Below are 117,587 nucleotides of genomic sequence, written 5' to 3'. Positions count from 1 at the left end.
CAATGGAGAGTCAAGCTCCAGATGCATCCATCCTAAACACATGGCTAGTATCAGATCTTATACAGGTACCTTATCTGCATCAGTGTGAAACTTAGAAACCACTATGTTCAAAATGTCTTATGTGGAATTTTTTCTTAACTCTATGGGAAAATATATGGGTATTTGTTTTTTTTTTAATATTTTATTTATTTATTCATGAGAGAGAAAGAGAGAGGCAGAAACACAGGCAGAAGGAGAAGCAGACTCCATCCAGGGAGCCCGACGTGGGATTCGATCCGGGGTCTCCAGGATCCCGCCCTGGGCTGAAGGCAGGCGCCAAACCGCTGTGCCACCCAGGGATCCCAAATATATGGGTATTTGGATAACATATATTGATTTTTAATTTCTGCCTGATTAGATCTAAATTCTGCAGTCATGAAGTCTCTTGAGTCCTTTATGCCTTTTCCTAGAGCAGCCAGTAGCTTTATAATAGTGCTTCTGAATTGGCTTTCTGACATTGAATTGTAATCCAAATTTTGTAACTCTGTGGCAGAGAGGACTGATTCTTTCTTTTGAGGTGGGGTTCTCCTTCTCCACTCAGTGCAGAGTGGCCAAAAACAAGTTGTATTGGGAAAAGGAGAAAAAGTGAAAATAAAAAGAAGAAAAGAAAAAGAAATAAAAAGGGAAAAAAAGGGGAAGAAAAAGGGGGGAAGCAAACAGAAAACAAAAAACAAAAAACAAGGGGGACTATCATCTGATTCTGTATACTGTAAATCCCTCCACTTCCCCTGGAACTTTCCAGTGCTGCTTGGTCAATAATTTGTTTCTCCCCTGTCCATGTAGCTGGTCTTCTGGGGGAGGGGCCTGCTGTGCTGGTTCTCAGGTGTTAGCACTTGGGGGAGCCGCTCAGCCTCCTGCCTGGTGCAGGGCTCACTGAAAGATGTTTAAGCTGTTTACCCTGTGAGGCCACTGTGAGGCTCAGTGGGGGTTCTTTACCCTGTGAAGCCCCAGGAGGAACAACCCCAGTGGCGCAGGCCAGCTCTGGAGCCCTGGAGTCAGCTCCCGCAGTAACTCCGGGGCTCTCCGTCTGCAGGGCCTGGAGGCTCCGGGGCAGGGCCGCTGATCTGCTCAGCTCGGGGCAGGAGCCTCCTCGCTGTCCTGGGGCCTCCCGGCCTCTGCCTGTCCCGGGGGAGGTCGGATCCTGGGCTCTGTCCTGGCGCCCTGTGCTCCCGGGCCTGCGCTGTTGGAGTCGTGCTCCTGGCGGCCCAGCCCCCTCCGTGGAGCCTCTGTCCGAGCCCCTCCGAGCAGCTCCCGGGACGCATAGCCCCCTCCACGTGGGAGGCTGGTGTTTCAACCACTGTGTGTTGCATGAGACATGTTGCTTTCAGGGGCGCCCAGGGGGCTCAGTTGAGCACCTGCCTTGGGCCCAGGGCATGCCCCCAGGTCCTGGATCGAGTCCTGCATCTGGCTCTCCACAGGGAGCCTGCTTCTCCTTCTGCCTGGGTCTCTGCCTCTCTCTCTGGGTCTCCCCTGAGTGAATAATAAAATCCTAAACAACCCCCAAGCATGTTGCTTCGCCATGGCTGAGCGTAAGTGCTGAAGGTGCCAGGAGCTCAGCGCTGCTCCTTGTCCTCCCGCTGACACCTGAGTGCGGGGAGCCCGATGCCGGGGCAACGGTGCGGCCGTGCTGCATGAGAGGCTCGGCTGGAAGCGGAGGCCTGGCCTCCTCACAGTGACCCCAGTGATGAGTGGTCAGCTTTCGGGGAGCTCACGTGCCTGCTGTTGGGTATTTTGGGGGGCACTTGCTGACCGGCGGTTCCCTGGCCAGTGCCTCTGTGGAGCAGGGAGGCCTTGGCCGCCCCTTCGTGCACACGTGGGCCAGACCACATCTACACTCTGCAACTAACCGCAGGCACCTTGCTCACAGGCACAGGTATTCTTTTCCCAACTTCAGTCCAGGATCTGAGGCCTACATAATTGTATTTTTCTTTAAGACTCTACTTATTTATTTGAGAGAGGTGGGACTGAGAGAGACAGAGGGGAGAGTGCTGGAGCCTGGGAGTGGGGAGGGGGGAGAGGGAAAGGGGGAAACAGAGCAGCCTCCCTGTGGAGCCTGGCAGGTAAAATAGCAAATACAATAGTCAGTAAACTTTTTTTTTCTTTTTTTGCTTTCTAAAAAATCTTTTCAGTTTACATGGCCCCTCCGTAGTGTCCTATACTCATATTTATTAAGTGTATACATAGTAAGTATATTGTAATGATTTTTTCCATATTAAGGAGTTAAGCTTCAGGCAAGATTTAATTAGGTGTGTATTTTCTTTTCAAGCTTCCAATTGCATTTTGATGAACTTACATATTCAATTATCATGTAACTGATTTGCAAAGTCTATATATTCTGTACCAGCTAGTGCAGACCCCTTGGTATTTCGCTGCTGTGTCATACTAGTGGAAAATGAAGTTGTGTAACTAGACACTGGTGACATACTTTCGTAGCTTATTAGCTTAGGGTAATAATCTGCATATTCTATTGCACATTGATTTGCAGTTGAAGGTGTTGCATTATGATATTTATGTGACGTGGCAACCAAATATAATTGAATTATCATAGTAAACTTTGACTTGCAATGAAAATGAACACATTTTTGAAAAACATTTCTATGACATGTAAACAATGTGTTCCCTTTTGATAACTACTGTTTTTCTCTTGTTCCTTTTTTATTATTTATTTATTTATTTATTTATTTATTTATTTATTTATTTGCTGCTTGCCATCGAAGGAAGTAGAAGTTTGTATTTGGCTTCTGTATTTCATATTTCATTCTAGATTTTATATGAATCTTTATTTTCTTATTTTATCTTTTTATTTATTTATGATAGTCACAGAGAGAGAGAGAGAGAGAGAGAGGCAGAGACGTAGGCAGAGGGAGAAGCAGGCTCCATGCACAAGGAGCCCGACGTGGGATTCGATCCCGGGTCTCCAGGATCGCGCCCTGGGCCAAAGGCAGGCGCCAAACCGCTGCGCCACCCAGGGATCCCTATATGAATCTTTAGAATTGAATTACTCACATCCACTCAATTCACATTATTTTCCTCCTTAGGATGATTATTTCCACACTTGGAGTCCAGGAAAGGCCTTCGATCAGGGTAAGAATCTATTTTAAATAAAAATCCTTACATGTTTATAATCACCATACTTTAAGTTGATATTTATTGTTTGTTAGATTCTTCCGATACTAAATAGGAGAGCTTAGATCATGGAAAGGTTCATACAACAATTATTTCATTACTAGAATATGTAGTCAGGAATAAACGAATTAGATGCCTTGATTATGTTAGGACGTCTTTCATTTTTAGATACATATCTTATGTTGCCTGATCCGGGCTTCTGAGCTTCATCCTGCCCATTTTTATTAGCTGATACGAATCACTTCATCCAGTTCTCAAATACACTCAAGCGCATTCACTAAGAAATAGACTTATTTGTGCAAAATTTCAAAACAAATGCCTTTGCAGTCTGTGTTTCAGTTAATCAAAGCTTTCATTTAAAACAGCGCAGACTGGTAATTAGACTCAGTCGGGGTCTTAGTAAGACCCCAAAGAAGAAGTCGTGGATGAAACTGAAGTTCTCTCACCTCCACACATGGTTTGCCCTTGAGAAGGGAAAGCAGAAAAGATGCTTGGGAAAGGAAGATGCACATGAGAATAGAAACATCCAGCACAATGCAATCATAATGATAAGGACAATTAAGCACACTTGTTTGTGAAATTCTGCAGCATTAGGACCAGGGACTCCTTCTAGAGTCTAGTACAAAAGAATTTTCTACTTTACGTTAACTATGGTAAACCTTACAGAAGATAGGACTTCCTGAAGTGGGACCAATTAAAAATAGAAGTTTTTAAGTATGACTTGTAAGTTATTAAAGGAATCTTAGGGGTTTTGCTGTGTCTCCCAATTTTTGACTTCACATGCGCAAGGTCGGCTACAACAGCCAACCTCGCGTGAGACCAACCTGAGCGGCCCTAGCTAGGGACGCCCATCAACACTGATGTTGGTGTGCACTCTCAAAGAGTCGCTCACATCCAGTCCCCTCATTAATATTAGTTTCTCTCTGCTATACTTCACCCGATTTCACTAGTAATATCTAGAGTGTTTGTGGAATCTGCATTTTATACTTCTGAAAAGTATTTTTGATCTTGCTAACAATATGTAAACCAAGCCAAATGTACTAAAAGACAGGTAATAAAGAAATAATGAGATATAGACTGAGATACATTTGCAAACTTTCATGGGGAATGAATATTTATGATGGAATCATAAACCTTGGAAAACCAGAATTATCTATGAAATGGATCTTAACACTTAAATTGGCATACTGGATGCATCCAATTACAATAAAGATTGTTTGTGGTGTGTGTGTGTGCGTGCGTGTATGTGTGATAATTTGTTGAATTACTCTTTATCTCCTGTTTAAAAAAGAAAAAAAAAAAGAGGAAAGAAAAGATTGTTATAAGGAGGCTTCCAAACCCTGGTGAGATTGATTTACTTTAATTTTTTTTTTAATTTTTTTTATTTATTTATGATAGTCACACAGAGAGAGAGAGGCAGAGACATAGGCAGAGGGAGAAGCAGGCTCCATGCACCGGGAGCCTGACGTGGGATTCGATCCCGGGTCTCCAGGATCGCGCCCTGGGCCAAAGGCAGGCGCCAAACTGCTGCGCCACCCAGGGATCCCTACTTTAATTTTTCAAAGATGATTTTAATCTACTAAGTCGTCAAAAATATCCTATTTATTGGGCAGAGAAAAGCTCCCAACATAATAATAGCTAATGGTTACAGGCGTTATTCTGAGTACTCAGTATATGAGTCCATTGAATCTCTGCAGTAACCCTGTCAAGTAGAGGAGGAAAGTGAGGCACTTAAGAGGCTTAAGCTCCTGCTCAAGTTCATAGTCCCACAAAGTGGCAGAGTCAGGATTTGGGTCCAGGCAACCTGACCCCTGAACCCAATTTCCTAACTAGGAAATAGCCCTACTTCCTGTGTGTCACTGCCACTCCCACGATAGCATTAAAATGAAATAATGACATCCTGCTGGTACTTTGACGTTTATGCTTTGAAAATGAGTATTTGCTTGAGTGAACATTAGAAATAGATCTAGTAGCTGTGTTTCTATATTTTAAAAGAATATTTTTTGGATTTTCAGGCCCAGGGTTCTGATTGATTGAACATGCATAGTTGATAAACATATATGGGGAAGTGGGTTTATTTTTTTTGTATCAAAAGAAAAAAAAAAGAAAAAGAAAAATGCAAAAAACTAGATTGATTGATATACATATATTTGTTTTGGTTTTGAGTCATATTAACCCACTGGTGGACCCTGGGTTACTCCCTGAGGGGTGAGACAAATTGTCCTCTTCTCATCTGTCTCTGACTAAGATAGATGGTGGGCATCATTTGGATAGAAGAGGCTTGAGATTTGCTGATTTGTAATGTTTCTTGTGTTTTTATGATGAAAGAATCTTGCTAAGTTCCATTTTCAAAATCTGAACTTTTGGACATAAAATAATTTATGACTTTTTAGAAGTATTTATAATTTTTAATATACTCTCATGGTATGTGGACATCCATATCTCATATCAATATCAGTTGATTTTCTCCAGTCTCTTGGGGACTATTTGCATATTTTTGAAAGAAATGAAAAAAATATTGCCTTAGCATAACGTTTTTTTAGCATAACATTTTTTAATGCCGATATTTACACCATTTTAACCATCCACATTGTGAATTATATCTTCCTTTTCTACAGAATGGCCCACGAAATATGCAGAAATTAAAATATTACTAATGGAAAAAATAATGTTTCATGACAAATGGTGCAATTTCTCATCACCAAACCATTTCTGCATATATGCATAAATATGGACAAGTGTACATACGTAAGCATATACATCATTTACACATGTGTAGACACACACGTCTTTGCCTCTATAAACTTTCTTCTATCTGACTAGGACCCAACTGATTGTTCATATATAGCTTATCTACCGTGTGGTTTACCTGTGAAGAGTTTTTCCTTTTCTGAGTTACTTTTCATAAATCACAATATATCAGCATTGTTTTGGTTTTTTTGTTTTTCCAGTAAAATGGTAAGAGTTTTAGGAAAATATAATAGTTTCAAATAAATTCAAGTACAACTGTTTTGGTGTGACAAAATCTGCTTTATAATAAAGGAAAGCATACTGAAGCCAAAAATAGACTTCTTTGTATTTCCCCACGTAGGATCTTCTGTGCCATTGCTTCTGTTCATTAGTGTGGCTAATCATGAGTTGACACAACAGAAATTGACTGAAAGAGAGTTTTAATGAGGACATGCATCTTCTTGAATATGACATGAAAATTTAATGTTTACTATGACAAATTTAGAGGGTAACTGCATGGATGAAACTATACAGTGGTGGCATGATCAAGATTTTAAACAATTTAATAAGCTTTAGATAGGCTGTAACTTTGAAAAAAATCACTTTTTGGGCACCTGGGTGGCTCAGTGCATTAGGGTCTGACCTAGGCTCAGATCATGATCCCAGGTCCTGGGATGGAGCCTTAGGTCAGACTCCCCACTCAGCTGGGAGCCGCTGTCTCCCTCTGCCTGCCACCCCCCTGCTTATTATACTCTCTCTCTCAAATAAATGAGTATCTTTGTAAAAAAATAAAAAAGATATTCGAAAAAATCACTGTTTTCCTTTTCATTTCATTAACCCTGCCTTGTTTTAAGTCATGGACTTTTTAAAAAAGATTTTATTTATTCATGAGACACACAGAGAGAGAGAGAGGCAGAGACACAGGCAGAGGGAGAAGCAGGCTCCCTGCAGGAAGCCTGACACAGAACTCAATCCTGGGACCCCTGGGGTCATGACCTGGGCCTAAGGCAGACAGTCAACCGCTGAGCCAACCAGGGGCCCTGGCCATGGATTAATTTGGGTTTATAATGGGTAAGTATTGACATTTCTAGTAGGAATTCCTATCAGCTGTTTAGATAATCTGCAGGTGCTGAAGTGCTATATGTACAAGGAATACCTCCTATTGAAAAGTTCTCCTCCACAGGGTGTGATATGCAGGCCCCCAGGCGACGTGGTTGGGGGCAGCCAGGGCTCTGCCTGCCTCTCCCTGAACGTGCTGTGCCCCGGGGCCTCCTGTGGCAGTGGGTCAGTCAGCGGCCTAGTGATAACAAAGCTGCAGCTAAATGGATGCAGAGAGGTCACGGCAGGTCTGCTGGCAGCGCTGGTGTGTCCTGGTGGGTGTGCTGGGGACACCGCAGGGCTGGGCTGGCCGCTCCACCGGAGGCAGGTGCGCACTGGTTCTGAGGCGGGGGCTGCACCTGCAACGATGGTGGGGTCCCGGGCCGGGCTGAGCCGCCCCTCGCCTCTGTGGGGCCCCGGCTGACCCCGCCAGCCCCCCTCTGTGGCACAGGCCTTCCTACCAGCAGGCCCAGCCTGTGGGCCATGGCCATGACCACTGGCCGTGACCTCTGGCCACAGGGGAGGAGCTGAGCAGGCCCCTCTGAAGCCTGAGCTCCCCAGTGAGCAGAGCTTCTCAGTGCTCCCTGCCTCTGCTCATTCTCCAAACTGAAAAGGACCAGGGTTTGAGCACACACAGCCCTAACTTCTCTTTCCCTTCAAGCAACACGCGGCTGTAACTTCCCATGGATGACTTGGATCCCGGCTTGCTGGGGGGGGGGCTTATTAATTTTTTCCTGTCTTTAAAAGGTGGCCATGGTAGTGGCAGGGACAGTGGTCGGGGCTCTGCCTGCTTCACAGCAGAGGCACGGGCTCCCACAGCACTGCCCTGGGCCAGTGCTGGGCCTCCAGGCACCTCTGCAGTGGGAAACCGGGGTTCTCCCAACTGAAGCTCAGTGAGGACATGTGCAAAGATAAGGAGATGATTGCAATATCTTCTAAAAACCCTTTCAACCATTCAAAATGTAAATTCTGACCCCTTATGTGATTTCAACGATCATCTGATCAACTCACAAGAAAGGATTTCGTATTTTTGTATCATTTTGAATGAATTACTTATGAGGTATTCAGATGAAACCAGCCATGTCAGTTTGCACCGTATATTAGTTAGACCATCCAGGGTAGCAACCTCGGCACTAGAAAACCTACAAAAAACAAAAAAAATAGCATTCAGCTTAGAATTGAACGGCGCATGTTAATTTAGTCCACGTCAAGCTTAGTACACCAGAACTATCTAGGGTTTATACATGAGAAATGTATTTTTCCTTCCTATCCAATTCTGATTTCTTATACAAGAATGATATTTAATTTGTTTTATCCCACAATCTAGGAAAATAAATATAGGAATATTCCATAAAATGTAGGAATCAGAAATCTTACATTGTTCTCTTTTATGTCAGTGCTATTTCTTCCGTTGAGTAATAAATATTGTATAAAGGTTTGCATTTTCAATGTAAAAGATAAAATCAAGATTAACAATGCTTGGGACGCCTGGGTGGCTCAGCAGTTCAGTATCTGCCTTCAGCTCAGGGCGTGATCCTGGAGTCCCGGGATCGAGTCCCACGTCAGGCTCCCGGTGTGGAGCCTGCTTCTCCCTCTGCCTGTGTCTCTGCCTCTCTCTCTGAGTGTCTCTCATGAATAAATAAATAAATCTTTAAAAAAAAAAAGATTAACAATGCTTCATTTGGTGCGTATCACGGTAGCCTACATACATGTGTAGGAAGGCAAATTATATTTATTTCCTTTCAATGACCTTGTGTGTTACTAAATTGTGAATCAAATTTATAGAGCAAGAAGTTGATTAAATATGCTTCAAAGGTCTCATCAAATTCACGTGGGCAGTGTTTGTATGCATAGCCCCGTACCCTACCCGCTGCATCATCAACTCAGGGCATGGAGTCCTCTACTTTCTACTTTTCACAAACTCTCCAACAAATGCATCTGTCCTCTACCTGTTTTGAGCTTAAGTTAAAAAAAAAGTTACATGACTCCTTACTCTACCTTCTTTGTTCTTTTAACTCGATGCTCTATACATTGAATTATCTGTTATTTTGCTATATTTCTTACTACGTTTGACATATCTAATTAAAGGACTGAATAAATGCCTCAATGAGTAGAAGAATGGAATTTTGAGTGTGATTTTGCTTCCTTCAAATACAAGCAGATGAATTTGACTATTTGATACAATGCTGAGGAAGTTATGCTTTATTGTATTTAAGTTATAATTTACGTTTACTCTTTTGTTTATTGATAGTAACTTGGCTTCTCTATGGAGGAGCATCTTCCTAGCATTTTCAAATATGTTGTTTCATTTGACCTTCACACACAAAAAATCTTTCAAAGTTTTATTTAAGGGGAGTGAGGTTGTTGTTAATTGCAACATATGAACAAACAGAATAATTTGGATTTTGATTTGCTCACAAATACTGATAATGCAATTGAAATTAGAAGTCAGATTTCCTAGATATTGACCTCGATGTTTTCCAAGCTATAATGCAGCTTCTGTTAATTTACTAATGGTTTAAAAGCAAAGCAACCTATTTATTTAGCTCATTGTGTTAAAGCATAATTTTTAAGAGTCCAGAAAAAAGCTGTCATTTGTTGAATACTTACTACATACCATGAGAATTTAGCTTTTATCTCATTCAGTTCTCAATACCAACTTTAATCTTTCTTGCTTTTATTTTGCTCACATTTTTATTCCTTTCATTGCTCCCATTACAACGAGAAGGAAAATTGATGTTCAGTGAATGCAAATAATTTGCCTATGATCATGCGGCTATTTGGAGTAAGAACTAGAATTCATATATATCTCATTTGATTCCAAATTCTGAGGCTTCTCCAAATCATGACCTGGGTCGGATTTACACTGGGGACCTGGCTATTTTCATAATCATTCATTACAACTTCAAGTTAGACTTCTTAGGGAAGTTGCTGTTGCTACTAGGAAAAGGATGGAATTATTTCCACTTACTGTAACTTTGTATAAAATCATTTAATCAAATGCATTTAGCTTCTAATTTCTGATCTTTAAAATGAGAAGTCTGTAGAGAATGCTTTCTAAACTTCCTATCTCCTGTTTTGTCTTTTTAGGGTTCTGCAAGCCCTGTGAATGGCAGGCTAGTGAATAGGTCTTTAATCATAAAGGTTGAAATGTTGTAACACTTAACTCTGCCAATAATTTTTATTTATATCATTTGAAACAGAGCAGTAGCTTGGCATTAGAAGGATGACTTTGATTTTTCAGGAGGACTTTGCAAAAGTAACATTTTAAAATAATATCTAGAGAAAACTTTGTTAGCAACTTAATTTATCAAATTTAGTTTGAAATAGTTTATCAACATCCATACAGTCAGCTGATCATCAGTTCATATGCATTAGATCTGTAGTATTTCACGATATTCTTACAGGTTTGATATGATTCAGTTTCATATGATTGGAAGAACAGGGCTTGCTCCTCCTTAACTTTGCAGCTACTCAGTCAGACAGTTAAGGGACTTGCCCAGAATTACATTAAAGAGCCTATAATGCTAACTATTTATATTAAGTAGTGCATCTGGAGCTAGGTTTTATGTCATTTATCACCTAGCCCTGTGCCTCTCACTATACTATACCCCCCACAATTCTTACCTGCTACTTTTAACCATCATCCTAAAGACAAGCTAATTAACGGCTGTACTGCAGTAGAGGCGGTTGTCTCCAGGTAAGGACAGAGCATTTAGAAATTAAAATAAATTGTAGTGCAAGGTGGGCAACAACATGCTTAAATTTTCAGACTTTAATGCAAGAAAGGAGGTAGCATTATTTTAGGAAATTTTGTGGGAATTTTCTTGAGAATCAAATAGTATAAAGTGAGTCTGCACTCTACTATTTATTAGTCTTTCTAACTTGGAAAAATTAACCCAAAGCCAAAGGTAATGTTTGCAGGTAATTAACTAAAGCCCTGAGGGCTTTCAGGAGATAATTGATAAAGAAGCAAGAGGAGAGATGTAGGAAAACTAATAGGCTGTCATTTAGGGTCAAAGCATCTTACTGTTTTACACAATATTGTCATATATATATATATATATATATATATATTTCACACATTTAAAAATGTTTTTTTCAAGAGCACTTAAACTATGCACAGAAGCTTGTATTCTAAAATATCAATAATTCCTATCAAAAAAGAGACAAACAGACTCTTAACTATAGAGAACAAACTTATGGTTACTAGAGGGGAAGTGCAGGGGGTGGGAGAAATAGGTGAAGGGGATTAAGAGCACATTTAGGATGAGCACTGACTAATGTATGGAAGTGTTAAATCACTATATTATACACTTGAGGCTAGTATAACAGTTAACTATATGGGAATTTAAAAAAGAACTCCTATCAAAAAAGGAACTAAAGAACATATAGATTTCCACTTAGTTTTGACACACTATACTGTAAATTTTGTGTGGATTTTGAGCACTCTTAGTAAATGGAGGTCAGAACTGCACCTATGCACAAACTTCTATTCCCTACCCATTTTAAATTGAAAACATTAGGAAATAAAATAGAGATTATATATAACTGAAGAAATGAAAATTAAAAAAAAAGACATATATAGTCAGCTAAGTGTCAGTCCTGGATTTAAATTATTTCTATTAAATGGTCTCTAATTACTAGATTTTAATCACTATTTTCTCTAATAAGGTAAAAGCCACTATTATGGGTTGAATTGTGTCCCCAAAAAAGATATATGTTGAAATCCTAGCCCCTCACACTTGTTTTTGTGACGTTATTTGAAAATAGAGTCTTTGTAGATATACGCAAATTAAGATGAGATGGTACCAATTTCGGGTAAACTGTAATCCAGTATGATTGGTGTGTTTATATAAAGAGGAACAAGAGGAACAAGGTGACAGATGGACATAACAGAGAAGGCCATGTGGCCACAATGGCGGAGAATAGTGTTAGGTTGCCACAAACCAAGGCACTCCCAGGATTCCAACAGTCTCAGAAGCTGGGAGAGAGCCATGGAATAGGGTCTCCTCCTGAGTATGCAAGAAAGTCCCAGGACCCATTCTTCTTGATGGCACACTTCAAGTTTCAGACAAGTGAGAGGAAAATTTCTGTTTACTTAAGTTGCCCACTTTGTAGTACTTTGTTATGGCAGCTCGAGGAAATCAATACAGTCAGTGTCATCAAAATGATGTTTAAATAATTCCTGTAGGGCCCCTGGGTGGCTCAGTCAGTTAAGCATTTGCCTTGTGCTCAGGTCATGATCTCAGGGTCCCAGGATCAAGCCCCCATCAGGCTCCTCCCTCAGCAGGGAACCTGCTTCTCCTTCTCCTTCAGCTCCTGCTCTCCTGCTTTCTATCTCAAAAAAAAAAGATAAAATTTTAAAAAATCCTATGATTACTAAATTGATTTCATTTCATAAACATAAGTGTTGATGTACAAATAGATATAATGTCTTTCTTTGATCTGAATATTAAAACTACTATATATTAATTATAATTTAAACTCATGAATTTTTGAGTATATAACATTTTATATCAAGTTTGTGTGTGTTAGATGGATATTCTTTTTTAAGCAGTGTCTGTTTTCTGGCTTCAGCACTCTGATTTTCTTTTAGAAAAACGTGCCTCACTCCACAGATTTTCATAGGTTGTTGTCCCCCAAAACCTGGAAGTACTTATGTGACCTACATCTGACTAAATAGAGATTCCCTGGCCCCTGTACTCAGCCAGTAGTTTAGGGATGAGAACATGGCCCAAATCAGGCCACTTAGATTTGGGGGATATGCAGGGTAATTTTTTTGTCATATTTATTTTTTGTCTCTTTACTTTTTGTCATATTTTGTCATATTATGTAGTTCCACCTGCAAAAAGAAAAAAAGAGATTCTCTTTCCTATAGTTCCCTCACACATCCCCCAAATCTGAGTGGCCTGATTTGGATCATATTCTCATCCCTAAAATCTGGAAAATCATTTTTTTATGATAGTCGCACACAGAGAGAGAGAGAGAGAGAGAGAGGCAGAGACACAGGCAGAGGGAGAAGCAGGTTCCATGCACTGGGAGCCTGATGTGGGATTCGATCCCGGGTCTCCAGGACCACACCCTGGGCCAAAGGCAGGTGCTAAACTGCTATGCCACCCAGGGATCCCCATATTGGTTTGTATTAGACTATAGAATGATATAAACAAAGTATGTCTCCATTACTGTGTTTAGGCTTAGCTGTATATTTTCAATGTAATGGATTATACTTGGTAGAGAAGGGCAAAAAAGCAAATGTAATTTAAAAGTAGATCCTTCTACTTAAGAAGTGTTGTATTTTAAAGGCCTTGTTTTGAAGGCATCACCACAAGTCTTTTGAGAGCCCATTGAATAACCATCTGAAATCATCTCAAATAACTGTATTAGCAAGAATATTTTAAAGTCATTTTTTGTATCTTCTTCTGCACCTGGCTTACAGTAGGACTGAAAATTATTTCTGGTTGAAGCTGGAGCTCAACACAGGACTCCAATAGGGATAAAAATAAAGAAATGAGGTCAAGGAAGACAAGTGGCATGCTTAAAGAAGAAACTCTCAAACCTTGGGTGCTTTCCACCTAATTTAGAACACAGTAGAAAAACAGATAAAGTCAACTGTGAAGCTGAACAATCGGCCCTAAATATCTAGGAATATTTGATATTTTGGTATATCATAAGCTATACAACAGTGAACTCAAATAATTGAGGTACTTTGTCTTATTAGGAATTGTCATGTATCAGTGGGTATCAGGAGGGTGATCCCGACTGAAATTTTTTTGACAAGATATGTTAAATTGTCTTTTTTAAATATTTAAAACATGAAGGTGAAAAACAGGATTATTTCATTGGGAGTTTCAACAGAAGGTCAAATACAATAATCTTTAATGATTTTATTTAAGCTGTGGTGAGGAATTTAATTCAGGTCTAACGTATAAGAGATGGGGGAAGGGGCAGTTATTAAGGTAGCTGCCTTCAACAGAGTTGGCTACATAGAATGATGTGGAGTTGCCGAGATCTGAGGAAAAAAAGTTGTATTTGCAGAAATGCACATGGTTAAAGACAGGATATCTAATCCATGGGGAAGAGAGTGAAGATTTGGCTTAAACTAGGAGAGATTCAATTCTAGAGCCAGGAACTAGGAAGAGTCTCATACAAAGGATTCTGGCAGAGAAAAAAGGATGGAGAACTAATAACCAGGACAAAGGAAATTACCACCTAGACCTCAGGGTCATAGAGCTTGGTGATATTGCATGAGAGACACAGCCAGGGGTGAGTTTGCAGAAGTAGGTGTAAATGGTGTCCACCTGAACCCCTCAGGAAGTATGTCCTATACAAACTTCTGTTGAGCTGGCTGGTAGGTGATATTTCTATTTTATACCCTAAGTTATATTTTTCATCATGTACATAATTTCATCTTCTAATCACAATACTTAAACCTGCCGGACTTCAGTCCAAACATGGAGTCACACTTAGGTGTCATGATAACCATACAGAAATAACAAAAGATGAAAGGCACAATATCAACACCCCAAACAAAAATCTACTGATATATTAGGTCTATATCATAGGGATTTATAATCTGTATTAAAAATGGCATTTTTTGGTCTTTTTTACATTAATCCCCAAGACTTTACTCATACTTGTATTTTTTTTTCTATTTAAAGATGATCTGTGCTGAACTTGACACTCAACCCTCTCTCACTCACTAATCACTAGTTTATTTTTTAACCTACACTGAATGGGTTCCTATGGAGTATTAAACTAATTTATGGAAACAGTATATTTTATCAATAGATAGATGTTAATTTGGAAATTAATACACTACTCAAAATATGCTTAAGTACAAATGTGCTTATTGATAAAATAATTGATTGATATATGAAGTTTCAAGATGTAAAAAGTCTTTATGGAGATAAATTACCTTTTTAGTCAAGTACCCTGACATTTTTTTTCACCCTGAAAACTACATTACTGTTGATTAGTTTAAAATATATACGCCTTTTCAAATAAATTCAGCATTGCGTTATATGCAGTATATTTAACGCCAATATTTTTCTAGCTACAGCATTATTAATTTAAGTTTAATTGAAATTCTCACCAGATTTAAATCTCACAGGCCATATTTTATCTTTATTAAAGAGTTTCCTATTGACAATGCACATGAGAGAGCTATAGTTTTATTTTTTTAATGAATTAATTTTCATTGGTGTTCAATTTACCGATATACAGAATAACACTCAGTGCTCCTCCCGTCAAGTGTCCCCCTCAGTGCCCATCACCCATTCCCCCCCACCTCCCGCCCTCCTCCTCTTCCACCACCCCTAGTTCATTTCCCAGAGTTAGGAGTCTTTATGTTCTGTCTCCCTTCCTGATATTTCCCACACATTTCTTCTCCCTTCCCTTCTATTCCCTTTCACTATTATTTATATTCCCCAAATGAATGAGACCATATAATGTTCATCCTTCTCCGATTGACTTACTTCACTCAGCATAATACCCTCCAGTTCCATCCACGTTGAAGCAAATGGTGGGTATTTGTCGTTTCTAATGCCTGAGTAATATTCCATTGTATACAGAAACCACATCTTCTTTATCCATTCATCTTTAATTGGACACCGAGGCTCCTTCCACAGTTTGGCTATTGTGGACATTGCTGCTAGAAACATCGGGGTGCAAGTGTCCCAGCATTTCATTACATCTGAATCTTTGGGGTAAATCCCCAACAGTGCAATTGCTGGGTCCTAGGGCAGGTCTATTTTTAACTCTTTGAGGAACCTCCACACAGTTTTTCAGAGTGGATGCACCAGTTCACATTCCCACCAACAGGGTAAGAGGGTACCCTTTTCTCAGCATCCTCTCCAACATTTGTGGTTTCCTGCCTTGTTAATTTTCCCCGTTCACTGGTGTGAGGTGGTATCTCATTGAGGTTTTGATTTGTATTTCCCTGATGGCAAGTGATGCAGAGCATTTTCTCATGTGCATGTTGGCCATGTCCAGGTCTTCCTCTGTGAGATTCCTCTTCATGTCTTTTGCCCATTTCATGATTGGATTGTTTGTTTCTTTGGTGTTGAGTTAAATAAGTTCTTTATAAATTTTGGAAACTAGCCCTTTATCTGATAGGTCATTTGCAAATATCTTCTCCCATTCTGTAGGTTGTCTTCGAGTTTTGTTGACTGTATCCTTTGCTGTGCAAAAGCTCCTTATCTTGATGAAGTCCCAATAGTTCATTTTTGCTTTTGTTTCTTTTGCATTCGTGGATGTATCTTGCAATAAGTTACTGTGGCTGAGTTCAAAAGGATGTTGCCTGTGTTCCCCTCTAGGATTTTGATGGAATCTTGTCTCACATTTAGATCTTTCATCCATTTTGAGTTTATCTTTGTGTATGGTGAAAGGGAGTGGTCCAGTTTCATTCTTCTGCATGTGGATGTCCAATTTTCCCAGCACCATATATTGAAGAGACTGTCTTTCTTCCAGTGGATGGTCTTTCCTCCTTTGTCGAATATTAGTTGACCATAAAGTTCAGGGTCCCCTTCTGGGTTCTCTTCCATTGATTGATGTGTCTGTTTTCGTGCCAGTCCCATTGATTGATTTTGTGCCAGTCCCACACTGTCTGATGAGCACAGCTTTGTAGTACAACCTGAAATCTGGCAGTGTTTTATTTAAACACATGTAGAAGTAAATTGAACGCAAATTTTGGCACAAAGAATGAGACAGGGAAATGGAAAATCCACCTATGTGGATTAGCATAATACTGTTTGAAGGGGATTATAATTTATTTTATTTTTTGAAGATTTTATTTATTCATTCAGGAGAGGCAAGAGAGAGAGAGAGAGAGGCAGAGGCACAGGCAGAGGGAGAAGCCGGCTCCAGGCAGGGAGCCCCTGCCGGGCTCGATCCCGGGTCTCCAGGGTCACACCCCGGGCTGCAGGCGGCGCTAAACCGCTGGGCCCCCGGGCTGCCCTGAAGGAGATGAGCATCTAAAACCACAGCCCCTACGGACCCGTCGTGTTTCCTTTCTGGCTCCAAGAATCGTTTCATTTGTCAGCTGAGAAAGCTTTTCCTAGGCTGCTGCTGCAGGCTCCTCCGGGCCTTGGGGCGCCTGCACAGCCGCCCCGCGCGCTGGGGTGACCACCGGCTTCCGCCCCCCGCCCGCCAGGCTGGACGGCGCCTTCTGGGGCACGGCAGGTGGGGCAGCAAGTTCTCCTCCTTTCCTCCTGCTCTCCTGGGCCTCTGTCCGAGCCGCCTTCGAGGGTCCCGGGGAGCCGGACGGCCAGTTAAGGGGGTCCTGGCAGGGAGACCCCCGGATGGCGAGCTCTTCCCCGCGCGGCCGCCCCCGCGAGAGCGGCTGGACTGTGGAACGGCACGTGAACCCCACGTCTAGGCCTCGGCCGCACCGACCCAGATCTGCGTACAGGCAGAGGCTTCTGGCCGCAGGCAGGAAAGCGCCGGCTTCGAGCTTGCTTTCTACCGCACGTCAACGGCGAGCGCGGCTGCAGGCTTCGCGGGACCAGCTCCAGGCCCGGGGACGCCCGCCTGAGCGGAAGCAGCTCCGCTCCCACAGGCCTCGGGTGCTCCGGCGCCCGCTGGCTCTGAGGAGCGACTGCGCACGCGCAGGTGAGAGGCGGGCGGGAGGCCTTTGGGCGCCTGCAGTTGCCGGCACATGCGCGGTGCGGCGGCGGGGACTCCCCGAGGGAGACCAGGGTTTCGGGGCGCATCCGAGAGTCCGGGCCGCCGAGCTGGAAGCCTGCCTGAAAACACCCCGCAAGGTGCGCTCTCCCGCCGCGGCCCTGCCCGGCCACTGTCCGGGCGCCCTTGGCCGCACCGCGGAGGACGGCTCTCTGTGGAGGGCACGCGGGCTCCCGGGCCGCCGCCCCCCTCACCGGCAGGGCCTCCGCGAGGTACGTGCGCCCCCCGGGCCTGCCTTTCTGAGGGCGGGACGGGGGAAAGGAATCGGATGCGTCTTTGCAGCCCCGCGAGGAGAGGATTTTCATGCAATTTGATGACCGGATGTTCTGCGGGAGGTGGCGGAGGGTACAGCGATGGCGGTTTGTTTTTGGCGGAAGACTTTTAAAAAGTTCAGGCTAGAAGAATGAATCGAGACCGGGCATTCGTATTTAGATGGAATAAATTCACCTGCCAAATCCATCACATTAAAGAAAAAATGTGGGCAGCCCGGGTGGCTCACGGTTTAGCGTGGCCTGCAGCCCAGGGCCTGATCCTAGAGACTCGGGATCGAGTCCCGCTTCGGGCCCCCTGCCTGGAGCCTGCTTCTGCCCCTGCCCCTGTCTCTGCTTCTGTCTCTGTGTGTCTCATGAATAACTAAATAAAATCCTTAAAAGAAAAAAAAAAAGAAAAAACGTTAATGGTCTTTAGGGGAAGAGGAGGGAAAACTGAATTTCTGGCCAAACACCAGTTGGTCATTACTGCTGAGCTTTACCAGACAACTGTGTGTTCTGCTCTACCCTTGGTTTCAGTGCCCTCAAATACCATCACAAGTCAGGGGGTGGGCTGCAGCTCTGGGAGTGTCCCTAACAATTCCCCTGTCTTTTAGGAGTTTGATGTCTTTCAGGATTTTCCTTTTTGTCGTTTAAAGCCGCTCATGAGATGCAATGGGTGGTGGGTTAAGTGGGGAAGTCAGATTAGTGTGGCCAAATGTGGAGAAAATTCCTAAAGACAGGATGATCAACAACAAGAGAAGACACCTGGGTGACCAGTTGGTTAAGCGTTTGCCTTTGGCTCAGGTCATGATCCCAGGGTCCTGAAATGGAGCCCCGCATCAGGCTCCTTGCTCAGTGGGGAGTCTGCTTCTCCCTCTCCTCCTGAGCTTGTGCTCTCTGTCACTGTCTCTGCGTCTCTCTCAAATAAATAAAAACCCTAAATAAAAACAGACAACAAACCACAATAGCAAGACCGGGTCCCAGAGATTATTTGAAAGAGCGGCACAAAAGTCTCATTTATCTGAAGGGTGTCTTATCAAATAATTTGAATTTGCTGTGGTCAGGGTCTGTGGAAGTCTTCATGGGATTATGGATTACACAGAACTGGAAGGGCCTTTAAGAAATAAAGTTGGTATTGTACTGGAATTAAAAGAAAAGGAGTTAAGAGTTAACAGGGTACGATAAGGGTCTGATTTTCATCTAGATTTCACCTTCCACTCCAAAAAGTCCAAAGCCAAAGTGGCAAAAGTAACTGAGTAAAGCACACATATGAGGAATGCCTTTGCTCAATTTTTCCCTTGTTTTTTAGGAAGACCAAAATGATCTTTTGTACTGCAAGGTACTAACACTTGATATAGATGAAAATCTACATAAACCAACATATCTGCCTGCAACAGGTAGGTACTATTTAAATGCCTTTTATGGAGAAAGGATAAGGTCTGAAGCTTGGCCATGTCTTTAGCGTCTTTCCCAATATCTAGGCTTTGCCATCCAGGAAAAATCCAGAGCAGTGTACTAAAAGTAATTGATTGCTCTACTGAGTGGTAACTTGAAAGTTTAGAGAGTTGGACTTCTGTGGTTATTGTTTGTATAAATAATGTGTTTTATGAACCATAGTGATATGTGATAAAATCTCATAAACACCTAACGATGTACTCAAATCACCTTAGATTAGGTAGTGGACTTTTAATCAAAGTTCTGCACATTTGCTTGTAGATTTCCTGGTTGATTTCTTAGAATCCTGGCAGCCTCTGAGCAACGGTTTTTTCTAAGACTCTGAGGCAGTAGTTATATCATTTAAGAATCCAATCAGTAGTTGTTGTTTTTTTAAAGATTTATTTTTATTTATTTATTTATTTATTTATTTATTTATTTATTTATTTATTTATTTATGTTAAAGGGAGAGAGGCAGAGACGCAGGCAGAGGGAAAAGCAGGCTCCATGCCGGGAGCCCTACGTGGGACTCGATCCCGGGACTCCAGGATCGCGCCCTGGGCCAAAGGCGTGAAACCACTGAGCCACCCAGGGATCCCCTCCAATCTGTAGTTTTATCCTTATTCTGGATACATTTCCATTATAAACAGTTGATGGAAATACAGACACACACGTGTGTGTGTGCATATGCACACCCAGGTCCGTACATAAAAGCCATTATCCCTCAAACGTTTTTCATCTTATTCATAAGCCAACACTAAGTACTATTGAGGGACATATGGTTCTCTCAAAATCTATTAAGGAAAAATTTGGATTGAAGAGAAATAATTATCCATTAAATTCTCAAAAACATTCTCAGAGCACCTGGGTGGCTCAGTTGATCAAGTGTCTGACTCTTGGTATCAGCTCAAATCATGATCTTAGGGTCATGAGTTCAGGTTCTGCATTGGGCTCCATATAAATAATAATAAATATTATTAAAATAATAATAATAAAATAAAAGGAAATTATTAGGACATTTTCAAACTAGACTTTACCCTTAAGTGGAAAGAATGGAGAAATTTAATATGTCCAATTTTTATCGTTGTTTTTCCTCTGTTCTGTGCAAGAAAAACCAATAGAATTAATGTGGTATTGGTGTTACTTTCTTATTCTAGTTAGCTTACTTTAATAATATCACTTAATATTTCTTTTATACTAAGTTTCTGAGTTGTTCATGTACAATGAAGTATCTGTGTTGTGATTTCCTAGTTTCTTCATGGAATGAACTATTTTATTTCTGGATATCTGATCATATTTAAATGCCTTAAACTTTCCTGGTCAAAGAGTAACTTCTTTTCCCTGTAATATTCTGCAGAGGAATTAAGCAGATTCTCACAGGTTGAAATGTTTAAATATGTCTTCAGAACACTCATGGGAGAAACAGTAACTCTGTCACATTTTTAGCAACAAAACACTTAAAAGAAGTAGCTGTCCAACAAAAGTAAACCTGCTTGTGAAGTCCACTAGAGTTGATCCCATCCTAAATTACTTGGCTGCATTAGTACATTCGTATAAAAAAGAGCAAAACATAACAGGAAGGTAAGATAGCTGTGTCTGAAACACATGATATATATTAACAGACATCAGTTTCTAACTTGTGCTTTCAAATTATGAAAGGGAATTTGTTTGAGATGCTTTCGATCTCATTTTTGCAAAACTTAAGATAATTTTAGAATAGGTTAGATTTAGAATAGGGTTTTTTTCTTAGTTTGAAGAAATAGTTGAAAAAGTAAATAGGAATTGTGTGCCATGGCCCCTCCTCCGTCAACTGGGTCTCAGAAACAGCGTTCTGCTCTTCCTCTTGGCTTACGGAAACCAAATTTCTGTACTTGTGCTGCTAGGTGGACACTGTGGGTGGACAGGGTGGGACAGAAGGAACAGAACGCACAGACTTCTCTTTCCATTTCAGTTTTCTATCATCTATTGGCTATGAATGACCAAGCCTTGTTTCTGCCCACTTGCAGCCCCCTGAAATGAAGCTGTAAGAGAACACCACCCCCCACCCCACGCCAACATTCACAAATTGTTAGCTTCTGGGTCACATTAGAATGTTTTAATTTTTTTAATTTCAACTTTGCTTTTTTGTTCTTTGCTTGTTTTAAAGTAAACTTTGTATTCAAGTACTCATGATACTTGAATACAGAATGATACACAAATCAAAGTGTATTATATTAAACACACTTTATAAAATATTATATATTATTATATATTATTATTATTATGTAAAGTGTATTGTATTAATTGGAACTGATCACATCATGGGCAAAGTTGGCTGGGGCCTGAGTGGCAGTTACAAATTCCAACTGCTTCAGTCCTTGATGAACATTGGTTTAGTGAAAGGTGTTAAGACCAGGTTTTGCCAAATTCTATACCTATTCTCAGATTGTGGTATGTGCCTTTATTCTGTAATTACATTTAGGCTGCTTCAGATATCTTCATTACTCCAGTAATATAAAATTGTATAGTCACAGTCAGAATCTCCCAGTTCGTATTTCCTGCAAATTAATTGGCTACCTTCAAAAGCTGATGAACAGGATACCTCTTATTGATGGTAGTGTTGAGTATTGTGTGACTACTGAGTATAGCTCCTGCACCCCTCCCCACTTCTTTCTAATGCTGATTTTCATTCAGGTAATTTAATCTCTTTCATATGACCATATGCTTTCCTAATCCAATTACAGTAATCTTTTTTAAAAAATTGTATTTAAGTTCTAGTTAACATACATTTGCAATTTTAGTTTCAGGAGTAGAATTCAGTAATTCATCACTTACATACCACACCCAGTGCTCATCCTGACAAGTGTCCTCACCACCCATCTAGCCCATCCCCTGCTCATCTCCCTCCAGCAGCCTTCAGTTTGTTCTCTGTAGTTAGGTCTCTTATGGTTTGTTTCCTTCTCTCTTTTTCACCCTTTCCCCCTCTTTCCCATATGTTCATCTGTTTTGTTTCTTAAATTCCACATATGAGTATGAAATCACGTAGTATTTGTCTTTTTCTTACTGACTTATTTCACTTAGCATAATATGCTCTAGCTCCATCCACATTGTTGCAAATGGCAAGATTACATTCTGAGTAATACTGCATTGTATATAAAAGAATGCGTATTCTGCTTTGGGATGAAATGTCCTGAATATATATACCTGTTAAGTCCATCTGGTCTAGTGTGTCATTCAAACACTTGTTACTGTCTTTGTTTTAAAATCTAGTTTGATATAAGTTTGGCAACTCTGGCTTTGTTTTGCCATCCATTAGCATGATAAGTGGTGCTCCATCTCCTTAGTTTCAATATGGGGGTGTCTTTAGGTCTAAAATGAGTCTCTTGTAGGTAGCATATAGATGTGCCTTTTTAAAAAATCTATTCTGATACCCTATGTCTTTTGATTGGAAATTTAGTCCATATACATTCACATTGCTTACTGAGGTGGACACTTGACGGGATGAGCACTGGGTGTTTTTCTGTATGTTGGTAAATTGAACACCAATAAAAATTAATTAAAAAAAAAAGAAAGATATGAATTTCATGCCATTGTGTTACCTGTAAATTTGGTGTTTCTGGTGCTGTTCCTTTCTAGTCTTTGTTGCTTTTTTAAAAATATTTTTAATTTATTTATTCAGAGAGAGAGAGAGAGAGAGAGAGAGAGAGCGGCAGAGAGACAGAGACACAGGCAGAGGGAGAAGCAGGCTCCATGCAGGGAGCCCAACGTGGGACTGGATCCTGGATCTCCAGGATCACACCCCGGGCTGCAGGCAGTGCTAAACTGCTGGGCCACCGAGGCTGCCCGTGTTTGTTACTTCTGATCTTTTTTCTCCACTCAGTTCCTCTTAATATTTCTTGCAGGGCTCGCTTAGTATTCTATGAACTCCTTTAATTTGTGTTTGTCTGGGACACTCTTTTTCTCTCTTCCTATTCTAAATGACAGCCTTGCCGGATAAAATATTCATGGCTGCATATTTTCCCCATTCAGCACAATTATGGTAATCTCATTCTTCTTGGCTGCTCATATTTTAGAAACAGGTATGATGCATTTCTGGTCAGTGAGCTATGAAGTGGAATATACTGGGAGCTCAGGGAAAACTTTGTCATAATTAAAGAGACACAAAAAGACAGCATTTTTACTGGATATCATTTTGTCACATATGGTGTAAGGTAGTTAACATAAGGATAAGCCTATATCCTGAATAATGCAATATAGAAAAATCGAAAGATCCTTGATGATGTTGTCGAGGCACTGAATTAAGCAACCCTGTAGCTGCCTAACTGCTGAATTTCTCATATGAAATGATCAATTTCTTAAGACATCAGCTAGTTGGTCAGGATTTTCTGTTTCTTGTAGCTGAAATCTTCCTCATTAATACAGTAGGGGAACAACTTCATTAGTGAATGATTTACAATTAAAAGGTTTATCAGGAAAAAAAAAAGGTTTACCAGGCTATGTAGAAAGGTTTTTATCTCAGCCTGTTTCGCAGAATAAATTATCCTAGAAAGGAGAGGGAAAATTGGGTGATGGTAGAAAGATAAAACAGGGTAAGGTTAAACAACAAAAGATGTGATAGTAGCTGCGACCAGGAGTCAGAACGTATTCTAACACATTCATTTAGTTTAAAAATGTCATATATATATATATATATATATATATTGCATATATATATCCTGAGTGTGTATACGTACATGTTTCCTCTAAGATTGTGCAGATAGTTCATATAGTTTGTGCTTCTGATGAATCTCGAGTACTTTCATGTTTCTTAAATTGCTAAACCTAAATTATTAATGTGTTTACTCAACAAAGTCTTCTTATCTACCATTTATTGAGCTTAGCTTCAATAAACTTTGAACATAAAGGTTTCTGTGAACTAAGCTTCTATTCTGAAACTGATTTATCATCTCAGTATAAGCAGGAACAAAGAATACTGGCTTAAATAAAAGGCAGGCGTGGATCCCCTCCTCTAGCCATCTCTCTCCCACCAGTGTGTCCCAGAGCCCTGAGATTGGGGCAAAGCTCTTTTTTTCTGGAGTGAGAACCCTCTCTGTCAGTTCCTTCTCAGTTGTTTGTGATCCACTAGCCTCTGGAAGGGGAAGGGCAACATGTGCAGACTTCCTATGTTACTTTCCAAGAGCTTCAGCCTTCTTGAAGGGTCAAGGAGAAGGATATTGTGGATCAAATAGACACAAATCCTGACTATATATTTAGAAATGCTCAGCATAGTTGGTTGAATTTAGAGGCAGAGTTTTTCATTGTGATCAGTTTCCTATTTCTTTGGAGGCAGGTATCTTACCTGTCCACCTGTCTGTCTATCCACCTATAGCTTCGTAGTTCAGCCTCTCTGGTATGTTCTATTCTGCCATTGAAAAGGAAACAGTTACATCATCACATCATTTGACAGGAACTTTATATTACAAGTTAGAAGTCATAAAGGAGGAACAGAAATGTTTTTTTAAGAAGAGTTAAATAAGTGGAAGATAACTTCTCTAAAGTCACATGTGCCAGAAAATAGACATAGGTGTTTAGAGTCCTGGGAAGAGTATAGGAGGAGGGGTAACATGTTGGCTAAACAGTGATGTGGCATTAGCCTAGACTAAGACTACTGACTGATATACAGGCCAGATCCTTCCTGCTGCCTGGTTTGTTTTTTTAATGATTTTATTTATTTATTTATTCATGAGAGACATAGAGAGAGAGACAGAGACACAGGCAGAGGGAGAAGCAGGCCCCATGCAGGGAGCCTGACATGGGACTCAATCCCGGGTCTCCAGGATCATGCCCTGGCCTAAAGGCAGCACTAAACCGCTGAGCCACCCGGTCTGCCCTGCTGCCTGTTTTTGTATGGTACACAAGCTAAGGGAAGGTTTCAACATTTTAAAATGGTTGAAAAAATTAAAAGAATATTTTGTGATACATGAAAATTTTATAAAATTGAAACTTCCGGTTCCATACATGGTTTTATTGGCGTGGAACCATGCCCATTTATTTACATATTTTTTTTTTGTGACTGCTTTTGAGATAGGAAAGCAGAGTTGAACAGATATAATAGTCCTGAAACAAAGGCTTAAATATTTACTGTCTAGCCCTTTACAGAAAGTTTGCTAACCTCTGACCTAGACCACTGCTTCTCAACCCCAATAGGTTTGTAAATCATTTGAAGATTTTGTGAAAATGTATAGTTTCTGATTCAGTAGGTCAAGGGAGCCTAAGTGTGTGTATTTCTTTTTTTTTTAAGATTTTATTTATTTATACATGAGAGACACAGAGAGGCAGAGACACAGACAGAGGAAGAAGCAGGCTCCATGCAGGGAGCCCGATGTGGGAATCGATCCGGACCTCCAGGCTCACCCCCTAGGCGGAAGGCAGGCGCTAAACCCCTGAGCCACCCAAGGATCCCAGTGTCTGTATTTCTAATGAACTGAGGACCACATAGTAAGTGGCGAAGCTCTAGTGCAGGACTAACACACTTATTGTTTAAAGAGCCAAGTAATAAATGGTTCACAGTCTGCAGTCTATCCAGTCCTTTTTTTTTTTTTTACAACTATGTACATCTGCTGGGTCACATAGACATAGAGAATTTATAAAAGAGCAGGAGTGGCTGTGTTCCAATAAACATTTGCAGAAGTAGGCTTTGGGCTGGAATTGGCACGAAGATATACTTTAGCATTCATTGGCCTCAGCTGTTTAGTGTGGGTGTCTGTTAAGTAATAGACACAGTCCTACCCTCAACTTGCTTACTAGTTTTATAACATATCCCAGTAATGATGATAAAGACAGCAGTTAACTTGTATTGGATAATTATCATATGCCAGGCTCTATGTGAAGCCCTATGAGCCATCTCTTATTTAATTACCACAACAAATCCTAGGAAGCAGATACCATCATTATTCTTGCTTACAGATGACAATAGTGAGCTGAAGAAAAAAAAAAACTTAAAGCTGCCAACAGCAAATCAGTGGTGGGCCTAGGGTAAGGCATAACTTGTGATTATTGAATGACCGTTGGATTATTAGATGACTGGATCAAATGTGTACACTCATAGGAGTTCCACAAGCTGGAGAACCAAACTGTGACTATACTGGCGTCCTTCATTGTGAGGCCTGGTTCTCCAGGACCTGAACAGTAAACGATAAGACATCTCTTTAGAGGCAACATTAAATGTAGGTGTCAGAAACTGGATGTTTGACTCAGTCCAGAGCTTTCTTTTTCATGAAAGACTTAGTACCTTTACTGGATGTTTTTGAAGTTAAGGCTCATCGAGATCTCAGAAAGCACATTTTTCGTAGTTTTGGATTTTCCATGCTCTAAAAATGAAATTGCTTTACTTTATAATAACATGTTATTTTAGGCACCATATAAGTATGGCATTTTGCCTTCCTTGTGTACTTTGGAATTTTCAGTTATACAATAAATGTCCCTTCTAACCACAGTGACTGAAATTACATTTTCCCTTCCAAATTCTAGATTTTTTTTCCCTTCCTTCTTAGCTGCAATTACTAACGTAGAGAGTAGACCTTAATTCTGGCCTAGAATATAAGATTACTTTTATCTGTCTTTACACTGTTATTTCCATGTAAATTATTGTTTTTAGGTAAGATGCCTATCAGTATAACTACATTATAATAAATTAATAGGTCCCTGAGATCCAACATGTTAATAAAAATGCTTTGGAAAAAAACTTTCTGGAGTCTCAGACACAATGTCCTTGGACTATAGCTATCATATAAATATGAATAATTATGCCATTTTTTATAAATCACCTGTTGAAAAACTTTTATGTCATTGCTTTGATGAATAATAATAGGTTCCATTTTATGAACAGTCAGTGTAGGTACAGGGCAAGGAGGAATATGTCAACATTTTATAAGTATTAAGAATCAATAATCAGTAACCTCTTTCTCTGTGTGTGTCTGTGTCTCTTTGAGGCAGAGACAAAGGCAGAGGGAGAAGCAGGCTCCATGCAGGGAGCCCAATGTGGGACTCGATCCCGGGTCTCCAGGATCATGCCTTGGGCCAAAGGTAGATGCTCAACCACTGAGCCACCCGGGGATCCCATGAATAAAAAAAAAAATCTTAAAAGGAAAAGCATCAATAACCTTAAATTTTTAGGTGGGGAAGGAAGTTAAATATGACACTTAAAATGGAAATCACATACTCACAGATTATTAAAGCCAGAATTTAGGATGTTCTAATCTAGCCGTCTGTGTACACTCCTATTTTTCTATATAAGTCCCAATTGATTAAGTAAAATTCTTAAAGTCATTTGCTTCTTTAACACAAATATGTTAGTTTTTCCCCTGAATCTGGGAATATGTATTGGTTTCCTAGGGCTGTTATAATGAAGTACCATAAGCTGGTGGCTTAAAACAACAGAAATTTATTGTCTTGCAATTCTGGAGGTTCGAAGTCTGAAATCAATGTATTGGTAGGGCCACAGTCCTTCTGAAGGATCTGGGGCAGAATTCTTTGCCTCTTCATAGGTTCTGATGAAGGCCAGCAATTCTTAGCACTCTTTGGCTTGAGATATATATCACTCGAATCTCTGCCTCTGGCTTCATATGGTGCTTGTGATTCTGTGTCTTCACATTGCTGTCTTCTTAAAAGGATATCATTTGTTTTGGATTAGGGCTCTACTCTACTCCAGTATGATCTTAACTAATGATATCTGCAACAACTCTGTTTTCAAATAGGTCACATTTTGAGGTACTGGGTATTAGGACTTTACTACATCTTTCTTGGGTGAGGGATGGTACAGTGTACCCATAACCGAGTATGGGGATGTCAAGATATTATTGTTTTCCATGCAGATCTTACACTATAGGAAGAACACATATATAGAGATTTATGAAGATGCAGGTTGTAATATACAATATTCACAAAATGCTGTAAGTGTATTGCAGTGGGCAAAGCTACCTTTTCCCAAGTGAAATGGTAAAGGAAGGCTTTCAAAGGCAGGTGCCATTTGAACTAATCTTTGAGGGACATATAGGAGTTCATTGAGAAAAGGATGCCAGATGGGAGGACACATCGGCCAGAAAGTTTGGGGTCAAGGCATGGATTAAGTGTTTGTTTGCTGTGTTTATTACTAGCTACTCTTTATTGAGTATTAGTGTGTGTCATTTAATCAACAACAACCTTTTGATCCCAATTGTACAGATGGGAAAACTGAAATTTCAAAAAATAAAGTATTTGGTCTCCCGCTAACACATCTTGAAGGTGGTACTATTGAGATTAGAACCCAGGGAGCCTGATTACATAGTCTTTAATTTGCCATTGTGATAAAGACTACAGTTTAGGGTATTTGGGAGTGCATATGGATAGTTAGACATAAGGTCAAAGAGATAGGTTAGAGACAAATTGTGAAGAGGTTGGTTTATCAATTGATTTGCTCAACAGAAAATTGTTGACTTACTAGAGTTTGAACTTTAAGGGCTATTGACATTTGAACAATTTCCAAAGCTGTAAGGACGGGTGTCAAATGGCCACATTCCTATGGAGTGTAGTGTAGTTTGGAGGCCCAGAGGCTAGAGAGGAGGTTACTGTCAGGGACCATTTTAGAATTAATGAAGGTTGGAATTAAACAGAGACAATGGAACCGGAGGGGCGATAAAGTCAGAGATACTTGTGAGTCAAGGTAAGTGAGGTGTTGAACCTTAGTCATTGCCTCTGTTGTGTGGCCATTCCTGATCCTTTGGCTCAAGTGCTGAAAGTAGAGCTGTTTCCACTAATGTGTTTAAACACAATAATTTTAATTCATAAACCTAACTTTAGAAAGAGTCTAGTAAGTATGTGCCAATGTGATGGTTGTATTAGTACACATATGAATGATTATATTAGAGAAGATATAAAAATGTCTTTAAAATTCCAAAGACTGAGTTAACATATTTTAAAACAAACTACATAAAAGTGGCAGAAAATATTTTGCCATGTGCTCTGATGTAATCTCATCTATCTGTATTTTTTTAAAAGATTTTATCTATTTATTCATGAGAGACGCACAGAGAGAGGCAGAGACATAGGCAGAGGGAGAAGCAGGCTCCCTAGGGGGAACCTGATGTGGAACTCCATCCTAGGACCCCAGGATCATGACCTGATCCAAAGTCAGATACTCAACTACTGAGCCACCCAGATGTCCCTCATCTATTTTTATTAAGTTGTAACTCCTTTAGGTTAAATTCATCCAAGTGTTATTGGAGGTATAGGCACACTTCAGCTTATTCAACTAAAGCCTGGTTATTGTAAAAAATCTATTATTTCTTAAAAATAGCTTAATTGATTACTGGGTTAATGTAATAACATTTTGCATTAATTTGAAAGCAAGGCATTATTTAAGGGTCCCAAGTTGTCTTTGTGTGCGACAGAGGTAACCAAAACCATGTCTCCCTGTTACTTATGGCCCTCATGAGCTGCCCAAACAATCATAAATATCCAGCAGGATATTTATGGGATTTCCTAAAAAGATATCAATTACCGGAGGAAAGTTTATTAAAACAAGCTGCATTTGTCTTAAGTGAATTTTCTCTTATTTTGAGGAATTATTTTATGCAGGTATCCGGTGCCACCACAGACAGTGCATTGTGACTTGCTCATCTTTAGTGACTTTTGGCTTGTCTGTGTATACTTGGCTGCTTTCTCCAAGTGTTGGCCAGGGCCTTCTGATATAACTGCCATTAATCAGGCAAAAGCAAATACAAACAATGTGAATCTTTTTCCACTTTTAGCCCGTAAGTTAAAAGTATAATATCATAAATTTAGGAAAAATTAGGCATAAACTGACATATTTATATACATGCTATGTCTCACTAAATGAAAATCTAGGCTAGAAATTCTTTTTTAAAAAGAATTCTTTTGAATTGATTGTATCTTGCACAATGAAAGCTGAAGTTACCTGAAAATGGCCTACATTCTTTCCCTAGTGTTCTTGTAGGCACCTGAACACACAAAAAAACCCCAACCCTAGATTGTGTGGAAATGTTATGTCTTCTAGTGGTTGATTTTCAACGTGATAACTTTGCATCATTGCAAGATTAAAAACATTTCCTGGAATGTTGATTTAGAATGTTGAGCACTAAATTAGAATTCAGTTTTAAGATTTGAAACATACAGTGCAATTAAGGGGTTTAAAATTCCTGTACTTCATCACTTGAAAGAGACCCTCCTTTTATAAATTAGAGTGTTTTGTAAAATAGCAGCCAAAGGACAGGGAGATGGAAAAGGAAAATAGAAAAACAGGAAGCATTATCCTTCTTTGTTCCGTTCGAAAACACACCCAAAAAGAATATTAAGTATAAGTAGTGAGGGAAAAAGCTGACTGTGCCAACTTACTAGCATTGATTAAGCAGTTCAAATGTGTTAATATAGTGATTTTCAGATTGCTGATAAAATATGTAACACAACAGGAGTAAAAAACCCACAACTGTATTCTCAGTATCCAAACTATTGCTGCCAACATGAAGAAAGACTGTGCATCATATAATATTCTGCTGGACTTAACTGTTGTTTAGGTCTGTGGGGATATATCGATACCTAGAACTATATGCCAGCCTATGAAGGTAAGATCAACTGTGAAGGGCTTCTTCCTTTGCTTAATAAAACTCCTGGAATCTAACAGGGAACCAACCTGGAATCAGATGGCTATGTGAGATTTGCAATGCCTTTTTCATAGTAAAGAATCTAAACACATCCAGAGAGTGATTATATAAATATGCAGTTCATATAGCTATATGGTCTACCCAGAGTTTCCTACAGTTTAAAAATGGTTCCGTAGATAAGAGGGATAGACCTAGAGTCCAGGACTAGAGCTAAAGCTGGAGCTGGAGTGCTTTCCAACACCACCCTGGGAAAAAGGACAGAAAGGGGTGGTTCTGCTTGGCCCATTCAGAGATTTACTTGATTAGGATTCAGTCTGGACTAGACCACCTCATCCTTTGACACTCTTAAGTTCTAATGTTATAATACGTGGCCTCAAATTATTCAGAATCAATGGGACATGGTCAGGGAACCCTTGCATTTCTGTCCCTCCTGTTCACCTGCTGTTCACTGTAGAGAGAATTCAGCATTTGCCCAGTGCCCTCCAGACAATAAAAAGTAGTGGACACAGCCAGATCCACACCAACCAGCTTATATCCTATTCTTATGGATTCTTAAGTGATGACACATTGATCAAGTTCATGAATATCACTGTTGCACGGAAACAGCAATACCTCTGATACCTGGTACGTTCTAAGAAAAAACATTTGTCATTTAACTTTTCAGAGTTAAAGTCATTGAGGTGGGGTTTTAAAAAAGAAAATTAGTACTGTTAGAATGTCTACATTATACAGCTTTACAAAGATACTTGATTTCTTTAATACAAATTTAGAGAAAAATTGTAAGTAATGGTGATGATGTGAATTAAAGAGGTAACAACAGTTCCCCGAACTGGAAGGCTTTTCCTGCTTGAACTAGAAGACTTTGTTCTTTTTTCTTTTTTAAGATTCTACTTATTTATTCATGAGAGACAGAGAGGCAGAGACATAGGCAGAGGGAGAAGCAGGCTACCTGTGGGGAACCCAATGTGGGACTCAATCCCGGGACCCTGGATCATGACCTGAGCCATTGAGCCACCAAGGTGCCCCTGGAAGACTTTGTTTGTACGTGTCATATGGATTGTAGACAAGTGATCTGGAGGGCTCGAGTCTGAATCTGCTGCCCTAAATTTGGTAGTGAGTTTAGAATATTTGTTGAAAGCAGTTATTTAAAATGAGACAACATTTAGAAAGAGATATTAGAACTGTGATTAAAGTTTCTGGAAAAACCATGGAATAAGACAATATAAGGAACAGAATAAATAGTGGGGATTTGGAAAGATCTTTTCGAATCGATAACAAGTGGCAGAGAAAAATGAGTTACCAATTTTCCAGCTATGTGGAATGAAACTGCACTTTCTGGGATTCACATTTCATATCAGAATTCTTTAACTAGCAAAATGATGAAATGATTAAGTATAAAACCATGAAGTTAAAGTTCGAGCAAACTTTGGTCAGAGATGTTTCTGGAATGAGCCTTCACTTTCATAGTTGTTTCTGTTCTGTTGGTCAGTGATGAAATGTGCTCTAATCAGCCTAGTAAATTATCCACAAAGGAGGGTTTACTTTGGTGGTTTGAAGGTATCTCCTTTCAGAGCTGTGATGCACGGAACAGCACATCCCTTAACAGCTCATTTCCTCAGGGATACTAAGCAAGAGCCACACCCAGGAAAAGAGAAAAGTTTAAGATCTCTTCCCTTACTGTGAACCCTTTCCATGTTTAAACACAGATGACTCTCTTATTTGGAGTCTGGCTTAAACTGAACACTGCCTCCAAGGCGCTAAATACTTCCTATGCAGAGACCCAGGGTCCATTTTTCACCAGGAAAATAAAAGCTGTCTTTACCAGCATTGTGCTTTGCCCAGATGTGAAACTGAAGCCGAAATGAATGAAACAACCTTATTTTTCCTATGGCAATTTAGATGGAGAACAGTGTAATAAGTTGATGTGCAAACCGTATAAATATGTCTTCATTGCCGATTAGAAACTGCCAAGAATTCAGGTCTTATTGAGTAAAGCATGGTGCTGCTTTAGGTCTCAATCTGGTCCTTCCTCTGTCTTGGAAGTCCTCCCTGGCCGGCACAGTTACCCAATAATGTTGGGCCTGGGAAGCTGTCTCCTCCTAAGGTTTTTTTTGCATTTTAATTGGTGTTTATTCTAGTTTCTATTGATTTGACCAATGCCTTCTAATTTTTTTGTCTCACTTCAGCAGAGTAATGTCAAATGACTATGTAAATATACATATTTCGTTTATATGGTTACTTATAAAATAATGTGTTCTTCGGATGTCAAATTGCTGTATCAGCAGAGTTAACTCCTCAGAATAGGTTGGACAGCAGGAAGAGACTACAGTGAATGGAGAAATTCACTAACTTACTGTGTCTGAGTAAAATGAATATATATCTTTGAGGGACATCATTTCCAATTTTAAAATAAAAACAGAGAAGCCTAATCTAATGTGATTTGACTAGCCCATATTTTTTAAGTTTAGTAATACCAATTCCTGGAATTTTGAAATTATTAATACATTAATAAACAAAATATTTTAGAAGGTTTTTTGGTCAAAGTTGTATTATATGATAGGCTTTATTTTCCTTGGCATATTATGAAAAAGTCAACGAATAGCTCTGACCAACTGTGTACTTATACTTACTGGTAAATATTTATTAACTAGCTCTGGAAATGGGGTTAGAGAAGTCCTGATTCATAGCATTTGACAATTAACATGATGTAAATACTCCTACATGGGGCCAGTTTCAGACTACCCCTGGGATGTCAATTGGCTTGAAAACCTCTTGAAAGCTTATTAATTAGTTCTTACAATGCATAATGACTCTGCTCCAGCATATTGGCCAAGGATGAATTTATAAAAACTGTAAAATGATCTTCACAGCTTAAGAGTTTGTCAAATCAGTTCTCTAATGTGGATGTGGAACCTCAAATATTCTGTCTTATGATCCTCCAAATACCTCTAGAAAAAATGAAAACATAATAGGGATAAGAATGGGAAAATTCTGCTATATTTGCTATATTTAGAATCTTACACCAAATATATTGGAAAGGTGTCTTAAATGGAATGAATAGTTCCTTAAGCCTTTGAGATACATAAATGTGTCTCTGAAAATAAAGATTTTAGTATATTTGTAGCATGTTGTTGGAAGTATAATATCAATAAATGGCCATGAATAAATAGATGATTTACTGCCATCACTAAACCTTTTCCTTATATTACTTTTTAATTTATATTCTTGGATTGTGTCTTCTTTGGTATCCCTTTCCCCTCAAATTAGTTTCTATGCATCAGTGTCAATTTATTTCACCAAAACAAATATCCCTACAAAAACTCTTTATCCGCTAGACTGTTTACAGTGTATAACTAAGTTATTTTATTCCCCCCTCCTTCCCACCATTCTTTAAATTAAAAGAATTAGAAGGATGTTGCTAATCCTGTGCCAGAGTTTGGGAATTATATGAAAAATAACCTCTGAATAATCCCACCTTACCTGGAAATATTAATAATCAGGGAAAAGAGATTTAGTTGTTTAATCTGCCAGAATGAAAAGTTACAAGTAAAAGCTTCTTAACTTTATTCATTCCTTTCAGCATCTCAGGCCTGGGACTCAGAAGGTCTATGTGGATTAAATTCATTGCTGCTTGAGAATATTTTTAATTGGCAGCTGATAAGGAGTGCTTTCAAATAAATTTATTCTAACGTGGTCCTTGGGTGTGATCTTTTCTTTTTAGGAATAGCCAAGAAATAGATTTACGAAAGAACATAATCCAGTAATCTTTACTGAGTTGTCATCCTTTTTTAAAGGGCTTATATGAGCACTGGGGGTTATATGCAACTGTGAATTATTAAAAACTACATATGAAACTAATGATGTACTATATATATTGGCAAATTGAAGTTAAGTAAAAATAGATAGATAGATAGATAGATAGATAGATAGATAGATAGATAGATAGATAGATAATAGATAGATAGATAGATAGACTTATAGTTTTTAACTTGCCTAGTCCTCTCTCATATGTTCTTGTTTGCTCAAATACAGGAGAAACATAATGGCAATGCTCTAGAACAATGAAGAAGAAATGAGGTTCTAAAAAGAGTGATTGGATCAGAGAAAACTTAGAAAATGATATTTCTCTTTCCTTGGCTTTAAGAAGTCTAGGTACTCAGATAGGTAAAGCAAGTGGAGGGCATTGATTTTTTTAAATTTATTTTGTAAAGCCCTGGGGACTCTCCCTTTCCCAAGAACTTAAGGCTCCAGAAGGGTTGCTTTTAACCACACCATGCATAATAATTTTTCCTTCTGCCTCCAAAGAAATTCTTAATCCATGATCTTCCTAATCCTTCTGCATTGGTTGTTTGTCAGTTAGAAACATTGACAGGTCTCATTAGTGAGTAGATATTCAAATAATACATTTGTTCTAAAGAGAAAAACAAACATATACATGTTACAGAGGTCACAAGTCACAGAATGTACTGTTTGGAAATTTGCATTCACTTTTTCTATATATATAAAGATTAAACTCTGATTCTTTAGGGAACTGTTTTTCAAATTACCCTATTAAAATAAAGCACCTCTGTATCTGTAGCTACTTTGGTGGAAAAAAAAAAAAGCTTTTGCCTCTTGGTGGATGTTAGAAGGAGATCAAGATGTACCTACAATGTAAATTTGTTAAAAAGAAGGTAGGGTAAGTTGATATACTAAACTACTAAGTACTCTCCCTACCGTGAAACCTTTGAACCTATATTTTCTCCTGGACACAAACTTCCTGAGAACTTTCTTATCTTTGAAGGCTCAAGGACAGGTGTAAAATGAGCTTATCCTTTTTACTTGAATTGAATATCTTGGGCACTTAAAACTATAATCTCTATAGTCTAAACCCTTCCCACCAAAACAAGCAGTAAACCAACAAACTGCCCATCCAGGGAGATTACTAATCTGGTGGCTGATAGGTTATGTGATTTTGTTGCCTTTAATTTTCTTCCCAGATTTCCTTCTGTAGCATCCCTCTTTATTCTGTAAAGCCTTTTGAATTTCTGCTTCTCTCTGAAGTATCATCAATTAATGAAATATTATGTAAGTTGGTAACAATTTGATCCTCTCTACTCATATTAGCATTAAGCAACAAGATTCCTGAAGATGGAAAGACTTCCTTTGTCCTCCCTTTAAGATATATATATGACATCAAAACTACTTGTGTCTTCCACTTCTCCACCCCCTGATCACCAGGAATATGGGGAAAATGTAGACAAAGGACACTCATTTCTAAGAGATTGCTAGTTCCTGATCTGAGCCTTTGCAGACTTCAAAAGAGAAAATACTATAATTGAGAATATTCTTTTAAAGAAGAATGTGTCGGGATCCCTGGGTGGTGCAGTGGTTCGGCGCCTGCCTTTGGCCCAGGGCGTGATCCTGGAGACCTGGGATCGAATCCCACGCCTGGTTCCCGGTGCATGGAGCCTGCTTCTCCCTCTGTCTGTGTCTCTGACTCTCTCTCTCTCTCTCTCTCTCTCTCTCTGTGTGTGTGTGTGTAACTATCATAAATAAAGAAAAAAATATTTAAAAAAATAAAGAAGAATGTCTCTTTTCTAGGCTTACCAATAATGGAGATTAAATAATAGAGAGCAAAGGTAATTCTAAGAAGAATGGTGGAATGATAGGAAACAGAAAAAAGAAAGGCAAAGAAATAGTTGCCTTTGTTCTATGGATTTGCTTAAATAATTTACAGCTCTGCCCCCAGACTCCTCTCTGATGCTATCAGAGCTAGCAACAGAGCTAGCCTAGGTAGCTATAGGCAGATCAATAATGAAACTCTATTGAAAAACCTCAGAAAGTAATGGGCAAAACCAAACCAAAATTACCCAAACATTTAATCAAGTGAATTTCTCTCAATTTTTGTTCTGAGTAACTATGTCATTACTTAAACAGTGTATTTCTTTGTATCGTTAGTGTATGTTTGATTGCATCTCTCCATTGACTTTAATCTTCAAATATGGTGTTTCTTTAATTTAAAAGGGTTTCAATATTCCCATCCCTTTATTATCAACAGACTTGCTGCTGGGAGAGATGAAATGTTGCCCTAGAAACACTCAAAACATCAATTTCCCTGGAGCAATATCTCACGAATCTCAGCACTCAAATCACAATGTATTTAGTTAGAGCTTGCTCAGTGAGTACTTGAGGGTTGACTAAATGACTATTAAACTTCCCAGAGCAATCAAAGTAAAAGCTCCAAAGCAGCAGATCACCCATGTTGGAAGACAGCTCCTTCCATTCAGAGATCAGTTTTGTCAAGACCACCTAGAAGACACACAATTACCATTTACTGAGGGTAACTGCAGAATAGTAATCCCATATGTACCATGGATATAACCTATATATAATTTCCTGATATTTCCTAAATGTGGCATTTGGTGAAAACATAGGTAAGTATCCAGGTGTACATATGCATGTGCTTGTGTCTGTGTGTTCTCCTTGTGTAGAATCTCTTTGATTTGCTTACCCTCTCACTTGATGACTACCTACCTTTCTTCTCTTGATTACCAACTCTCTTGGTAGAAGTTTGGCAATTTAGTTTGTGTATCTTGAGGAATGCAGAGAGGACAGATCTAAGGACTTGAGACATATTTCCGAAGTGTTTGATTTCATCAGGACCAGCATAAGATTAGGTGTTTGTAATACAGATTGACTCATGGATTAGATCATCTTCTGACAGAAAGAAAGTGGTAAGAAAGTTATAGCTTCAAGATATGCCTGCAAACTAACACATCTGCTCATAAATCATAGTTTCTGGGAGAAGGAAGACCAAAACAAAAGTAAAACAAAAGACATAACACTGTCAACAGCAACAGAAAATAAAAATTTGATTCATAAACCAAGAGTCAGAGATTTTGCAGGATACCAGTAAAATTCCCCTGAGTTACCAAGGGAAATGCTATTTCACCAGTTTTGAAATGACTTTCCACTAGACCATTGACAAGTACTTCCAATGCCGGCTTCCAGTCTAGCTTAGTGGAACATATTACTCTTCTGTGAAGGTTTGAGGGACTGTGTACGGCACTGCTGTTAATATTCACATTTCATGCGTGAAACTGGGGTATGAAGGGGTAATCTGTTTCTCTGGACTTGCACAGCTTTCTGAAGCAAGAATATCCAGAGGAATTACAGAAGTATGACTATATTGAAGCCTATTTTAAAAATTGTATACTATTTTGAAACATAAGTTAATTGAAAATTTGGGCTGTTCTCAATTATAATTTAACTTGAATGTCTGAAAATAATTCATAAGTAGCCTTTACTTTCTATCATTGAGGTTTCCATGTAAGATATGTTTTATTTATAACATGCTATACCTTATTTTTTTACATGGTTACTAACCGTGCACCTTTTGAAATAGTTATGATTTTAAAAATGATAATTCTGAAAGGTCTATTTCTATGCCTTCTATGCCTAGGAAAATATTTGAATACTCTTGCTGTATCATTTAATTTTGTATTGACTCCAGCTGCTGGTTGCAATCTATTTTCTTCCAGCCAGTGGTCATGAAGATGCCTGTCTAAGGTGTCTCAAATCCATATTTTATTTAAGATGTATGCTTTCAAAGGTGATCATCCACTTTAAAAATAAGAAACACCAAAAATAAATAAAGATACTAAGTCCTTTATTCCATTGAATATTCAAGCTAGAGGGAGTGTGTGAGGTCCTGCAGTCAGGGCTCCTCATCTTCTCTTTTTTAAAGATAAGGTTGCTAAGCCTAGTGAGATGGTGCAGCTTGCCAAGGCCACACAGCTAGTAAAGGAGGAGCCAGCACTGGAGCCCACATCTCTTGGCTTGCAGTTGAGACCTTCCCCACTGTATTTCAAGGAGACCATATTTAGCAAAGATTAAAATGCTGAAATTTTGTCTCCACATCTGTATTTTTCAGTAAATCAATCTTGGACATGAATCATACTCACCATTTCCAGTGTTTATCTAAAAAGTCCTAGAGCTCTGAAAATTTTGGGGTTTACCTTTCATTAGCTATAGTGAAAATAGTGGGACTGGAAAGATCCAGTCCCACCTCCTGTCCTGAATATACTGTTCCTCTCTGATATATTAGGTTTGCAGCTGCTTTTTGAGCCTCTCTCTCGAACACCATCCTCTTTACCTTATTGAAAAGTTATTGGGAATTTGGGAATCAACTGAAATATTTCAGTTTACAACAATGTAATTTAATGTTCACCATTCAAAATCAGAAACATAATGATACTCACTTATAGTCTGCCTTCCCTCTGGCTATTATTAATAATTTAAATAATGTTAAGATAGTGTTTCAAAGGAACATTTCAATTTTCACCATATGTGCTTAGGGGGATCCCTGGGTGGCTCAGCGATTGAGCATCTACCTTCAGCCCAGGGTGTGATCCTGGAGACCTGGGATCGAGTCCTGCGTCGGGCTTCCTGTGTGGAGCCTGCTTCTGCCTCTGCCTGTGTCTCTGCCTCTGTCTTCCTCTCTGTCTCTCATGAATAAATCAATTTAAAAAAAGAAAGAAAGAAATGCCTGATTCGAGGGATTTTGCTTTTTCAACCAGTAGGAAGTGCATTAACTGAAGTATTTGTATCTGCTTTACTTCCCTTGAGGACCAGAATAATAGTAATCACATTTTTCCTGAGTGCTTACAAACTGCCAGTTCTGGGAATAAACACTTTATGTGCATCATCTTATTGAATTCTTATGGCTACCTTGTGAGATGGTTATTATGGACTCCATTTTACAGATGAAGTAACTGAGGCTAAGGAATTAAGATCACAAAGTTGATAAATGGCAGAACTGTGGAAAAATCCAAGCAGTCTCAATTCAGGTCCCAGCTCTGTTGCAGAATATATAACCCTCTGGGGAGGGGACAGCTTCCTAGTCCCAACATTATTTGGTTGCCTCTGTGATCATGGCAGACCTCCGGGAGGGGGTAATGATCAGGTTGAGACTGAAGAAACATCATGGAATAGTGGTTGAAACCCTGGGCTCTAGACAAACAGTGTGCAGAGGCTGGCATCCCTGCTTTGCTGCCTACCAGGCTTTAGTTACCCTGTGTCTATAGTGAGGAAAATATTACTACACATATCTGTAGGTCTGCTGTGAGCACGGGACAAGGTAATCCATGGAAACTATTTTACACAATGCTGGGCATGTAACACACACTCAGGAAAACTTAGCTATACTTACACTTGACTGATAACAAAACAAATGAATTCCTCACCCATTGTCCATATCTCCAAACCATAAAAATACCCCATGAAAAAGGAAGATCTGAAGAGGGTCTGGGGCCTCTGGGTGAGAGCTTTCATTCTTCTTTGAATAGCTCAGATGTCATGAAGGCTTTCTCACATGAAAGTGAAGCAGCCAGGCAGCAGTTACGATATGAAAACAAGTGAAAACAGGACAAAGCATCAACCGGACATGGCCCTAACCTTGGAAAAGTCGAAGAAGAGACTATGTAGCCAGGGATACTGTGAACAGAGGTGCACACGGGTATTACAAAGTGCACTGCTGTTGGGAGTGAGGCATGGGGTCTTGGGTAGAGACTAAGGAAGTACTATATGATAGCATCCTGGAGGTGATAAAGCCCTTGTTATGTGAAACACATGAGGCAGACCTGTTGTTGAGTCAAAGAAGCTGTTCTCTGCACCTAGGATATTTAATATGGCAGTTTCTGGGATAGGAGTTGCAAAATAAACGCACAGATCTTTCCTAGCACCAATGAAGGTTTTTGGCTAAAGCATAGAATGGGATGGGAGTGGTTGGGCAGGGTAAAAACCTAGTGTGAAGAGTCCTAAAGAATGTGGTTTAAGTATGGTTTAGATTCAAGGTAATTAGCAAACTATCAGAGGTTCAAAGAAGAGTTTATGGTCTGTGTTTCTCTTTCTCCCTCTTTCCCTCTGTCTCCCCCTCCCTCTACCCCACCACACTTCCTGGATTCTCTATCTGGAATACCTCTCTATCCCTCCCCTCCCCATTCCCCTCCTGTTTGCTTAAACTAACTCCTGCAGTATTCAGGTCTCAGTTTTAGGTCTTTCTGAAAAAGCCATCCCTGACCATAGACTGGGTTAGGTCTTTTCCTGTGTGTACTACTAATGTCCTCCTCTTACCCCTGTGAAGTTTGTTTTCTTCATGTAGTGCTTTGTAACAAATCACCACAAATGTAGCAGCTTAAAACAACAAAATTTCTTTTCTCACAGTTTCTGTGCCTTAGGTATCCTGGACACTCTGCTCAGGAACTAAGGCTAACATCAGGATGTTGGCCAGCTGTGTCTTCATCTGGAGACTTGACCAGGGAAAATTAGGCTTCCAGGCTTCCTTAGCTTGTTGGAAGAATTTGTTTCCTTGCAGCTGTAGAACTGAGGTTCCTATTTCTTTAATAGCTGTAGGCTGGGACCTACTCTCAACTCAAGTCCTTACCATGTGGCCCTCTACAACACGGTAGTGTGGCACTTCAGGGCCAGCAGGGAATCTGCTACAATAGGAGCTTATGTAACATTAAATAATCATGGAAGTGACTTTCCCATCATATTCACAAATTCTGCCCATACTTAAGCGGGAGGGGATCATACTGTGTGTATATACCAAGGGTAGGGGATCTAGGGAGTCATCTCAAAATTCTGCCATTTTTGCTTTATGACTGAGACATCAGTCATCTCAAAATATCCTTTATCATATTGCATTATAATTGCCAAATTGCTGAGATCCGTGAAGTACTATCTCTTGGTGGACCTGGCTTGTGCTTTGCATAGTGCTTGGCAGATATCGGACTCTCACTAGATACTTGCTCAGTGACTTAATAAATGTTGACAGTTGAGTTTGGATGGTAGAAACCATGAAGGTCAAAAGAGAAAAAAAACCTTAATAACCAATACGTTCAGCAGAGTCTTAGGTGAAAAAATGTTTCTGAATGGCAATGAAGGACAGAGAAATTTTGAACTAAATCTGGAATCCTCAGAATCTATTAATGAGGTGTTATGGAGCAAGAATTTTCTGTTCCCTAGTAGGTTATTCTAGGTGGGTTAAAATCAACTTGACATGAGACAGATTAATAAAAGGAAATAAAATTTAATTTCCTACATATGGAAAATCCACACATTTGGAAATACCAAAGATAGTCAGGCAAGGGAGGTATATATATGTCATTCTGAACTAAGAAAAAAGAGATAGGGATCTGGTACTTCAAAGGGAAGGAATGCAATTCTCAGGAAGACGTAAGTGGATTGATGTTTGGTAAACTGTTGTTTACCACTCAGAAACAATGGGACAGAAAGGACTTTGATCAAACAGGCCCTGCTATATTCTTTCCTCTCTACCGTATCTAGTTTGTAGTGTACTGTAGTTAGCTCTGATGATAGCTCTCTTCCTGGAGCAGGGTGTCTATCTAAAGTATTTTTAGTCAGTTGTGGGGGAGATGAACTTTTCCTGAATCTTCTACGTTTTGATTGCATTTGAACTCAAAGAAGCTATCCATCCTGGGGTGGTCTGCCTTTTGGCCCCTAAGAGGATGGTAGCAGCATTGTGGTGATGGGTAAACTTGACACTGTATTTTTGGAGGTGGTGATTGAGTGATACTAGTCAACATGGTTTGGTTGATTATGATGCATGGGGTGTTGAATAAGTAAGAATGAACAGTTCCCACTAATTTGCTGACGTGTGGGAGGCCGTCCATGATAATCATTGCTTAAAAAAATATTTCAGCTTCTCCTCTGATCGAGACACAAGGATAAATACTATTGAAGAGTATCAGGGCTGAACCAAGAAAATATAGGAAATTTAAAGCAGGGAATTCGTTTACTCAGTGATGGGAATGCTGAGAAGACAAAGAAGGGACCGTGAGACTAACCAGAGATCAGTAGCCCCAGGAAGCCTCTACCATGTAGGGTTCTAGGTCATTCTAGGGAGGAGGTGATCACATAGGAGTTTGAAGGCCAGGGTTATGGAATTCACATGATAAAGGAAAACAAAACACAAAAAAGAGTCAATACTTATAATGTGCCTACCAAGTAAGAAAAAGACAACTAACCAAATAGAAAAGTAAGCAAAGGTATTAGCAATTCACACAGTAAAATAAGATAATATAGTTCAGTTTTCATAAAGCAAGACATTAAACAACAGTCCTCCATGGATGATTTTTGAAATGGAGGGAAATGTGAAAGGTTTCATAAATGGCTGGCTTCTTACATTGGTTACTGGAAGGGAGGAGTGTGGAGCGTGGGACGCAGGACTAGGGAGCGGGAAAATAAAAGAAAAAGGATTACACAAGAAAAGTTTAAAGAACACATTCAGCATATACATGGTCCCATTCACGAAAAATAATTGACATATATGTCTATGTATAGGTCTGTGTATATACTACTTCCACCGCTCCCACCCAAGTCCAAACATCAGCTCTTCTCCTGGATTCCCTTTAGAATCTTCTTTCTCATTTCCCTCTTCCATGCTTGCCTTCATGCAGCACTCTGCACACAGTCAGAGTGATTATTTGAAAAGCTAAATCAGATCCTTCTGTGATGAGTACTGCATGATAGTACTCTCTGAGTACATGATAGTACATGGTAGTTCATGATAGTACTTTCCATCTCACTCAGAGTAGAATGTGGCCCCTGTAGCTTCTCTAACCTCAGGTCATTCTCTCCCTTCCCTCAGGACACTCCAGCTACACTTGTCTTCACTATTCCTCGGATGTGCTGAATGCCATGTCACCTCACAACTTTCGTGCTTTTGCAATCCCCTTTGCCATCTCCATCTTCCTGCCTTCTCCTCCATACTTCTGCTTAAATGTCACTTCTTTAAAAAGGATTTTCCTGACAACGCTACCCAAAATAACATCTCTGATACTAATAACCTTCTTTACTTTTCTTTTAGCATCTATTACTACCTGGCATATGACTAGAATATAAACATCTTGAGGACATAGGCTTTGTGTCCCATGGCACACAGTAGGCACTCAAAAACCATTTGCTGAATGAATGAATAAATGGGGATATTTGGGCAAGGATAGTCACCAAAATATTAACAATTATAGGTTTCAGGTGCTTTTTGTTTCTTCTTTATAATCTTCCCTATTGCTTGAGTAGCAAAATTCTTAAACATTATTTTTCAAAAAAAAAAAAAAAAAAACACGTTATTTTTCCTCAGCGACAGATCAGAGGATTTGGCTTGTTAATAGGAGTCTCTGATGGTTTAGATGAAGAACTATTAAGGAAAAATGAGCTTATTACATTTCCTCTTAGAAACCCAAGATTATTAATAATCTCTGCAGCTTTCATTTTCCCGCAGGACCTCAAGATGTTATGTAGCTATGGCTTTATTTTCTAGACATGGGTAGGAAGTCATATATTCAGGGTCCTAGTTCCTATGCTAGTATATGAGCCTTGCATCTTCCTGCTTATTGTAGTGGAGATAAATGTATCTTGTCTGTGTCAAAAACCAAATCACTAGTGTTTGCTGTAGTACTTAAGATAAAGGACATTGATGTTTCTTACATGTGTTTCTTTACTTTGGTTATTAATTGGTTAATATAATTGGCTGCTTCCAAATTTGGAGCATAAATATTTACAATTGTTAGATCTTCTTGTTGTATAGACCCTGTAAGTATGATATAGTGCTCCTTTTCATCTCTTCGTACAGTCTTTGGTTTAAAATCTAATTTATTGGGAGCCCCGGCGGTGCAGTGGTTTAGCGCTGCCTGCAGCCTGGGGTGTGATCCTGGAGACCTGGGATGGAGTCCCACGTCAGGCTTCCTGCGTGGCGCCTGCTTCTCCCTCTGTCTGTGTCTCTGCCTCTCTCTCTCTCTCTCTCTCTCTCTGAGTAAATAAATAGATAAATCTTAAAAATAAATAAATAAAATCTAATTTATCTGATACGAAGATTGATACCCCAGCTTTCTTTTGAGATCCATTTGCATGATACATGTTTCTTCACCCCCTCATTTTCAGTCTACAGATAGATTTAGGTGTAAAATGAGTCTCTCTTAAAGAGCTTATGGATGGTCTTGCTTTTTTTTTTAATCTAATCTGGATACCCTGTATCTTTTAACTGGAGCATGTAGCCCATTCATGTTTAGAGTAACTATTGAAAGATATGAATTTAGTGCCATTGTATTACCTGTACAATCCCTGTTTCTGCGGATTATCTCCATTTCTTTGTGGTCTGTGTTACTCTTGGTATCTCTTTGCTTACAGAATCCCCCTTAATATTACTTTCAGGGCTGGCTTTGTGGTCACATATTCTTTCAGTTTCTATCTGTCTTGGAAGCTCTTCACCTCTCTATCCATTCTGAATGACAACCTTGCTGGATTCAGTATTCTTGGCTGCATGTTTTTCTCATTTAGTATACTGAATATATCATGCCAGCCCGTTCTGGCCTGCCAGGTCTCTGTGGAGAAGTCTGTTGTCAGTCTGATATTTCTCCCTCTGTATGTTGGGAATCTCTTTCTGGACCTGCTTTCAGGATTTTCCCTTTATCTCTGAAATTTTCAAGCTTCATTATTCTATGTCAGGGTATTGATCTATTTTTATTGATTTTAGGAGGGGTCCTCCCTACCTTTTGGATATGAATGCCTGTTTCCTTCCCCAGATTAGGAAAGTTCTCAGTTATGTTTGTCTCAAATATATCCCCTGCCTCCCCCTCATTCCCGCGCTCTGTGCCTTCAGGAATTCCAGTAATTCAGATTTTTGTTTTTTTAAATAGTATTATTTATGCCCATGAGGAACCTCTTTTCATGGGCTATTAGTTGTTTTTCTCTCTTTTCCTCAGCTTCCTTTCTTCCATCAACTTGTCTTCTATGTCGCTTTTTCTCTCTTCTGCCTTATTTACTCTAGCTGTTAGAGCATCCAGTTTAGACTGCATCTCAGAGTATTTTAAATTTTGGCCTGATTAGATCTCATTTCTGCAGTAAGAGAATCTTTAGAGTCTTTTATGCTTTTCTGAAGTCCAGCTAGTCACTTTATAATTGTTATCCTGAATTCCATCTGACATTTTCTTAAATTCATATCCATTAGATCTGTGGCAGAGAATATTCTCTCCTGTTATTTCTTTTGTTGTGATTTCCTCCTTCTAGTCATTTTTCCAGTGAAGAATGGCTGTATGAGTCAACAGAACTAAAATTTTCAACAACGACCCAAGCAAAATACACACTAGAAGAATCTGAAGAGGTTAGGAACCAGGAAAGAAACAAAACACAAAGAAACACACACACACACACACACACACACACACACACACCAAAAAAAAAAAAAAAGAAAAGAAAAGAAAAGAAAAAAGGGGAGGAGAGAATATAACCTCAGAGCGGACAAAACAGGATGATCCACTTAGTCCTGAGTGTATTTTGGTCTATATGTTAGAAGATCCTAAATTCTAAAGTTATAAAGAAAACAAATATATATATATATATTATAAAAATATATTTATTATATATATTACATATATTTTATAAAAACGAAATTGAATAGAGTCAAAGGAAGCCAAAAATGAAAAACATATCTGTAACATGTAATTGTAAAATATGAAAGTTAAAAAAAGATTTAAAAAGAAAAAGTGGATTAAAAAAACTAGTTGAAATGGGAAAAAAAAAACCACAGGAAAAATTTGAACTGAAAGACGAACAAACCATAAGAAAAAACCTTGAGTTCTTTATATATATTATTTTACCCTCCCACTGGAGTTTTCCAGTCCTGGTTGGTCAGTAAACTTGCTGTTCCCGTGTTCTTCCAGCCAGTATTCTGGGGTCTGGGAGGTCTGCTGTGCTGGTTCTCAGGTGTCTGTGCCTGGGCAGAGTTGCCTGCCCCTTGCCAGGGGCCTGGGCTCAGTTTAAGCTGTTTGCTGTTTGTGGCTTTTGTTCCCTGAAGGCTTTCCACAGCACTTAAGAGGGTGGAAATAAAAATGACTGGCCCCCATCTCCAACCCCAGAGCTGAAAGATCGTGGTGTGTGTCAAACTCTACAGACTGCTATGGTGCCCACCCACTCACATCCTCCAGGGGGAAGATGGAGGGACACTGATTTGTGTGATTTGCAGGGCTCTGGCAGGGAGAGCTTCCCCCACTAGGGCATGGAACTGCACGCCCCCTCGTAGAGGAAGGAGAGGGTCACCCTGTTTCTGTCCATTGCAGGAGTGTTCACAGAGTGTTCATCTGGTTGAGTGTGCACCCGCTCTGCCTTTCCTGAAAGAAGACAGAGGGTTGCTGCATTCCCATCCTTTTCAGGGGCCCAACACCCAGAGCAGTCACCCAAGCCAGCCTTGGTTCATTGTTTAGGGCAAAACAAGCTGAGGGTCCCCTCCCTGGCTCAGTTATTTAAAGCCATTTCCCTGCAGCAATGCTTGGAATTCCTTCAGCTGAGACACTCCTGTTCTTTCTGCACTTCCAGGGATATTGATCCCCACTGTCCCACCTTTAATTCTGCCCCCACTTCACCCCTGAGTATCTTTCAGGCAGGGAAGTCTCTCACAGGAGCAGATTTCTAAAGGTCCCAATTTTGAGCTCCAGGGCCACATCACTTTCCAGTACCAGCTTACAGAGGCTCCTCCACACCCCCACACCATTTATCTTCCAGTATGGCCCCTCCATTTCTCTTCTCCCCACACTCCTTCCTTGCAAAAAATGGTCACTTTTCTATTTTTTTTTAAGATTTATTTATTTATGAGAGAGAGAGAGCGAGAGAGAGCGAGGCAGAGACACAGGCAGAGGGAGAAGCAAGCTCCATGACGGGAGCCCAATGTGGGACTGGATCCTGGGACTCCAGGATCCTGCCCTGGGCCAGAGGCAGGCGCCAAACCACTGAGCCACCCAGGGATCCCCTCACTTTTCTATTTGTATTGTTCCAGCCATTCTTTCCTTATATCTCAGGTTGAATTCATAGTTTTCAGGATGATTTGAGAGTTATCTAGCTAAATAAGGGGACGAGATGAAAGGAGGATCCCTCCCCTTTTGCCATCTTGCCTCTTCCAATTAATTTAATTTAAATAAAAAATTAAAAAATGCATCTTCCAAACCAGGAAAAAAAATTACATTGGCTATTTGGGATCTCCTGTGGTCCCATATAAATTTTAGCAGTATTTGTTTGCCTTCTGTGAAGAGTACTATTTGTATTTTGATTTGGATTGTGTTAGATCTGTAGATTGCTTTGGGTAGTAAGGACATTTTAAATATATTAATTTCTCTGATCCATAAGCAGGGCATATCTTTCCATTTGTTTCGTTTTCAGTTTCCTTCTTCAGTGTTTTATTGTTTTCAGAGTATAGGTCTTTTACCTCCTTGGTTAAATGCATTCTTAGCCTCGGACCCTGGCGCCCCAACTAGACTAGCGGGTGGAGGCAGAGGCGGTCTCGGGTCCCCTGTAGGCTCCGTGGAGGGGGTCGCTGTACAGAGGCTCTGCGGCGGGCCTTGTGGGGGGGCATGGCCAGGCCTGGCCAGGAGCTTGCCCCGTGCCTGACCCGAGAGTGACCTGAAGGGGGCCAGGGCGTGGCCACAGGAGAAGCTGTGCCCAGATGCGGACCTGGCCTTGGCAGGAGGTTGCACGGCCGCGCCACCGGTCCAGGCCCGCGGTTCCCCGCGCCCCGGGCTCCCAGCAGCAGCTCTGCAGGCCTCGGCCCCCGGTGCGCAGGTCAGCGTGGGCCCCGGGAGGCGTGAGGGGCCCCGGGGTGGCTGTGCGAGAGGTATCGGGCCCTCCCTGGTGGCACGGCGGGTGCCAGGGAGGGGTCGGGAGGGGACAGTGGGCCTCGGGGGCCGCATGCAGGCGGCCCCGTGACGAGCTGGGCCGATACCCTTTGGGCCGCCAGGGTGCCGGGCAGAGGGCTGTGCGGGGGAGGAGTGGTGGGACCTGTTGGCGGAGGGGGTGGCGGTGGGGCCTCCTATGGGTCAGGCCGGGTCTCACACGGGCGGCTCAGGGAGGGTGCGGGGCCCCTCCCCCGGGCTCGGGGAGGTGCCCCCGAACCCATCCACTCGCTCAGAGGGGTTAGGATGCAGGCACCGTCCACTTTCAGGGCAGGGCCTTGGGGCAGTGGCTTTAGGGCCTGGGATGCGGGGCCCCAGGAGCTCCACCAAGGCCCTTGGCTCTTCCTCCGCCCCCCTCCCACACCTCGCCCCTGCCCCCCTCCCGCTCTCAGGTCCCCCCCTAAGCTCCCTAGCCTGGCTGGGAGCCCGCCCCCCCCTCCTTGGTCCCTTACAGGTGAGTACGGCTACTTCTGAAATTTTTGCATTTTGAAAATGTTCCCCTTTCTCCACAGCCTCCAAACATTTGGTGTTTCCTATCTTCTTAGTATTCTCACTAGTGTCAGGTGGGATCTCATAGTGGTTTTGATCTGTATTTCACTGGCGGCCAGTGATGCGGATAATGGTCTCGTGTGCTTTTGGCCATGTACGTCTATGTCTTCCTGTGTGACTTTTCTCTTCCTGTCTTGTGCCCATTTCTGGATTGGATGGTTGGTCTCTTTGCTGTGGAGTTGCAGAAGTTCTTCAGAGATCTTGGATGCAGGCCTTTTATGTGACAGGTCATGTGCACGTATCTTCTCCCAGTCTGGACGTTGTCTTTGAGTTTTGCTGAGTGTTTCTTTTGCTGTGCGGAAGCTGCTCATCTTGATGAAGTCCCAGCGATCCATCTTCGCTCTTGTTTCTCTGGCCTCGGTGGCTGATGTAATTTGCCCGAAGTTGCTGTGGCCCAGTTCAAGAAGGGTGTTGTTGTTGGCTGTGTTCTCCTGGAGGGTTTTAATGGAATTTGTCTCACATTTACATCCTTCATCCATGTTGAGTTTTATCTTTGTGTATGGTGTGAGAGAATGCTTCAGTACCATTCTTTTGCATGTGGCTGTCCCATCCCACGTTCCCAGCAGCCTTTAGTGAAGAGACTGTCTTTTTTCCAGTGGATGGTTTTTCCTGCTTGGTTGAATATATGGTCTTGACTGTAGAGTTGAGGGTCCACTTCTGGATTACTCTATTCTGTCCCATTGGTCCGTGTGTCTGTTTTTGTGCTAGTAGCACACTGTCTTGATGAGCACAGCTTTGTAGCACAACCTGAAGTCCGGCATTGTGATGCCGCCAGCTGTGGTTTTCTTTTCTAATACTGCCCTGGCCATTCGGGGTCTTTTCTGATTCCACACTAATCTTCAGATGATTTGTTGCAACTCTCTGAAGGGAGCCTTTGGTATTTTTGATGATAGGGATTGAGTTCAATGTGTAGGTTGCCCTGGGTCACGTTGACATTTTCCCAATATATGAATTCTTCGAATCCAGGAGCATGGAATAGTTTTCCATCTCTCAGTGTCCTCCTCAATTTCTTTCAGATGTGTTCCGTGGTTTTTTGGGTAGAGATCCTTTACGTCTTTGGTCAGGTGTAATCCTACGTATCTCATGCTTTTGGGTGCAGTTGTCACTGGGATGGACTCATTAATTTCTCTTTCTTCAGTCTCATCGTTGCCGTATAAAGAGTTGAATGATTGCTCGGCATTGATTTGGGATCCGGCCACGCTGCCGAATTTGCTGTATGAGTTTTACAATCTTGGGGTGGAGTCTCTTGGGTTTTGCAGGTACAGTACCATGTCATCGGTGAAGAGGGAGAGTTTGACTCATTCATTGCCAATTTGAATGCCTTTTATTTCTTTCTGTCGCTTGATTGCTGAGGCCAAGATATCTTTTAGTATGTTGTATAGATGTGGTGAGAGTGGACATCCCTGTCTCTCGTTCCTGATCTTCGAAGAAAGGCTCCCAGTGTTTCCACATTAAGGATGATAATTTGCCACGGACTTCTCGGGGATGGCTTTCAAGAGGCTGATGAACGTTCCCTGTGTGCCCGTACTCTGAAGCGTTTGGATCTGGCATGGATGCAGTATTTTGTCAAATGCTTCCTCTGCATTTGTCTCTTGAGAGGATCATCTGGTTCTTGTTTTCTCTCTGGCAGATCTGATGAAGCCCATCGAGTGCTCGCCGAGTGCTGAAGCAGCCTTGCAGCCCGGGGATAAACCCCACTGGGTCATGGTGAGTAACTTCTTAATAATGTCCCGTTGCCTCCTGTTGGGTCGTATCTTGTGGAGAAGGTGTGCTTCCATGTTCATCAGGGACGTCGGTCCAGGATTCTCCCTTTTGGTGGGTTCTTGGGTTTTGGAGTTAAGGGCGCAGCAGGCTGGGATGGGGCCAGACTGGAGGTGTGGCTCCTTGGCCCAGGCGTCGGGTCCCACGTGGAGTGCAGAGGCACAGGGCAGGGGGACGGGTGCTGTCGGTGGAGAGGCCCCAGGCATGTGCATGGGCCCAAGGGGCAGTGAGGGGTGCTGGGTGCTGGGACCTGACCTGGGCAGAGCCTGGGCCGCCGTGAGGGCGGGTGGGCTGGGGGGGCCTAGGGGGCGGGGGCCTTTCCTGGCTTGCTGCAGGCAGATGGTGCAGAACTGGCAGGGGCAGCAGGGGCCCGGAGAAGCGTGTTGTCCTCAGACGAGAGGAAGAACCACAGGTCGGTGTGTTAGCTGCCGAGGGGGATGCAGCCGGGTCCACGTGTCCCGCCCGAAGGGCAGAGGGAGTCCTGTGGCCTGGGTGGCAGGTGCGGGCCCCGAGGGAGGAGGGGCAAATGCAGGACTCTCCAGCCACACGAGGTGCACCCAGAGCCCTGGTGTAGACTGAGCAGGGCCCATCACGTGGACTGCATTTTCCTCCCAGAGTAGGAGAGTGGCGGGAAGGGGGTAGGTGGGAGGAGGAGAGAATACGGATTGGGGCTTCCAGGGCGGGACACCTGTAGCCTGGAGGCCCTGACAGGGCCCTGTGTCCAGAGCAGTGTGGGCTTTGGAAAGCAGAGGGCGGGACAGTCCTGAGGAGCCAGTGTGCTGAGGCCACGGGTGTGGGGCAGGTATAGGAGGCCGGGGACATGGGGCAGGTACAGGAGGTTGGGTGCGTGGGGCAGGTACAGGAGGCCAGGGGCATGGGGCAGGTACAGGAGGCCAGGGGCATAGGGAAGGTACAGTAGGTTGGGGGCATGGGGCAGGTACAGGAGGCCAGGGGCATGGGGCAGGTACAGGAGGCCGTGGGTGTGGGGCAGGTACAGGAGGCGGGGGGTGAGGGCAGGTACAGGAGGCCAGGGGCATGGGGCAGGTACAGGAGGCGGGGGGTGAGCGCAGGTACAGGAGGCCAGGGACGTGGGGCAGATACAGGAGGCCAGGGGCGTGGGGCAGGTGTGCAGAGGCCAGAAGTTCAGGGCTGTAGAGTGTGCAGCAGTCCCTTCAGCCCAGGGCCGCACGTCCTGAGCGCAGCTGTGTCTGTTGGTGGCGATGACGGTGGGGGCAGCGAGGACCAGTCACCTGCCAGGAACCCCTGTGGTTGAGCGGCCAGGTGCCACTGCTCTGCAGGTGGTGAATGGGGCAGTGGTCTGGAAGCAGCCAGGGCCGGGGCCTCGCTCCCTGGGACCCCTGGCTGGAGCCCCCCTGGGGGAGCGCTGCAGCAAGGGAGGCCAGAGCATTAGTGCGTGAGGGGTGCGGACATCCCGCTCCTGTGGCCTGGCCCAGCCTGCGCCAGGTGCCAGGTGGGGCAGCAGTGGGCATGGCTGCTCTGACCTGGCCGTGGAGCAACGAGGAGGAGTGCACCGGGGGCCCGAGTGGGCAGTGTTTCCTCACGGGGGGAGGGGGCTGGCACGGATGAGCAGGGTTTCGGGGCACCCTCCTCCACAGGCCGGCCTCCTGGTGGGGACCCAGAGGCCGAATGAGAGAGGCAGCAGATTACGCCGGGCACTCCCTGGCCGGCCCTGTGGCTCCTGCCCCACTGCCCTGTGGCCCTGCCAACCTGTGGGTCTTGGGGTGCTCATCTGGACCCCGATATGCCCTGCCCCGGCCTCGGATTGTCCCCCACCCCCCACAGTTCCCTATGCGAACTCCCCCCCCTGCCCCTGGTCCCAACTGTCAGCAGGTGACCTCCGGGCATCACCCCCATCACTGGTGGCTGGTTACGTGGCCCACGCTGAGGGCGCCCTGCGGCCCACCGGGCAGGGCTGTGCCTGACTACAGGGTGTGGGCGACGCCAGGAGGGAGGGGAGCGCCGGCCGGCAGGTGGGGGTGCGGGGAGGCCCCGGACCAGGTGCATGCAGAGCGCCAGGCAGAGGAGCGCCCCCACCGGCCTGCTGGACACAGATTCCTCCTGCACGCGGGCAGCTTCACCAGCACTCACGGGGCTGACCAGCCAGGGGGCCTCAGTTTCCCAGGGTGGATCATCGTGGCGGGGGGGAAGGGAAGGAGTGATGAGGTGCGTGTAGGGCGGTGACCTGGGCCCTGCTGTTCTGCTGTCCGCTTCACCCCTGGTCCGCTGGCCTCCCGCTGGCCCGTGTCCCGCCTCTGGCCCAGAGCAGGGCAGCCCGTGGGGTCCCGACCTCCCACTCTGTGCCTCCGAGCGGGGTGCCCGCATGGGGGCTGTGGGGTGCCGGGCTGCAGGGGGGGGCACGTAGCTCGCCGGTCCCGTTGCTGCCAAACGTGCAGTCGAGGCCGTGCGGGGGCACAGAGAGGCTAGACGGGTCGTGCGTTGGCCCGGAAAAGACGTGTGTTCCGCACGGGAACCTGTCAGCGTATGGGGGTGGAAAGGCGCCCACGATTGCACCCGGGGCACATGAAGCACCTTGACCTTGCAGAACCCTGTCCGCGGCCTCCCACACCCACGCTGCCCGCCGCCCCCGACTCGTGGCTTCAGGAACAAGTGGCACGAGCTGACCACTGGGCCTTGAGGGGGCCGGCATGCGGCCCTTGGACGTTGCCCCCCGCCCTCCACCCGGAGTCTCCTGGAGGCTGGTCAGGATCTTGAGATGCCCAGTTGGGAGTTCGCCACTTGCTCTGACCGGGCTGGCACTGGAGGCCTTTCTCCTGAGGCACCCGCTGCTGTGGGCTCTGCTGGACCCCGTGTGGGGAAGGCTGCTGGGTCTTTCACCAGGATGAAGGGCGGGGGTCGGCTCTGTCCATTGCGGGCGCGCCGGGCCATGAGGTGCCCTGGAAGCCTGCGAGCAGGGGTGCGGGCCTCGTGCCCTGGGGAGCAGCTGAGGCTCGGCCTCCGGAGCCTCCGGGACCTCCTCCCTCCCTGACACCTGTGGTTTTGGGGAAGCCTGATGGAGGAGTCAGGGTGACGAGTCCCGTGTGGCGTGTGGAGCTCACATATTAGAGTCAGAACATGTGTTTTGTCCGAGGCCGGGGTGCCTGGTGGCCCGGGGCTTTCTGGGTGCTGCTCTAAGCTTTCCAGGGCCTGCGACTTTCCCCTGCCCCTCCACGAAGAATCTTCTGGATGAGGATTCACTGGCCACTGGGGCTCTGAAGACAGGCTGCTGATGTGAGGGGTGTGCCCTCCCCCCACTGTCCGAATCTGTCTTTCCTGGTCCCGGAGGGGATGTGTTCCCTCAGTGACTCAGTGGTCAGCAGTGCCACCAGGCTACCGCCAACCCCCGCCCCTGCTTGGGTCGCTTACAACAGCCCCCGACCCCAGGATGACAGGAGTCTGTAGAGTCTTAGCTTGTCCTTCCGTGGGTACACGGTTGGCAGATGTCTTCTCCCTGGCTTCCGGCAGTTTACTTACATGGCGTGTGACTCTGAGTGCAGCCCACTTCTCAGTGTCCTCTCGTGTGGACCATGGCATCCCCAGTGTGAGGGAGGGGTGTGCTGGCTGGCCCACTTCTGCTCGGGGTGGGGGCTACAGATGTGGGCCTCCCTGACCGCAGGGTGGAGGGCAGAGAGGCTGTCCCAGGGATGCATGGTCTGGCTCTTGTTCTCGGGATGAAATGTGTGATGTGGGGGCTCGCTGTCCTGTCCCGTTCTTTCTTCATCAGCTCAGGATACATTGGGCTCCCCCTGGCCCAGGCGGGGCCTCCCGGGCTTGCACCCCAGCTGCGATGTCACCATCCTTTTGCATCGGCAACCCACTCGGGGCTCACGCGGTGGACATCTGCTGGGCCTACTCTGGGGACAGGACGTGTTCCAAACATCTCTCAAGTCATTAGACTTGCCTTCCTGTTTTTGTTCATTGAATTTATTCCTGGGTATTTTATTCTCTTTGATGCAGTTGTAAATACAATTATTTTCTCCGCTTTTCTGAGCATTCATTGTTTGTGTGCAGAAACACCACAGATTTCTGTGTGTTAATTTCACATCCTGAAAATTTGCTGAATTCAGTTATTAGTTCTGACAAGTTCTTGGTGGCATCTTTAGGGTTTTCTGTAGATACTAAGCCATTTGCAGAGGAGATAGTGTGTGATTTTCTTTCTATGCCCGGTTGCTGAGTCTGGGACTTATGCTGTTGGATGGGAGTGGCCTCCCTGTCCACTCCTGACCCTGCAGGAGAAGCTCTCCTGTTCTCACTGTCGGGGCCGATGTGTGCTGTGGGCTTGGCATCCCCGGCCCTCACTGTGTCGAGAAACGTGCCCTCTGCACCTACCGTGTTGGGAGTTTTTATCCTGAAAGGATGTTGCGTCCTGTCAAATGCTTGTTCTGCATCTGCTGAGAGGATCATGTATTTCTACCCTTTCTTCTGTTAATGCTATGCATCACATCCATCGATTTGTGGATATCGAACCATCCTAGCATCCTGGGAACAAATCCCACTTGGTTGTGGTGTCCAGTCCCTTTAATGTACTGTTGGAAGTGGCTTGCTCGTGTGTTTGGGGGGATTTCTGCATCTGTGATCATTGGGGGTATTGGTATTAGTAAAAGATCATCGGGGATCCCTGGGTGGTGCAGCAGTTTGGCGCCTGCCTTTGGCCCAGGCCGCGATCTTGGAGACCCGGGATCGAGTCCCGCGTCTGGCTCCCGGTGCATGGAGCCTGCTTCTCCCTCTGCCTGTGTCTCTGCCTCTCTCTCTTTCTCTCTCTGTGACTATCATAAATAAATTAAAAAAAAAAAAGATCATCATCTTTTTTGGTCAGGTCCAGTGGTTTTGGGTTCAGGGTAATGCTGGCCCCATAGAGTGAATTTGGGAGCTTTCTTAGAGCTTAAGAAGTGTTGGTGATCTTATTCAAACGTTTGGTAGAGGTCACTAGTGAAGCCATCCGGTCCTGGGCTTTTCTGTGTTGGGGGCTTTTGATCACTGCTTCAGTCTCTGTACTAGAAATGTCTGCAGATTTTCTGTTTCTTTTTGATTCAGTCTTGGTAGGTTGAGTGTTTGTAGGGATTTATTCATTTCTTCTAGGTTGTCAGGTTTGCTGGTGTATAAGATGTGTCCCTTTTTATTCACTACTTGGCTCTTTCACCAGGACATGTGCTTGTGTTTGGGACTCTGGCTTAAATACCTTTATCGAGAGAAGTGCGCACACCAGACAGCGGGTGCTGCACACGTGGGAGCGATGTGGTGGGTGGGCTGCAGTGGGACGTGGTGGGACATGTCCATATAGCTGTGTGGGGGGGGGAATGCACGTGTGTATGGATATCCGCGAGTGCATTGCATACATGCATGAGAGCATGTGCGTATGCAGTTGTGCACACACATGTGCATATGGACATGCTTGTTCACGTATATGTGTGCAGGTGTCCATGTGTGAGTATGTGCATGTGGGCTAAAATTATTTTAGATGCCTTCCTGTTATGTTTCTGAAGGATGCTATTCTGTGGCTTTCCTTATGTCGTCTTCATGTGGAATCTTGGTCAGGCTGGTCTCCTGGAAGAGTTTGGGCATGTTTCCTCCTGTTCCACTTTCTGGAGATTTTCTTTCTGAAACTTTTAAAAAATTCTTAAGAAAATTTATGTATTAGAGAGAGAGCATGAGAGAGCACAAGTAGGCTGGAAAGGGAGAGGCAGGCTCCCCACTGAGCGGGGAGCCCAACTGGGGGCTCCCTCCCAGGACCCTGAGATTATGACCTGAGCAGAAGGCAGACACTTAACTGACTGAGCTGCCCAGGCACCCCTGGAAGTTTTTATGTACAGGTTCAATTTTTTAAAATAGGGCTATTATATATATATATATATCTATAAAATCAGGGCTTTTCTAAAAAAGATTTTATTTATTCATTCATGAGACACACACACACAGAGAGAGAAAGAGAGAGAGAGAGAGGCAGAGACACAGGCAGAGGGAGAGCAGGCTCCATGCAGGGAGCCCGATGTGGGACTCGATCCCAGGTCTCCGGGATCATGCCCTGGGCCGAAGGCAGTCACTAAACTGCTAAGCCACCCAGGGGTCCCTAGAATCGTTTTTTTTTATATGTATGTGATATATCCATATACGATATGCCTATGTACATATATCAGAGTGAGCTTTGTGTTTCATAGTCTTTCAAGGTATCTGTCCATGTGAGCTAAGTCACCGAGATTGTTAGAATAAAGGTGTTTATGGTATTTCCCTCTTAGCTTTCTAATACTTGCAGAAGCAGCAGTGACATCATCTCCTCCTTTTCTGACTGTGCTAATTTGTATCTTCCCTCTCTCCCCCATCATTCTGGCTGCACGTTTACCAATGATATCGATTTTTGTAAAGAGTTTGCTTTTGGTTTCATTGATTTCTCTGTTTTATTGTTTTTCTCTGATATTTTATTGTTGTGATTCTTGTGCTTTCCTTGTTTTTCTTTTACTCTTGTTTTTGTAGTTTGGGAAGATGGAAGCTGAGACTGCTGATCAGGATCTTTTCCCTCCAAATGTGAAGAGTTGGTGCCACAGACCAGGCAGGTGTCTGGCTAAGGTGGCATCCCCGCGTTGCTGCGACGCTGTGTCCTCATTTCCCCTTGGTTCAAGATGCTTTCTAATTTCCCTTTTAATTGTGGTTACACCCATGGCTTATTTAGAGATATGTTTTTTGAGGGAATTTTTTAAAGGTCTTTCTGTTTTTGACTTCACGTTTAATTCTGTTGTGGTCAGAGAACACATTTTATCAAAAATTTGAGTCCTCTTAAGTGTACGGTTCAGAACACGGTCTCCTCAGTAACTGAGCAACAAGATGCACTGTGCTTCCGTGCCATCCTTGTGTTCTGGGGTGTTGTGTACACACGCTGAGGCTGGCTGGGGACGGGCTGCTCATGTTCTTACTCTGCGTCATTACTTATGTCCTGGCTCCCGGGTTTCTCAGTTCCTGATCGAGAGGTATGGAGTCTGCGACATACTTAGAGATCTGTCTGCTTCCTGTGTTCTCGAGCTCTGCTATTTGATTTGTAACATTTAGGGTTCTTAGGTCCTCTTGATGAATTAACTTTTTTAAGATTTTATTGATTCATGAGAGACACAGAAAGAGAGGCAGAGACACAGGCAGAGGGAGAAGCAGGCTCCCTGCAGGGAGCCCGATATGGGACTCGATTCCAGAACCCCGGGGTCACACCGTGGTCCAAAGGCAGGCGCTCAACCACTGAGCCACCCAGCGGTCCCATTCTGGTCTTTTAGAGACAGAGTGTGTGTGTGCCTGTGAGCCAGGAGAGGAGCAGAGGGAGAGCTAAAACCAAGAGTTGGATGCTCAACCTACTGAGCCACCCACGCTCCCCTAATCCCCTATTTTCATGAAGAAATGACCCTCGTTACCTGGAGACCTAACATCCTGTGTGAGCATAGCCGTTCCAGCTTTCCTTTGATTATTGTCGGGAAGCATGTCTTTTCCATCCCCCTTTCTTTTCCCCCAAGGGGTTCATGTCTTTCTCTAACGGGCTGGGTTTGTCTTTTCTCCCTCGAATCTGACCATCTGCGTTTGCTGTGCTGTGCCGTCGGCCCGGGTTTGGTTTGTCCCATCTGTTCTGTGTCGTGGTTTTACTTTTCCTGCCATTCTGTGGGTGTAGGGGGTGCGTTCTGTGACTCTGCCCTTGCACCTCTGTTGGCTCATGAGTGTGCACCGTTGGCTCTGTCACTGGGCTGGCTGCTCCAGGGTCTGCGGCAGGTTCCTTGACGTCGTCCGAGGATCTCGCGGATGTGCCTCCTCATGTGCCTCCCTTCCTGGCCTTTGTGAGGTTGCTGCTGTGCATGTTTCACTTCTTGTTATAAACCCTGTTCTGCATTGTTGCCATTTATGTTTGGGCAAACGAGCCATTCCCTTTAGAAGAGGGAAAGTGGGGTCCAGCCTGTGCGGGTCACCAGCGGGTCTGCGTGTGGGTGCTCTGCAGGGAGGAGGGCGGGCCAGCCGGCGATGAATGAGCCCCGTGAGTGCACCTGCATGCGGTCACCCAGACTCACCCCGCCTTACCAGGGTCGCTGTGAGCAGTGAGACCGAGGGTGAGCATGTTGGCTTGGTCTCCACGGTCTCCGGAGGTTTATTTACCCTTGTGCCCGGCGGACCGCAGATGGACACAGTATTTATTGCTTGAGCCACTTTAGGTTTACATCTGCTCTGACCACAGGGCTCTTCTCTGGATGCGGGGAGAGCAGCCCCACTGGGAGAAGCAGACGTTGCTCCATGAGCGTGCAGGCTCCCTGCGGAGGCCCAGACTCTGGCTGTGCCAGCCTTGGAGGTGGCCTGGGTCCCACGCGCCCCTCGGGGCTGACAGCTGGAGACCATCCTCCGTCGGGGCTGCGCCCCAGGAGTTCCCGGCCGGAGCTTGGTGCACTCTGGTCGGTTCTCAGCCCCCAGGCGGCCTGTGCCTGGCACACAGCAGGCGTACACACTCGGATTAGACTGGCGTGGGGTCCAGCGCAGTCGGCCAGCTTGGACAAGCCTGGGAGGCATTGCCTGTCAGGGCGCATGATGTCCACGTGGGGGCTCACCTTGGGACCTCGCCCCGGGCTTGGCCAGTCTGCACAGTCTCCGCCGCACATGCAGTGGGGAGCCTTCCTGGCCCCCCGACCCACTGGATAGGAATGCAGGGAGCGTGTTGTTTGGGATTGTGAGGGAAGACGGGGCGGTGAGGACACGGAGAGGCTGGCCGAAGCCGCGGTGCTGTGCTCCCCCGGGAGCCGCCGGAAGGTGACCATGAGGACCGATGAGGGTGAGGTTGTCCATCTCCAGTGCCCGGGGATCCTCTGCGTGTGGCCACAGAAGCCAGTCTGGGAGCCAGAGCTCGTTGCAGTGTGTGCCCACGTCCCTCCTCCTCGCCGGGCTCCCCTGGGCTCAGCAGGCAGCGCGAAGACTCAGTGGCGTCCTTGGGTCTCCTCGCGCCTTGGCTTCCTGGCCAGTGAATGTGAGGAGCCGCGGTGGCCTCATCCCCGGAGGTGGCCTCCTCCCGGAGCGTGCTGCGGGCAGGGAGTGTGTGCGACGGCCAGCTGCGTCCCCAGCTGCGTCCCCAGCTGGCCCGTGCTGACGTGCTGTGCCCGTGCCGTCAGGCTTGCACGCAGGCAGGCTGTGGGGCACGTGGTGGCTCGCCTGGAGTGTCCCAAGCCAGAGGGGCCCGCATGGGGCAGTGTGGTCAGGACTCGGCCCGGCTGTCCCAAGGGAGGAGGGGGCAGAGCAGGCGGCGTCCACCCTCGGCTTGGGGGACTGTCCCCCCGGGCGAGCCTTGACGTTGTGGAGGCATGTGCATGACGGCCAGGGGCACAAACCGGCTGCAGAGCATGTGCACATGCAGCCACGAGCCGTCGGGGGTGGGCTGCGGGGACGAGGGCCCCAGGGCTGTGGGTTCTCGCTGAGTTTTAATTTTTTGGAGCTTCCTGCATTATGATGAGCCCGATTTAATTCTTCCCTAATGAGCAGGAAATAAACACTTCCCTGAAACAGCAGGCGGTGTGTGGAATGCGACCACTGGGGTTTCCCGTGGGTGGAAGCCCAGCCGCAGTCTGGGTTGCCCCGGTTCACGATCCCCCGTCCCTGCTGCGTGGTACCCAGGGGGCTGCCCCGGTGCCCGGTCCCCAGTGCGCAGTCCCTGGGGGTGGGGGCCGGGGGCCGGGCTGTCCCCAGTGCATAGTCCCCCAGGGGCCTGGAGTCCTCCTCCCCAGGGTCACTCACCTGGTCATCCCCGCTTCGCCTGCTTCTGTGTGCAGAGATGTAGCTTCATTTCAGGAGGAGACGATCACTGCTCGTCCCTGGCAGCTCAGGGCTGTGGGGTGTGGGCCCCCGGGAAGGTTGGAGGCACCTGGCGACCCTGGGGGTGCCTGCGTGCTTCTGGGGACACGCTCAGAGAAGCTGCAGGGAGAGGTCCAGCCCTGCCTTCGGGGGCTGGGGAACGTGTCGCGTGGACTCACCTATGCATGATGGCAGGGAGGACACAGCGGCCCCACCTGATCCCTGTAGCCCCTCTGGCTGGAGGCTCTCCTCTCGGGTTCTAGATGTCACCGCACCTTGTGCTCACAGTTGGGCCCCAGCCCTTCCCTCGAGAATGACGAGGCCGCCGTGATGCCTTTGTCACCCACCCAGTGGACCGCCAGCATGGAAGCTCTGGGTCTCTCTGGGCTGTGGCACCTGCTCATCATGTCAGGTGTTCTCTCCTTGGCAGCGTCGTTCCAGGCGGGATACGTGTCTGGGTTTAATGTATGTTTGGCATTGTCCGATGGCACGGAGCTCGTGCCACTGGTCACGGCCCCACAGACCCTGAAGAGGGCAGGGCAAGGCATGCAGGGCACAGAGGGGGCTGGGCTGCGTGGTGGGGCCTTCACGGGGTTTCCACAGAGGAAGGGCGAGGCGGGCGATGGGCCTGACAGTCGGTACATGGACCCTGGCTCCGGTGTCCCCTCCTCTGTGATCTGGCAGCCAGCCTGGGTGGCAGGGCAAGTAGAGCACGTGGGGTGGGGTGGGGGCTCCAGACCCTTGGGCTACCATGGAGACAGCGGGACTGGTCGTCGCGGCCCCTGGGGCTGGGACCCTGCCTGGTTCCTTCATGTTGGGGAGCCTTCCTGGGTGCCGCCCGTCTCCCTGTTCGTCCCCTGGCGTGCCCCTTGGCCGGCTCCCAGGTGGTTCAAGGCTCATGGTTTCCATGGTCCCTGCATGCATGCGACCCACCTGCCGGCTGCTTCCCATGACGTCCGTCCCATGGGGGGCCGTGGCAGCTGCCCGGAAAGCGGGGCGCTTGGCAACTTACTGCGGTGAACTTTTGCCATCATTGTTCCTGCACTTATTGGCTCGTGATTCTTTACATTGAAGAAGGTTCACACGTCAGCTGATTGGTGATCCTCAAAAACGGTGCCCGCTTGGCTTTTGTCACCGATGTGCTTTCCGACTGAGGAATGGGCACCCCGGAGCCGCCTTCTGGCCCCTCCGTCCCGGGCGTTCCTGGGATTGTGGGTGCCCGCTGTGCCTGGATGCATCCCCCCTGCTCTGGGGCCTCCCCGCTGGTGCCATCTGCCTCCAGGGACGAGGCCGCCCCCAGCCCATGTCCCTGGACAGCGAGACGCCCCCCCCCGCACACAGATGCAGCAATTGCTTCCATCCACGGGAACTGGTTTTCCAGCTCCTTGTCCTCCGGCGTCTCAGGACGCAGGGGTGAGGCTGTGTTTTAGAAGAATAATTGCGAGTTCTGTGTTTGTGTTGCTCTTTCCGACCACTGAGTCACTCCGCTCCTTTGATTCTCACCCGCACGTCCCTTCTCCCCGAGGCTGGAAGTCCCCGCGCTGGCGACGGCCTTTCCCTCTTTCATGTCTCTGTGCATCGAAGGCTCAGAGGGATGTTGCCCGCTCGAAACGTGCGACAGGACCCCACGTGCAGTTTTGGGTTCCTCGAGGCCTTTCTTTGTTTTGTCTGCAGCTGACGTCCCACTGGACGCGCAGTCGCCGTACCCGGACGCGGTCGCCATCCCGATGCCATCGCCCACCCGACGGTGTCACCCTTAGGGCTTATTTCATTTTGGTTTTGCGTTTTGAGCATCGCTGCTTGACATTTATTTATTTATTTATTTATTTATTTTGATTTTTAAAAATTGATTAGAGGGCGAGAGCGTGAACACAAGCAAGTTGAGGGGCAGAGGGAGAAGCCGACTCCGTGCTGACCAGGGAGCCCGATATGGGGTTTGATCCCAGGACCCTGAGATCATAACCTAAGCTGAAGACAGACGCTTCAGCTGAGCCTCCCAGGTGTCCCTCAATTGAATTTTTTGAACTGTGTATAGTATTTGCATGGCTTGGTTCCTCGGTGGAGACCCCGAGACCTGTGCGTGGAGGGAGGGCCACCCCGCCCACGGGGTCGGCCATCGTGCTGCCTTGGGCAGTCCCCTCGGTACCAGTACCAGGAGCCGACGTGCACGATGACCGCCTGCTGCCCAGAGCCACACCGGGCACGGGGCCGTCTTGGGCCTGCCTGGGCCTGCAGAGTCGGTGCTGGGCTGACAGCCTCTCTGCGGTTTGACAGACATGGCTCCTGTGCCGTCCCCCCCCCCCCCCCGGTGGGCAGAGGCTCTGGGAACACAGGACCCTCATCCTAGCCGGGAGCCAGCTCTCAAGGGCTGGGTAAAGGGAATTCTGTGCGGACGGTTCAGGAGGAACGGAAGTCACGGTGGATGGTGGTCCGCACCTCCTCCCAGCGATCGCTCTGGCTGTCGTCATGGGTCCGGGCCCCACGGCTGCCCACTCCGCCGGGCGGCGGGTCAGAGCTTGTCCATGAGGCCCCGCGTGCGGCCTTCCTGCCTGGATCCTCCTGCAGCCCCTCGGGCCTCGCTGGCCGCTGTGTCCCCCAGCATGGACATGTGGGTGGAGGTCTCAGAAACCGCTGTCCCGTCGTCATCGCAGAGGCCTGGCTCCAGCTCCAGGGGTGCCCCTCAGGGGGCTTGAGGTTGGAGCACGCTCAAGTCCATGCAGCACCTCCTCTGTCTCGCGAGCTGGCGAATGGCAGCCGGGACATTGGAGGTTAGAAGACGAGGTGAGGCGTTCGCTGCTTTCAGCCCAGTCTGCTGTGCGCTGTGCCTTGCCCTGCCCCGCGGCCAGGCAGCTGGGAGGGGTGGAGGCTGTGCGGCGGGACCTTCATGAAGGACACATCTGCCGCTGACAGCCTGTAATTAGGAGGCTGTGGCCTCTGGCCGCTACCTGCTAAGTGGCTTTGCCCTTACTTGGAGGTCGGCGTGCGGGCAGCGTGCTCACTCCCAGGGCTCCCCGTGGGCACCTCCCTGCCTTCTTGTGGCTGTCGCACACCTGGGGTCCAGAGACAGCCAGAGGCACAGGCACGCCCTGCCGAGGTGCTGATGGGCACACATCACCCTTGAGGTACCAGGACCTGGGCCGGCTGCAGGAATAGTGCCGTCACTCCTGGGCTCCTCGGAGGTGGGGGTCTGCAGCCCCGGGCTGGTCTCTGGGAGGACGCCCTGATGCCCAGGAGACGGGCGAGGCTTGGCAGTGGCCTCTGGTGCCATCCCTGGACCCCAGGCCTGGGGACAGGGGACGTTGGGAGAGGGCTCCCTGTCCTTGGCCTGCATGGGTGTCCTGGCCTGCCTGCCCACTGGGGACGATGGGGACAGTAGGGTGAGCGCTCTGGAAGAGCTGGGAGAGAGCCCAGGGCTTCCTGCTGGCTGGAGGCTTGGCAAGCGTGGCTGAGGAACGCGGGCTGGCTGACTCCCAGGGGTCCGGCCCTCGGCTCTTCCGGGGTGGGGGCGTCTGCCTCCAGCCATCTGGCTCCGGCTCCCCAACACCAGCAGAGGACAGGCCGCCACCAGCATGGCCTTCCCGTGGGATATGCGGGAGCTCCTTTCTGCAGGCAGGGAGGCTGGAGGGGTCCAAAAAGGTGGCTGCCGCTGTCCTCTGGAGACTGAATGGTCAGAACTGGACATCCCTGCGGCCAGCTCGCAGTCTACGGGGGAGCCCAAGGGGGCCGGGCGGGCACCCCATCGTCTCACGTGGGGTGTGGGTGGGGCTGTAGGAGGCAGGAGCCGAGGGCTCATGCGGAAGGCCCGTTGGACACACCTGCTGTGGGGGCCACCTGTGGACAGACCAGGGTGGCAGAGGGGCTAGTCACCTGGCTCAGCACTCCCTCCGGCACCTGACTGTGGCCGTGCGTCCCAGAGCCGGGCGGGGACCCCGTGCTCCCGCCTGTTCAGGAGAGCCTCTCCTCATGGGTGTACACGAGGGCCCAGCTCATGCCCATGACCTGTTTTTTGCAGGTCGGTGGCCGAGGCCACTGAGGTGTACAGGAACATGTGTGTGGGGCTGCACACCGGCAGGGTCCTCTGCGGGGTCCTCGGCCTGCGCAAGTGGCAATACGACGTGTGGTCCAACGACGAGATCCTGGCCAGTGTCATGGAGGCCGCTGGCCTGCCTGGATGAGTCGGGGGGAGGCGATGCGCTCCGGGCCAGAGGACTGTGCAGGTGCTTCTCGGAGCCACCTGGGAGGGGCCTGCGGGGGGGCCCAAGGACCCCCGGCCTCTGCAGGAGCCACAGTGGACGGAGAGGAGGTCCGAGGCTCGGACCACCTGGTGCTGTCGCTTCTCTCTGCTCGTCCCCTGCACTCACGTGAGGAAGGGAGGCCCCGTGGCCTCAGAGTCCGGAGGGCACGCCGGCTTCCTCCTGGCACTGTGTGTCCAAGTGCCTGGGCTGCCACTGACATGGGGAGCCTGAGTCCTGGATGCACCCGCAGGGAGGGCCGCCCTGGGCATGGCGGGGCTGCTGTGTTGCAGGAAGGTCCACATCACAAGGATGACGCTGGCGTGTTTGAATGGTGACTACGAGGTGGTGCCGGATCACGGGCACAAGAGGAACAGCTTCCTGAAAACTCACAACACGGCACGAAACGTTCTTCATCGTGCCGTCTCACCGGCAGAAGGTAGGCTCCGGGAGGGGGACGGGGCCCCCCTTGCTTGGGCCTGGGCCAGGCCCTTGGGATGGACGGGCTCCTGGATCCCCAGACAGAGCCCGGGGTCCTCTCGGGGGCGGGGCCCCCTGCAACCACCCTCCCCCCACTGACCTTCCTGGGCCTCAACTCCTCTCCAGCAGCACAGGTCAGGGGTGGGGCTGCTGAGGGCTGAGGGTGCTGTGCATGTGGGAGGGCCCGTGACCTGCATGGGGGCCCTCAAGGGTTTTGTGCCCAAGGAAATGGATTTGGGTGTGATTAAGGGGGCCTAGTTCTTCCAGGGCTCAGGCAAGAGGTTCAAGTCACAGAGGAGGGTCTCAGGGCATATGCGAGGGGTGTGGTGCACAGACAGGGGGCGCAGGGCACAGGCAGGGGGCACGGGGCACAGGCGGTGGGCGCGGGGCACAGGCTGGTAGGGTGAGGGGCACAGGCAAGGAGCGGGGGACACAGGCATGGAGCGGGGGACTCAGGCAGGGGGCACAGTGCACAGGCGAGGGGTGCGGGGCACAAGCGAGGGGCAGGGGCACAGGCAGGGGGTGCGGGGCTCAGGTGGGGGGTGCGGGGTATAGGCATGGGCAGGGGACACGGGCGAGGTGTGTGGGGCATATGTGAGGGATGCGGGGCACAGGTGAGGGGCAGGGGGCATTGGTGGGGGACGTGGGGCACAGAAGCGGGGAGCGGGGGGCACAGGAGGGGGGTCACGGTGCACAGGTGGGGTCTGGGGTCACAGGACGGGGTCTCAGGGCACAGGCAGGGGTCGTGGGGTACAGGCGAGGGGTGGGGGCGCAGGCGAGGGATGGAGGCACAGGCGAGGGTTGGGGGGCACAGGTGAGGGGCAGGGGGCACAGAAGGGGGGGCCGTAGGGCACAGGTGGGTTCTGGGGGCACAGGTGGGGGTTGCGGGCATGGTCCTCACCATCCCCCCCCACGGGGGGCAGGGTCTCCCCATGTCCGTGTTTCCTGGTGGGGTTTTGGGGGGAAGCTTCCTGCCCATCTCTCTCAGGCCCTGCGTGGCTGCAGTCAGGATGACGGGCTGCGCGAGCTCTCTGGTGCATCTGCCACCTGCCCAGCCTGGGTTCCCACGTCCTGAGGGCCCCTGGCAGCTTCCCTTTCTTACCACGTTCTTGTGCATCTGTAAGTGTCCCTGAGTGAGTGTACATGCGTGTGCATGGCCGTGTGTGCATGAGAACGCATGCATGTGCTCGTGCGCGCCAGCCCTTCCCTCCCTCCCTGTTGTCTGATGTCCCTGCTGGATTCCTGCCCTACCTGGGAGCACAGGGCCGCGTCCCTGATTCCTGGCCCAGCCCCTGACCCCTGAACCTCTGTCTGCAGTGCGGGATGCCTCCCAGGTGGGGCCGTGCACACCTGCCGATTCTGGTCCTTTGTCTGTTTGCCGGGGACAGCGGGTCCTGGCCTCCCACCTTGGGTTTGCCCCCGGGGTGGAGACGGGGCAGTGACAAGGCCGGTGGTTCCGAAGGGCGGGGAACAGGCACCGAGGCTGGGCCAGGATGCCAGCTGGGCAGCTGGGGAGGTGGATGTTGGGTGACCCTGCTGGGCAGGCCCTTCTGCCCACAGGCACTGTCCCCACTGCCCCCCGGGGCCCGTGTCCCCGTTGAGATGGGGTCTCTCACTGGCCCTGTGTCCCGGTCGTTCATTTCCATGCCTGAGTCCTGTGCAGGCACCCTCGTGTATGGCCAGGGCTGGCTCTCTCAGTTTTCTGGACGAATGGTTGTAGGTATGACTTTGGCATCTCTTTTCCACTATGTATTATTACTATTATTATTACTACTATTATTATTATTAGGCTTATTTATTTATTCATGAGAAACACAGAGAGAGAGAGACAGAGACAGAGGCACAGGCAGAGGGAGAAGCAGGCTCCACACAGGAGCCCGATGCAGGACTCGATCCCGGGACCCTGGGGTCATGCCCTGAGCTGAAGGCAGACGCTCAACCGCTGAGCCCCCCAAACTCATGTCACATGTGTGTGCGCTCAGGGCCTCTGTGAGTCAGCGTGGGCATCGTGCTGTTGTACAAATCCGTGGTCGTGGCTGCTTGAACAGGAGAGAGGTTAGCTTTCTTACACTTAAAGTGAACCCAGAGAGCAGGCAGGTGGGAGCCCACGTGGCAGCTTCATGATCGTCTTGAGCCAGACCCGTGACCCTGTTCCGGCCTGCCTGCCGTCATCGCCACGTGTGCCAGCACGGATGCTGGGGCTTCTGGTCCTTGAGTCCTCGTTTCAGCTGGCGGGATGGAAGCAGAGCAGGGAAGTCCATGTTGGCCCCCAAGCTGGCTCTACTGCCTGCCCACCCCCGTCATGCCCACATTCCCACAAGGCCTGGTGGCGAGCAGAGCGGGTCGGGGTCACCTCTCCTGCCTGGGGTCAGCCAGCCCAGCCAGGCCTCCCGACTTCCCGCGAGGGCCTCTTGCTCCCTGCGGCTCTGCCTCACCTGGGTCTCTGCGTGGACTCTGGTGCTTCCTGCTGGCAGCACGCCGTGACCCCCTTGTTGTGGGTCGCAGACCGGGAAGCTGGAGCAGAGATGTTAGGTGCGCCCTCGGGGCTTCACGGCTGGCTCGCACCCAGGGCTCTGTACCCAGGCCTCGAGCCTGCCCTCTGGCAGGTCAAGAAACAGGCTCAGGCGGCCAGAGTCTGCACCAAAACGGGCATGTTTCCTCGTGACCTTGGCTCTGACTTGTTTTCTGAGGAAACACTATTGTTGTGGAAAGTCCAGGGAAGAACGACAAAGAGGGAGTGCGTGGCCTCGCTGCGGGGCAGGGGGGCGGGGGGTGCAGCGGAGGTCCTGCCCTCGAAGGAGCTGGGCCTGCTGTCCCAACCCATCCTATGTTCTCGCTGCGTTCCGGAGGGGGGTGGTGATGCACCACCCTGGCTGCACGCATGTCTGTGGTGGCACCACACAGTGTGCACACTGGGGCCCCCGGCGGGCTCCCCGAGGTCGCAGCTCCCCAGGACCCATGCACCCGAGCTAGTGATGGGTGCCGCTGGGTGGTGCCTGTGGCTGTGCCCTGGGGTGTCTTGGCGGCCACACTCGGGGCCCGGAACGTTCCCTCACGCCACGATCCCCCTTCTGCTGAGCCATACTGTCCCCTCCCCAGCCGCCGGGCCCCCCATGGACGGCTCTCCGTGCTGACTTCTGCACTGAGGCCATCGTGGACGCGGACCCTGGGATGCGCCCCGTGACTCTGGCTCCTCCTCACTCGGGATGGAGCCCCGGGTCCCCCGTCCCCCCGTGCTCTGCTGGCATTCCGCGGGGCGGGTGGGCCACCGTTGGCGGACCCGTTGAAGGATGTTTAGCTTGTTCCCAACCGTGACTGTTAAAAATAAAACCGCAACATACGCTTGCGTTCCCTTTCGTGGGGACCAAAATGCTTATTATCTGGGACAGATGCCCAGCTGTACTGCGGATGGGTCTTGTTTTTGGTTTTTGTTTTTTGTTTTTTTTTAAAGAAACTGCCAAACTGTTTCCAGAAAGGCCATCCCATACCACGTTCCCGGCAGCCACGTGTGAGAGACGCAGCTTCTCTGCGTCCAGCCAGCTTTGTGCTGTCTCTGTTTTTAGAAAATTTTGTCTGTTCTAACACGTTTAGTGACTTGTGTTTATTGGCATCTCCCAGGTGGCTCGTCATGCCAGCCACCTTTTCAAGTGTAGTCTTCAGCATACAAGTTGTGTACGTGTTAGATTTGTACCTAGTACTTCGTTTTTCTCCATGAGTACATATGTCACTGAATTTTAACTTTGGTCTTCACATACTGATTATTAGTTTAAGAAATACACTTCTTTTTCAAGAGAGAGAATGAGAGTGCACAAGCAAGGGGAGGAGCAGAGGGAGAAGGAGAAGCTCAAGCAGATTACTTGAGGGGGCCCAATGTGAGGCTTCATCCCAGGACCCTGAGATCATGCCCAGAGCTGAAACCAAGACTCAGAGGCCCAACTGACTGAGCCACCCAGGTGCCCCAAGAAATACGTTTTTTATGTTCATCTTGTATCCAGTGACCTTATGGAATTCATTTGTTCTAGAGTTATTTCCTCCCCTACATAGAATATCTATGTACGCCATTGTGGCATCTGCAAAGGGACAGTTTTCTGATGTTCTTTTTTCCTTTTTCTTGCCCTGTTGCAATGGCTGGGGTTGCTGAAAGCACTCCATCTTTCACCAGCGAGTACTATAGTAGCTTTCAGTATTCTGTAGATCTTCATCAAGTTGGAGAACTTCCCCTCCCTCCCTAGTTTTCTGATCTTATCAAGAATGAGTGTTGAATTTTGTCAGATTCAACTGTCAAATTTTCTGTGTCAATTGACACAACCATGGGATTATTTATGTGGTGTATTGTATCGATGGGCAGATGTGTAAAAGGATCTGCATCTCCAGACATGGTCATGGTGCATGCTTCTGTTCTGAGGCTGCCGAATTCTATTTGCTGTTTTGTTAAGGATTATAGCATCGGTATTGAAAGAGATGGCCTGTAGTGTTCCTTTTTTTGTATTGTCTTGGTCTGATTTTGGTATCAGGATGATTCCGACTTTATAAAGTGAGTTGGAAGGTGTTACCTTTTCTGTTTTCTGGAAGAGATGATACAGAATTGGTGTTAATTCTTCATTCTTAAATGTTGAGTAAAATTCTCCAGTGAAGCCACCTGGAGCTGGAGATTCATTTTTCGGAACCTTTACAGTTATGAGTTGAATTTCTTTAGTAAATTACAGGGCTAATCTCATAATCTTTCACGTTAGGTGAATTGTGGTAGTGTGTGTGTTCCCGAGTCGTTCATTGGTCCAGGTCGTCAAATTAATGTGTGTAATTGTTCACAGTATTTTCTTATTACCTTTTTGATGTCAGCAGGGTCTGTAGTAGAATTGTTTTCATCCCCAGGTTTGTTAGTCTCTCTCTCTTTTTCTTTGTCATGCCTGCTGGAGATTTGTCAATTTTATTGATATTTTTAAAGAAACAACTTCTGTTTTCTTGCTCTCTGCTGGGTTCCGCCCGCATCCACATGGAGTGCCACATTTTGAACGTCCCGTGCCCGTATTTGCAGACGCAGGCGTCTCAGGGCCAATGATGTGCTAAGTCACCTGGGATCTCAGCGCCAGCAGTTGGTGGAGGCATGACCACATCTCGGCCCCACACCTGCCCCGCCAGACAGCAGGCTGAGGGAATGGAAGAGCTTTTTCTTCAATAAGTGGAGGATTTGACATTTATTTTTTTCCTTCCTTGGTGGCAGCAGCTGGCATTGAGAACCACATCAGAGAAACTCAGACACCGCTAATCGTTCTCTGCGAACGTCATCTACACCACGCCGGGCATGCGTGTAAACAGGTACATCGGCCGCCTCCTGGAAGCGTTCCAGATGGAGCTGGAGATGGCAGACCTGGACTTCTTCACCCTGAAGTACAAGCAGGCTGACCGCGAGCTCAAGGTAGGTGGAAGGGGCCCCAGGTGCCGTCCCCCACCCGTCTCCAGGTGGCGTGGTCCCCAGGTCCCAGGTGCCGCTGCGGGGACCCTGCATGTGTCCTGGCAGCTACAGCCACTGATGGGCGGTCTCCGTGTCTCCCAGTACCACCAGCTCCAGGACGGGATTTCACCAGTGCCGTTGTGCTGGCGCTCATCCTCACCGCCCTGTTCGGCCTCATCTACCTTCTCATCATCCCTCAGTAAGTGTGACGGGCCTGGCCATCAGGGCAGGAGGGTGCCAGAGGCCCTTCCTCGTCTGCTCGTTGCCCCCGTCGTCCCTGGCACCGAGACGGCATGAGCCACAGCCTGTTGTCCCCTGGTTGCAGTCAGCCGTCAGGCCCTGGTGGCACACGTGTGGGATGCTCACGCTCAACTTCTCGTGTGTCATTTACACAGTTCTAAGACACAAGATATTTTCAGCGCCTTTCCATCTGCCCAACGTGCACCCTTGACTTCAGGACAGATTTCGAGGGACGTTGTTTCTAGGTGCGCGTCATCTTCAGATATGTTAAAGTGAGAAATAGTGGCCTCTGGAAAGGAAGACAAACGTAGTAATTTAGTAATAATCAGTTACCCAAAGTCTGAGTTTGGCAGTGCTTGTTTTCAGGAGGAAAGTCCACTTTCCTTCCAGAGAGGCCACTTTCTTAGACCCCCTGGTGGAGTGGCTCTCCTTGGGTTTCCAGAGTTTCCAGGAAGCACAGGAAGCTGCTCCGTTCCCAGATGCTGTAAACACGGCGACCATCTGATGGCCCGTGTGGGGATCAAGCTTTTCCTAGAAAAGCTGCTCCCAGATGACTTGGCCCAGGAGGGCAGTGCCCAGCAGCAGGTCCTCCATGAGGGACGGCCTCTCCATGGGCCCCGCTGGTTAGGAGTTGGGGGGAAGAAAGAAAGGGACTTGGTGGAGCAGTCAGGGGTTGGAATTGCGGGCACTTGTTGGGCACACCTTGCTTGGCCCCAGCCCGCAGTGACCCTGCATCTTCTGTTCTAGGAACGTGGTTGACCTCTTGCTCCTGGTGTTCTGCATCTGCTTCCTGGTGGCCTGCGTCCTATACCTGCACATCACTCGGGTCCAGGTGTGTGTGTGTGCATAAGTCCAGACCTGCCATCACCTGGGTCCAGGTGCATGTGTGCATGTGTCCTGTACCTAGACATCACTCAGGTCCAGGTGTGTGTGCGTGTGTACTGTACCTGTACATCACTTGGGTCCAGGAGTGTGGGTGCGTGTGTCCTGTACCTGCATATCACCTGGATCCAGGTAGTTATGTGTGCATGTGTCCTGTATCTGCACATCACTGAGGTCCAGGAGTGTGTGTGCACGTGTCCTGAACCTGCACATCACCTGGGTCCAGGTGCTTGTTGTGTGTCTCCCTGACCTGCAATCCACATGGCCCAGGTGCCTGTATGCCTGTGTCCTGTACCTGCACATTACCTGGGTCCAGGTGCCTGTTGTACTTCTCCCTGACCTATGGTCCATGTGGACCTATGATCCGTGTGTGTGCATGTGTGTCCTGTGCATCACCTGGGTCCAGCTACTTATGTGTGCTTGTGTCCTGTACCTGTACATCACCTGGGTCCAGATACTTATGTGTGCATGTGTCCTGTACCTGCACATCACCTGGGTCCAGATACTTATGTATGCGTGTGTCCTGTACCCGCACATCACTCAGGTCCAGGAGTGTGTGTGCATATGTCCCGTACCTGTGCATCACCTAGATCCAGGTGTATGTGCGTGTGTGTGCTTACATCCTGCTTGTGACAGGTACATGTGTGTCTTGCATCTGTATATCACCTGGGCAGGTATGTGTATTTGCCTGTGTCCTTTACCTGCACATCACCTGGGCCGGTACATGTGTGGCCTCCGCTTGTCCTCTTGACAGGACGGTGGGGCAGTGGAGAGTAGCAGGAGCTCCCCAAGCCCTTTTGTGTGCTGGATCCTGCTCGGAGTTCCAGGAGCGCCCCTGGGACACTGGGCAGGTGGTCCATAGTGATGGGATGAGGGCCGTGGGTTGTTCTGAGTGGAGAGTCCCTCAGGGCAGGGAACCAGCGATCCATCATACGCCTGCGTGGTGGACAGGACACCTGTACAGTGGAGGGTTCTCTGTTGGCTTTGCTGCTGTGAGCTTTGGGGTGGGGGCTGGGCTGGCTCCATGGGTGGCTGTGCTCCTGGGACAGCGCTCGGTCCCAGCCCCGCTGTGGCTCCCCCGTCCGTGTCTTTATGCACCCCATTACCCTGCTTCACCCCATGGCCATGTCCTGCTGACTCAGGATTCTCTTTGTGTAATTGTTGGAAACGGCAACTTTTTAAAAAACTAAATTCGCTTTTATCCACTTAACTTCTTTGTTCTTCATTGGGAACTTTTTTTTTTCTTTTAATTGAAAAGATGTTATATATTTAAACCAATTTCCAGTTGTTTGTTCTTCATAGGGTGATACGTGGTTTGGAAACTGCAATTTTCAGATTTAAATAAGATGGTGTTTTCATGTAATTTTGGGGGAGAGTGTGACAGGTGGAGCTGACTCGATGGCCTGCCACCCCCTCCCGGGGAGCCGGGAGCCGGGTGCTGTGACGGACATGTCCCTCCTGGCAGAGGTGGCTTAGCCGAAGCATGTGGAATTTGGAGTGTCATGGCCGTTGGTGCCTCTGCGCTAGCTCTGAGTGTCCTCCCCGGGGTGTGGCTCAGAGATGGTGTGGAGGGGTGGCAACCAGCAGGTGGGGCCCAGCCTCAGTGGAGGGAGGTACAGGTGGGCGAAGCTGTGCATATGGTTGAGCCAGGGTCCATGGTAGCAGGGCCTCCGTGGGAAAGCATGAGTCAGCTGGGCATGCACTTTCCTCTGGGACAGGGCAGGAGGCCACAGGCAGGGCATCCGGGCTGCTGGGCCAGCCCCATGGCCCCCTGGGACCTCCATCCTCCCATTGGCTCCCGCATTGCTGGGGTTGCTGGCACTGGGAACTCCGTGCCTCCATGTCCCTGTCTGTGATGCAGGACAGAATTGAGTTGATATGCACCAGTAGCGGGAGCCTGGCACACAAGGGGAGAAGCTGGAGGACAAAGGAACAGGGTCAGTGGGGCCAGGAGGAGGCCAGGAGTTGGGGATGGGGGGGGCCTGCAGTGCCGTGGGCCAGCAGAGCACGGGCATGAGGGTGCAGGGTGAGAGCTAGGAGGGGCCTGAGCTGGACCAGGTGGCCACGAGTGCCAGTGGGAGCAGGACAGCCAGCCCTGGGTGGGGGGCAGTGGGACCAGGGCTGGCCGCTGGGCAGGAAGGGACTGTCTGCGAGCCTCTGCAGGTTCAGGTATGCTTTGCTCTGAGGGCGCTTGCTGGAGCCTGGGCAGACCCATGTTGTGAGCAGAAGGGGTGGACGCAGCCTCGTCCAGCACAGAGGCTTGCACAGGCCCTGCCCCTGGCGACACCTCATCCTGGGCCGTAAGCTCCAGGTGCCCGTGTAAATCAGGCTGTGTCGAGCCCAGGGAGGTGGCCATGGCGGCCACGGCTGCCTGTCTCACACACCCTCGGCCACAGGCTCAGGCTCGGGATACCGGCACCGTGTGCCTAGGTCGATGCATGGGGTCCTGGCCACAGCACCCTCCATGGAGAGGCAGGTATCCTGTTGTGCTCCGTGGCATCGCTCCTGGTGGCCTTGGCGACGTTACACACCTGTTGTGCTTACAGGTGGTCACAGGGTCATTGCTGGAGTTGGCACGGCTGCCTTTCGTGTGGATGGTGTGGCCCAAGGACGTGCAACCACGGACAATCCGCCAGGCCATGTTTGATGGCTGTGCTTAACGTTCCGAGGGGGTTTCTCCCGGGTTTGGAGCTGATGTGCTGTTTTTTTTTTTTTTTCTGTATTACAGCTATTTTCCACGGATGTGTTTGCTCCACGAGTGTATAAGCAAACTGACCGTAAAGATGAGCAGCGACCAGCCTCACAGCTAGGAGAGGCCACATGGAGTCCACGCGTGGCCATCGGTCTCCGTGACCAGCAGCGTTCACTTTTCAGAAGAGCGCGCTACCCCGTTACATGTGAGCGAACGCGTATGCAGGCTCAGGAGTTGGGGGCGAGACGGGGGGTGGGTCTCAGCACCCACGCTGGCAGTCCCGCTCCTGCAGGGCTGTGGGCGTGCTGGCCGACAGGACCGTGGCTTCACAGGTAACAGAAGAGCCAGCTCCCGTGGCATCTCCCGCAGAGAGCCCGCAAGCTGCCCTCCCTGCGCCCTGGCGTCTCCAGTCAGCCCCAGGAAGCAGCATGTCCTAGCATACTGTGTAGGAAGGTCCCTCCCCAGGACCTGGCCTTCCTCCTCAGCTGGGCTGGTGCCCATCGCCGGGGGAGTCTGGAACCTGCGGGCCAGGAGAGCGAGGACACGAGTAGAAAGCAGGTGGTGGGCGGGCGTGGCCCTGCTGCACGGTCCTGGCCACCCCCGCTCCCAGCTGCAGCGTCAGTCCCATCCTCCTGCTGCTGCCGGGCCAGTGACCGCTGCCTCGGAGGTCTCAGGGCACGCACGCCCGCTGGCTCCTGGCTGTGGGCAGCACGTGCTAGAGGGCAGCGGCCCGTAGGCTCACTGTTGGCGGGGTCCCATGGGCTCGTTGGGGGGCCGTCACCTGCCCTGGCGCGTGGAGTTTTTGCGCCCCAGTCCGCCCATTTCCCCTTCCGCCACCGTCTGGCTTTCAAGACCTCTTGCTGCTGAGCCGGGTCCTCTGGAGTCCTCGGTCAGGAACCCGTCCCTCCGGTCACACTGCGACCCTCCGCCATGGGTGGCCGTGGGCCGGGGGTGGTAGCTCTTCGGGACACGGCACTGGGGGAGGAACCCTATGCCGTCCTGTGCCGTGTCACAGGCAGCAGATCCAGGCTGGTCTTACCGTGCGCCTCTGGCTGTGTTTATGACTGAGGCTGAGAGTTCTGACGTTTCGACAAATGTTTCGGGGGTCACGGGGCACCGCCAGGCCCAGACTGCACCCCAGCGCCCAGGAGGACGTGCCTCAGCTCTGCAAGGGCGGCTGCCCAGTTGACACCATCCCTGAATCTTCAAAAGGCCATTTCCACATCAGCAAAGCTGCTGTGTCCAGATGGGGTGGGGGTGGGGCCGTGGCAAGAGCAGCAGCTCCAGGCTGTGGGGTCCCCTCCCTCCCCCATGAGAATGCCGGGCCGCAGTAGGCTCGGCAGCATGGCTGGGGTGAGGGGTCTGCTGGCTTTGGGGCCTGTCACTGGGCGGGGAGGGACCCTCGTTCCTGGCATCCCTTCCCGGGTCCCCGGTTGGGAGGAGCTCGGCTGGTGGGGGCTCCCTGCATCTCTGGGGGCCACTGGGCCTCGGCGCTGGCCACGGTCAGGTCGGCTGAGGCAAGCGGGCCCCGTGTCCTGAATGTCACCTCCTCCGTGTCTGCAGAGCGGGCTGTCCCTGCCCCCATCATCACACTGCATCCGCCGAGGTCCCCGTGGGTGCTGTTCACATGGGACACGGGCACTTTCCTCCCACTGAGACCACTCTTTCCACATACGTGTGTCACGGCAGTGGCTTCTTTGGCACACTGTTCTGGTCGTGCTCCTTCCGAGTCCCTGCCTGTCCCTCTGGGGCTGGGGTTCACCTATCGGGGCAGCCAGCTGCTCTGGGGGCTCCCACCCACCCGCGAGCTCATGAATGGAGAAGGCCCACGAGCTGGTCTGTGTCTGCTGTGGGCTTGTTGCCGGTGGGCCTGGAGATCCCCAGGGCGGGCAGAGGGCAGGGGAGACACCTGGCTGGGGTAGGGGCAGGAACCCTGGGGCCCTGCGAGTGTGAGCAGATGACTGCCCACGTCTCCGATCTCATGTGGCGGGGGTCTTGGCATGGAGCACCCAGCTGGCCAGGTGTCCACGACCCTGAGCTGGGCCTGTGACGAGGATGACAGGTCACGCAAGGCCACAGCACCCCGTGGTTCCTGCTAGCCTGCGTCCTAGCCCTGGCGTGCTCTCTGAACCCGGCGAGGCAGTGTGCCCAGCACTGTGCACTCCGCTGTGCTCAGTGGCCCCGAGGCCTGGGTCCCAAGACACCGGGTCCCTGTATGTCACTGTGCACTGTGGAGTGAGTGCAGGGGAGCTGGCGCCCGGGCAGCCGATGGAGCAGCACCGGGGTGCCCTGAGTGTTGGCGGTGTGACAGGCGCTCAGCGGGCGCCCCGGGGCAGATGTGACCGAGGCCAGCCCCCGGCGGCTCACTGGCTCTCCCATTTTCGCCGAGCGTCGTGTGGCGCTGGCACGTGTGTGGCGGGAGCAGAGCTGTCCTGGGTGAGTGCATCCAGGACTCGTAAGTCCCTGCTCATCAGTAGGACATCCAGGAGCGGCTAGCGCCCGCCGCGTGTCCCCTTCAGTGAGTAGAGCACAGAGGGAGTGCCAGACCAGAGGAGCCACGTGGGCAGATTGTGTCCCCCGTGAGGCATCATCGTCGGAACCCACCACCGCTTGGCCAGTTGGCAGCCAAATGGGAATGGCGCATCCGCCCCGCAGGCTGCCCCCGACTCTGAGCCCCGCTTGCACACTCCGGGCTGCCTCCCGCTTCAGCCTCCCTGCACCCCGGGCACAGCTTGCTGAGCATCGGCCGGTGGCCCTCCAGTCACCAGTGGCCACCAGAGGCCAGGCCTGGGCAGTGCCTCCAGGGGCTCCTGATGTCCACAGCCGGAGGAGCCTTACCCTGCGTTTGCTGAGCGAATGCGTGAGCAGCGTGTGCCTTGTCGGCCGGGCAAGGGTCCGTGGGCACATCTCTGTCCCGGCCAGGGGCGGACACGAGATTGGACAGGGAGGGAGGTGGCTAGTGCGAGGTGTGAGCAGTCGGGGCTGGCGCCACCGCAGGGGGCTCCTCTCCCTGAGATCTGGGGGCCCAGCGTGTCTGCGCAGTGTGGCAGCATCAGGCTCAGGAATCCTGAATGGAATCCGGAACTGTGGCTGCGCCGTGGGAGTCCCGTTGGACCCAGAAGGCCAGCTGGTGGGGACAGGACGGTCGAGACATCCCCAGGGGAGGGCCGCGGATGGGGCTGGCCCTGGCTGGCTGCGGGTCTCATCAGCGTCTTGTGCAGGGTCCCTGCAGTCTTTATATTAGTTTTTGTTTCAAATTTCATGAGCGTGAATCTAAAAAGAGCTTTGCGCTTTTATCCACAAAGTCACATGTTGACTATTGCAAAATGTATTTAAGCTGCCTTCTATTAAGCGCGCAGGCACTTTTAGAAAGATTTTATTTGAGAGAGAGCAAGAAAGAGCACAATTTTGGGGACGGGCAGAGGGAGTGGGAGAAACAGACTCCTTGCCGAGTGGGGAGCCCGACGTGGGACTCGGTCCCAGGACCCTGAGATCATGTCCTGAGCTGCCCAGGTTCACCCAAATAGATTTAAAATAAAATTTCTAGTAACAAAAACAGTTTAAAATCTATGTGAAGAAAATGATAAAATTTAAAGTACCTAAAAAAAGACACAAGTATGTGTAAATCCTTATTTAATATAATAACAATATATGAACTTGCAAAACACATGACATAGTAAGGATTTAATGTAATAAAAATCTCAAATTAATCAGTTCATTCTAGTGCCAGAGTCACAGTGTGGGGCACACGGTGGCGGGTGTGGTTGTTTTTCACTGAAAGACAGTAGTTTTTGTTTCTTTTAATTTTGGCAGCGTCGACCTGGGAGAGGAAGCCTGGGCACAGCTGAGATGTGTGTGTGGGGGCTGGGTGGGGAGCCAGCGGCACCAGGGCATGCGGCACATTCTGTGCTGTGACCGTTCCTGCGACCCGAACCAACTCTAAGAAACGCCTGTGTTCACAGTAATATGTTTTATTGTCCAGTGTTTTCCAGGATGCCTGACCATCCAGATCCGTACCGTCTTGTGTATTTTCATAGTGGTCTTGACCTACTCTGTCGCCCAAGGATGTGTGGTGAGCATGTCTGCAGGCAGCAGGGTGTAGCGGGGGGAGTCCCACGAGGTGTGTAGGGGTGAGGGGGGCTGTCTCCGGGTGAAGGGACACCCAGCCCCTCCCCAGTGCGCAGTAGAAGCTGGGGCAGAAGTCAGGGCAGGGGGGTGGGGCGCTGAGTACCAGGAGGGTGGCAGGGGCTGTCTGGGGGGCCGAGGGGGGTCTCTTGCTTCTCCCAGCCTACACTGGGAGGAGCCTGGAGGGCACAGCAAGGGAGGGGCGGGCGGCACCTGGGGGCATCCCCTCCTTCCCACAGGAAGCTGTAGCAGCAGGTGGACGGTGCAGGTGGGGCTGAGGGCAGCTGGTCCTGAGCCCCCATCTCCCTGCCACCCCTGCCCCTGCCTCAACACCCCTGCCCCTCCACCCCTGCTCTTCTGCCCCTGGCTCCTCCACCCCTGGTCTTTTGCCCTTGGATCCTCCACCCCTGCTCTTCTGTCCCTGACCCCTCTGCCCCTGCCCCCTCCACTCCTGCCCCTGCTGTCTCCACTCCCCACCATCACCTCCATCCCTGCCTCCTCTTGACCCTCTGTCCCCTCTGCCCCTGCCTTCTCCACCCCTTCCCCCTCCCCCTCTGCCGCTGCCCCGTCTGCCCACCCCTTTGCCCCCTCCAGGTGGGCTGTCTGCCCTGGGCCTGGAGCTCCAGCCCCGACAGGTCCCTGGTGGTCCTGACACCCGGCAACCACAACACACTGCTAGCCACTTCACCCTGCGAGTCTGCGCCCCACGCCCTGCTCTGCGGCCTGGTGGGAACACTTCCACTGGCCATCTTCCTGCGAGTGTCCTCCCTGCCCAAAATGATCCTGCTCCTCGTGCTCACCACGTCCTACATCCTGGTCCTAGAGCTCAGCGGCTACACCCGGGCCTTGGGGTAGGTGCGCTGCTGCCAGGCTCCCTGGACACACCCGTCAGGCGCTGCCTGCTTCCGCGGCTTCTCCGTGTGTCCATTTGGGCCCAGGGCCAGAGAGGCCTCGGATCGGGCGGGAGGTGCTGTAGCCGGGCCGGTGGCAGGTGCTGCCGACCTTCCTGCCCCGGGGGCCCGTGCACGGGTCTCAGGCCCTCTGTACTGATGAGGTTTCCCTCCTTGCCCCCCCTCCAGGGGCGGCGCAGTGTCCAGGCACGGCTTCAAGCCCATCATGGCCATCCTGCTGTTCTCGTGAACGCTGGCCCTGCACACCTGGCAGGTGGATGTCACGCTGCAGCTGGACTACCTCTGGACAGCACAGGCAAGATGCCCTCTGTGTGCTTCGGGAATGGTGGGGTGCGGCAAAGGAGCCCCTGGGGAGGGACCGTGCGGGTGGAGGGGCTAGTGCTGGGGCAGGATGGGGACCAGGGGAAGCTGAGTACAGCCCTATGAGCCCCGCCTGACAGGCACAGGAGTTTGGTGGCATCCTGAACAGTGAGCTCCCCATCCCGAGGCGTCCGGCAGTACGGCTGCCGCGCACAGTGGCTCAGCCTTTGCTGCGCTGCACGGGACAGCGGGTCTCCCCAGGGTCATGGGAGTCTCCAGAAAACACTGACTCTTGCACCGCCCACCCAAGTTAGTAGGTGTGCGGGTGCAGGTATGCCAGCTGTCGGCCCCGAGCCGGGGAGGGAGGGGATGACAACCGGAGGCATGGGCTGTGCACCTGCCAGGCGACCAGCACACCAGTGCACGTCTGGGCCAGCTGGGCATGCGCGAGGGGCCCCCCTCGTCCCCTGCTGTGTCCCTCACCTCCGGATGGGGAGGCCATCCGGCTTGCTGGACAAGTCCACCTGTGCAACTTGCAGACGTCTGGACCCTGAGTGGGGGGCCTCCCTTGGCTTCCCCGGCTAGAAGTGAGCAGGGGGCATGCTCTAGAACAGAGACGGTGGATGCGAGCTCTCAGGAGCTTTTTCTAATCCTGATGTATTACGAAGCCGCTCTCTAGCATCCGAGGCATTTAATGGTGTCTGGTCTTCATGGCAGCCCTGCCCAGGGCATGGGCCTGCAGGTGGGGAGCAGGGCAGCGATGTGAGGTGCTCGGGTCCGGGCGGCTGATACATGGCCCAGCAGGGAGGAGCCGGGGTCTGAATGGTGTCTGGAGCAGGGGGGCAGTCACCTCATCCTGGGAGTGCTATGTCCAGCCTGGGGCCCCCCTGGGGGCCAGAGTGCAGGGAGAGCCAGTGTTCGATGCCAGACAGGTGGAGCCCAGAGGATTGGGGGGTGAGGTCGCCCTCGCTGAAGAAGACCATGGGCTGCAGAGACCAGCACGGACACCTGGAAGTGATGTTTGGTGGCCGTGTGGGCGCCCTGTGGCCCGGTCCAGGTGACACAAAACCTTCCAGCCTGGGTGAGGATACAGTGACTAGTTCCCCACCAGGACGGGCTTGGCGGTGGGCCTGGCATGCAGTAAGCGCTCGGTGTGGCTGGGCGGCCTCTGGACGCTGCCTTGTTCATCTCTTGGGACGCTCCACCTGCAGGAGGCCAGTCTGATACCTTTACTCTGGTTTTGTTAACCTGGGAAAGACAGGTCCCCGCTAAGGATGTACGGGCTGGATGCGTGTTCGGGACCATGAAGGGTGATTTCATTCCTCCGGGTAGACAGAGGAGGGGAAGCTGTGTGCATGCGCGTGTGCATACCCGAGTACACAGGGGGTCTGCACACACATCCGTATGCCGGGGGACAACGTAGCCTAATTATTCTTTACCGCATAACACGTGTACTGAGGTTAAAACCACGCTCTTGGGATCCCTGGGTGGCGCAGCGGTTTGGCGCCTGCCTTTGGCCCAGGGCGCGATCCTGGAGACCCGGGATCGAATCCCACATCGGGCTCCCGGTGCATGGAGCCTGCTTCTCCCTCCGCCTGTGTCTCTGCCTCTCTCTCTCTCTCTCTGTGACTATCATAAATAAATAAAAAAATTAAAAAAAATTAAAAAAAAAAAAACCACGCTCTTCACGCTTCATGGCTGTAAAGTATGCAGTTCGGTGATTTCCAGTGTATTTACAGACTTGGGCCACCGTCGCCACGGTCAGGGTTAGAGCATCTTCACGTTCCCAGAGAGCCCTGTACCCAGCAGTGGTCACTCCCTACGTCTGCCGCCCCAACCCCGTGGATGCGTGCTTCTGCTCATTGCCCATCCCGCGTCTGCTCTGGGCAGCCCACGCCCCCGAGTGCTGGGGAGACCCCTGATCCTGAGGGGCTCGCTGCCTGGTGCCGTCTTCAGTGTACACCCAGTGGATTCTGTGTTCTGGGTGGGCAGAGGCTCTGGAATGCCGAGCCCTCTGAACCCCTGTCCATGGGGCTGGGACGTCCTGGGGGGGGGGGTACAGTGCTGGCTTGAGTCCCCCTGCAGACTGGGGAGCGCACCAGATGCTGGCTCTGTCCCTGAAGGGACTTGAGCTGCCACCGTCATCCCACATGAGGGCCCGACCACAGCCCTCATTGGGTGGGTCAGGGGTAGGACCATCGGCTCACCTGAGATGGGCGGGTCTAGGGCCACTGCAGGCGCCCCGAGGCAGGCCACCAGACAAGACTCACAGCTTTCAGCCAAGGGACCCGGCTGGCCCTCTGTACCGTGCCAGGAGGGGCCCAGCCACGTTCTCCCCTGGCCTGCTGATGCTCCACCATGGCCAAGCCCAGAGGTCTCAGGTCAGAGCCGATGCCAGACAGATGGCCGCATACGAGGGCTCCCAGAAGGGAGACCCGACTGCTGCTGTTTGCCACAGCCTCACCAGGTGACGGAGCACAGAGTCTCTCGTGGGCTGTGCCAGGGGACTCAGGGGACTCTTGTCTGGCTGCGGCTGGCTGTCCAGGGGGACCGGGCTGGCTGGTCCCTAGAGGTGCCCACCCCACGGTCAGCTGGCTCATCTGGTTTCAGGTCTTTAGTTGTGATTAGCTACTCAGCTTGAGGAGAGCAGTCAGGGTGCGCTGGAGAGCCGGGTTGGCCTGGGGTGTGCGCATCTGGCTTCCGGCTTGTTCACCAGGCACCTGCCGTGCGGCCAGCGGCACAGTCAGAGGCTGCGGTGCCCCGCCTGGGTTGGCAGGCGCTCTTCTCGGTGTCCCTTTAGATGGTGTAAGCCCAGTGATTGGGCCTGCCCTGGGGTTCCCCACTGGCAATACCCTGGGCCCCCACCTCTAGGTGAGTTTTCCGGGGAGCTCAGTGGCAGGGAGACCCTCCACGTGTCACTGGGAAGGGGTGCCTACATGCGACACACTGACATATTTTCCCAAGGACGTGTAATGGGAAAGGCCACCTCACCTTCCTGTAAACCCAGCAAAACAAGGACATTTCTTGACTTTGGCTGTTTTCTCTGTGGGTCGGTAAGCCTGTCACGCAGACATCACAGAGTCTCATGCTGTTGTGGAACGGTCAGGCCAGGTCTTGGGGTTAATTAATTATGGACCCCAGGTGGTCACAGGAGCCTGCATGCATGAGCTTGCCTCCTCGTCTGTGGCCACCGCAATGCCTGTGTGCCAGAGCCGTGTTTTCTTTGGATTCCCCAGACAATCGGGATGCCGACCTTAGTTTGGGTGATAGTAGGGCAGCTTGTTCCTGCACAGGGAATGCCTGTCTCAGGAGGGTGATTCCCATCGGTGGTGGAGCCATAGTGGCGGCACTCGGAGGGAAGGTGGCCTGGCGTGGGCTTGCCTGTCATGCGGGAACGGTTCTGTGTGTTGTTGGATTCGCTTTGCCAAAACGTGGTGAGGGGATTTGCGTCGAAGCTCATGAATAATGTAGTTCTCTCATTTCTATCTATCTATCTATCTATCTATCTATCTATCTATCTATCATCTATCATCTATCTATCAATCTATCTATCTATCTAGATTTATTTTTTATTGGTGTTCAATTTGCCAACATATAGGTTGTTCTCTCATTTTCTAGGCCAGACAAGGCTTTGAGGTCAGAGCGAAGCAGGCCTCACCAGGGGGGACCTGTTCCTTCCTTTGCGGGTTTCTGGAAGAGTTTGTAGAATTGGTACCATTTCTTCCTCAGACGTTTTGGGAAGTGAAGCCTTCGACTTGGATTTGTATGTCTGTCTTTAGAGTAGAAAGGTTTGAACTAAAATGAACTTCTCTAAAGATAAAGGGCCATAAGACTTTCTTTTTTTTTTCTTTTTTGAGGTAGCTTTGGGAATTTATGTCATTCCCTGACGTTGTTCATTCGATTATCACAAACTTGTTTTTACTATTCCCTTCTTACCCACTTTACCATTTGTCAGATTTGTGGTGACATCCCCTCTCTCCTGATGTAGGATTGTGTAGACTCTTTTTTTTTTTTTTTTGATCAATGTGACTAGAAGTTGATACATTTTATTGATCTCAAGAAATAGCTTTTGGTCTTACTGATCTTTCTCTGTTATTTTGAGTTTCCAATTTCACTGTTCTACTCTGATCTTTATTTTCTTCTGATAACTTTGGGGTTAATTTACTCATATTCTCTAGTTTCTCAAGATGATTTGTACTTTCTCTAACTCAGGGGTTTTATTATACATTTTCCTCCAAGTGCTGCTTAATTCACAAATTTTGCCTTTAAATGTCATTTCATTTTCCTTTGGCTCAAAGATCTTTCTTGTTGTTGTTGCTGTTGTTGTTGTTGTTCTTCTTCTTCTTCTTTCTTCTTCTTCTTCTTTCTTCTTTCTTCTTTCTTCTTCTTTCTTCTTTCTTCTTCCTCAACAAAGAGTTATGAAGACATACATTCTTTTGTTGAAGATTACTCAGGGATCTTTCGGTTACTGACTTCTCCTTAGTTATACTGTGGTCAGAGATTATGCCTTGAATTCTTTTAGATTTCTTGAGAAAGAGGGGCACGTGGCTGGCTCGGTTAAGCTCCTGAACTCATTTTTGCGAACTCTATCATCCATGTTTCATTTTGTGGCTGTTGGATGGTGTGGTTTTTTAAAATTTATTTTTATTTTTATTTTTTTATTTTTTATTTTTTTCGACGGTGTGTTTCATGAATGCCAATGAGGCCACCCTGGCCGAGGATGCTCATAGGTCTTCTATGCCCTAATGGACTTTATGCCCAGATATTCTACCAATTTTTGAGAGAATGATATTGAAATCTCCCGTTGTACCTGTGGACAGAATTTTGTGCGGTTCTACCAATTTTTCCTTCATGTATTTTTTTTTTATTATTTATGATAGTCACAGAGAGAGAGAGAGAGAGAGAGAGAGAGAGGCAGAGACACAGGCAGAGGGAGAAGCAGGCTCCATGCACCGGGAGCCCGATGTGGGATTCGATCCCGGGTCTCCAGGATCGCGCCCTGGGCCAAAGACAGGCGCCAAACCGCTGCGCCACCCAGGGATCCCGCCTTCATGTATTTTGGCAATTCATTATTAGGTTCATAATAAATGTTTAGGATGAGGCTGTCCTCTTGGTAAGTTGGAACCTTTGTCCCCTTTATCACTATGGAAAGAGCTGCTTTTCCCAGGTAGTGTGCTTGGCTCTGCAGTATACTTTACATGATATTGTATAGGTAATCCAGCTCCCTTTATAAATTTTTCTATCATTTTACTTTTAACTTTTCTATACATTTTTACTTAAGGTGGGTTTCTCATAAGCAAAAAACAGTTGGACCAACATATGATTGGACCTTGCCTTCTTATCCAACTTATAAATCTCTGCTTTTTAAATTGAGCTGTTCAGACCATTTATAATTAATATGATTATTGATGCATTGGATTTGAATCTTTTATCTTGCTGTCTCCTATTTGTCATGTCTGCCCATCTGTTCTTTGTGGTATTTTCCCTCTTTTTCTGCCTGCTTTGGATTAAATATTTTTGTTATTCTATTAAAATATAAAACAGTATTTATTATTCCATTGATTACTTTATTAACAGTAATAATTTGTCTCTCTTGCTCTCCCTCTTCTTTTTCCCTTCCTCTTTTTATTAGCTGCATTCTTTGTTGTATTATTATTCCTTTTAGGTTTCAAGCTTTTATATAAATTTGATGGTTAACATATAGCTATTATTAGTTTCAAGGGTAGAATTTAGTGATCCATCACTTACACATACTGCTCAGTGCTCATCACAGGTGCCCTCCTTAATACCCACTCCCACTCTCCCCTCCCCTCAGCAACCCTCAACGTATTCTCTGTAGTTAAGAATCTGTTTCCTGGTTTGCCTCTCTCTCTTTTCTCTCCATGTGTTCATCTGTTTCATTTCTTAAATTCCATACATAAGTGAAATTATATGGTGTTTGTCTTTCTCTGACTGACTTATTTCACTTAGCATCATACGCTCTAGCTCCAACCAGGATGTTGCAAGTGGCAAGATTTCATTCTTTTTGATGGCCAAGTAGTATTCCATCATATATATATATAGACTACATCTTTTTTTTGTTTTTGTTTTTACATTTGTATTTGTTTTTATTAAAATTCAATTTTCCACCATATAGTGTAACATCCAGTGGTCGTCCAATCAAGTGCCCTCCTCAGTCACCCAGTTACCCCATCCCGCCACCCACCTCCCCTTCTGCAACCCTTTGTTTCTTTCCCAGAGTTAGGAGTCTCTCATGATTTGTCTCCCTCTCTAATTTTTCCTGCTCACTTCCCCTCCTTTCCCTTATAATCCCTTTCACTATTTCTTATATTCCACATATGAGTGAAACCATATGATTATTGTCCTTCTCCAATTGACTTTTTCACTCAGCATAATACCTTCCAGTTCTATCCACATCGAAGCAAATGGTGGGTTTTTGTCCTTTCTGATGGCAGAATAATATTCCATTGTATACATAGACCGCATCTTTATCCATTCATCTGTTGAAGGACATCTCGGCTTCTTCCACAGTGTGGCTATTGTGGACATTGCTGCTATAAACATTGGGGTGCAGGTGTCCCACCGTTTCACTGCATCTGTATCTTTGGGGTAAATCCCCATCAGTGCACTTGCTGGGCTGTAGGGTAGCTCTATTTTTAACTTCTTAAGGAGCCTCCACACAGTTTTCCAGAGTGGCTGCACCAGTTCATGTTCCTACCAACAGTGCAAGAGGGTCCCCCTTTCTCTACATCTTCTCCAACATGTGTTTCCTTTCTTGTAAATTTTCACCATTCTCACTGGGGTGAGAACAATCTTTATCCGTGAACGTTGATAAACATTTAGGCTCTCTTGATAGTTTGGCTATTGTTGATAACGCTGCTATAAACATCAGGGGGCATGTACCCCTTTGAATTAGTATTTTTGTATCTTTTGGGTAAATACATAGTAGTGCAATTACTGGATCTTAGGGTAGTTCTATTTTAACTCTTTGAGGAAACTCCATACTGTTTTCCAGAATAGCTGTACCACTTTTCATTCCCACAAGCAATGAAAGAGGGTTTCCCTTTCTCTACATATTCACCAACACTTGTTGCTTCTTGAGTTGTAAATTTTGGCCATTCTGACAGGTGTGAGATGATGTCTCATCATGGTTTGATTTGTATTTCCTTTTTAAAAATTTTTTAAATTTTTATTTATTTATGATAGTCACAGAGAGAGAAAGAGAGAGAGGCAGAGACATAGGCAGAGGGAGCAGCACGCTCCATGCACTGGGAGCCCAATGTGGGATTCAATTCCGGGTCTCCAGGATCGCGCCCTGGGCCAAAGGCAGGCGCCAAACCGCTGCGCCACCCAGGGATCCCTGATTTGTATTTCCGTGATGATGAGTGATGTTATATATCTTTCCATGTGTCTGTTGGCCATCTGTATGGCTTATTTGGAAAAATGTCTATTCGTGTCTTCTGCCTATTTCCTAGCTGGATTATTTGTTTTTTGGGTGTTGAGTTGGATAAGTTCTCTATAGATTTTGGATACTAACCCTTTATCAAGTATGTCATTTGTAAACATCTTGTCCCATTCTGTAGGCTGCCTTTAGTTTCATTGTTTCCTTCACTGTGCAGAAGATTTTTATCTTGATGAGGTCCCAATTGTTCACTTTTAGCTTTGTTTCCCTTTCCTCTGGAGACACGTCTAGGAAGAAATTACTATGGCCAATATCAGGGAGGTTACTCTGTGTCTCTTCTGGGATTTTTATGGTTTCAAATTTATTTTGACTAAATTAATTTTGGCCTGTAGAATGTAAGAAAGTGGTCTGGATTCATTCTTCTGCATGGGGCTGTCCAGTTTTCCTTACACCATTTGTTGAAGAGACAGTCTTTTATCCATCGGATATTGTCTCTTGCTTTGTTAAGGATCAGTTGACCATAGAGTTGAGTATCCATTTCTGGGCTCTCTATTCTGTTCCACTGATCTATGTGTTTATTTTTGTGCCAGTACCATAGTGTCTTGATCACAGCTTTGTAATACAGCTTGAAGTCCAGAATTGTGATGCCTCCCACTTTGCTTTCTTTTTCAAGATTGCTCTAGCTATTTGGGTTTTTTTGTGATTCCATACAAATTTGGGTATTGTTTTTTCTGGCTCTGTGAAAAGTGCTGGTGGTATTTTGATACGGATTACATTACTTGTGTGGATCGCTTTGGGTAGTATAGATATTTTAACCATATGTGTTCTTCAAATCCATGAGCATGGAATTTTTTCCATTCTTTTGTGTTCGCTTCAATTTCTTTCATGAGTGTTCTATAGCTCTAAGAGTATAGATCTTCTACCTATTTGGTTAGGTATATTGCTGGGGGCGGGCCTGTCTGTGGCCTGGGCGTGGCCAGGGCGTGGCTGGGGTTGGGGCGTGGCCGGGATCTTGCCCAGGCACCTGACCCCAGCTTGACCCAAAGGCCCCAGGGCGTGGCCGCGGGAGGAGCTGGGCACAGATGCAGCGACCCCTCGGCCCTGGCAGGAGGTTGCTCGGCCGCGCCGCCGCTCCAGGCCCGCGGTTCCCCGCGCTCCAGGCTCCCGGCAGCGGCTCTGCAGTCCTCGGCCCCCGGCGCAGGTCAGCGTGGGCCCCAGGAGGCGTGACGGCCCCAGGGTGGCTGTGCGAGAGGCATCAGGCCCTCGCTGGTGGCGCGGCGGGTGCCTGGGAGGGGCCGGGCGGGGGAAGGCGGGCCTCGGTGGCCACATGGAGGTGCCCAAGTGGCAAGCCGGGCCGACACCCTTTGGGCCGCCGAGGTGCCGGGCAGAGGGCTGCACGGGGGAGGAGTGGTGGGACCTGTTGGCGGAGGGGGGTGGCGATGGTGCCTCCTATGGGTCAGGCCAGGTCTCCTCCGGGCGGCTCAGGGAGGGTGCGGGGCCCCTCCCCGGTCTCAGGGAGGTGCAGTGGACCCATCTGCGCCCTCAGACGGGTTACGATGCAGGCACCGTCCAACGTCAGGGCTCGGCCTTGGGGCGGTGTTAGGAGTCTCTCCTGTTCAGTCTCCCTTTCCCCTATCTCCCACTAATTTTTCTCTCCTTTCCCCTCTATCCCCTTTCACTATTTTTTTCATCCTCCCCAGAAGAATGAGACCATATGATGTTTGTCCTTCGCCGATTGCCTTCTTTCCCTCAGCCTTAATACCCTCGGGTTCCATCCACGTGGAAGCAAATGGTGGGTGTTTGTCGTTCATAACGGCTGAGTAAACTTCCATTGTGTACAGAGAACACACGCCCTCCTTATCCATTCATCTTTCGATGGACACCGAGGCTCCTTCCGCAGTGTGGCTATCATGGGTGTTGCCGGTCAAAACCTCGGGGTGCGGGTGTCCTGGCATTTCCCTTCAGCTGTATCATTGGGGTACATCTCCACCAGTGCACCCCCATGCTGGATCACAGGGCAGATCCGTTGTTACCTCTCTGAGGCACCTGCACACGGTTTTCCAGGAGTGGCTGCACCAGGTCCCATTCCCACCAGCAGTGCAAGAGGGTTCCCCTTTCTCCACATCCTCGCCGACATTCGCTGCTTCCTGTCTTGTTAACATTCACCGTGGTCACTGGTATGTCAGGTGGGATCTCGTTGTGCTTTTCACCTGTATTTCCCTGACGGCCAGTGATGCAGCGCATTGTCTCATGTGCTTGTTGGCCACGCCTACGTCTTCCTCTGTGACATTTCTGTTCACATCTCTTGCCCGTCTACCGGATTGGATCCTTGGTCTCTTTGCTGTGGAGTTGCAGAAGTTCTTCAGAGATCTTGGATACTGGCCCTTTACCTGACAGGGTCATTTCCACATATCTTCTCCCACTCTGTGCGTTGGCTTTAAGTTTTGTTGAGTGCTTCTTTTGCTGTGCGGAAGCTGCTCATCTTGGTGAAGTCCCAGCGATCCATATTTGCTCTTGTTTCTCTGGCCTTTGTGGCTGATGTAATTTGCACGAAGTTGCTGTGGCCCAGTTCAAGAAGGGTGTTGTTGCCTGTGTTCTCCCTAAAAAATCCCCTAGGATTTTGATGGAATCTTGTCTTGCATTTAGATCCTTTCCATTTTGAGTTTATCCTTCTGTATGGTGTGAGAGGAATGGTCCAGTTTCATTCTTTGCCTGTGGCTGTCCAGTGTTCCCAGAAGCATTTATTGAAGAGACTGTCTTTTCTTTTTCCCCGTGCATGGTCTTTCCTGCCTGGCTGAATATTTGTTACCCGTAGAGTTGAGGGTCCACCTCTGGATGCTGTCTCCTGTTCCATTGATCAGCGTGCCTGTCTTTGTGCCAGTATCACACTGTCTTGCCGGTCACAGCTTCGTGGCACAACGTGAAATCCGGCATTGTGCTGCCCCCGCAGTGGTTTTCTTGGCTACTCTTCCCGAGGCCATTCGGGGTCTTCTCGGATTCCACACCAGTCTTCAGAGGACTTGCTCCAGCTCTCTGAAGAGAGTCCGTGGTATTTCTGACAGGGATTGCATTAGTTGTGTAAGTTGCCCTGGGTCACGTTGATATTTTCAAGAATATTAATTCTTCCAATCCAGGAGCATGGAACCCTTTTCCATCTCTTTGTGTCTTCCTCAGTTTCCTTCAGACTTGTTGTGCAGCATTTTGGGTAGAGACCCTTTACACCTTTGGTTAGGGTTCTTCCTAGGTAGCTCATGCTTTTTTAGGGGTGCTGCAGTTGTATACATGGGGTTGACCGCTTCCTCATGTCCCTTTCCTCGGTCTCCTTGTCCGCATGTAGAAAGGCCACTAGTTTCTGGGCCCCGAGTTTGTATCCTGCCACACTGCCGAACTTGCTGTAGGGAGTTTGAGCAATCATGTGGTAGAGTCTTTTGGGTTTTCTAGGTACAATATAATGTCATTGGCGAAGAGGGAGAGTTTGACTTCTTCTTTGCCAGTTTGAATGCCTTTTATTTCGTTTTGTTGCCTGACTGCTGAGGCCATGACATCTCGTACTGTGTTGAGAATAGCAGTGGTGAGAGTGGACATCCCAGTCTCGTGCCTGGTCTTCACGGCAAGGCTCCCAGGGGTTCCCCATTGCAAATGATAATTTGCTGCAGGCTTTTCGGAGATGGCTTGGAAGATGCTGAGGGACGTTCCCTGTATCCCCGTACTCTGATGCGTTTGGAACGGGCATGGATTCTGTATTTTGTCAAATGCTTCCTCTGCATCTCTTGAGAGGATCATATGGTTCTTGTTTTCTCACTTGCAGATCTGGAGAAGCACATGGAGTGCTCTCCGAGTGCTGAAGCAGCCTTGCACCCTGGGGATAAACCCCACTGGGTCACGGTGAGTAACTTCTTAATAATATCCCGTTGCATCCTGTTGGGTCGTATTTTGTGGAGAAGGTGTGCATCCGCGTTCATCAGGGACATTGGTCCAGGATTCTCCCTTTCGGTGGGTTCTTGGGTTTTGGAGTCAAGGTGACACTGGCCTCCAAGAACAGGGTTGGAAGGGTTCCATCTCTTGCTATCTTTCGGAGCAGCTTAGTAGCATAGGTATGCTTTTGTCTTGAAGCTTTGGATAGAATTCCCCTGGGAAGCCTACTGGCCCTGGACTTTTGTGCCTTGGGAGGTTTGTGTGTTTGTTTATCGGTTTATATATTGTTGGAGTTCATTTTGCCAACATAGAGCGTAACCCCCCAGTGCTCATTCCATCCAGTGCCCCCCTCGGTGCCCGTCACCCAGTCACCCCCACCCCCCGCCCTCCTCCCTTTCTTCCACCCCTTGTTCGTTTCCCAGGGTTAGGAGTCTCTCCTGTTCTGTCTCCCTTTCTGCCATCTCCCACTCATTTTTTTCTCCTTTCCCCTCTATTCCCTTTCAAAATTTTTTTCATACTCCCCAAAAGAATGAGACCATATAATGTTTGTCTTTCACTGATTTGTTTTCTTCCCTCATCCGTAACACCCTCTGGTTCCATCCACGTCAAAGCAAATGGTGGGTGTTTGTCGTTCCTAACGGCTGACTAATCTTCCATTGTGTACAGAGACCACACCCTCCATATCCATTCATCTTTCCATGGACACTGAGGCAAAGCAAAATGGTGGGTGTTTGTCGTTCCTAACGGCTGACTAATCTTCCATTGTGTACAGAGACCACACCCTCCATATCCATTCATCTTTCCATGGACACTGAGGCAAAGCAAAATGGTGGGTGTTTGTCGTTCCTAACGGCTGACTAATCTTCCATTGTGTACAGAGACCACACCCTCCATATCCATTCATCTTTCGATGGACACTGAGGCCCCTTCAAAGTGTGTCTATCGTGGGCATTGCCGCTCTGAACCTCGGGGTGCGGGTGTCCTGGCGTTTCATTGCATCTGCATCTTTGAGGTAAATCCCCAGCAGTGCAATTGCTGGGTGTAGGGAGGTCTATTTTTAACTCTTTGAGGATTTTCCACACAGATTTCCAGAGTGGCTGCACCAGTTCACATTCCCACCAACAGTGTATGAGGGTTCCCTTTTCTCTGCATACTCTCCAACATTTGTAGTTTCCTGCCTCGTTAATTTTCCCCATTCTCACTGGTGTGAGGTGTTATCTCATTGTGGTTTTGATTTGTGTTTCCCTGATGGCAAGTGATGCAGAGCATTTTCTCATGTGGGTGTTGGCCGTGTCTATGTCTTCCTCTGTGAGATTTCTTTTCATGTCTTCTGCCCATTTCATGATTGGATTCTTTGTTTCTTTGGTGTTGAGATTAATAAGTTCTTTATAGATCTTGGAACCTAGCCCTTTATCTGATACGTCATTTGCAAAATCACATTGATTGTTTTACAAGTGTTGAACCAGCTTTGTGTCCCAGGAATAAATCCTACTCAGTCACGGTGAATAATTTTCTTAATGCACTGTTGAATCCTATTGGCTCTTATCTTGTTGAGAATTTTTGATTCCATGTTCATCAGGGATATTGGTCTATAATTCTCCTTTTTGGTGGGATCTTTGTCTGGTTTCGGAGTTAAGGTGATGCTGGCCTCAAGAACGAATATGGAAGTACTCCATCTCTTTCTGTCTTTCTAAATAGCTTTAGTAGAATAGCTATGGTTTTTTCTTTAAACGTTTGATAGAATTCCCCTGGAAGCTATCTGGCCCTGGACTTTTGTGTCTTGGGAGGTTTTTGATGACTGCTTCAATTTTCTCCCTGGATATTGGCCTGTTTAGGTTTTCTGTTTCTTCCTGATCCAGTTTTGGTAATTTGTGGCTTTCCAGGAATGCGTCCATTTCTTCTAGATTGCCTAATTTATTGGCATAGAGCTGTTCATAATATGTTTTTAAAATCATTTGTATTTCCTGGGTGTTGGTAGTGATCTCTCCTTTCTCATTCATGATTTTATTAATTTGAGTCTTCTCTCTCTTCTTTTTAATAAAGCTGGCTAATGGTTTATCTATCTTATTAATTCTTTCAAAGAACCAACTCCTGGTTTTGTTGATCTGTTCCACAGTTCTTCTAGTCTCGATTTCGTTGAGTTCTGTTCGAATCATTATTAACTCTCTTCTGTGGGGTGTAGGATCTATTTGCTGTTTTTTCTCTATCTCCTTTATGTGTAAGGTTAGCTTTTGTTTTTGAGATCTATCCAGTTTTTGAATGGATGCTTGTATTGCAATGCATTAACCCCATAGGACTACTTTTGCTGCATTCCAAGGATTTTGAATGGTTATATCTTCATTCTCATTAGTTTCCATGAATATTTTTAATTCTTCCTTAATTTCCTGGTTGACCCTTTCATCTTTTTTCAGGATGGTCCTTAACCTCCATGTGTTGGAGGTCCTTCCAAACTTCTGGTTGTGATTAAGTTCTAATTTCAAGGCATTATGGTCTAAGAATATGCAGGGGACGATCCCAATCTTTTGGTATCGGTTCAGACCTGATTTGTGACCCAGTATGTGGTCTCTTCTGGAGAAAGTTCCATGTGTACTTGAGAAGGATGTGTGTTCCGTTGAGTTTGGATGTAAAGCTTTGTAGATATCTGTGAAATCCATCTGGTCCCGTGTATCATTTAAACCTCTCATTTCTTTGGAGATGTTGTGTTTAGAGGACCTGGCGAGTGTAGAAAGCACTAGATTGAAGTCACCAAGTATAAGTGTATTATTATCTAAGTATGTCTTAACTTTGGTTATTAATCGATTGATATATTTGGCAGCTCCCACATTCGGGGCATATATATTGAGGATTGTGAAGTCCTCTTGATGGATAGATCCTTTGAGTATGCTATAGTGTCCCTCTTCATCTCTCACTACAGTCTTCGGGGTAAAGTTTAGTTTATCTGATATAAGGATGGCTACACCTGGTTTCTTTTGAGGACCATTTGAAGGGTATATGGCTTCCCAACCTTTTATTTTCAGGCTGTAGGTGTCCTTCTGTCTGAAATGAGTCTCCTGTTGACAGCAAATAGATGGGTCCTGCTTTTTTATCCGGTCTGAAACCCTGTGCCTTTGATGGGGTCATTAAGCCCATTCACGTTCAGAGTTACTATTGAAAGATAGGAGTTTAGTGTCATCATGATATCTATTCAGTCCTTGTTTTTGTGTGGATTGTTCCACTGGATGTCTTCGTAAAGGGGAATTTTAAGAGTCCCCCTTCAAATTTCTTTCATAGCTGGTTTGGAGGTCACATATTCTTTCAGTTCCTGCGTGTCTTGGAATCTCTTTATCTCTCCTTCCATTCTGAATGGGAGCCTTGCTGGATAAAGTATTCTTGGTTGCATGTTTTTCTCATTTAGGACACTGAATATATCCTGCCAGGCCTTTTTGGCCTGCCAGGTCTCTGTGGAGAGGTCTGCTGTCACCCTAATACTCCTCCCCATTAAAAGTCAGGGATTTCTTGTCCCTTGCTGCTTTAAGGATCTTCTCTTTATCTTTGGAATTTGCAAGCTTCACTATTAAATGTCGAGGTGTTGAACGGTTTTTATTGATTTTAGGGGGGGATCTCTCTATTTCCTGGATCGGAATGCCTGTTTCCCTTCCCAGATTAGGAAAGTTTTCAGCTAGGATTTGTACAAATACAAATTCTGGCCCTCTGGCCCTTTCTGTGCCCTCGGGAACCCCAATTAAATGTAGGTTTTTCTACCTCAGGCTGTCGTTTATTTCCCTTAATCTGTCTTCATGGTCTGTTAAATGTCTGTCTCTTTTTTTCCCCAGTTTCCCTCTTTGCCATCACCTTGTCTTCTATCTCACTCACTCGTTCTTCCACCTAGTTAACCCTAATCGTTAGGACTTCTAGTTTGGATTGCATCTCATTCAATTGATTTTTAATTTCTCCCTGATTAGATCTAAATTCTGCAGTCATGACATCTCTTGAGTCCTTTATGCTTTTTTCTAGAGCCAGCAGTAGCTGTATAACAGGGCTTCTGAATTGGCTTTCTGACATTGAATTGTAATCCAGATTTTTTAACTCTGTGGGAGAGAGGACTGTTTCTGATTCTTTCTTTTGAGGTGAGGTTTTCCTTCTAGTCATTTTACTCAGTGCAGAGTGGCCAAAAACAAGTTGTATTGGGAAAAGGAGAAAATGAGAGGAGAGAAAGAAGGAAAGAAAAGAGAAAAAGAAAAAAGAGAAAGAAAAAAAAGGAAAAAAGAGAAGAAAAGGAGAAAGAAAAAGAAAGGTGGAAAAAAAGGGGGTGGGGGAAGCAATCAGAAATCAAAAAGAAAGAAAAAAATACAAAAAAAAATAAAAATAAAAAAACAAAAAACACGGGGGGTATCTTCTGAATCTGTATACTTTACGTCCCTTGACTTCCCCTGGAACTGGTCCTTCTAGCTGGTCTTCTGGGGGAGGGGCCTGCTGTGCTGATTCTCAGGTGTTAGCACTTGGGGGAGCTGCTCTGCCCCCTGCCTGGTGCAGGGCTCAGTGGGGGTTGTTTACCCCGTGAGGCCCCAGGAGGAACAGCCACAGTGGCGGGGCCTGCTCTGGAAACCTGGATTCAGCCCCCGCCGTAACTCCGGGGCTCTCTGTCTGCTGGGCCTGGAGGCTCCGGGGCGGGGCTCCTGATCTGCTCAGCTCGGGGCAGGAGTGTCCTTGCTGTCCTGGGCCCTCCGGGTCTCTGCCTGTCCCGGGGGGAAGCCGGATCCGGGGCTGTGTCCCGGCGCCCTGTGCTTCGGGCCTGCGCTGTTGGATTTGCGCTCCCGGCCGCGCAGCCCCCTCCGCGGAGCTGCCGCCCGAGCCCCTCCGAGCTGCTCCCGGAGCCGCGCTGCCCCCTCCCCACGGAGCTTCTTCCTCTGCCCGAGCCGCCGCCGCCCAGCTGCTCCCGGAGCCGCGCAGCCCCCTCCGCGGAGCCGCCCCCTGAGCCCCTCCGAGCTGCTCCAGGCCCCACCGTGTGCGCTGCAGCCCTTAGGGAGCTCGGCGCACTCTCCTGTGGGCGCTGCAGGTGCCTGTTAGTGTCCCAGGGAGCCCGAGGGCATCCCCGCCCTCCTGGGGTCTGGCTCTAACTCCTTGGGGGCGCCTTTCCACCTGGGAAGGATGGTGCAGCTCCTGCTTCTCCAGGACGGGGCTCCCCTGTCCTCAGCCCAGGTCCTCGTGGGGCCCCTCCCCCTTGGAGGCCTTTTGTTTCTTTATTTCTTTTTCCCCGTCTTCCTACCTTGATAGAAGCGCGAACTCTTCTCACTGTAGCATTCCAGGTGTTCTCTCTTTCCGAATTCGTAGATTTGCAGGATGATTTGAAGGTTATCTAGGTAATTTGTTGGGGACAGGTGACTTTGGGATGCTACTCTTCCACCATCTTGCCCCTCCTCCCTCTTGCATTTAATTCTTATTTATTACTCGCAATCCCAGGGTTTAAGCTCCTTTATGTGTCATTTCTCATTTTTAATACTTCTGATCTTCTATATGTTTGGATTTAGTATTTATATTCTCATCATGTTTTTAAGAGCTGTATATTTTGGGATCTCTAGCTTTGAGTAGTGAAGTTTTGTTTCTTTTCCTGTCGAGGGTCCATTTCATCTCTCTCTAGTAAAAGCATCATCTGCACACTAATTTTCTTCTACACATCTATCTTCCCCTCCCTAACTTCTGCCCTCCACAACTATGAGAAAAACAGGTTTTACTGTTTAAGCCACCCAGTCAGTGGTATTTGGTTAGGACAGCCTAACCACACTACTACAGAAGGGGTGCATCCTTCTTTGTGACTTTTCATTCCTGTTTGGTAAAATGTGGAATCAATGGCTGGAGCTCGTGCAGCCTTCTTGAACCAAGATTGTAGCTGCGTATTAAAGGATGCACTAAGAAGAAGAATGATGGCAACTCCACCATAACAGCCCTGTTTAACCTTTTTTTTTTCTCTTTTCCCGTGGATGCTATATTTTATTGTAAGCACACCTGTAAGCCACTGCCAGTATTTTTAAACAAGGGAGTGGTGATATTATAAAAATTCAGTTCAGACATTAACTTTTATAATCAGGAACTAATGGCTTCCCAAGATGATACATTATTCCTTTCTCTAATAAAACCAATTTTTTTTTGAGAGAGAGAGCAAGGGGTGGGGGAGAGAGAGAGAGAGAGAGAGAGAGAGAGAGAGAGAGAGAGAGAGAGAGAGAATTCTAAGCAGGTTCCATGCCCAGCATGGAAGGCTAATGTGGGACTTCATCTCATAACTCTAGATTATGATCTGAGCTGAAACCAAGAGTCAGACACTCAACCAAGTGAGCTACCCAGGCACTCCTAAAAACCAATTGTGTGCATGGCCATTCGATTCAAAGATTGCCTTTCCCAGGCTCTCCTGTAGGTCAGGGGTGGCCATATCATTAACTTCTGGACAATGAGATGGAGTGGAAATTTGGAACAATTTGGTGGGGGGAGAGTAAAGCAGGGATCAGGAGTGATAGTAAAGATAATAGCAGCACTTATTTTGCATTTATAACATGCCAGGAAGCATCTGAAGGCCTTTACATAAACGAGTCAGCAGGACCTGTTTTGAGAGACTACAAATGGTTTGGCATCCCAGCAGAGCAAAGTGGGTGGAGATTAGGGAGTAGGAGAGGCAGAAAATTTAGAGAATAATCTAAATTCTCTTCCTAAATTCAAGAAGATTGAAAAAGGCCTTGTGTTCCATTCTATGAAGTGAAAACTTCAAACCAAGGGTAACAGGAATCCACTGAAGGATTTTAAAGTGGGCTATAACCTGATCAGATAGCTTTTGAGAAATTTCACTTGGAGAACAGTATGGACAATGGAAAGAGAAGCTCTGTCACAGGTTTATAGTAATTGTCCAGGTGAGAGGTTCTTTTGTAAAGAAATACATGAATTAACACATTAGGAATCTTTTTGACAGGCACACACAGGGCTTTGTGATGAATTAAGTAAAAGGTCTTAGTGAACTATTACCATAATTTCTATTATTGGAAACATACATTTTTTAAATAAATTTATTTTTTATTGGTGTTCAATTTGCCAACATACAGAATAACACCCAGTGCTCATCTCATCAAGTGCCCCCCTCAGTGCCCGTCACCCATTCACCCCTACCCCCCGCCCCCCTCCCCTTCCACCACCCCTAGTTCATTTCCCAGAGTTAGGAGTCTTCATGTTCTGTCTCCCTTTCTCATATTTCCTACACATTTCTTCTCCCTTCCCTTGTATTCCCTTTCACTATTATTCATATTCCCCAAATGAATGAGACCATATAATGCTCGTCCTTTTCCGATTGACTTATTTCACTCAGCATAATACTCTCCAGTTCCATCCACGTCGAAGCAAATGGTGGGTATCTGTCATTTCTAATGGCTGAGTAATATTCCATTGTATACATAAACCACATCTTCTTTATCCATTCATCTTTCGCTGGACACCAAGGCTCCTTCCACAGTTTGGCTATTGTGGACATTGCTGCTAGAAACATCGGGGTGCAGGTGTCCCAGCGTTTCATTGCATCTGTACCTTTGGGGTAAATCCCCAACACTGCAGTTGCTGGGTCGTGGGGCAGGTTGATTTTTAACTCTTTGAGGAACCGAGGAACCTCCACACAGTTTTCCAGAGTGGCTGCACCAGTTCACATTCCCACCAACAGTGTAAGAGGGTTCCCTTTTCTCCACATCCTCTCCAACATTTGTGGTTTCCTGCCTTGTGTAACCTTTTTTTTATGATAGGGAAATAAAATCGTATGTTGTAAGGAGTATTGTTATTTTATACCTCCACCTACTGTTTATGATTTCCTTAACCTAATATTAAGTTCAACCAAATGTAAGTTAACCTACAGATACTTATTTCTTCAACTCTAATAGGGAGATAACATCAAACATGAAAACATTGTCATTTTCTCTGTAATATTTCTATAATATCTGTACTGTCTATTGTCCAGAATTAGGGCCACGGAATCTTGCACATAATTCAACCCAATCAGAGGCTCAAAATAGGAATCTGCTGTGTAGGGAGAGAAAATTTGTTTACCCAAATTTAGCACCAGAGTTAAGCAGTCATGAGCTCATAGTGCAAATCCTGCTTTGTGAGATTTTAACTATTTTAACTATTTTTTTCTTAATTTATATCCTTTTGAAAATACCATCACCTTTGAGCAGATTTGGTTAGTTATTGAGAAGCAATAAATGGACTTTGAAGATAATGATAATTTTTGAAGTCTATATATTGAATAGGGATGCCGCATGGAGACTTTGATGGGCCCCTATAGGGTCATCATAGCATAGGTCTTTAGGATTGGGCAACCGTGATATTCTATTCTCTCTCTTCATCTCTTCTATGAAAAAGCAATTTCTGATTTATATGATCTTAGAAAAGGTGGAAAGCTTTCTACGGGCCATCAAATTATCATGTGACCTGACCTCCCTCTATGAGTGATGTATGATCTACAAAGATGTGATGTTGGGCATGCTCAGCAACACTGCATCTAGTAGAGTGGTATGCATGAGATCAGGCTCAAGGACATTCTAAATGCATGAGCAACTGGCGCCATTTCTGTGGCTGCTGTTTCTGCTATATTACATGCTCTTTTGTAACTGGTTCCTATGTCACCTGTAATTCTTTCCCGTTTTTAGCTGTAGCTATTGCCAATCTTAAGTTATCAATCACAACTGAATGATAACCATGGAACGCAAATATACAAAACTTGTGAGAGAATTACAAAGGAAGCAAAAGTCACACGCAGTGATTTATGAAGAACTATGCAATTAAAACGATGAATAATATAGAAATGCATGCATTTTTCTTTGCATAGAAGTAGTGTTTCAAAATAGTCAATATATCCTTATTGTTCTATTTTTGGCAAAATACTCACAAAAAACAAGTCTCCCCTTCTTATAGAATCCATCTCCCCCTAACCCTACCCCAGTCTTCAAAATTTTCTGGGTCTACATTATTTAGTGAAGACTAAATAATGGGTCATATGGGTCAATTCTCACGTAGAAACAAACACCTACACACACATCCATACCGTAAATGTCCAAAGCAAAACAGAGTTTGAAATACAAAGTATGACAGATTATAACACATGACAAACAAAAGCTGTCTGTCAAACAAAAGCTGTTATTCTATCTTTTCTGTGAAAATATAATATCTGACATTTTTGTTTAAGATGGAATGTCTATAAGCAAAGATAAGCAGTGTGCACCATCTTGTGGATGAATTTCCCATCAACCCAGCACACTGTACCTCCATCCTCCACATTCTGAACAAAAGGTCCATCCATTTCTACTGAGAAATAATCTATATTCTGTACCCTACTTTCCTTTCCAGGCTCAACTTTTTCAGAGTTCCCTTCTCTAGTTGTGAATGTGATCAATATGATAAAGTCATCTGGGACAGAGGAAATGGCTCAGGTATTTCCTTCAAAGCAATCATGACTGGGCGACTAAGATATTTGGCACAGTCCAGGCCTCAAGAACTTTAGGCCAATGCTAGGAAAGGAAGCAATTCAGGTATAGGTTTGATTATAATTTGGGGTCAAAGATGCTGAGATTAGAATCGGAACTAATGTGGAATTGAGGGATGAAGTTAAAAAAAACTGGAAAAAAATAATTTGGAAGTCACATAAATCACTCAAATGTATGAATTGTTATTAAGATGAGTACAAGAACCTCCAATTAAATGGAATAGCTTAAAGACTCCAGTAGTATAGGCTTCCAATGATGTAAGGAGAATGCCTAGGATTATTACTTAGCTTTTCATATCATAATGCTTTCTTCTCATAAAATTAGCCCATTTTATCCAACCATCAACCCTTCAGTTGAATACTATCCCTACTAACCCCACTCCACCAGCAAGGAAATCAAGGCACAGAGAATCCATGTAACTTGCACAGATTACAAACTTAATAAAGCCTTGGAACCTGTATTCAAACCCAAAAATGTCCATTTCATAGTGCGTGCACTTTACCACTCTGCTACTTCATATTTCTCTGCATTTCAGTGATTGAAGTAGTGTAAGGCCAACAAAGATTTTGCTTTTCCTTCTTCTTTCTTTCTTGACATACTTAGGGGCACCTCAGGATGTGACCCTGGGGTCCTGGAATCGAGTCCCACATCGGGTTCCCTTCAGGGAGCCTGTTTCTCCCCCTGCCTGTGTCTCTGCCTCTGTCTGTGTGTCTCTCGTGAATGAATAAAAAAATATGTTTTAAAAAGATGTTCACTTATTTAGAGTGAAAGAAAGAGAGAGAGTGCAGTGGGGAGGGACAGAGGTGGAGGGAGGAAAAAGTCTTAAGCAGACTCTGCAATGAGTGCAGAGCCCTTTGTGCCACTCCACCTCACAAGCCTGAGATCACCACCTGAGCTGAAACCAAGAGTCCAACACTTAACCAACTGCACATCCCAGGCGTCTCAGCTTTTCCTTTTTTATCAGTCATTACAAGGTTGATGAAAGTGTCCTGGAGGATGAAAAAAAGTAATAAAAGCTAGAAAATAGAGAACTTAGGGTCAAAAATGGAAGATGGATGGGATAGAAGGCCTCCCCAAAATCAGAGATAGCAAAGAGTTTAAAAGATGTGTAATTGACCCTGATTCTTTTTTTTAAGATTTATTCATGTATTCATGAGAGACACGAAGAGAGAGAGAGAGAGAGAGACAGGCAGAGGGAGGAGCTGGCTCCATGCAAGGAGCCCAACGTGGGACTCGATCCCAGGTCTCCAGGATCACACGCTGGGCCGAAGGCAGGTGCCAAACTGCTGAGCCACCCAGGGATCCCCAACCCTGATTCTTAATACAAAACCTTCATGATATAATATAGACCTGGCCTGGTACAGATCTGGGTCAAAGTTATATATGTATGTATATATATTCAGGTACTTCACTATCTTAGACATTTAACAATTCTTTAAAAAATTATTTATGTGATAAAATGCACATAATATAAACCTAAAAGCTCTTTTAACTCATTTTTCTCACTTGTGAAATGAGAACACAATTACCTACCTTGCTTAATTAAAATGTATGGTAAATTCAGTGATTTCAATAAGTGATCATTTTCCTTTTCTACTTTTCAGGAAAGTTACAATTGAAATCACTCTATAAACAAATCTAATTAGAAAGCTACCTCAGCATGAATTTACATTTTCATTAACACTCAAGGAAGAGCTAATGCATGCAGGCTTCAAGAGGGAAAGACATAAAGAAGCACAAATCTTTCTACATTTCACTGCTGTAAAGTACAGGGTTGGTAGCTGAGGAACTTTTTACTTGAATGTCAATTTGGACTTCAAAGAAGCAGAGGTAATAATCACTTTAATTCAGGCAGTCATAGGAGGTCATTGACTCAAACCCTCAATTTATACAAATGAGGCCACTGAGGCCCAACAAGCTTGAAAGAATTGCCTAGTGTCTCACAGCTAGTTAGTGATAGAGGGAAGATTTGAATAGCAATCTCTAGGATGTATGTGATGTGGGTTTTTTTTCCTTAAATGCTAAGAGTATACACCAGATGATAGCCTCTTTGAAATAAAAGCTATAACAAAATAAGTATAGGGCTAGCAAATAAATACATTCCACACATCGAAATGGAACAAAACAAAAGCCAAACATCTTCACAATGTGAAAATATTCTGAGTGGGGAATTAGCTACATAATCTCCATGGATACTCATTTGCTCCATGATGCCACGTAATTAAGGTCATTTTTATTCACAAATGTCCTTTTTGTGACTCAGTCTTTGTACAGATACATAACAATAACAATAACAGTTATTCCCAAGAATATTAACCAAATAGGCAGATAAGCAAAGACAATCTGCTTTCACACATTTACTTACGAGAGAGAGAGAGAGAGAGAGAGAGAGAAAATTTTGAATTTTACTGAACTACTTACAATTCCAAAAAGGTGTCATGTGTTTCTTACCTGAGTCCTTGGTACTATTGTTTCCATTGCTGCTTGCCTTTGTTGGAATGAGTGGTCAACAATGCCCTTGATCCACAGATATTTAAAATATCCACAGATATTTAAAAGTTCCTGCCTTTATATAGTTTTCCTCACTTCTAACACCCAAATAACACCTGTAGTTCAGAAGCCTTATCAGTTCATCTCCCTTCACTCTCCCCGTGACTCCTAGCTAGAGCAATGTCTAGAACCTAGTAGACGCAAAAATCTTTTCTCATTGAAAAGTACTTTATATAAGCTGAGAAAAAGGCTATCCGTAAAATAATTTTTAGTGTAAAATCGGGATATGGTGTTTTTTTTCATTGGTAGGTAATTTGGTTGTAGTTTAATTGATACAAAAATCTATCATGAACTATAAACTAATATAAAGGAATGAGACTAAGAATATACATGTGATTAGATTCGAATAGAAATGCCAAAAGAGGGATGCCTGGTTGGCTCAGTCGGTGGAGTGTGTGACCCTTCATCTCAGGATTGTGAGTTCGAGCCCCAGGTTGGATGTAGAGATTACTTAAAAAAATCTTAAAACAAAACAAAACAACTCAAAAGAAACTGATGCACTAATTTGTGTAAATGTGCAGTTTGTTACATACACATATACAAATATATACAATACATATGAATATGTATGTGCAAGAAGGTGTATACATTTCTAATTACATGAAAATGAAATTTTAACTTTTTTCGTCGTAATGCACATGTATGTTTCATACACAATGCTGCATATATCTAGAAAATATTTGTAGCTACGTAAGTTATCTGCAACTGACCAAATCTAGAAGGAAAGAAGAATCTCTTTTGAGGAATTAAAATAGACATTACGAGGCCTATACACTAAAGTCATGCACTTCACTGAAGGAAGAGTTTTATATTAAGAGTCTTCATCCCGTCAAGTGCCCCCGTCAGTGCCCATCACCCATTCACGGGATGAGCACTGGGTGTTACTCTGTATGTTGGCAAATTGAACACCAATAAAAAATAAATTTATTATAAAAAGTCTTCAGGTGAATCCTGCTCGACCTGCTTTTAGAAATAACTCTAAAACATATGGGCATTTATTTTCTCTTCCCATGGAAGATTAGAGTGGAGGCGATTACACTCTTAACGGCAAGAAGTGAAAGGAACTCTGGCAGATGAAATAGAAGCTTAATGCAAGAGAAAGAAACGCAGAGGCAGAGACAGAGGAAGGGAAAGAGAACTGAGGAATAGAAAGAAGGAAGAAAAAAAAGAAAAAAAAGAAAAAAAAAGAAAAAAAAGAGAAATAAAAAGAAAGAAGGAAGAAAATGGAAAAGGAAGGTGGAAAGGAAGGAAGGGAGGAAGGAAAGAGGGATGGAAGGAAAACAGAAACATCTAAGGAATTAACAGAGTAAGACCTTAAATGAAATGAGTAAAGCAGTTTGGGCCACATAGACAGTGGCCAGAAATGCTGCTCAGGGGAGGAGAAACTTGCTCCTGACCTCCTCAGTTCAGTACCTGGGGGCCTGTGAACAAAACTGACAACAGACAAAATTACAGGAGTAAAGGCATCCACGTTTATAAAATTTTAATTTTACATGTAAAGGGACCTCACGACAAGAACTAAATACCCAGAGATGTGGTGAGATTTGAGAGCAGATAGAGCATTTTAAAAAGGGAAAGGAGCAGGGAGAAAGGCCACTGAAGGGAGAGTAAATGAATTTTTGGAAAGACAAGTGAGTCCTTAGGGGAACAGATGGAAGACATGATGGGTTGTGCCCATGTCTGTCTGAGTGTAGTGCCTACCTTTCTGCGGCCTTGTGATGAATCGGTCTTCCCTGGGGGGTGAGACTTTTGGGGAGAGGATTTAAGACAATTGAGGTTTCCTAGGGGGAGGATCTATCTTTAGATGGATAAGGGGACTTCAGAGAAAGTTCTCCCTGTACTGTGGATTCACAGCTATCTTCAGCCCAGAATAGTCCTTACTTCACCGTGGCACATTTTGGAGCCCTTCACGTGGCAGCTCAATGATTCCTGTGAACATCACCATTTGGTGTAGTATATATAATAAAGTGCATGATGAGCTTATGTCAAGGAGTCAAGAAAGACCTTTTATTATCGTGTTCTGCTCAGGAAGGTGAGGTATATTGTTATAAATTTTAAAAAGTAAATTTTGAACCCAAAAGTGATTAGCAAATCAAATTAGCAGTGGTTAGCAAATGCGCATGTGTGTACTCACCTAACATGGTACTTATTGCTTACTTGTGTATGAGTGACAGTTGAGTATTTAGTATAGTTGCAGTCCTATCACGATAGGCTTTCTATGACCCATAAAAGCTCTCGAACATTGCATACTTAACTATAGATCCATCTACAATAGAAGAAACAAAAGGCCATGTATAATTAAGAGTAGACGAGTCCATAAATCCAAACATTGCCTGGGTGACTGAATAAAGCAAGCTAATTTCCATACGTGACAGGTCAAACTCGCAATCCATCATCCTTCTTGGCGGTGAAATGGAAACCAAAGCCGATGAAATAGCTTGTTTTCTTGTTTACAAGGGTTTTCCAGACTTCAGAGCTGATTAAAAACCAGAAGCATCTTTGAGAACAAGCAGATGCTTACTTCTACTTGAAATCGGCTGCTTTTCTTATTTTTACACCCATCTTTCCTTTGCCTTTTAACTAAACGATGCCCTGAAATATTAGCGCAGACCCAGAGATTATAAAACCATGCAGAGTAGCAAGTAAGAATGAAAAGATGGAGTTCAGGATTAAAGACTGATAGAATTCTAACAGGTGTGTTATTTAGAAAACACACACCCCCGCGGGCGTGACCCCGACGCCCCCACCCCGCACCCAGCCCCGCGCCCCCAATGGAAGTGGGAAGGGGGGATGCTCAGCAAACTACCTTGTTTGGTCTCCAAAGGGCAACACAGCGAACACGGGACATTGGAGGGGCAGCCCCCTCGGCCTCTGCAGGCCCTGGGCTCCGGGGCGCCAGGAGCGACGACGAGCCCAGGTGAGGCGGCCCCTGAAGCCTGCTCGCTGGCTCACCGACCCCGCCGCCCGCGCCGCCCCGCCCTGCGCCGCCCCAGCCCCAATCCCTCCGGGCACAGTGGCGAGCATTTCCCGCGCGCGCAGCGCTCCCCGGGGGCCTCCTCCCCGCCCTCCGCCGCCGCCTCCCCAGCGCTGGGCTCCGACGGGGAGGAGCAGGCCTCGGGGCTCACTAGGCCGCGCGGGACCCGCCAGCCCCACGCTGACCTCCGCCGCCGCCGCCGCCCTCCCCAGCGCCTCCGTGTGCGCCGCGGAGCCCTGGGCGCAGCCAGAGAGAGTGGAAGGAAGCGCGGAGCCCGGGAGGGACTGCGGGGGCCAGAGGCGACCCCACTCACCCGGGAGGACGCCCACCTGCGGCTGTCTCCGGCTCCCCGCGCTCTCCCCCGCCGGCTTCCCCGCCCCGCGGAGGGCCGACGAGGGGCCTGGGGCTGACCGGAGCTGCTGCGACCAGGCTGGAAATGGTGCTCCCAGAGGAGCTGCAGGGAAGGGCTCCAACACGGATGGGGGTCGCTAAGATTTAGGGGGCCCTGGAGGCTAGAGGGGGGCCCGGGGAAGGCCTCTGAGCGGGGGTGTCTGAACAATCTTGCCCTCGGGGATCTCCAGGGCAGGGGGGTGGGGGGCGGGGCGAGGGAGGGGGTCCAGCCTGTGCACTGTTGCATCTAACTTTGTGACAAGTTGCATCGAACCCCACGCTTGGGCATCTCGGCTGCACAGGCCATAGAGTTGAGGTCTCTATGCCCCAGCGGGACCAAAGACCTCCTTGGAAAGCAAAGGGCCTGGGAACAGAGCTTGTTTTTTTTTTTTATTTTTTTAAACATTTGATTTATTTATTCATAGAGACACACAGAGTGATAGAGGTAGAAACAGAGGCAGAGGGAGAAGCATGGTCCATGCACTGGGAGCCCGACGTGGGATTCGATCCCGGGTCTCCAGGATCGCGCCCTGGGCCAAAGGCAGGCGCTAAACCGCTGGCCACCCAGGGATCCTGCAAGGGTGCACATTAAAGTTCTTTCCAAGGAGCGCTATATGGCATTGTGACCAAATATGTCAGAAATTATATCCTTCCTTGCAATATCAAGAAAATTGTATATTTTTTAAGATTTAGGGATAAAAGAGATGGACAGACATGAAAGGCAAACATGGCTTCTTACTATACTTTGCTATAGCCTAAAGAACTCAGAGGACCTTTCTTTCTAGACTGACATAGAAGGGTGATTGTAGAGCGTGTGAGCTGATAATCTTAGGACAAAACCCCAAGGAATCCTCAGCTTCAAATGGTTCTTGATACAAAGGATGGAGTCCAGGCAGAGAACTACTTCTTTAAATGAGTCCCTTTTACAACTATAATTCTCAAACTTTTTGGATTGGAGGAACCTTTCTAACATAAATTTCAGCCCATCTTTCCTGCCCACACACACACAGAAACACATGATAGTTGTATTTTTAATGTCTTTTATAGGAGAAAATAAATAAGCGAAGGTAATAAAATTTCAGTGACATTTGTAAATAAAGTGTATTGAAATAATCACCAGTAGTATTTATAAACATTTGAAAAATATCAATATATGAGTGTGTGAATGTGTGTGTAAAACATTATTTATTCCATCCAAGCCAGTGAATAATACACATTTGGGTTTTTGAAAACTTGTGATAACTATAAAACCCTTATGCTTTTGCCATAATCTCCATACACTGGCTCAGAACCTTTCATAGTATCCATGGGGCACTGTAGGATGCCTACCTAGACAGTACCTGCTAAGAAGAAATTTAGGACTTAGAGGGGTGTTGTTAATCAGTGATGCACAGACCTTGTTTCTCATTGCCTTTTGTTCCTGGAAACTTCTATCATTCTCTTAGGAAGTCATCCAGATACTTGGTCTTGTCTTCGGTTGTTCTCTGCCAGACACTTAGCTGTCACTGCAGCTGCCATGGTGATTGACTTCTTCACAAGATCTTGTTTTATAGATAGATTGTAGGGAGAAAACCTTCCCTTTTTCCTTTTCATATACATCATATTGATATATCCTTATATGTTTTTAAAATACAAGTTTAAGTAAAACATTTGGATATAATAAAAGTCCCAGCAACTCCAAGAAATTTCTGATTTAAATACCTACAACTACATTTTCGAGTTTTTTTTTTTTAAACTGGGCAATGTTTGCAGAAATAATAGGCACCAAAGGTCATGTGATATGTGAAAAGAGATTTTGTTGATTTAGACTAGATGAAAAAAGCAGTAAACATCCTATTTTTTGGACTGCCAAGAAAATGCAGTGTTTTTCTGTTACTTTGAACAGTCATTTAAAATACAGAGGTCCTATACAAAACACATACCCATGCTGGATATAATAAAGCAAATAGCAAATATCTGAACTTATGGGGAAAAAAGTAACAATAATCCCCAGAATCCAACAAAGCAAACTGAAGCCGAAGGCCAGAGTGATAAGGTTAAGTTGAGAATGAGAACACCTTCAGGGTGTTTGCCAGTATCCATAAATTCAAGGTTTGGTTTTCAGTGGTGATGGAAAGGGAGGCAAGCTCTGGATTTAGGTTATAGGACAAGATGGAACCACATCCCACCACAGTGCTGGGGCCCTAGAAAAGTGATACTCAAAATTAAATCAGGGACTGGAAATAATCTACCTTTGGCAGACGAAGATGCTTAGGACATTGGACTGTCTCAGAGTAATTGCTGGCTAGAGAGAAAGAGTTCTCCTTCGAGTTTGTAACCACAGTCTTTCCCTCAAGTGTGTTTAGAGTTCAGACCTAAAATACTTCCCTGACCAGAAAACCCTAAAGCAAGAAATAAACTTAAAATGGCCTTTGATTGATAGCATCCCAGAATGCCTGGCAGAAGCAAACACAAATGCTGTCTGGAGGGACATACCCTCAACCTAAGGGTCACCGGATTTTAACAGATAAAGACCACCAAACATGAGCCCATAACTCCAAAGAAACAAGAGCCATGAGCAGGAGACAGGAGGAAGCACAAATAACAGCATTAGATTTCAAAAAAAAACTTAAGATAATGATTTATCAGATAAGGTAAATTATATAAATATCTAGAGTATTTTTTAATTAATTAATTTTTATTTGTGTTCAATTTACCAACACACAGAATAACACCCAGTGCTCATCCTGTCAAGTGTCCCCCTCAGTGCCTGTCACCCACTCACCCCAACCCCCCACCCGCCTCCCCTTCCACCACCCCTAGTTCGTTTCCCAGAGTTAGGAGTATGTAAGTTCTGTCTCCCTTTCTGATATTTCCCACACATTTCTTCTCCCTTCCCTTATATTCCCTTTCACTATTATTTATATTCCCCAAATGAATGAGAACATACACCGTTTGTCCGTCTCTGAGTGACTTACTTCACTCAGCATAATACCCTCCAGTTCCATCCACGTTGAAGCAAATGGTGGGTATTTGTCGTTTCTAGTGGCTGAGTAATATTCCATTGTATACATAGACCACATCTTCTTTATCCTTTCATCTTTCGATGGACACCGAGGCTCCTTCCACAGTTTGGCTATTGGGGACATTGCTGCTAGAAACATTGGGGTGCAGGTGTCCCGGCGTTTCATTGCATCTGAATCTTTGGGGTAAATACCCAACAGTGCAACTTCTGTCTCAATAGTAACTCTGAACGTGAACGGACTTAATGACCCCATCGAAAGGCGCAGGGTTTCAGACTGGATAAAAAAGCAGGACCCATCTATTTCTGTCTACAAGAGACTCATTTTAGACAGAAGGACACCTACCACCTGGAAATAAAAGGTTGGAGAACCATTTACCATTCAAATCGGCCTCTAAAAGAAAGCAGGAGTATTTTTTAAATAGACCTAAGCACCATGAGGAAAAAATAAGATTTTATCAAAAACTAAGCATAATTGAAAAGAACCAAATAAAAACTTACAAAAACTTAAAATATTAATGGAAATTAAAAACTGAAATGGTCCTATTAACAGGTTCCTACTGAAGATAATTGATAGCTGATTCTAAAGAACTTGCAAATGGTGCAATACAGAGAGATGGAAATGGCTAAGAGATGTGAAAAATAGTCTGTTATATACATCTAATTGGATTTGTACACTTTCACTTAATAACAAATGAAAAATAAAGTCATCTTCAATCAAATATAAAAGAAGAATTTACCATCATCAGATCCTCTGAAGGTCAGAAAGCATGAAAAGTCAAGTAATCATTAAGAATGTATAAAACTGGGATCCCTGGGTGGCGCAGTGGTTTGGCGCCTGCCTTTGGCTCAGGGCGCGATCCTGGAGACCCGGGATCGAATCCCACGTCGGGCTCCCGGTGCATGGAGCCTGCTTCTCCCTCTGCCTGTGTCTCTGCCTCTCTCTCTCTCTCTCCCTCTCTGTGACTATCGTAAATAAAAAAAAGAATTTACTAAAAAAAAAAAAAAAAGAATGTATAAAACTAAACCACACTGATGTGTTAAATAATAATGATTCCATATCAGGCTTTAAAAGTCAAGACACAAATAAAAGACTTACACATAACATGTGAGACAGGAGATTCTGCAGGACTCGTTATTCAGTAGGAGGGAAAACATACAGATAAACTTTCGATTGTGTTCATTGTACGTGATAGAACTGTTAAGGATAACCACTAAGGGGATAGAAATAGTATTCATACCTTCTATGATGACACGAGGGGAAAATCATTAAATCAAAACATGTAAGAAAATATAGGGAGGGAAATGAGAAGCAAGATAAAAGGCAATGCCCAAAATAAAATGATGAAATATATTCACATATGTTTTTAAGTGTATATATTAAATATATAATTAGTAACAACAAATGTTAATAGATAAATATACTAGTATATCATAATGGTCGTTAAACTATAAAAAATAGCAATGAATATCAAGAATCAGAACTTGTCTTTTAAAAAGGTGATATAAGGGAAGGTTAAGAAAATCCAGTTGGGGTACTTTTTATGGGGATACTCCTCATACCTAAGAATAGACTGTTTAAAAGTACAAAGATGAATATACCAGGCAAATGCTTATTTTATTTATTTTTTCTTCCTTCTTTTAAACTAAGGTATAATTGGCATATAACATTATATACATTTAAAGTGGAAGGTATTTATTTGATACATTTATATATTGCAATATGATTACCACCATAGTGTTATCTAAATCTCCATCATGTTATATAATTTCCTTTATGACTGTGTGTATGTGCACGTGTATGTTGAGAACATTTAAGATCTCGTCTCGTAGCACCTGTGAAATAATACTACAGTGTTGTTCGCTAGAAATCACAGTGCTGTGCATTAGCTCTCCAGAGGATGCTTGTCTTCTGCCATTTATTCAACATCCCCCTTATTTCCCCACCCCTGACATATTTTAAAAAGCTGTTATAGCTATATGAAGACTTAATTAATTTCAAAATAAAAAAAATTCTCACAGATAAAGATCACTTCGAATTGATAAGAGGTCCTATTTTCTAGGAACATAATACTTTTAAACTTATGTACACTCATCATGTCCCTCCTAAGTCTCAGAATTGGTAAAATACAGTGATAGAATTATAAGAACGTACTGGATGTTGCAGTGTAGAAGGGCTTATCTACTTGGTAGAGTTTGGCCATTCCTAGAAGAGTGGAAGTTGCAATCCCCCTTCTAGATACACATACCATGGAAATTACACTTACCTGCATTCAAGTAGACAGTGTACAAAAAAGCCAAAGCAACATTATTTGTAAGAGTGAAAAATTGGAAAAATATGAACTACCCATCACTAGATACTATATATATATAAGCAAATTGGGGTATAGCCACTGAATGTAATATGATATGGTATTAACAATGAATGAGTATGAACTACATGTGTTCACAAAATGAAATTGAGGACTAGAAGCTCATAAAGATAATGCTCAGCAAAAATACATCAATTTCAAGAGAACTCACAAAGTTTACATACAGTATGATACTATTTAAGTAAGTGTAAAAAGCGATATAGTACTATGTCTTACTTAGAGATCCTTCCATACATGGGCAGTAAAAATATAGAGAAAAGCCAGGGAATGATAAGCTCCATACCCAGCACTAGTAGTCACCTCTGGGGAAGTGTACAGACAAGGTGCTGAGGTACTGCAGTTAGGGAGCGGGGTGGGGGTGGTTGAGAGTCACACCTGCACTGGGCATGTTTGATTCCTTAAGAGCTAGTTGGTAGGCACACACATGTCAGTTTGGTTTTGTAGATCTGGACATTTTTGTAATACTCTCAAATACTAAGGAGAAAATATGCATGGAATTTATCTACAGAACAGGAAATTAAATACTATCTCAATCTAAAAAACTGTAATATTTTTGAAGATGTATCTGGAAAAAATTTCACTGCAAGTTTACTTCAAACAAATAGTTTATTTTTCCTCAAATCTTTTTTATTTACGCACTGTTTAGTGATGGCCAGCTGGGTTTGTTTGTTTGTTTTGAGGAGGTGTTTTAATGGAATAATTTTAATTTATTTTGCAATTCTTTCCGAGTAAAATGGATGGTAATGTAAGTTCCTAGTATCAAAGGTGGCTAGGGAATGTGGACCGTTTTTTCTTCCTGTAGGAATTTTTTCTTTTTCCTTAAGAGTCTGTGACAATTTGTAAATATGCTTCATTTAAGAAAGTTGTTTAGATTTTAGAAAAGAACACTCTACATAAGAAAGGAAGATTGGGCAATAGAGATGAAAATACTTAAACCACAGTTGAGCTGTATTGCTTTTTATACTTATCCCCAATATCTGATAGAAATTTTTTCCTGAAGTTTTCATTCTCTGAGATAGTAAGCAGTTTGCACCATCTAGATCAGTGTTCCCAAACTCTCTTGGTCCATGATGCCCTTCCTTAGTGTCAGTAAATTTTTGTGGCCCACCAAGACCAAAAGAAGACCTAGAGTTCAGTTCTTTTAGTAGTTAGATCATGTCAGACATTCACAACCTAGCTTTGCAAAGCTAACTATGACTTAGTTAAAAGAACTGCAAGGGTGCCTGGTTAGGTGCCCAACGGGTTAGGTGTCTGCCTTTGGCTCAGTCACTATCCCAGGGTTTTGAGATGGAGCCCCAAATCAGGCTCCTGCTCTGCGGGCAGCCTGCTTTTCCCTCTCCCTCTGCTTGTCCTCCTGCTTATACTCTCCCATTCTCTTGCTCTCTCTCTGTCTCGGTCTCTCTCAAATCAACCAATAAAAATAAAATAAAAAATAAGAGAACTACAGTACATGCTGGACCTATGAACTATCATGAGCAAGTAGTTCAGTTTGTCAGGCAGACACTGAGTGTTGCTGTTTCTCCTGAAAAATTAAAATAAAATAACTCATGGCACAGCTCTGGATTTGCTGCAGCACCCTACAGAAGCTCGGGAAAATATCCCCACGCGTATACCTTAGTGAGGAGGGCTCTGAGTTCACCCAGATTCATGGCGATCTCTTTTCGTTGACTGCAGAAGCCATGCAAGTGCTCCAAGTACAGCAAAGCCTTCAGCCAGAAGCAAGGCCTGGATGAGCACAAGAGGACGCATACCGGAGAAAACCCTTTGCAGTGTCATGGGAGTTTGGTTTCTCTTTTCTCTCCCCAGTGCCCTCCAGTAACAGATGTGTGTGTAGCGGGTGTGTCTGGGTCTGTGCCACTATGTGTATGTGTATGATTGTGTGTGTGTTTTGCAGTGCTGGTCATTCTATTCATGCCTTGTGCTGCTTATATCTTTTGATTGTGTAATCCATGTAACCACTTTGTAGTAATTCTGTTCATCCTAGTTTACTGCAGCAAATAAACGGATTTTTTTAGGGCTTGCTTGCAACCTTTTTTTAATGTAATTGTGATGTTCTCACAAGGTGTAAGTGCGTGATGACTCAAGGCAGCTTTCATGTGTCCACCCAGATCTTTGACAGGTTAATGACAGCTAAACCAGAGATGTAACTGATCAGAGCTGTTATTTATTTTGTTATAGCCTAACCATGAATTTCTAAAACATAAACTCCTTTGTTTAAAAAATATTGCTAATTGTTTAGATTTTCTGCTTGTGACATTTGAATCGAAATGAAATTATCAACATAGTTTACACTATTTATGAAAGGAAAAATACAAGCACTGTCAGTAAAATCAATCTGAGTGTTAATTAAGGAAAGAATTGGTTTCTCGATGAACAGTGTCACAATTCTGTGTAAGATGGACAGTGGACAGAAGACTGACACCACTTTAGGGAAAACATTTGGACACTTATTTCTAGCACAAAAATAGCAAAAAGAGTATTAATGTAGTCAGCAGAAGAAGAAACATTAACGTTGTAGTGTGTGAAATTGCACAGTAGAGAATTCTCCTTAAAATGTGGAGGGAGGGGCAGCCGCAGGGCGCAGCGGTTTAGCGCCTCCTGCAGCTGGGGTGTGATCCTGCAGACCCAGGATTGGCCCGCGTCGGGCTCCCTGCATGGAGCCTGCTTCTCCCTCTGCCTGTGTCCTCCCTCCCTCTCTAGGGCTCATGAATTCGAGAGCTCCCCGGGCGCACCCTGCTCCCGCGGCCCCGGGGCGAGCCCCGCTGCCCCAAGCCAAGGCCGCGCCGCCTTCACCGGGAGCAGCTGGTGGCCCCGGAGAGCGAGCTCAGCCCCGCGCTCCCTGTGGGCGTGCGAGCGCCTGAACCTCCCACTGTCGCTCGGCTTCACGGAGACGCAGGCCCCGATCTGGTCCCAGAAGCGGAGGACCCAGGGGAAGAAGCAGAAGCCCGGCGCCCACGGGGCGGCTCAGGCGGGGAGCGGCCGGGGGCAGCCCGGGAGCGCCCTGCTGGCTGCGTGGCCCCTGCAGACTTCCCCTCCTCGGAGGCCCACGTCCTCCTGCCGCCTCCAGCTCCTTCCCGCTGAGGCCGAGGCCGCAGCCGCGGGGGGCCCCTCTGCATCCTTCCTGGGGCCCTCCTACCTGACCCCTTTCTAAGCCTATGAACCGGCGCCTGTCGGGGTCCACCGGCTTGAACTCACCAGTGACTGGCGGGGTCGGCGGCGGCTCCCGGTTCCACCCAGGGGCGCCCACGCGCAGGGCCGCCCCCTCGGGGTGAGCGGCCTCTGCGCCCCCTTCCCTCCGGGCTGTCGCGGGGCGCCAGCAGGGGGCACGGCCGCCTGCCCACTCTGGCCTTTCCCCCCTGGCTCCCCCCCTAATGCACGCGGGCCACAGAGGGGGTCAAGGAGGGGCCGGCACCCCGGCTGTCCTCCGCGCTTCCCGCTTCCGCACCTGGCTCTTCTCCCTCCTCAGGCTCCATTCAGCTCTGGGGTCTGGGTGTCCCAGCGGGGCTGCTGTGGCTGCTGCGGGGGGAGATTCCGGGGAGCCAGGACTTCCTCCTGCCGCCCGTCGCTCACCCTAGGATGGAATCTTCTTCCAACATTCTAGCTCTCTCGGAGGGTAAGCAGCCTCCCCCCTGCCCAAGCGGATCATTTCCCTTTCCATACTGGATGTTTGGCCCAAACCCAGCGATTCCTCCCAGACACTGAACGAGCTGGGTCCAGGAGCACACACGGCCCCTGTGAAATGGACTATTTTTAAGTGCACAAAACTGCACACTTTTAGGTCTTCATTTAAGATTGGGACTTGAGCGCAATTCTTGATCCAAACAGATTCCCCACAGGCTGTTCCTGAGACAATAGGTATTTTACTTTTCTGAGAAGACCAGAAGCTTCTGCTAGGAAATGTTCATAAGTTCCTGGCTAGAGTTACCTGCTCAGGCACATGCGGTTCCACTGTCCCGCAGATTTTGAGAGCAGCTTTGACCAACCAGGCCATGGCCTCAGTTGCTTAAAGATGTTAATGAACGGACTAGTGGTTCAACCAAAATCTTGAAGTCTATGCCTCGGGCTGCCTGTTTTGCTTTGCAGTATTTGATTTGCAGTATTTGATACTTTTCATACATCTGTCCTGGCGTTGCCTCGGCTCCCAAATGGCGAACCGTGCTGAGAGAGCACAGCTCTCCTGCTGCACACGAAAGTCATGAATCGGACTGTTTCTTAAAGGCACAAACTCAACATTTTTAGAGCTTCATCTAGAGCATTCCTTGTTCCAAACAGACTCTAGGATGCCATGACATACAAAAGATTCTCAAGGATGTGAAAGAAGTAGTTCTTGGGCTGCAGGAGGGCCTTGGAAGCAAAAACATTTCCATCTTGGATCCAACAATGGGAATTTAATGCATGGCCCTTCGTTGAAACTGCTCCTTTTATTATGTCCCTGAAAAAACTAGCTGTTTTATAAAATTCTCATGCCAGATCTGTTTGGAATACTGCCCTTAGTTTTCTATGTATTATGTTTGGAGCTCACATCTCAGAAACCCCAATGTGCCAAACCAGGTCACGTCTATCTCATTCTCACCTTTGCTATTTGAGGCCCACTGACACCTACACAGATATCATACTGCTTGCTCTTTATTGATAGCCTGTGCCATTAACAATTAAATTTAATGATCAAAGGTTTCTCATAAAGCAAACCCAGTTTGGTGTCATGAACATATGATGATATTATAATTTCAAAATGTCTAGTTCTGGTATAATCAGGAATGATAGAAGATTCCCCCCCCCCTCCTTCTGATAAATTAAATGATGACTTCCCATTCACAGCACTCTTACAAGATTTCAGAATGGGTATCATGTAATTACATATCCTGTACTAATTACTCCTTTCCTTCTATGTTAAAGAATAGTGTCCCTAAACAACACATTGTAACTTTCTAGAAGACAGTTGATACCAGATGAGATTAAAAATGCAGTTACTATAGATGAGAACGTTTTATTCACTTTTCCTATTGAGAAGCACTCCCTCAATAACTGCTCATTGGATTTTGAAAAGCAACAACCCATGTGTCATGAACAGGAAGTTCAGGTGCACAGAGGCAAGATCTGTAACCAGAAACTGAATTTCTGTAAGATGTGGGAAACATTCCATCTCTCTCAGGTACCAGAGTCACAGAAGATGCCAGTTGAACAGAAACGGACTAGGGAGGGAGGTGTGAGGCTTATCTGTCTGTGGACTAGCGTGGAGTGCTGTCATTCCTCACTTTTCTTGTTTCTACAAAGTGTAGCAGAGTAATGCTCCAAGTATGTGACTTTGGACTTCTGCTTTGAAAGGCCCAGTGGCTTTCCAACCAAATCCTTAGACTCCATCTATTGA

At 46.6% G+C, this 117,587-nt stretch overlaps 1 protein-coding gene across 1 annotated transcript; it reads left to right on the top strand.

Annotated features, from left to right (window-relative positions):
- The first annotated feature begins 70,830 nt into the window (after positions 1-70,830).
- On the top strand, positions 70,831-114,236 carry LOC140598741 (uncharacterized). Its single transcript, XM_072757270.1, has 8 exons — positions 70,831-70,944; positions 70,989-71,179; positions 71,968-72,052; positions 74,831-74,999; positions 75,127-78,866; positions 79,514-79,770; positions 79,999-80,125; positions 113,894-114,236. Exons 1-5 carry the CDS (start codon positions 70,831-70,833, stop codon positions 75,528-75,530), a joined length of 963 nt encoding a protein of 320 aa, XP_072613371.1. The 3' UTR covers positions 75,531-78,866; positions 79,514-79,770; positions 79,999-80,125; positions 113,894-114,236.
- Positions 114,237-117,587: the final 3,351 nt, after the last annotated feature.

Source organism: Vulpes vulpes, chromosome 4 (assembly GCF_048418805.1).
Source record: "Vulpes vulpes isolate BD-2025 chromosome 4, VulVul3, whole genome shotgun sequence".
NCBI lineage: Eukaryota > Metazoa > Chordata > Mammalia > Carnivora > Canidae > Vulpes > Vulpes vulpes.
The sequence above is the reverse complement of the archived record's forward strand: the minus strand, read 5'-3'. Positions and strand labels throughout refer to the sequence as shown.

Excerpts from the sequence above, each read along its gene's own strand:
- LOC140598741 (XM_072757270.1), top strand. The coding sequence starts at position 70,831 with ATGCGTGTAAACAGGTACATCGGCCGCCTCCTGGAAGCGTTCCAGATG. Across the intron at positions 70,945-70,988 it reads AGGCTGACCGCGAGCTCAAG|GTGGCGTGGTCCCCAGGTCC; the intron begins GTAGGTGGAAGG and ends ACCCGTCTCCAG. Across the intron at positions 75,000-75,126 it reads AGCGCGCTACCCCGTTACAT|GTAACAGAAGAGCCAGCTCC; the intron begins GTGAGCGAACGC and ends GTGGCTTCACAG.